This window comes from Hydra viridissima, unplaced genomic scaffold, assembly GCF_058129835.1.
Source record: "Hydra viridissima isolate aposymbiotic clone 2 unplaced genomic scaffold, HvirCarnegie_v1 scaffold_10, whole genome shotgun sequence".
NCBI classification, from domain to species: Eukaryota; Metazoa; Cnidaria; class Hydrozoa; order Anthoathecata; family Hydridae; genus Hydra; species Hydra viridissima.
This window is the reverse complement of record NW_028324309.1, coordinates 9,974,326-10,091,783: the sequence shown is the minus strand read 5'-3', so window position 1 is coordinate 10,091,783 and position 117,458 is coordinate 9,974,326. Positions and strand designations below refer to the sequence as shown.

Here is a 117,458-nt window from a genome sequence, read left to right as displayed (position 1 = left end):
TTGAAATAGAGGATAACTAAATGATTCAGATGAGTGTTGATTAATAATCTTCTGGAATAGATTATGGCATATTGCGTTTTGCTTGCAATCAGCAGTTATAAAAAATTTGTTGCACTGTAGATGCTCTTCCTTTTTTATATATTTTTCTTTAAATTATGCTTCAGCATATGTGAAGTTTGGCTTGATTTCAAATTAAAATGTCGCTGACTAATTTTAACTTTCATTTCTGCGCCGCTACAAAAACTCAAAGATATAAAAACTTAAGCGTAATTTAGTTGTGGATCTAGTAAAGCAAGGTAAAACGTATCGTGAGATTGAAAAAGAGACCGGAATACCTAACTCACAGTATCGATTCCAGTCTGCAAGAAATTTATTGGAAAAGGTGAAAAATGAGCACGACATCAAGTTCACTCCCGAAAAAGTTTATAACAGAATCAGGAAACACGATCATCATGCTAATGCCAACCTATCTGACCCAAGAACGCCACTTATGCGGGGTGCACACACCAAGGTACTCTGTGATGCAAATTTTGAAATCTTTTAATTTTGTCCGCGGAAAGTGATTTAATTTGAATGTTCATTTTGAGTGAAATTTTGACTTCATAGTGCACCAATAAAAACACCTGTAGAATGAGAAACCCTCTACAAAAATTGTATCAAGTGTAGCCAATATCCACACCTAACTCTCGATAACATTTCAGTCGGATTGGTTAACTGGTTAAGGATTTATGGCAGTTTTAGTTTAAATTTTGTTCGTTTTTCGCTACTTATACCTCAAAATATTACCTATTACTGTGATATTAGCTCACTACTTTCAAAATAATGGCTACATGAGTGTTATACTATGTAACACCAACAATATTTATTATAATTGTTTTATTGCCACGTGTACCGTTTTCAATTTATAGACCAAAATATTGATTTGCTATTTAAAGGGTGGTTTTACTTATGCATAGCGTGAAAATCTCAGCGTTTCCTAAGGTATAAAGGGTGGTTTTACTTATGCATAGCGTGAAAATCTCAGCGATTCCTAAGGTATAAACAACTGCCAAAAAGCAAAAAAATCATAAAAATGATTGAAAAGCTTTTCTAAGGATACCTATATAGAAAACAAAAAAATTTAATTTTTCTTAAAACAGAAAAATTGTGAGATAACCAAATTTTTTTATATTGACGAAGATAATTGACTTAAAAAATTCAGATAACTAAGATAACCGTTAAAAAGTTCGGAGGACTAGTCCGAGGAAAATCAATCTTTAGAGATCAGGGTTATTTGAAACAAAATTTGCAAATATTTTATAAAAATAATTGCAGAGGCACAAAAAGAGAAAATCTCTATCAAAAAAGTTCCTAAAAAAGCAATAATTTGTGAAGAGAGAATAGTCCTTTAAAGAGCATTAAAAATCCTATAAAGTGTCTTCAAATAAGATCTCATTTAAATTGTCATTATGTGAGACAAGTATCTTTGATTTAAATAATTATAAGTATGCTAATAAATGTGAGAATGTTAACTGGATTGTCATCCAATATAAATTTAGGTTAAATTTTGTAAAAGGCAGAGTTTGATTTAATGAAGTTAGATTTAGTGAAATAACAAAATACCAAATCAAACAAAGATTCATGATGAAAATTTAAAGTTTGTGAGCTTGTTGTGTCTGAAAAAATGTAAAGACAGCTTACTACTTTCCTAGCAGATTGAATATACCAACTGTACAAGACCAAGATCAATATCAGTGATTTTCGGGTACCAGAAGGGCTCGGAGAATTGTGCTGAACTACTTTGGGCAGAAAACAAGAGGGGAAAGAAGTTGCACTCTCCCCTTTGTTTGTTTTTAATCAACACAAATGAGACTTGAAACGAGAGACACGATACTTTATTGCCTAATCCGCCAAATTGGTCTTTTAAAGCTGCAAGAAAAATATCCTCTTGAAGAGCAAACCATCATTTAGAAAGAAACAAGTGTACGTTGCAGCAAATGTCTCAGCCCTTTAGGATAAAGTTTGCCCTACCAATAATTTTCAAATAAGGGGAAAAAAAACAGTACAGGAAAAACCTTCAATCTTTAGCAAACATAAAATATGCATGATTTGGTTTCAGGTCAGAGTAGTACCCAGCCCAAAGGTGATCACTCTAGCTCTTGTAAATGTACAATTGAATACGGGCCTTTCAAATAACGAATTAAAAAAAAAACTGGTCAGAACTGTAAACCAAACATTAAATTGCAAGATAGTAGAGCCAAATTTTGACATAAATTTCCTAAGAGCAGGTCAACACTTAAATGATTTCTTCACCTGCAGTGACTTAAAAATCATCGACGGAAAAGGAGATTCTGAATTAATGGTGGCAATGATTTTTTCAAGCTTTGTCTAAGCATTGTTGATACTGCGTTAAGAGATGAAACCAGCTCACCGCCACAAAAACAGCCTCTCACTCAAAGAACTGGCAAAGACTCACTCCAATAAGGAACAAATCTGGTCACTGATTAATGCAAATGAACTTAAACTAGTTTTGGCTCTTGATATGAAAGTTGAAAATATAATTTGTGGTCTTCAAACCCATTAAAGTATACACCCTTGCATATGGTGTGACATGTAATCCAAGTTTCTTGCCAAATCTGGAAACTTGCAAACACTGGGCTCAATCAAATCTAGCTTTGAGTCTTTTCAACAATCTGGCGGGGTAGTTGCTAATCCAAAGCTGTTCGGCAATGACATTCGAAAGCCAATCATCAGCGGGCCTATCAATGTTCTAATTTTGGAAATCATCCCACCGATGGAATTGCATCTCTTCTTAGGAATTGTCAATAATCTTTTCAAGATTCTTAAAACTGTTAGGATAGAAGTTGTTAAGTCGCCACATTTAACTGAGCCCATATCATGGGGGCCAGTTCGACGGAAACGAATGCAGAAAGCTTCTTAACCCTTTCACCGTCGGCGAGTGAATTTTATTGAAACTAATATATATTAAATACATTTCTTAGACATAATTTTTAGAAAAAACCAGATCTCAGCCGCTAACTATCCAGCAAACTTCATTCTTAACCCTTTAAGATAATATCAAATATGATTACTTTAATCCGGTTTTACTAATAAAAAGATCCTACCAAACAGCTATCTCCTATTAGAGACGCCAGCCGTAAAAGGGTTGAAAATGTGGATGAGCTGTAGCAACTTGCTGATAAAAACTTCGTTCCCAACATCTTTTATATAATTGAAGTATTCAAAAGTCTCAATTTAGTTATCAAAAGGCTTTGGATTCATCCTAGAGCCGGACTTCACTGAAAGAATTGAAAATTTCAAAACCTGTTACTTAATGATAACTGGTGCAAGCGTAACACCTAAAATTCACACTATCTTTTACCACATCAAGGATTTCATCAGTCTCAAAGGATCCCCCTGGCGCCCTATAGTGAACAAACTGTCGAAACTGCTCATCAAGATTTTTATCAACATTGGTCAAGGTATAACCAAAACAATAATTATCCAGAGTACAAAGAGATTGCTGTGCTGCATATCTGATCTGAAAAATAAGCATCTTTAAAGAACTGCTACCATAATTTAAGTTATTAGAGATGAGGAGCAGAAAATCATAGCTAACAGTTTTTAATGAACCAACTTAATCATTAAATGCCGGTAATTTAAAAATTATGAATTTTGATATTAAAAATGGTATTGTAGAGTATTTGTACTAAAAGAGTGTAATGAGCTATTTATTAATGAATTTTTTGTGGAGAAAATCAAAAAAAAATGTCTTAAATTGTAATCAGATGTTGTTTAATGACAATATTATGTAAAAAAAAAAGGGTTTAAATAGTTATTTTTCCACTTAATTTTGAAATTATATGTATTTAAGGTTTCAAGAGTCAAAAAAATTTGTTACCAGAGATGTATTTTTTTTTTTGTTTTACCAACTGGTTGTCTTTTGACCAGGTTTTGTACTTTTTTCTCAGGATTTTTTTGCATTTTGGCAGCTGTTTGTACCTTAGGAAACGCTGAGATTTTCACGCTATGCATAAGTAAAACCACCCTTTATACCTTAGGAAACGCTGAGATTTTCACTCTATGCATAAGTAAAACCACCCTTTAAATAGCAAATCAATATTTTGGTCTATAAATTGAAAACGGTACACGTGGCAATAAAACAATTATAATAAATATTGTTGGTGTTACATAGTATAACACTCATGTAGCCATTATTTTGAAAGTAGTGAGCTAATATCACAGTAATAGGTAATATTTTGAGGTATAAGTAGCGAAAAACGAACAAAATTTAAACTAAAACTGCCATAAATCCTTAACCAGTTAACCAATCCGACTGAAATGTTATCGAGAGTTAGGTGTGGATATTGGCTACACTTGATACAATTTTTGTAGAGGGTTTCTCATTCTACAGGTGTTTTTATTGGTGCACTATGAAGTCAAAATTTCACTCAAAATGAACATTCAAATTAAATCACTTTCCGCGGACAAAATTAAAAGATTTCAAAATTTGCATCACAGAGTACCTTGGTGTGTGCACCCCGCATAAGTGGCGTTCTTGGGTCAGATAGGTTGGCATTACCATGATCCATGATAACCGTGGAAAGCTAGTTTTCATTGACACGTATGTAAGAAGCCCTATCTATCAAAACGCCATATGAGGCGTCAATTGGACTTGCAAAAAAATATAGAAACATGGGTGTAAACTTTTGAAAAAGCATATAAAATGAGCTGTATGAAAGCCATAGTAAAGTTTAGCAGTAAAATTCTTTAGGGCTCAATCACCTGGAAGAAAATTGGTAAACTTTAATAGATTCAAAAATAGATGCTTTATATAGGGAAATTCTTTTCAGTAGTCTCAAGCCTTCAGTTCGAAGATTGCAACAAGGCAAAAATTATACAGTTCAGTAAGAAAATAATCCATAGCACACTGATCTAAGGAATGACTATCTAAAATAAAAATGTAGTATCAAAAAAATTGTTTATAGTTTCAAATTAAATTTTGAGTTGTTTATACCCGTATCAGCCTTAAAAGAGTGACACTAAAGCGAGCATTTTGTGCGCGAGTTTCGCAATAAAAAAAAAAAAAGAAATAGTCTCAGGAAAAGGTGCAAAAACTGGTGAATCCTAAAAAGTTAACCAAAAAAGCAATTAGCTCTGGTCTTCTGGTGTTATTAGTTATAACTCAATTTATAAGTTCCTAGTAATTGTTTCTTTTGGGGGGTTTTTTGCCAGTTTTTTCGAATTTTGACTCACTGTGCGTTAGTATAAAATACATGCGGTATTATACAAAATTAAAAAGGCTGGTCAAATAAACACTTTGAAATGACATTTGCAACTAAAAAACGAGGAGCTGACAATTATTTGACTGATCGAAACTGGGACGCAGAGGATAATTGCGAAGAGGTTTTTTTAAAAAACTTAGTATTAGATTTTTTTTAAAATTCATTTGAAATTACAATTATAAACACTTCTGCAAAGATTAATATAACACAACCAGTGATATCTATTTGATAGAGCACCAGCAAAATTTCCCCTAAATTAAATGAATGTGCTACAAAACTAACTTAATATAGTTAATCAAAAAATATACTATGCTATAAAATATGATAGATCTTATACTATAAACTAGTTCTTTCAGTTTTTAAAATTTAAGTATCATATTTTACAAGTAGTGAGCTGTAATCATTATGTCTTAAAAATATTCAGAATGTTTTACAGTCTTTCTTTATTTTAGAAATAGCACTTAAAGTGATTTAAAAGTGAAATCAAAGATTTGGATATGTTTTTAACCCTTTAGAAAATGTAGCCAATTTCAAGTTTGTGATGAGTCTGAATGTAGGACTCAGGTGTGCCAGATCACTGTTTTAAAATAGCAGTCTTGAGGGCATCAATGTAAGGATGTTAATGGTCACAAACTTTGTCCAAAATGCATGCTTATAGTGTTAATCTAGGTCTGGCAAGTCTGTTTGTTTTGGTCTTTAGATTAAAAGTTAATGGTCACAGAGAGTTTTGAAATATCTTTGCAGTCCAGCAAAAGCATCTTTAATAAAGATGGATTTTGCTGTGCAACACATATATACTCATAAAAAAAAATATGTATCTACACATAGTTTCTTAATATATCATTTATTTATGGTTATTATTTAAAAAATTGTTAACTGTTCTATATGAAAAAACTTGCTGCATCTAACTTTGCAACCACTGAAAATCGTTTGCACAGCAAGCACAAAATCTCGAAACATATTGCACAGCAAAAGGTTTAATAGTCTTAGATTAAAGATATTTATTGATTTTTAAAGTAATAGTCATTGTAAAGTTTTATATCTACTAAAAATATTATAAAGTGAATGGAAATAGTGAATGTACTTTAGATATATTTTCCAATACCTAGAAAGCTTTATTATTTTGCCTTTCCTGAGCAGACATCAAAAATAGTTGAAGTTTAGCCAAATGAACCCTTAAATATTTTGGTAGACTGAGGGTATAATGGTTGATAAAAATTTTGATCTAATATCCTTGTTTACCAGATAAATAGTATATGTAAATAGTTGACATTCTGGTGTCATATTGAAAAAATAAAGAGTAATAAAGATTTTTCCTTTTCTCACAGCTTTTTATGAAGAATTTCAAGATTTTCATTTGATGATTTTTTTTAACATTTTAATATTCAAAAAATGTTTTTCTAGCACTTAGATTCATATTTGTCTAACAACATAAATCATGTTTACTAGTGTATAGAAGTATACTTAAAAACAAATATCAGAGGTTGGGAGAAGTATAACCTGAAGTCAGTCAATCAAATGTTACAGTCAACCATGTCTGTGAAGTACTTCTCAACTAATTATAACAAATGGGTGTATTTTTCATCAAGATTTATAGAATCTCTGCACACTTTAGTTTAAGATTCTTAAGGTGATCTGAAGAAATCTTAAAGTTTAAGTTTAAGACCTAAAACCAAGATTGTCTTTAACCCTTCAGACTGATGTTTCAGACATATTGTGGTCCCTGCTCATTCGTCTAACGGATGATTGGATTTTTGGTAGTTCTGATTCTGAAGACTTATCATAGCTTGTTGCTAATAAATTTCAAAAAAGTAATATCTCAAGATATTTTGAGCAAAGTTGACTAAAATAATTTCTGTAGAGCCAAAATGAAAGAAATTCTTGCTCCATGAAAACATTTGTATCTAAAATGATAAAAAAGTAACTAGGACATATCAAGTCTGGATCAGGAAGGAGTTCAAGACTTCCATGATTCAAATTTTTTTTTTTTTTTTTTTTTTTTTTTTTAAAGTGCTTTACTAACAATTATAGAAAAAAAATTTTTTTGATTGTATTTTTTTTAGTAATCAAAGTAAAGAATTACACATAATGATACTCAAGAATGAGCTCTGAAAATTTTTCTTACTTTTTTTCAAAAAGGCTGGATCATTTAAAGTTGCAGATGATGCTGTCTTGGTTAATCGAAAGTAAGTGCTTCTTTGTGTTATCTTTTATAATCTAAAAAATTGTTCTGTTTAAAGTTTATACTTTGAAGCAGTACAAATAAACAAATCAACAGCTGCATCCTTGTATGTCCAATATCACATTTGTATAAATACACTTTTTTTTTTCAACAGTAATAACTGTATGCAGCTTTTATATTGGTTGTTCTAATATTCCAAAAAGACAAAGTTCTAGTATTCAAAAAGCTTTTATATTGGTTGTTCAGTGCATTTGGCAGCCACAAAAATAACTGGCAGACTGATGATTTTTTGCAAGTGGTTTTTCATGGTGCCAAAAGTGGTAAACCATTAGTATCTGATACAACTGGTTTGGGTTTAGACGAAATCTAGAGTGAAGAAATGCATTCAGCTTTAGTAAGATCCCCTACAGTTACTATAAGTCACAAGGTGCTGAAGCATTATTGGCTAGAATCTTTAAGAATCTATTCTAAAGTTCTTAAATTAATCTATTTGACTAAAAAAGGTTGTTATTTCCTGGTATGCTTAAATATCCCAATTAACCCTGTTATTTTTCACCTATATGTTATGTTTTGTTCTAAAATCAAAAAACTAAAATCTAGGCTGCAGGACTTGTTTTCAAAAACCTAAAATATTTTTGCTTAGATTTTCTGTTTTTTTAATATTGCAAATCATTCTAAATGAATTTTAGTTTAAGTAAACACACAGCTTTTGATTAAAATTTATAATGAAACAAGAAAAAGTGTGCATAATGGTAACTAACAAACTCAAGCTACAATTTGTTTTTAGCAGCAACTTTGAAGCTGGAACATAAACCTTGGAAAATCAGCTGGCAATCTCAAGGCCTTTGTCTCTTTTATTTCTACTGTTTTCCATCAGTTTGATACAGTTGTAGTAATAATTATATTATCCTTGAATAAATATGAAGGAAAGTATGTTGGATCATTTAGTTTAAATGCATTGTAGCCAATCATAAATTCTAGATAAGTTTCATATAGCCATTACTCTGGCTCTTCTTCATGACTTCTAATGTTTTTCTTAAGTTAACTAATAGATAAACAAAAAAAACTTTAGTTTATAGCATATAATATGGCCTAGCCTACAATAAACTGCAATCTCTATTTCAATTTTTTAATTGATGTAGTAAATTGTTAAATTACCGCACATTATATTTATCTTTTAGGCATTAAGAGCAGCATCACATTAAAAGTAGTAACAAATTTAACTAAGTTTTTTAATGGTACCACACTAAAAAAAGATTAAATTTGTAATATGATACTTTGATTATACAGCACATATGGAACTAATTTCTCATTTTGAATAAGACAAAATGAGATTTTTCTGTAGCGTAGGTTTCTTCGCCTTTTTATTAAATAGACCTAGGGGCAAATATTCTGTCTATTTATTGATGTACAGAGTGTACAGTGCTAGTAGTCTATTAAAAGGATTTGTATTTCTTGTACTGTTTTGTTTAGATAATTAGTCGCCTACTAAACTGTAAAAAAGATTATTTTTTAAAAAGAAATCATGTTAATCTTCTGTATACTTCAAGCTTATATTTGTCAGTTAGTGACATGATGTAATGGTCTATTTTGCACTCAGAATATGTTTCATTTAATTCACTATAATATATTACCCAGTATCAGTTTTCTGTTATGCCAAATTTCTTTTTTTTTTTTCCTTGCAAAAACCTGTGTGGGTTTGGTTTTTGCTGACCCTGCTTGACTGCAATTATATTTGTTTAGGGAAATTGAGACTCAAAAAAGTGCATGTCTCATAAGAATGGTCATAATAATGCACAATCATTATAGTATCAGAATAGCATATAAAACAGGTGTACTGTTACTGTATATGTTTGTTCACTGACTGAGTACAACTCTAATAACTTTCTTAATCCAAACGATGAAAGTTATTTAAGGTCAAAAAAGACTTGACTTTGTTATATAGCATGAGTATATTAAAAACAAGACAACTTTTTTATACAGCATATATATACTATCAAATGTATAGTAAGGAATTATTTGTCGGTTAAACCAAGTTGTACTAATATTGTAAGTTGCTAATAATAATATGTTTATTTGTAAATGGGGTTTTTTAAAGAATAATCCTGAATTAACAAGCAAAAGGATGTTAGTGTTCAGCACTGTGGCTAACTTGGAAAAGATGATTTGTTTATTGGTCATAGTTTTCAGACAATACTTTCATGTTAATGCCACTGATTCTTATGCAGATTTACATTATTCACACACTTACACACAACTAGTAAAAAAGCCATTCATAATCCAACTGTTGGCTAAATATTAAACAAATTAATGTGTTGGCTTTGGTATTCCTTGTTGATATTGAGGAAGCTTTTGATGATTTAATGGCTTTCATTCCACTTGAAGCATCACTAGTTGTTGATTACTTTGTGAGGTACCTACATCAGATGAGGTGCTCTCTTTCCACAAACAACATAAAATCTTTATAATTGCATAAATAGCAGTTTTCTCTGTACCATCAATTCTGTCAAATTTTGGCATTGCACGTTTTAAAGCGTATTGGTTGTTAACACCTGACATTTTAGGCAGTTATCGATGTTGTGCATTATGAGCAAATTAGATGTATTCTTATGATTTAGATTGCTGGATTTTTTGCATGGCCACCTAAGAAGTGGTTTTTCAATAAACTTTATTGTGCTTAATAAAGTTTTATTAACAGTGAAATTCTTGATCGTCTTTGTGGTATTGCACATTACTATAGAAGTAATATTTTTAACTACTTTTGGAATAAGATGCTTGCTTTTAAATTTTGTTCAGGTTAAGCTTTTTATTGACATTTGTAGATGCAACACTTTCAGTCTAAACAAACATTGTGTAACTAAATTTTGTTACTTTACAATTTCGTAAAATGTGTATATAAAAGTAATAATGTTAAAATTATATATAATTTTGTTATGCATTATTGGTTATGCTCAATAATGATTTGACACATACGACCTCTATGTTGTGACCTTTCTATTGTAATATGCACTATTCTGATACAGAATTTTGAAATATATTTTTTTATGAAAAAGTTTATTTTTATTGTGTTCATTTTCACTTTTGTGTTATTTTTTAAGATCAGGAATTGTTTTTAATGTTGAGTTTAATAAATAAAAAAAAAATGTAGGTATATCAATCATATATGCAATAAGTTTAATAGTAGTTTTGTTGTAATAAAAAAGAACAAAAAGATATATAGAGATATATATAAATTAAGTAAATGGTAAAATATAGTTTTAATGCAAAAGAGTTTTTTTTTTTTTTTTCTTTTCTCAAATAGGAAAGTGAACTTTAAAAAATAATTTGTTGCATTTAGTTTTAAGAAAGCACACCGTAGAACAGGAAGAGTAGGAGATACTGATGTGAGTGAAGAAAGTAAAGTGAGTATTTATTAATTGAAGGAAAATCTTTTTGGTCTCGTTCAAAAAAGCTATTTTGTATAAAGAATATTTTAGCTTTTAAACAATATTTTAATGATAAACAATCAATAAAATAAAATAAAATTAAAAAAACAATAAAATAAAACAATAAGCTAATAAACAATATTTTAGCTTTTACTTACATAGTACAAGTTAACAAATGTTTATGATGAATTATTCCATATCCATTTTCAGCAGAAGAATCCATTTGCAGCATTTTCTGGTTTTGGTTCATCTCAATCTCTGTCTGGCTTTGCAAACAACTCAAAATCAGAGAGTAAATTGACTTCTAGTTCTGCTATTTTTCAAACTTCCTCAAGCGATTCAATAAATGCCTCTCTAAAACCTGAGGTAAAGGTTAATTCAGAAGCAAAAACTGAACTGAGCAGTTTTTGGTCAAAAACAGATGCAGATAAGAAGAACTTTTTTGCTAGCAGGAGTACCAATGATACTCAGTCATCTATTCCTAATCAATCCTTAGTTTCAAGTGAGAAAAAAGATTTAGCATCTGTTGACACAAAGCCGATTGATAGTGAAATTAATGATAATGATACTTATTTACAACATTTATGTACTTTAAATGTTTCTGTTCTTTCCTGGATCAAACGTCATGTTGATAATAACCCATGTATTGATTTGACACCTGTATTTAATGATTACTCAAAGCATTTAAAGGAACTTGATGAAAAGCACAGAGAATCCAAATCAATTCAAAAAACACTGTCTGTTGACACAGAATCAAAAACCAGTGTACTTAAAACACCAGAAAATTGTCATGTGTCATCAGGATTGATGGCTACATCTAAAGAGAATATTATATCATCAACTCCGATTCAAAAAGAAGGCACCTTTTCTGGTAATTGTTTATATTGTCTTTACTTTTTAATAGCAAAGCTAACAAATTACAAATAAGTGATATATCAGATGTGTTGGGGCAACATGAAATGTGTTTTGTGTAGTTTTTCTAACACAAAACAAAAACTAGCCAATTGAGCTAGAAAAAAAGTAGGCTAACTGAGGTTGTTATTTAGTTTTTTTGCTTAAAATTTGTATATCGCAATGTAACTCTTAAAAATATGTGTTTCCCCAGGCGCATTAAAAATCTAAATACCAAGCATGAGATTTGTGAATAGTTTTATGTACAGTATTATCTCAAATTATTACAACAGTAAAAAAATTAAAGAGTTTGATATCAAACTTATTCTATAAACCGCTTGAACTTTTTTAGAAGACATTAAAAGTTGTTTAATTTAATAATTAGAGCTAAACACAAATAAATGACATCAGTTTTTGTTTTATTTTAGTTCCAAAATTTAGCAGCAACTTTTTCAGCTCAACACCTTTCCCTGCAAAGTCTACTGAGACAGTTGAATCAAACAAAAACGATAATGATGATGAAAGTGAAGTTTTACCAGAACCTGAAATAAAGACGTAAGCGGTTGTTTCTCTTTTGTCTTTTTCTTTTAACTATTCACCCCATAAATAAGAAATAGTAAGTGTGTACTGTGCTGTCAAAAACAAAAAAAATATTCATATTAGGATTTTTTTGCCTATAATTTATTCAAAGTGCTATAAAATGAGAACCAATCTAAATATTGACCTAACTTTTTAGTCCAAAAATAGTTCTTACAAAAAATAAAAATAGTTCTTTAAGGAAATAAAAATAGTTCTTATAAAAAATAAAAGTAGTTCTTACAGTAAATAAAGATAAAAAATAAAACCTACATTAAACTAACGTACTAAAATATTTAAAATTTTTGATGAAGCAAAATAAAAAGTAGAGAAAAATGTTTCTTTAAAACAAAATAGATGCTACTAAAAACAGCAAATTTAGTATTTGATGTTTTTTTTTTATAAAGATATTTCTTTTACATCGGGTCTACGAAATTGTTGCGAGTTACTTTTTTGCACTTTTTCATAGATTAAGTTCATTCTCCCTTATACCATTACAGTCTTCTAAACCTAATTCAAAGTCAGAATCCGTTTTCTAACTGTTGTATATACATCAATTTTTTTCCTAAATAAAATGTTTTTGTTTTTTTCACAGTTTTCATTAGAGCTTCTCATAAGTTCACTTACCCTTGACGAAACATGGGACTGTTCTCGTGTTTTTTTTATTTTTCGAAAATAGTTTTTAAAGAAAATTTTATCCCCGAGTGCTAAACGTACTTCATATTTTTAAAGAAAATAAAAGATTGCGGTATATATATATATATATATATATATATATATATATATATATATATATATATATATATATATATATATATATATATATATATATATTTGTTGTTTTTTGTTTTGTTTGTTTTTTTTTTTTTATAAATAAAGGAAATCATAAAAAAATTTTTACGTTAATTTACATTTTAGGATTGTCGAAGAAAACGTTTTTCATCAGCTTCGATGTAAACTCTTTTTTAAAAAATCTAATCAGTGGCAAGAGCTGGGCAAAGGAATGCTCTACTTGAAAAGGTCCTCTGAGGGGGCAAAAACTCAACTTCTTATTCGCATGGAAAATGCAACAGGAAAAGTTTTACTAAACGTTAGTTTAAATAGCGGTATGCCTATGTCACGTACTGGGAAAAATAACGTCATGATTGTTTCCATTCCTAATCCGCCGGTTTACACGAAAGCAGGAGATGGTGATAACAGTGTGCCGTGTACATACTTAATTAGAGTTAGCGGAGCTCCTGAAGCCGACGAATTACTTGCAAAAATGAAAGAATAATTTTACTCTCTCAGTTTCCTTTTCTCCTTTTTTGTTTTTTTTAATTGGGTGAATTTTACCCCCCAGTAGGAAGTCAATAAAACCCCATGTGATTGAGTGATGCAAAAGCAATAAATGTTCTAATTTTAACTGCATCAATAAAGTTAACAGGTTATCGGATTTTATTTTCAGTATTTTAATATGATATAGTGTGTGGGTTGTTAGGAGCGTTATTTTCTAATATATAGCCCATATCAGGAAACAATCCCTCCGGAAAATAACCTCTAGGAAATTATTTCCCAAGAAAATATTCCATCAAAAAAAAAGATTCTGATGGGTTCATCAGATAACTTTAAAGTAAATTGAACGGAGGAATATTTTTTTATAATGCTTGTACATTATAAAAAAAATATTCCTCCATTCAATTTACTAAAAGTTGAGTAAACTCATATTGAGTTAAGCAATCAGTTTGTGTTATTGTAAAACTTGTAAAACCGCGGGAAAACATCAAAAATAGTTCGACTCATCGGTTCTCTGAAGCTCGAAGTTTTAATGTCCACATGAAAGTAGAGGAATATGTCTCATCTGCTAAGATTATGCAAACATCGCAATTGTACATAAAAATTATAGTTTTATATATCTAGAAAATGATGTTAATAAATTCCATGTATCGTGTGGCTCAACGTTTTTAAGCGATGTGAAATAATAATGCATCACATTCAATGTTTGTTATTCGCTCTTTATCTTAAAAATAGGTTTAATTGTGATATTGCAAAAACACCAGTCACTTTCAAGTTTGGCAAGGCAACATGAATTGTGATCACAGCAGCCTGTTGATCATCATAGTAAATTTAAATTTGACATGTAAGAAATAACTTATTGAATTTTAAATTGTAAAGTTTGATTTTGGGGTTTTAAATCAAAGAAAAAGGCATTAAATTAGATTTCAAGAAGAAATATGATAACTGTAGCATTAGCTATTCAGATTTAGCGCTCTACAGCAGATGGAAATATTTCCGTAAAAGACTCCAGACCACTTCTGTTACAGTTAATGACCTTGCAGAGCGCTGTAAAAGTTCACCAAAGTGTAATTTACATTTCTTTTATTTAGCAACTACGCAAAAGGTATTATTCAACCACTTACATAGATTTTTCCGTTAAACGCAAAAAAAATTACCATTCATTCAATTTGAAGGAATAAGTTTAAGTTCCTATGCAGGAAGAATTAACAGTGTTTACATTAAGGGTGGGAGTTAAGGTTAGTTTTAGCCTAACTAAAATTAGTCGACTAACTTTTTAGCGTAACTTAAATTAGTCGACTAACTTTTTAGTCTAACTAAATTTAGTTGACTAAAACGAGATTTAGTCCAAAAAAAACTGAATAACATATACCATGAAATTATATGAACATAATATGAATTATGACAAATAAATCAATTTAAAGACATTCATCAAAATTTATTGTTTTTAAGAAATTTACTGTTTCAGTCTTATTGTTGACACTGTTAATATCTGCGTTTTTATGAGTGTAGAACGAAATAAATTACGTATTATTACCTTAAAGAATCATTGCAGGTATTATTAAAGGAAATCCGAAAACGCTTCTGCGCATAACACACCTTTCAAAAACATGGCACCATCTTTTTTTATAAACTGATTTCACATGTGTTTTATAATTTGTAATTCACTTTAATTAGAAAAAATTCAGATCTGAACCGCTTTTCATTGAAATTTAAAACAAGTACTTAATAATAACGGGGGACTTATTAGATAAGTTTTATTACAAAATTCCAAGTATATATGTCGCAAACCTTTCTCTAAAAACCTGAAAAACTCTGAAAATCGAACCTTGAAATAGATGCCCTGCAGATAAAAATTGTAACTTATAGCAATTTGTAATTAAAAACATGGCGCTCAAACCATTTCACAACTAACGCATAACAAGATTTTAATAAGTATTTTTGGGTACCAGCAACAATATGTTTTTCGCAAATTAAAAATTTAGTCGACTAAATTTAGTTTCTGATTTTTAGTTAAGTTAGTTACAATTTTTAGTTTTGGTCACAACACTAACACTAACAGTGTTTACATGAACGATTTTTAGTTTACTGGAAAAGTTTTCTTGAGATCAACAAAAATAGGACTTTCCCATTTCATCATTTCATTTTTAATACAAACCCAGCCCAGTGGGCAAAGCTACGTCGGAACAACGTTGGATCAACGTTGACTTTTACGTTGAAATGACGTTGGATTTAGGTTGGAAATGGAAATGTTGGTCGACGTCTAACTAATTAAGTTAAAACGACGTCAACATTTCGATGTAAATACGATGTCACCTTCGAGCGATGTTTATTCAACTTTATTTAATTTTTTGTTAAATTTAGGAAAAAACCTTTTGTATACACATACATACATAGATACATGCAGGCTTATTTTGAATATTATCGTTAATTCTTATATATTCATATCGCTCTATCAAAATATAAATGTGTACGAATTAATATTTTGATAGAGCGATATATGAATATGTAGGGGTAAATTAGAAAGAATAACAAACAATTATAAGGAAATTATATTTTTAAAAACTTCCTATTTTTAAATGACGTCCACCCTCTTCAACGTCAACTTTGTCAGGGGCGTATCTTAAGATCTTTCGAACTTCGCATTTTATTTCTGCAATTGCTATGCCATTTCTTCCCTTTGTTGCCATAACAATAGCTAAACATAAAGATATAGTATATGTTAACTATATATTACGATAAAAGTTGTAAAGATGAATTACGATAAAAGTTGTAAAAATAAACATATGACAGTTGGAGTCCCTGAAGAGTTTCTATGATAATTCCAAGTTTGTCAAGAAACGGTTGATTAATATATTGTTAATATTATATATCAAATAATAATACTGAAAACTATTATTTAAAACGTTCTTTGTAGTGATCATTTTCAAATGTCAATTTTCTTTTAAAATTAGGAAATTTTTTTACTTATAATAAGTTCGAGAAGATTTAATTTTTCAAAGCTTTGCTTTTCTGTTACTGTCACTCTTTTTTCTCATCATTGCAGTTGGTCCCTTTCATGTTGAATCTCATCATCACTTTTTATGACGTCAGACTATGGAAAAAAAAACATGCTTACAGGTAAATGTACACAACAAATCAAATAAAGATTGCTTTATAGACCAATAAATCTTCTATTATCTGGTCTACTCATATATGGAACTAATAATGGCTACAACATGTGGAAATAATAATGGCTATAACACAGCATTATTACATGAAGTAAACTAAATCATTTAAGTTAACAATTTTAAAATTACCTTTCCATTATTTTTTTAAGATTATCTTTTAAAGAAATCCCACCAACCTTTGAAAGATGAGCTACCTATATAAATATAATATATAAAATACTTACATAAATATAACCCATTAAATTATATATTTGACATTTTTTAAATTATAGTTTACTCATTGAAGGCGATAAATAATTAAAAAAAAAAATACTGAAATTCTAGGAACAAGTTGATTAACTAATTTATTTACCCTAAGCAAGTAAGATTGTTTATCTACAGCTCATTTCAAATTTTCTAAGTTAAAAGACAGACCATTTTTTTATTTGTTTGTAAAATAAAAAAATCGGCTTCAAAAAATGGCAATTTCTTTATAAAACCATCTATTTGAAATACTCATTCAAAAAATATCAAAAATCTATCAAAGAGAGTGTTTATAAGAAATAATACTTGTTCAGAAAAGTAATTTTAGTAGATCTAATAATGTCTTGTTAGGAAACTTTATATTTAGTAATTTGGAAAAAATGGACATGGGAGACCTGATAAATTGTTATATTAAGAAAATGTAATTGAAAAACAGCTTTTAAACAAAAACTTTGAATACATAATTATTTTTGGTCAAAAATTTAAAAAAATCATATTTTATATCTACATTTATAGAACTTATCTTTTATGAAAAGGGCTTTAAATTGGTATTTTCCCAAAACTAATTTTTGATTTTTAAACATTTTATTCAATGCAAGTCCTTTTTTATTTAAATTAGTTTACTTGTTTAAATATACTTTAAATTACTTTTCGCTACATGATAATTTATAATTCTTATCTCATTCCTTCTTTATCATAAAGAACGAATGAGATACTCTGACAAAAGTGTTAAAAAATAAGTTAAAATTGCGACAATGAATACAAAAAAGATAATAGAACTACAAATATTAAACTTACCATAGTAATTTAAAGTTGCATCAAATTTAAGAAGCTCTTTGACTTCTGTGACTTTTTCAGGAACATTTTCAGCTGACTTATCGGCAGCCCCAGATCCATTTTGTAGAATAGTTTTTTGATGAAAACAGTAACTGCTTAACAACACCTAACATAACTAGATGCATAGAGTCAAGTAAGAAATTCTGAACACAAGAAATATCGTAACCAAGAAGTATCCTTCTCTTAAACTGATGACCTGGGTAATTACCTTGGGAAAAGCTAATATCATTTCTCAAGAGACAGTTCAGTTCTTGAAATACAACTCGGTTTTCTACATATACACCATGGACTGAGCGTCTTTCACAGGAATCATATCCATTGTGGGACTTAATACATTTCAACATCTGCCTAACTGGAGCATCACAACAAAAATATTTGATATCCACTTCATATGATTGACCATTGTAGTTAAATCCAGTTGCTTTTAAATTTTTGTATTCTACTAAAAAATCATTCAAAAACTCATGAACAGGATCTGGTTTTTTGGTGCCACAGTAAACTGCTATAATAAATGGTTTAAAGTCATGAAATGAACCAAGTATTGACCATAATTGTGTATTGCTACTTTTAAATAAAGGAAGACCATCAATATTAATTCTTAAATGTATCTGACTTAAAGACATTATATCTGCTGTTACAGATTCCAATAGTCTTGTTATCCCATTTAAGATACCTAGATAGAGATATTCACCTCCACTTACAGGTAAAGTGTTTACATAACGTGGCATTTTTAATAGTGTTCGGCTGTCTTTAGGTAAATCATTGTGACCATTATTGAAGAGAATTTGCAGAAGTTCATCAAAAGATGCATGCGTACATTTATTGTGAGTGACCCATAAAGCTAACTCTTCAGAAAGAATTTTTTTTCTTGAGACAGACACCCTAAGTTGATCATTTATAGCAGATATGTCAACATATAAATGATATAAATGAATAAATACAATCACTTAATCTACTCCCAATTCCATTATAAATATCATCTATATCTGATATCGGAGATTTACTAAGATCAACAGAATCCAGATCATCATTTTCAAATTGTAAGGCAATACTTACTAACTGGTTAAGTTGGTGATAGTGAGCTCTCCAATTATTTATGTAGGACATCTAAATGTTAAAACCATAAAACAAATATGATCGTAGCATTAGTGCTTCACTTAACTTTAGTAAAGCTAACTATGTGACCGGTACAGGTACTACCAGTGGTAGGTAAGGCCTTTAGCTACCATCTACTACTGCTTTATCCTATAGCTACCATCTACTATTGTTATATCCTTTAGCTACTGTTATATCCTATATGTGATTCTTTTGAATAATAAAAATACATTTTGAAAAGAACACCCTTGAAAGTGCGATTTTATAACAATAAAACCTAAAAACTAAACCAACCAAACTTTTTTTAATGAACTTTGCTTGATTTTATAACTGTTTCCGTTGCGCAGAAATAACAAGTTGAATTTTCATGTTGGCGGGAAATTAAAATGCTTGCAACCGATCAAAGACTGACATCGAAATAACATGGAATAACTAACGTCGAACATCTGACATCGATTCAACTTAAGATTTTGTCAGTTGACGTCGTCGATGAAAATCTAACTGAATTCCAATGTTAGATTGACATCGGGTGCCCACTGGGAGTGGGCAAAGCGACCTCTGAACAACAACGAATCGATGTCGGATTTACGTTGGAAATGGAAAGGTTGGGCAACGTCGAAAAAAAGACATCGGGCAACATCAGCATTCCGATGTCATTCAACGTTGAGCGATGTTAAACCAACATCGGAACGATGTCAGTTTACTGACTTAAAGACGATGTCATTGTGTGGTAGAGCGATGTTAAACCAACATAATAAATTAAATTAAAAAATAGCACATATTTTCTAGCGTAAAAGCATTCAGTACAAAAAACAACTTTCTATTTTGCATCAGTAGCTTTCTGGAGACGCCCACCACCCCCGCCAACAGCTTTGCTAGGGGCATACCGCCAGACCTTTTGAACTTCCGCTTTGATATCGACTACCATAACTTTGCTTCTTTTCGTCATGACGCTAGCTAAATAGTAGACGATAATTCGTCTGACTTTTTTTTTCTGTGAACTTTGGGAAGTCAGACGAGAAAACTTTGGTTTTTGCGCTAATGCAATTTTTCATCTACCGGAACAAATATGTTCCTGAGGCTTTTCTTTGATCTTAATGAAATATCGTAAAGTTTCGGGGGGTTAACTAAAGGTTGCGCCAAAATTTACTTAATTAAATTGTCAGTGCTATTCAGAAGCAATATGACAAACGAAAAGGATAATTTAGAGTATGCTTTTAAAATAGTTTGTGATTTATTTTTTATTAAGTCTTTAAAGGATTACCAAAAAGAAGCTTTAAAAGCTCTCAGCAATGGCATAGATTGTTTTGTTTGCCGACCAACAGGCTGTGAAAAACATTAATTTGAAAGTTCAAAATACGGGTTTACAAAATATATTTGACGTATATTTATATTTGGCAAAATGGTTGATAATTGGTTGAAAATAGTTGATTTTGAAAAAGTTTATTACCCCCGTCCTTAAACATGCAAACCGTAATTATATTTCGCCATTATTCATTTTTTTAAATAACCAAAGTTTTCTCGTCTGAGTTCCCAAAGTTCACGGGAAAAAAAGTCAGACGAATTATTGTCTAGCTAAATAGAAGTTGAAGGCATAAATATATAAAGACCAACTTTAATTAATTTAGAATTTCAAATCATAAGTCAAGTTATTTCGGTTACAAAAACAAGCAACTAATGAAATTTTAAAAAAATAATCCATTAACTACCCGACAAGAACAGCTTAAATTGACTGAAAACATTAAAAACTTTCCGAAAACTAGACCCATTTACCATCTTTATAGGTAAATAAAACAGTCATATATTAAGTCTGTTTTATTACTTCAGGGTTTCGTAAATGTCGAAATCAGCTAAATTGTTGTCAACTTTAGTGCTGTAGTAGAATAGTTGTAAGAGCGCTCGCCTTGTATTCATGAGGTTTGCAGTTCAATTCTTTCCTAAGTCTCTGGGAGTACCGCGCCTGATTCTTTTTTCCGCATAGAGACCTATTCATATTTCGAAGTTGAGAGTTGAGAGTTGAAAAAAATGACACAACTCTCATAAGTGGCCACACATCTCTCATGAGATGTTGTCATTTCTCATTGTCTGTCAGGAAAAGCTTTCAATTGTATGATTTTAAAATGTTTAAAACAATATGCCGGTCTTTAAAACAATATGCCGGTAAAATATGATCTAAACATTTTATTATAAAAGAAGAAAAAATTACCAATGATAAGCTTGTAAACTTTTAACTTTTCAAAACTTAGTTTATCCCGAACATCTTTCTTACTTTTTCATTGCTGTTTGTCCCTTTCAAATTAAAACAAGCCATAACTTTGTACGACATCAGACTATAAAAAGAAAAAGAAAATTTTAACATGATGAAAAAATAATTTTAAGAATATATTTGCCATGTATACACACTACGTTATATATATATATATATATATATATATCTATATATATATATATATATATATATATATATATATATATATATATATATATATATGTACCCCTTTAACAATTAGATCCTCATATATATATATATATATATATACATATATATATATATATATATATATATATATATATATATATATATATATATATATATATATATATATATATATATATATATATATGTATCCCCCAATTGTTAAAGGGATACATATATATATATATATATGTATATATATATATATATATATATATATATATATATATATATATATATATATATATATATATATATATATATATATATATATATATATATATATGTATGTATCCCTTTAACAATTGGATCCTCCTCTAAGAAAAAAACATATAATCAGAAAAATAATTCACCATAAAATCAATAAGATCCTTAAAAAACCCCTGAAATCAACAAAATTTCTGTCCCCTTATAATTATAGCTACTAAAACTGTTAACTCCCTAAAATTAGAAAAATGAAATCAACAATTTTATTTTAATGACTTTTATGGAGACTAAAAAGTTGCTGAGTAATTCTAAAGTATATCTTTAATGTATTGAAAATAATTTTTTTTTTAAATTTGCACCAGCAGATGCCATTTTTTTTTTACAAAACTTGAAATTCTTAGTGGTTATCAAATATCTGGATACACGAGTGTGCTACAGACAAGTATGACATATTTGGTAATTGATCATATCAATATGGTGTGTAAAAAAATTTGAGTACCTATTTCTCTTGCATCACCTTGTGCCAAATACTATTTTAAATCAAGCCAAAAAAAAACCAAGCTCAATCAATCAATCCTTAAAAAGTGCAGATTTTGGTGCAAAGTGTTGCGGCTGCCATAGAGACCTAAAAAATTTTTTGCAAGCTCCTTAAGAAAATATATTAATTTAAAAATATATATATTTGAATTCTTTGTTGTAGAGGGAGCTTATTTCCCAATATGACATGTCCAGCTCACCATCAGTGTATGGGGGATCAATATTGCAGTCATTTTATTGGTTGTATCCATATCATCATCAAAATATATTGATAAATAAATATTCTTTACTATTAAATATGCATGGAGACTTACATCAGTACTCATGGTTTACCCATTATCTTCTTTAATAACAGTAATGGTCTGTCCCTGATTTCTGGTTCTCAAATGAAGTGTGTTTTCATTCTCTGTATCAGACTCTGAAGTTGATTCTGAAAACAAAAGATATTGTTTTTGGAACCAATATATTGATAAATAAATATTCTTAACTATCAAATATGCATGTCAGTAGCACACTCAGGTCTCCAAATATTTGATAACCAGTGAGAACTTCTGAATTTTTTTTGAAATGTTTATGCTGAAGCAAGGTAAAAAAAATATTTTTTCAAAGGTTCAAAACATACTTTAAAATAATTCATAAATAGTCATTTTTTTAGTCTGCATAAAAGATATTGTTATAAAAATTAACATCATGAACTACAATAGCATAGACAAACAAAATTTTGTAAACTTGAAAAGTACTCTACCATTAATATGCTTTGACAAATTTTTGTGTTTGTTATTACATTGCACATTTAATGTTTACTCAGTGCTATCAGTCCCCACAAAAGCATCATAAAATTACCTTTCTAACATGTTGTTAATATTTTCTTTTAATTTAATCCCACCATCTCTTGAAAGACAAGCAATCTTAAAGAAAAGCATTAAAATACTATTGATATTATGTTTTACTTTTTATCTTATTGCTTGTTTTACTGTAAATAGTATAAAAACAGATATCTTTCTTATACAGTTCGTTAATAATTTTAAATTATACTTACAAGACAGAGTTTTTATGTCTATTCACCCTAATTTTTATGATTGTTGTGATGTTGATTTGATATGATTTGAGGGATGTATTGAATTATTTTTTTATTAGGATGACTAAACTTAACAAAACAAAATTAATAACACGTAAAAAAATTCTTATATATTTTAATTTATAAGAACTTTGTTACGTGTTATTAATTTTAAAAACTACCCTCTTATTTACAAAGTCATTCACAAACTTAGATAACTTAACTGTACCAACAGCATCGTTGATTAGATAGTTGATTTCTTGATTCTGTGCTCTCTAATTATTAATATAAGACACCTAAAGAACAATGTTAAAAAGCTGTTGAAAAAGTTATAGATTGTGATATCAACCCATTTAACTGCAATTTTGAATATTCATGTTTGTCCCACTGTGTCCCTATCCAAAAAAATTAAGATCATGAAACAAGAGACAAGATCTGTAAAGCATGATGAAACAGTTAATACATCTAGCAAAGTGTATATTGGCGTATCCGAAGAAGAATGGAAATAAAGATGTGCAAATTACAAACATTTATTCACAAAAAGCTCAAATACTCAACAACACTAAGTATTTGAAGGAAATGAAATAAAAATTCATCACGTTCCATTATGAAACAAATTCCCTCATTTAACTATTTAGAAATAGTTATTAACAAAAAAAGCATAATGTATTTTTTACCTGATGATTGAAATAAGCATGAAACTTAAAGTAGTAAACATGTAGTTTTTTTTTAATTTATCACATAAAATAAAATATATTACTCTGAATTTATTCATTGAAAAATATATATATATATGTTTTAAAGTATCACAATTAATTAAATAAAGTAAAAAAAACAAACTTTTGCTAGCCATAAAAAGCATGCGTTTTATGGTTTGTTAATGGCTGTCAATAAAGTCTTATGTATTAAATTTATATCTTCCCGGTAAATTTACTTTTTTCCATTAATGATAATTTTTCCGGTAGAATAACTACTTAGGTTATTTTCCGGTATTAAAACTTCCAGTTCAAAAAAATATAATAAAATTATGTAAATTTTATTTATTAGTAAAATTGTCGATTTACGTCGTATTTATGGCAAAAGACATAGCACGATGTCAGAACGAAGTTGGTAAGACAACTTTGTTTTGAAGTCGTTATCGCTACTTTATAACGACGTCGTAATAAGTCGGTTGACATCACCGATGAAAACCCAACGTAAACCCGACGTCGGTTTGACATCTCGTGCCCACTGGGAAAGATGAGCTTAACTATGTAGAGTGAACTTAATAATCCTTTTTTTAAAAAAAATTTGTTTAAAAAGTTTTTAAAAACTTAAATTGACTCCTCTTGTTTTCAGTTAAAAACAAGAGGAGTCAATTTAAGTTGTTTTTAACTGAAAAGTGTAGTTTAAAGTTTTATAAATTATGCATATTTCGAGGTGTCCACTAATTAGTATTTTCGACTTCTTACGTTCTTAAGGAAAGTTTTTGATCCATTCTAAAAAACTTAAAGTTTCGACTTACACACTGTATAACAATTTAAAAAGGTGAAGAAACGTTAGTTAAGCATTTGGTTAAAAAATAGTTCAGACATCACATTCCCTGTGGTGCCCAAGAGTATTTGGTATTTCTTTATAGGCACATTAAAGTTTCATTATGGCAGTTCTATAAATCATCTTCACGCGCAATTACTGAAGCACGCTCTGCTTGAAAATTTTTTGTAAAACTGAAATGTCGGCAAATCTAGCAATATTATTGCTATTTTTTATGGTTAAATCTCGTAGTAATTTAAGATTTTCGAAAATTTTATCATATTTATGAAAGAAAATAAAGTTCCTCTATATGCGTTTTAGGTACACTAACTAGTTGTAATATACCCCTAGTCAGATAACAAAGTATATTTTAATTTAATCTCCACTAACTTATATTTGCTTTAATCAAAGTGTCTAACCTTTTTTATATTTATACTTAGCAACTAAAGAAAGACTGATGTAATTTAGACAAGATTTGTTAAAAACTTATTAAACAAATTTTTAAAATGAAAATAAGAGTTAGATAATATATGTACGCAATATGTATTTGCTCTGGCGAATAAAAAACCTAATATTATTTTTTGCGTGATCAAACTTGATTACAAGATTGGCTGGCAAATCCTAATTCTGTTGTTATTTTGTTTGTTCTTTCTATTTTTAGGAATAAATTTAGAGAATAAAGATATTTTAACTCAAATATGTCTACAGCAAAAGGGAAGTTTGTGAGTGCTTTTCAAAGCATGCAAATGCTAGGAGACTATAGTGCAAATGATTTAATAGATGATACTTCAAAAAAGGAATCTGAAATGGTTAATAATAGAAGTTCAGTAACAAAAATAAAAGATTTTAAATCAGTATTTACTCCAAATGTTGTTTCTGACATTTACAATGGTGATGAGTTATATAATCCTTTAGATGAATTAGATAATCTTAGCAGTATTCAAAACGTTGATATGGAAATTGTTAGTGATAATGAAAAAACTGAAGCATCCTCTCTAGTAAATAATTCATTTCTCAGCCTAACTAACAACAAGCCAAAAAATTTTGCAACAATAGCATCACAAAATGAGCCAATTTTTCCAGAAGATGACCAAGAATCACTTAGTGACACATATAATGACTCCTCGTCAGAAAAAATGTTAAAAGAAAACAAGACATTTTCGTATTCTAAAAAAGCTTTTAAAAGTGAGTTATCAGTTAAAGGTGATACGATTGATGATAATGATGAGTTGCTTGGTACTGCTTTGGCAGAATTAGAAGAAGAAGAAAGAGAAGAAAAAGAGCAACTTGCAAAAAAGTTTGTTGAAGAGCAAAAAGGGTTTAACAAACAAAAGAAAAAGAAAAAGAAGAAAAACAAAGAGAAACTTAAAGCTAAAGATGAAAAAAAAAATAAAAAGAAAAAGAAGAAGAAGAGTAAACTTAAAAACAAAAAAGACAGCAGTGATGATGAGAAACTAAAGAAAAAAAAGGAAAAGAAAAAAGACAAGTTGCCTAGGGAACAGAAAGTTTTAAATACACTGCTTAATGATAGCTTGAAAATTAACAGTACTAAAGGTAATGTACAATTAGAGAATGCTAAAGAAGCAAAAATTATAAGTAAAGATAATTTGAAATATAGAAAAAAATCTAAAGAGAAGGATACTAAGAAACATGTTGACCAAAGTAAAGATCATAAATATAGCTCTCAAAGAAGAAGTCCAGACTCCAAGGAACGAGAAGTTAGAAAACGCAGTTCTACTGATCACATAATTCAATCAAGCCATAAAAGATCTCGTAAAGATTCTGATGATAAAAAACTGTTGTTTAAAAATCATGATAGCAAGAAAGATAGTCCTCAACATTCAAGAAAGGATGATGAAAAACAAGTTGAAAATAAAAAACATAAACGTGTTGAAAATGAAATTCATGTACCCGAAAAAAAAAGTTCTTCTGATAAACCTTTAAATTCAGACAGATTAAAGATCATTTCACCATCGGACCCAAATCAAAGTGAATTATACAAAAAACAGAGCAAGGCTTATGAAACTAAACGAAAATCAGAAAGTGAATCTGAAGAATCTGATAGTATTAATACAAAAAAAATTCCTCAAAGAAATTCTTTTTTAGAAAATTACTCTAAAGAATTGAGTAAATACAGAGCTCAACACGGCATGGAATTGAATGATAGCCAACTAGAGATATCTATCAAACATAACTTAACCAGTAACTTTCCTCAAAATAATCAGAAATCAAGGCTAAATGTTAACAATATTGAAGATAGTCTGCTTGATAGAACTGAACCAGTAAAAGTTCACAGTCTCCTTGATAATAATTTTTCAAAATCTTTTTACCCTAATGTAGATAATAACTCCTTTGTACAAAAAAGTAATAAAGATACTCTATCTTCTGAAATAATCTTGAAAGATGTAATATCCCCTGTTAAAACAGATGAGAAAAATATTTTGCTGTCCTGTATTGTAGATAAAGAAACACCTGAAATTTTGCCTCCTGAGAATGTATTGATGAATAACGAACAAACTGTAGACTCTAGCAGTAGTGTGAATAAATCGAAAGGTTTTAACAAATCTGATATAAATAACTTCACATCCTTAAACACTCAACTTAATGATAAAATTATGTCTGAAACAGGTACTGTAAAATTGCATGAAGAAAATGATGTTAAAAAAACTGGTGCATTGAGTTTACATGATTATCAAAAGCGTAAGCAATTTGGAAAATTTCAAGAACAATCTACATCTCGGTAAAATTTGTTTGCTTTCAGGGTTAATTGATTCAGGGTTTAACCAAATATTTAGTCTGCAACATTATTTTTGTTTCTTGAATAAAATGGATTTTTTTTTTTTTTTTTAGGGTTCAATATTTTATCGTAGTCCATATTTTAGATCTTTTTTTTGTCAACTAGATGTTTTTAATATTCTGTTTATGATAAATGTCTATTTGGTCAATAAATTTAGTTATATATAATAATTCTATTTGATATTTGTAAAACTAAATTTATTGATCTAATGAACGACCATTTTAGTGTGTACTCTATAAAGTGTAATGTATTTATTGCAACTGGTAAAAGCTAAGCTAATATGGTTTTTTTGACTTGAGAAAAATATAAGAAGCATTTAGATAAAGCTATCCCAAAATAAAATTTACAACTGTAAACATTGAAAGTTCTTGAAGACAATCATTTTTTAGTTTGTTTTGTTTTTTAATAATATCTTAGTGCTTCAACTGATGTAAGTTCAAAGATTGCTCAAAGATCTCCTGACAGAAAATGGCCCAATTCAAACAAAGAAAACATACCCACAAGTAATGCTAGAGAGAGCAATAAGTAAGCTATTAAAGTTATATTTATTTTATGTTAGGAAATCAGGGTTTAAAATAATTTCTCCTTTAAAATCTTTTGAAACTTTTTGCTGAATTCATGTCACTATTTATGTTTAATGAATAAAGACTTCAAGGTAACATGATTAACAAAAATATCTTTAAAAGTTTTCTTTTTTTTTTCTCTTATATTCTTTTTGTTTATTTTTAGTAGTTTGATTTTAAACTTTGCTGTATTTTGATTTTTTTTGGCTTTTCATATTATTATTATTATTTTTTTTTTTATTTCATATTTAGTATAAAAATTTTATTTTATTTTTTCAATTTAGTGATGCTATTGAAGCAAAAAATGACAAATCAATTATTCCACTTTTAACTGATAGTGATCATAAGCCAAAGGAAAATGATAGGGTATAAACAAATATTGACACTTTAAAAGTTGACTTTCTTTTAGACAGCTATCTTTATGAGCTGAATTTAAAAAACATTTTGGTTTATTTTTGAATTTTTTAAATATTAGCAATTGTTAAATTATGGTATTACTTTATCTTTTTATTTTAGAAATCTACTTTGTTAAGTGATGAAGAATGTGTCATGCCAACATTCTCTGATGCTGATGACAACTCTCCTTACAATCCTGAAGTTGCAAGTCCCATTGATATTTCTTCACCTCCTTCTCCAAGTGCAGCTGCTATTGAAGATGAAAAAGGTGTCAATTTTGCAGTATACAGGGAAGTTACAGCTTTTGAAGATATAATGAAATCAAAAGTAAAACATGAAGCAAGAAAACATAAAAAACGCAAACTTGAAGAAATGAAAGGAGAATCAGAGAATAAGGCAAATTCTAAGGTCAGTTAAGAGATGTTAAATTTCTTGATTTAAGAAATTTATTTACAAAATAATTTCAAATGAAACCAATTTTAAAAAAGGATACATCAGTTTTGTTACAGTTATTAGATTTACATTAGTATTTCTTTTTTTGTTTTTTTTTTCAGCCAAAGTTAGTTGACTACTTGTTGCGTCAAGCCAAGGTTGAAGAGGAAATGAAAGCTGTTTTAAAATCTTACTTTAAAAATAAGGAGATTACTAAAGATGAATACAAGAATATCCTTAAAAAAGCTGTGCCACAGGTCTATATTTTTGAACTTTCATGTTTGTTTTGCGTATAATGCTTAATTGAATATTTTACTAATTTGTGACAATGATTTAGGTGACCATGTCAGACAGTCCTATAATCCCAGAAAAGATTCAATCTTTAATGACAAAATTTGTTCGTAAGTGCAAAGGTCAACGATTAAAAGAAGATAAAACTCGACGCAAACAACGTAAAGAGCTTGAGGAACAGCAGAGGCAGTTAGAACTTCAAATTCAAACCAGTAACGCTGTAATTAATAGTTTCCAACAGATTAGAGTGCTTAATCCAAATCTCCCTATGCCGCCTGTTATCAATTTGTAAGAAGTCGGATAAGTGAACTAATGTTGTAAACTAAGCAGGAGGTTACGAATCTAAGAAGCTTGAAGGTCATGCTACCGAATCTGTTCATAATGTCTACTACTGAATCATGTCAGGTTATGTTACTGTTCATAATGAATTGAATTACAGCTAACGCATATAATTTATAAATCAGTCATTGATAACAGTAACTGGCGAAGACATCAGTTGCAACATTCAAAAATAATCAAGGAATAAAGAATCATTTTCAAAATGCCATCTAATATTTTTTGAAGCTCGCATTGAAATGTTTTAACTATTAAGCAATATATTTACTTCATGGAATCATAGTCCAGTATAAAATATTTTTCCACTCTACGATTGAATAAAAGTATGGTAATGCTAATGTTCAACAGGACGATGTCTTCAATTCGATAGCCAGTTTTCAGTTTTAATATAGATTTTTGATCCTATTTCACCGACTCGCTGAACAATTCCGTTTGGTTTAGTAATGTTTTTCAGATTGCCTGCACTTAGAAAATATCTTTATATATTTTTGAATTATTGTACAATGTTTCTAATTACTGTTATCAATCTTTATTGTCGTGGGTTAACCAATCATCGACCAAGTTAGTAATATTTTATATAATTTTTTTTTCTTTTCTTTTCTGGGTGATCTGTTTATTTCAGCAAATTGAGCGCCAGAATTAACAATAAATCATAATAACCCTTAAAATCGATTGGCACATTTGTGTATCACCCCAAAAGAATTAAAAAGGTGTGACTGATAAAATCAGAATTTCTTTCAAGAGGTTTTTTATATCTAGTGTTATTAGTATCTTTTGATCTATACTTCTGTTCAAGACTCCCCTCGGTCTGAACCAAGGTCGATTTAAAGCAGGTCTTAACTTATCATACTTTTTAAGTGCTTTCAATGAAATTCAAATAAACTATTCTTCCGAGAAAATTCTTGTTAAAACAAAGGTGTCGCTCTGTGAACACTGTGTTTAAACTGATATGTATAGTTCCTGAATATTCCGAAGGATAATTGTTTTTTAACACCTTGAGGGATAGTTGGGTTTTTTTCAAGTGACATCTAAAAATCTCTCCTTGAAAACCGTGAGCATAAGAAATTTGACGGAATGGTTCAACAAGTCAGCGGGCTTTTGCAATTATAATGGCACTATCAGTAGTAATAACATTACCTGTATTTAAATCCAGAATCCGTTTCTTTAAGTTTTTCTTTAAAATTTCTTATACAGACTTCTGCAACTAAAACAAAGTTGCAAATGTCGCTCCAGCGTTCAGAATATTACCAAAAAAGCTATTGGAAATTAATTAAACAAATCACGTTTTAATCGTCCCAGAGCTCTGGGTGAGCGAGATGATCGTGCCTTGATTCGAAAATTTATTTTCAAATAAATGCACGCGAAGAGTTTGGCGATAATTGTCTTTATTTTTGCTCTGCTATATACATATACTGCATCTTTATGTACAACCTACGTATATTATTTCTGTCTACCCTTTTATACATAAATTTTTTTCTTGGACTGATGAAGGCCTGTGGCTACTAATTTTATAAACACTCGATAAAGATAAAATAAGGAAATACTCTTTTTTTCAATATAATGGCTTCGCTTGAAAACTCCTGATCCCTTTTGCATAAATTTGTATTCGCGTATGGCGAAAGAGTGTGGAAGTTTTAGAAATCCGAACAATTTTGGAGTTAATTTTGTTTTCACATGTTATATTTCTAAAGCTAAGAATATCAGAATATTTTTTTAGCTTTTTTCATTTATACTTTAGATCAAGATCAATTACAATAAGATCGAACTGCAAAAGATTAATATGCAAACTGTAGAACAAAAGAATAACAAAAAGTTTTTAAAAGTAGATTTTCCCTATGTTCTCAGAAATAATAAAGAGTAATAGATGGTCAACTGCTGTAACTCATGTTATATAAGCTATCAACATATAAAACCATTAATATTTTTCGAAATCAAAGCCCATTTTTTCACCTGCGGTCATTAGAGTTTCGTCAGCTTTTCCAAGCAAATCGGCAACTTCAGAGTGTTTCTGTTTGTTTTCTTCGAAATAGCCAAAGTGTACAGCGGAGTTTTTTGCAATTTTTTCGACTTCACGCGCTTTTTTCAAAGTTCTTTTAGCCAAATTTAACTTCCATAAAATCTCATCCCGCTTGTTTTCAAAAGTAGGCATTTTTTCACCGAACTCGGCAGCAGATTCCATAGCTTGCTTGCGTTCAATACTTTCTTGAATTCGCTTCATTTCAATTTTTTGAGAGAGATCGCTGCAACTATTCTCTTAAAGTAAAAAATGGAGTATTCAGCCCTTTCGGTTAATATATGGTTAATAAAGTCAGGGATGGCTAGCAAAATTATAAAAAGAATACAAGGGCTTTAATTCAATTCTATCTATAAAATCCAAATTTTTAAAAGAAATTTTGGCTTTAACGTCAATAACGTTTTTATCATTAAACTCAAAATTGCCATACATCTGTTTTTCGTAAAAGTAGAGATAATAAAAATAGAGAAAATAAATAATTGTATATTGTTTGAGAGTTGTTTAAAATTGAGCCGTCGCTTTTATTAACTTTACGCAAATCTTACCTGATAAATACATTGTTACAACAATTAGTGCAATGAGTAAGTTGCGTCCATAGGTTTCCATTTCGAAAATAACCAACTAACTAATAAAGACCCGACCACGTGAAAGCTTTGCTTCAAATGATGAATACTAATTAAATGTTTATCTTTTTAAAACAAAGTTTCACTTCCCTATAAAAGACCCAACAGAACAAAAGCGCTTCAGTGATTATCATTGGTTGAATAATTCGACATAATTTAAAAAGAATAAGAGTAAGTCTGATTGGTTCACTACAAGTACATATATACGATTGGTTAACGAGATGGGAAAAACTTGCTACAGTTGAGTCTATTTACAATTTCAGAGATATTCGCAATGTTTTAGCACATAATATTATTTTAATTCGATGAATTAAAATTATTTAAACATTCGATAATTTTTTATTTTTATATTTTATATTATGCCCCTTCTAATTACCAATCACAAAAACCACATTTAATATAGTAAAAGATATTTAAATTTATCCCTATGCAAGGATTCTTTTAGTTATTTATATATGCTGTTAAATATATCTGGTTCATCGAGATTTATAGATTCATTCAGCATCCTTCAAAATGAATCATACGGTCATTTACTAGAGTCTCAATAACTTTGCAAATAATTGACCGATTTTAAAACTATTCGTCATGAGTAAAGTTTGTTTCAATTAAAAACCAAAAAAGAAAAAAAAAGAATCGCTTTTGGCAGAAAATCAGTTAAAAACGATCAATATAAAATACATTCAAGAACTTCAAAATTTCTAATGTAACAATCTAAAAAATATTTTTTACTTAGGATACAGAAATAAAAATAGATTTCAATTTTACATTTTTTACAATAAAAAAATGTCAGAATTAATTACAAAGCTCTATAGCAAACATGTTTCGTTGCAGAGCCAAGTGTTGCAATATGGATTCTCGTATGACATCATGTCTGAACGGAATTCTTTTCTACACTTGCATTTAAAATTTGTATTTCTTTAGGCTAGAGTGGCATAAGGTGTTCTTTTTCATAAGTTTTCTCTTTTTTAACAGGGTTTTGCGATGGCATTCAGAGTTTGTGATTAGTTTTACATTTTTAAGGTTTTTTTTCAGCTCATTTTAGTTGGTTTGCTTCTTATCTTTTTTTTAGATGATCAATAATTCCGAGTTCTGTGATTTCTTTGGCCAGCAATTTTTGGATTGCCCAGATTTTTTTTACATGACTTTTCCCTTTAAAAAAACTCTCCATTTCGTTTCTCATTTCTTTTTACATACTCTCACGTAGTGCTTTTTACTTGTCAAACCTCTGTACCAAATCTCTAGTATACTTGTTAAAGCAGAAGCTATGGCTGGTTTAGAAGATAATTAACGAGTTTATTGAGCAATCACTTTATTAGAAAAGATTTTTATTATTTCTAATTTTTTTTTTTAATCTATCTTAAGCCCGAAAAAATATACCAAAAAGATAGTGTTGTTTACCTGAATCTCGGTTCCTGAGCATTTATGTTCGCAAATCAAACAAAAAAAAAAAACACTCTCTTTTAAATTTTTATATTAAAAAATAGACTGGAAATTGTTTTGCAAATATTTTGACATATTCGAATGGGAGATAGTTCTCATATAGGAGATATTAGTTTCAAAAAAAAGATTCAAAAACACATGTCTTTAAGGTTTGAGATCGCTCAAAATTCTTAAAAACATCGATTTTTTTAAAAAAATCTCTAGCACGAAGTTTATTGCTGATCACGAACTTTATTTAATTGCTATCCAACGTTTCCTACAAAAAGGTAAATTTAGTCTGCTAAGCAACACACGAAGCAACAGGTTTTTTCATAAGAATTACAAGCTATTTTATTATAACTTTTTTATTTAGTAAACTTTTTAAATAATAGGTTATGCAGCAGTGGCGAATTGAGGTTTAGTGTCACGGGGGGGGGGGGGGGCAAGTCAGTAAATAGAGGGCGACCGGGGTTGGGTGTGGTATTTTAAGCCCCAGAAATTATTTTCCTGAAAATTGCACTTATGGCTAAAACACTTTATAAGTGGTTTTATTTGACTTTTATCATACATATTACATACCGTAAGACACTAAACAACCTAATTTTTTTTTGAGTTACCAACGTTAATTTTAGTTAAAAATTATCTTTTTTAAAATAAGAAACATTTAATATCACTGAAATAGTTCAGTAATTTAAAAATATATTTAAATAGACATATTAGAAAAGTTAGCATTTAGAAAAAAATTAACTTTTCAGATAGTTTAGACAAACTTTTTTCTGCGAGATTTCATTAAAGCAAACGATTTATTGAGAAGTTAAAGTCAATGATTTCAGCAAGCTCTCGTTCAATAGAAATCAATGCTAATCCAGAAAGACGTTCGTTTGTCATTGTCGATCTAAGACAGTTTTTTATAATCTTTTGTTTACTGAAACTTCTCTCAGCATTAGCAGATGTAACAGGAAGAGTCAAAAAGATTTTGTAAAGTAAAGACAAGTTAGGGAGACCGGGTGCCATCTGTTTCTCAATCAAGAATTGAAATACATCTTTCATTTGTAAGTCAGTTGTCAGCGATGGTGATATCGATGCATAAACATCTTTGAAAGTTTCATACTCTACGACTGCTTCTTCGGTATTTATATCGTTACAATAAATTTGACATAAATTTTTAAATGAATTTATATTTTCTTCAGAAAATTTTGACGGGTCAAGGCAATCAAAATGTGTAACTATGTTACTAAAGTTGTGAAATCGTTCATTTATTTGGGTTATAATTGTATCCAAAACATTGAAGTAAGTTTCACATTTAAAGCGTGTAAACCGTTATATTTTTTGATCTTAGACTTTTTTTTTTTACCCTCTTTTTTAAAATATTTTCTTTCTTTACTATTGTACTTATTTTTATTCTTTTTAATTTTTTTTTATCGGTAATTTGAATCTATAATTTTTTATTTTTTGAATGTTTTAGGGAGTGCCGACCACGCCTTATACTAAATCCGCCACTGTTATGCAGAGTAAAACAAAAACATAAAACTAAAAAATCAAGAAGATTTAATCTAAATGGATATAGCAGAAATTTACTGATTCAACATCAGCAGCTCCTGTTTTTAGTACTGTTTTTAGTCTTGTTTTTAGTACTGAGAATGAGAGTCTTTCTTCTAACACTTCGTTAAATTTATCCAAAAAAATTTAAAAAAATGAAACATCACTGCAAAATAAAGACAAAACTGTTGGTTCTCGTGTTGCAGACATTGAAAATTTATCTAGTGTGATTTATCAGTTATGATGTAAAAAATATTTAGTCTTTTTTAAATCTTTCAGAAATTATTGAGCTGAATGTTATAGTTTTGGTGCCCCTCACTCCAAAGACATGCTCTGGAAAGAAAACTTTTGATAGAAATAGAAGAGTTTTTTTAATGCATCTCGTCAATATTTTTCAGGATTAGAAAAGTTTACAAGTAAAAATTTTTTTAATATAGGCTTTTTCATAACTTCTAAATCTTAGATTTAGAAGGTATGAAAAAAGTCCATACTTACAAAAATTTTTCATATAGTCTCTTTAGCTGAAAATAACCAGCATGCTAATTGCCTAACGGTATCAATACGCGAGGTTAGAATTATTTTGTTCTATCTTCTATTTTAAAAGTTGGGAGAAAATGAGTTATTAATTTAGTAAGTAACGATTGCTTTTAAAATACACTCTATTTTACAAATTTTTTTCTAAATAATTTGTTTAAACAATTATTTAAAGATAAATTATTATTTCTTTAAAAATTAAAGCTGAAATTTTAAATAATTTTCACTCTAAAATCAAAAACTTTCTCCCAACGTTTACATTTGGAGATAGAACCCAGTGCGCACAGGAACGTTTTGCAGACGTTTAGTAAACGTTTAATGGTCGGTTGAACGACGAATATATTTGTAAAACGTTTTAAAAACGTTTGATAAACGTTTTGATAAAATTTTTTTTATTATTCGATTTATAATTTTGCGGGACCTTAGAAAAACTTTTAAAGAACGCTTTTTGAAAACTGTAAATGCCTAACTGCGCATGCGTAATATTAGACAAAATTGAACAACAAAGATATAAGCAAGCTTATATGCAAAGTTAATTTTTGAAGTTTCTCACATATATTCAGTGGCGTATCTAGGGTAGGGCAGGCAGGGCACGTGCCATGGGGGCCAACCTAAAAGGGGCGCAAAAGAGGCTAAGCATAGAGCGAGAAATTACCGAAGAAATTGATTTTGACAGTGTTATTAAAAAATTTGCAGCAATTAAAGGTAGAAAAAAAAATTTGTAATGTATGTTACATAAACAAATTGTTTATTTATAATGAATAATGAAGTTTTATTAAAAGTTTGTGTCATCATTTATTAAAAAGTTGTAGTTAAGCACTTTATGTGGGGAAGGAGGGGCGCGAGATCGGTGTTTGCCCAGGGCGCTATTTACCCTAGGTACGCCACTGCATATATTATATATATATATATATATATATATATATATATATATATATATATATATATATATATATATATATATATATATATATATATATATATACCATTAAATGTCAAATTTAAATAAAAAAGAAATTAATTTAGAAGATTAGAAAAAGTTTAAAAACTATAAATAAAAGATTTTTAATTGATAAATTGCCTGCCTAAACCAAAACCCTCAGTCAATGTAGCAACACTCTTTAAATGTTCTACCTATATATCTGTGTATACATGTATGTATGTTTATGTTTTTATTTAAAAATATGTATATATATTTACTATAAATTTATTTTTATACATTGATTCTTATTGTGCACTTGTATATATATATATATATATATGCAGTTTATTTGTTTTTTTTAATTTAATGTATGAAATTTTACATTTTTTAGTATTTGTTTTACACGTTTTATTATAAAGTATTAAAATAAAATTATTCAATTTTAACAAGAATTTAGTGCATTTCTAACTATTAATTTCTAATTTGTAGTTTTTATATTTGTTACTGTAAATTATAGATATAATGTAATACAAAGATTTTTGTGCATATGTTCTCAGTAATGAGTAGCAAATAAATAGTTGCAAGAAAACAAACTCAACCAAATTCAAGTTATTTTTAAAGAGCATATTTTATAATAAAATCAATTTTTTTAAATGAATTAAGTTTTTAAACTATATATAGATGAAATATAAATGAGATAAAAATTACTATTTTAGTATATAGAGAAAAAATAGAAATGCAGTTCTAGAAAAGTTCGGAAATAACCATCAAAATATTTTAGTTTCCCAAAGCGATAATTATCCAACTGTTGAACTAGAAACGGATTTTTTAACGATTTCATTGAACTTAATTTTGACGAGTATTATGAGTATCAAAGGTGCAGACATAGTTACAAGCAAATGAATGCAAGGTATGTTTGAGTTAAAAATATTCTATAAATAAATTTTTTAATAAATGTAGGAAGCTATTTCTATTCATATTTGAATAAAACAGTGCAACATATCACAGTTATTTGCACATAAGAGAAGCAAGTCCTATTATTAAAGTGCAAAAATTTGCTGAATGTAAGTTTATCAAAGAATGTCATCTGGTTTTATTAAACATTTTATGTAAATAAATAATTTTTATCAAGTTTGAAAGTATTTCCAACGTTAATAAATAATATATGAAGTTTTTTTTCATCAAGTTTAAAAAACTACCCAAGAAGCATCACTTGAATTTATTGTTATGAGGAACTTTCATCAGGTTTTTTTTTTTGTTTTGTTACATAATCAAATTATAATAATGTTAAAAAAATTGTTAAATAAACTAAAAGTAAAGTGTAGAATTTACCATGATTATAAATGTGTGTTCAAGTAACACCCTTTATATGTGGTAGTTGGAATTCATGAAAGATTTTTGTAATATTTCTGTTTTTAGAAACACTGGTCTCACATACAACGATGCTTGATTCGGTCGATAAGTTGAAGATCATTTGAAGAGAGCTCTTGACAGAATAGCATAACAATTATTTTATTATGTTTTTGTAGGCTTATTTATAAAAGTATGCTTTTTTTTGTATGCTTATATTATAGATAAATAGAAAATTAAACTTTTAGAAGTTTATTAAATTATTGGGATCTAGGCTGTTGCTCCTAAACTTTCGTTTGTAAAAGATTTTTTTTCTGCATAACATAAGTTACTTACTGAAATAGCTTATACTTAAATAAATGCATTTAGGATAATCCTTGAAAAGGTTAAAACGTTTCATTTACACATAATAAAAACCCATAAAAAAAACGTTTTCGTGAGACCCTTAAAAAACGTTCAAAAAACGTTTTTAGGAAAACGTCCGGTCACCGTTTCATATGAACGTTCCAAAAAACCATTACAAAACGTTTTCACGGGATATTTAAAAAACGTTTGCAAAACGTTCTTGTGCCCACTGGGAACAAAATAATTCTAACCTCGCGAATAGCTGGTGTCGATATAAACAGGAAAAGGCTACCCAGTGGGCACAGGAACGTTTAAAAAACGTTTATTTCACGCTTTTATGCGACGTGTCTTTTGGGTTTAATATCCGTTTATATGAAGTTACGAAATCACGTCTTTTTTGGACGTGCCGTGAACGTCCCAGATAAACTTACAATGAACGTGTTTTGGTTTTTTCTTGCACGGATTTAAAACCAGTTCTTGAGACGGAAAATTTGGTTGTCAAGAATTCTAGCAAACCAAATTTTCCGTTTTTTTTTATAGAAAAGAAACGAAATATAAATGGATATGTAACTATTATTTAACATTAACTACATTCTGTCTGGACTTTCTTCACGTCGTTCCAGCGCAACAGTTCGTGGTGCTCGCTTTAAGTGATCTCCAATGTATCGGTCAATGACATCACGGGTGTTAGATTCTGATACGAGCGCAGCTGCAAAAAAAATAAAACAATATATAATAATAATAATAATAATAATAATAATAATAATAATAATAATAATAATAATAATAATAATAATAATAATAATAATAATAATAATAATAATAATAATAATAATAATAATAAAAATTCTGCGGTTATTAATAAACATTCTACATAGGGATAAAGTTACGATATTTGAACTTAGAACACGGCATTATCACCGTGTTCGAATGCATAAATGATAAAAAGATAGAAGACTCAATCAAACAATAAAATGACTAAATAGTGCATAATAACATTAATTAACAATACATTAATTTATTAAAAATACCTATAATTGCTTTGTATAAGAGGGTTCGCTTGAAAGGACGCTTTCCTTTTTTTCCAGCTTTATTGAATTTCGCTTGAATTCGCCTATGTAACACTTCGTTCAGGCATTTGTTTACTAATTGAGAGGATGTATTACCCCCCAGCTTTTGCAAACGTTGGACCTATATAAATAATATCAAAGTTCTCTGATAAACAGATTTTATGTTTCACAATACATAAATCTTAATCTTATCATTACGTTCCACTTAAGGTATGTGAAAAAATTGCACACACACTGGTTTAATAAAGGATCTTTATCTGTTATAAAAGACCGTTAACATTTTTTTCTCCCAGAATTTTTTTATTCTGGCAGAGAGTGTATTAAAGCTGTGATAGTTAGACTTCAATGGTAGCGTTTGATTAATAAATATAAAAAAGGACTCAAAAACATTACCATTAACTCAAATTCACTTTTATCAACTAATTTTCTCTCTAGCTGATCAAATTCTTCTATGGAATCGCACCTCTTAATATAGAACGACGAATCATTAGGCTCAGTTCTCTGTCCGAGTCGATCAATAGCAGCAACAATATTAGCTTGTGTTGTTTTGATCTCTGCCATTTCCATGAAGAAAGCATATTGCCAACCTATGATAAACCAAAACCTAGAAGCTACACATACGAAATAGTTTTAAAACATCATTTAATATTGGGATTAACTTAATCAAAACAATATTTAATAAGTTATAGCTTTTGAAAAAATCAAAGTCAATATTTTTCTTTTGAAAACAATTACATTAAGGCAACATTTTATGATCAATGCAATTTGTAACATGAGACGAACCAATTTATCTGCCCTGTATTCAATCTTTGGGAGAGTAAACAAAAAGTGGTAACAAAAATACTCATATAGTGTGTAACTTATTTTTTGATAAACTATAGCCATTTAAAATAGTTTTGAATAGAAGAAAATCTTGTAGATTTTCTTCATATTGCCACTAGTAACATATATTACTTAGGGTGATTGGCTCATAAATCATTAGAGTCTTTGACAGAACTAATAAAGAAATAGTTGTGTCAATCCAAATTTTGTTAGTAATGAAAAGAAATACTTACGTCTGAGATCCATAGTCTTGAATGTAACTGGAGGTTCACCATAGTTTCCAAGAAGATAGTTTGTATTTCTCTGCAAACCATCAACATTCTGTTGACTAGGGAACGGTCTAAATGATGTCGTGTTATTTCTTGGTGATCTTTTAGGTTGTTCTGAACATTTCAGTAATTCTCTTGACAACAAACTTAAGTTTCCCGTTGACTGTCCATGCTGTGATAAGTTCAATGTTGAAGATTCTGACTGATAAGTTAAGCTACTTGAAGAACATTGTGCTTTTCTTTGTAAAATCGGCTCTTCATAATTAACAAAGGCAGCATTTGAACAGGGATTTGAAGTATAAATTGGTAATTTTTGAGTTTGTTGGGACAGTGACTTTCTTGGTGACGGACAAAGAACAGTACTGCTAGCATCATCTACATCCAATATGGAAAGTTTTTTTTTAATTATAATCTCTGGGCTTTTTTCCCGAATATGCTTCTCAATATTGAATTCAAAATCATCTGAAAAAATATTAATTTTAAATTTACTAGGATCACTAAACATCAACATAAGATATCAACATCAACACAGTATATATTCTCCTGAATTGAAATCAGTTAGCCAAGTAAAAATACAGAAAATAGTCTATCAATTATCAAAAGTGGTCTTGCCAGACTGGTAGGTGATAATTTAAAAATTATAAGTTTTTTCCTTTACCGTTTATCAATTTACATTACACAGCAGCATTAACTGTAAGAATTGTTATTATCATAGTGAAAGTATATTGTTAGTTCTTTTTCAAAATCAACTGCGTTATCAGAAAGCCTATTTGTGTTTTTAAATATTTTCATATTAAGTTATATTAAATACTTTTTGACAAGACTTAGTTAAGTCAGGAATCTTTGCTCAAACTAGAACGCCTTTCCAGGCGTTCTAGTTTGATGTTTAGTGATCCTAGTAAATTTTAAATTCAAATCTAGAATTGAGTGCTAAAAGAAACTTGCCTTCAGGGACATCAGTACACAAATATTCAGAATCAATATTCATGCAATCATTGCACATATCCTTTGTGCCTTTTTCAAGGCATATTTTCAGCAGATCAAACTCCTGCCAGCTCATATCTGGTGTCGCCCATTTACTTGTATAATAATGTATTGGCTTCTTTCCTTTTGGAGGCTAGTACACTATCTTTTGATTTCCATCAACCCAGTGCAAGGGAACCATGCACTTTTTTGTCAAACCTTCTTCATTTATGGTCACAACAGAATACAGTCTTCTTATTGAACTAAAAAGAAAAACAAAATATTGTTTATGTTTTAACAAACAGGTACATAAAATGACACAAATATGAATGTGGTGTGCAAACAATGTCACATTCTGAACAAATAGTTGTCAAAAATTCATATTGTCAAATAGTTTTATTTTATTCATATTAATATGAATAAAATAAAACTATTTGACAATATGAATATTTTACAATTGTTAAATAGTATTCTCAAATAGTTCATACAAAAAAAAGTGTCATCAAAATTTATGTCTTTAATAAATATGCAATTTGTAAAATACTGTTTACAAAAGTTAACTTTTGCAAGTGAAAAATTATATAAAATTGAAGTGTTTTGATGTATGTTTAATTGGCCATATATATACACCCATGCAGGCGTGTGGTCTTAAAAAGGAAGATAAATGATTGCAACTTTAACTAGTCTGACAGGATTTATTTAATCTATAATTACATACTGACAAGTAAAATAAACAATATAAAAAGTATTTTTTGTTTTATGCTAAATCCAATACTATATTTTCATGCTAATAAACCAACTCATGTACCAATGCTGAAATAACAAACCCATCTTCAACTTTCATACAGCAACATTTCCGTAAAAGGTTGTCTTTACGTTCAAAGCAAACAACAGGTTGAATGCTATTTCTAAGAAAGTATATTCCAATATCTTTTGATGGGAGAAAATGAGTGAAGTAATTTTCCAAACATTGTTTACAATACGATTGGCACTGAAACTGATCTTCAGCAACTTGTGTTGTTAAGAAAACTACAGTATTCTCAGTTAAAAAGCAATTATCTTTTTTAGATGTAGTTATTTTACAAGTCAACTTCTGTAACAGAACTACATCATCCATTTCATCCAATCTTTTTGTAATCTGAACCAATGGATTGTGCTTGCTACGTATTAACTTCTTTAATTTTTGGAGGTAATTCTCAAATTTAAAAGACGATATAATGTCAAGAGAAACGTTATAAAAAAAAACATCATCACATAAATGCAAGAGACTATGGACATTGTATACACAAAACAACTGTCCAAAAATTTCCTGGGAATTTACTACAAAGTAACTTAGGAGTTGACGAGTACTTTGAAAATTCAAATTACGAACATGAGTATTACTTTTGCATAAAAGCCTTATTGCAACAGAAAAGCTAATAAAGTGCTTGTAAACAGCAGTGTCTATAATTCCTTTTAGAACAACTATGCCAGTATAAAGCTAAAACGTGCGCAGTTCAGTTGCTTTCCACCTATCAAGCTCACTTAACATTCTGGGTTGTCGTACAAAATCACTTGGTAGCTTTCCATTCAGACCCACAAGTTTAAAAGTAATTTGACTTATCATATTAGTGGATATTTTCCCAGTATTGGTACCTTTAATAACCCCTTTTAAAAAATATAACCATCTCCGCATACACCCTAAGCACACTAGATGCATATAATCTAATGGAAACATGTTAATAAAGTTTATTGTATCAAGTTCTCTCAGAATTGGATTACTTTGTTGATGAGATCTTCCATTTTCATCTTTTTCCTTATAATCATCATTTTTAAATTTTTCATTTGCTCTCAAACTAACACCTTCTTCTTGATGTGTAAAGACTACTCGGTGAGTAATACTTTTCCCCACTATTGTACATCTCTCACAAGAATGCAACCCAGAATGAGTAACAATTCCTTTAAGCAAAGCTCTAGCAGGCGCATCACAAATAAAAGCATAAATATTAATTTTGTAATTAATTCCGTTAACATTGATAAAATTATCCTGCAAATCTTTTAACTCATTAACAAAGTCTCTTAAATATGTATCCAAGGGTGGTTTGGTATTCCCACAATAAAGTCCCACAACAAACGGTTCAAAGTTCATAATAGAGGCAAGAATAGGCCACAGCTGAGTAGAACTTGATTTGAATAATGGCATTCCATCGATATTAAAACTTAAATACAAAGAAGTTTCTGAAATACAGTGAAGAATAATTTGTTTTGTAACTTCTGCCTTTAAACCCAAGTAGATGAAATCTCCATTACCAAGATTAGTGCAAATTATGTTTCGCTTAGTATTCAACAACGTCCTAGAGTCTTTAGGGACATTAAAAGAAGATTCTAAAAATATGTTTAAGACTTCATTTATACATTGTTGTGTGCACCCATTTTTAATTGCCCAACTGCGTAGTTTTAAACATAAAGCCTCATCATAACTGTAATTTTCAGTTATATTTTCATGAAAATTTGATAACTTCGAACATTCATTTTCTGATGGTAAGTCATTAACAACTGGATCATCCAAATAATGATTTATATCATCTGGAGATATACAACTGTGTTCAGGCTCAGCTTCATCTAGGGGCTCTAGATTCACTGGAAAATTTGACATGGATATATCATACATTTGTACAACTGCCTTTCTACGTGCACGCCAAGAAGAAAGCAAACTAAAAAGTTTATAGTTATTTCACACACCTTCTTTCTTTTAGTAAACTTTTGTTTAAATCATTTGATAGTTAGTTATTCTAAATGGACTCAACAAAACATTAATTTAAACTTAACTTGAAAACCTGGTGTTTGAAAAAATTGTAATGGGGTTTATTTAAAAAAAAAAAAATTTAAACCCCCAAAAAAAAATTTAAAGCAATAATTAGATTGGTCTATGTGATAACATTTTAATAATATATTACCTAACCTGAGGTAAAAAAGTTAATCTTTATTGCTATAGCTAGCTATCTACTGTAGATTGAAAAACAACAAAATACTCATAGCCTTACATATATATATATATATATATATATATATATATATATATATATATATATATATATATATATATATATATATATATATATATATATATATATATATATATATAGTGGCGGCTCGTCAATAGGGGCCATAGGGGCCCGGCCCCACTTATATTTATTTAAGATAAAGTATTTGGTAATGTAATTATGTATTTATATATATCTAAACATGCAACTATTAGCCTAAACTATTTGCAGACAGGTTTTATAAAAATAAATAGTTCTAAGTTACTTCTAATTTTAAACTATATTACTTTATAAGTAATATGTTTATTTGCAATTTATTCAAAGTATTCTAGCGTTATTTTAAATCATTGGCAATAACGGCTGGGCCGATTTTTACTGGCCCTATTTATTTTGTTTGTAGTAATATTATTTTTGATGCGCGCGCAGAATTTGTAGTGCTTTCAGATGGGACGAAAAAACGCACCGCAGGGCCTCATTGAACTGGCCCTTGAAGAAAAGAACCTTAAAAACATCGCTAATTTCAAAAATTTGCGATATTTTTTGGTTAATATTTGCTGGCCCCACCAAAGTTTAATGTCACCGGCCGCCACTGTATATATATATATATATATATATATATATATATATATATATATATATATTTCTAAATACAGTCGACTCTCGATATCTCGAATACTTGATATCTCGAACTTTTGAGTATCTCGAACTTTTTTAGCGGTCCCATGGACATAACGTACTAGTTTAGGCTAAAATCCTCTCGATATCTCGAACCTTATTATCTCGAACTTTTTGGTATCTCGAACAATATTTTCGGTCCACAGGGCAATTTTCTCTCGTTATCTCGAACTTTTTAACATATTTTTTTTCAAAAATGTTTTAATAAAATTTAATTTTTTTAAGTTTCAATTTTCGAAAAAAAAAAAAATTTTTTAATTCGATTTTTAAATTCGATTTTTTTTAAGAATCGAATTTCTGAAAAGTTTTCCTTTAATATATAATTTATTCTTTTTGTCAAACGCAGCAACATGCCGCTCGTTAAACGAAAACTCACGAACAAATCTATAATAGAAAAATGCAAGGCATTAAAAGACCTAGAGACTGGGATGTCTAACAAAGAGGTTGCCAAAAAGTATGGAGTCCCAAAGAACACATTATCAACCTGGATTAAAAATAAAACCAAGTTATTAACCTCACTGGAAAAAAATGGCACAAAATCCAAACGGAAGAAACTTCGTAGTGGTAATTTCAAAAATGTAGACAAGGCCATATACACGTTGTTCGTTGCAAAAAGAAGTCAACAAGTACCAATTGATGGTACCATACTAAAAGAAAAGGCACTAAAATTCGCAAAAGCATTAGGAGAGTTGGATTTTAAAGCATCTGATTGTTGGTTTCATAATTGGAAAGAAAGGTCAGTTAAATTTTGTCAAATCTTGTTCAATTTTAATATAAACAAATAACATGTATCTGTTTACATTTAATTTATTTAGTTTTTTAAACGTGTAATTAAAATTCAATTATTCTGTTCCTATTTTTAGGAACGGCATCAGCTTTAAAATAATCTCAGGCGAAAGTGCCGCCGTGACGAATAATATGACTGCTTCGTGGAATGAAACTACACTTCCAACATTGCTTTTGAATTACAAGCTTGAAAACATTTTCAATGTCGATGAGTTTGGACTATTTTACCAGTGTCTACCAAACAAAACATACCATTTATCACGAGAAAAATGTTTTGGGGGAAAAAATAGTAAAGTCAGACTAACAGGCATAGCAGCAGGGAGTGCAACGGGAGAAAAATTACCTATGTTTGTTATTGGAAAATCTAAAAACCCACGGTGTTTTAAGCACATTAAACAACTTCCTTGCACATATAAAAATCAGCTAAAAAGTTGGATGACCGGAGACCTTTTTACAGAATGGGTAATGAAACTTGACTCATTTTTTCGTGCTCAAGACAGGAAAGTAGCACTCCTGGTGGATAACTGTTCTGCCCACCCACACATTGAAGGGCTAAGCAACATCAACCTAATATTTTTCCCCCCCTAACACCACATCTGTCCTTCAGCCCATGGATCAAGGCGTAATACGAAGTCTTAAAGCTCATTATTGTCACAAAATTGTGCGTTTGTATATCAAGGCTGTCGATAATAACGAACCCATGCCAAAAATTTCTATACTTCAAGCAATGAAAGATCTTGTTTCTTCGTGGAATGCTGTGTCGAAGGAGACTGTCATCAACTGCTTTAAAAAAGCTGGTATCAGCAAAACAAACAAGAATATTGAAGAAGCTGATGATGATCATTCTTTTAAATTTTTGACAGAAGAACTTAACCGTTTGCGAGAGTTAGATCCTCGTGCCGTCCAAGAAGTTCTCTCAGCGGAATCTTACATTGGTTTAGATTGCGATGTAGTAACCACCGGTTCACTTGCTACTGATGCTGAAATCATTGCTCAGATTTTAGACCCTAATTTTGAAAACGACGATAATGAAGTTGAAGATAGCGTTGACGAAGCTATTGACGTCAAAGCCCCGCCACGCCCATCTGATATTCAATTAGAAATTGCTTTTGAAACAATTCAAAATGCTTCGCAATACAGCTCAAAATACGGAAATGAAATACAATCCCTAGCACTAAAACTTGAGGATTTAATGAAGATGGAAAAGATGGATAATTTAAAGCAATATCAGATAACAGATTTTTTCCAAAAGTTGTAGTTTTTGTTGTTAATGATTTTTGTCAGAAAAATAACTTGTTTTAATGAAAGTCGGGCAATTTTATTTATTTTCAACCCTTTTCTCGATATCTCGAACTTTTTTTCCGGTCCCCTTACTGCTCGAGATATCGAGAGTCGACTGTATCTATATTTAATATCTAAATTTCTAAATAATTTATATATAAAGATTACTTAGAAATTTAGATATCAAATCTAGATATTTAGACATCAAGTATAGTTTTATTTGCAATCAAATATAGATTTAACAGATTAATGTACAGCAATCTGTTAAATTTATATTTGCATACCTTGTATTAGGCCATATATTCCGCCATTTTTTATTCTAATACTCCTGATATTTTTGTATTTTCAAAAAAATCCGTTAATGGTATTTGTGTGACGTTTTTTGAACTTGAATAAAACTTTGGTAAAAGTACGGCATTTTCAAACGATTTAAAGACGTGAAAAAACTGTTATTTTAATTTGTCTACCTATATTTTCTAACTTTTAAGAGGTATATTTAAATATATATTTTGCGTATGCTTCTTAGAAATTAGAAAATATAGGCTAACAAATTAATATAACCTTTTTTTTTACGCTTTAAATATGACGTGCTTTTACCAACGTTTTATTCACGTTCATAAAACGTCACACAAATACCATGGACGGAGAAACCTGAAAAAAACGTGCATAAAACGTGCATAAAACGTTGCGTGCCCACTGGGTAGAAGACACATTCCGTTGCCATACGCGTTGCTATGAACATATTTTTTAATTACATTCAAAATAATAAAAAAATTAAGCAAGAACCTATCAAGAAATTTATCATTTTTTATGTAGATTAAAAAACGGGCAAAAAAGGTTGATCTATAATTATCAAAAGTTTATTGATTATTATTATTATTGAAATTTTATTTAAACTTTTTTTTTTTTTTTCTTACTACTTCTATGACCTTCGATATATTTGTAAACTGAAAGGGTGGAGTTTTCGCGCTTCACAGGGGGGCCTCTGTGTCTCTTCATGGTGGGCCTCTGTGTCTCATGGTTTTAACTGCCCTTTTGTAACTGTTTTTGGAAGAGAAAACGTGAGTCATGCTGGAATAAAATCGTTTTTTTTGAAGAGTTTTGTTTTATTTATTCGTCTACTTTAAACTCTCTTATTTTAAAAAGAAAATACTTACACTTTCTAAAATATTTATACATCTAAACATTCCGTATTTTAAAAAAAATTGAAGGTAAATTTTTTTTTCTCTATAATTTATTTTATAAAAATATATTATATTATAAAATATTATATTTGTATAAAATGTGTTTAAAATATATTTTTAACATAAAAAATATATTTCTATGAACAAAAATGAGTTAAAATCTTATTTTGAAAAATCCGACTTGTTTTGACAAAGCACCTATGATGTATTCGCCATAATTTACAATTATTTGTTACCATCCACTCTAATATTTCAATTTCACTTTGTGAAGAAATCTGCTTGTTGATGAAAAAAGTTTCAATAAATTCTTGAACCTGATATTTGTTAACAAAATACTTATTAATGATTTTTTTTGTAGAATAACAATGATTTCCAGAGGAGCCTATTTAGGTGAATGCCGCGGGTTAGATTAAAAAAAACCATCTCCGAAATTTTTTTTCTTGCGTGACATTAGCTATTTGAGGTTTGGCGTTAACAAGGAGAACAGCATTTTTTTCCCATTGACAAATGATGAAAGGAAAAAGAAAAAGGAGGAGGTAGTTCTGATGAACACACTGTAGCGAATGGATGCGGACTGTGCACTGACTGTTTCATGACAGTTTAAAGTTTTGTAATGGATATTACCCTATCCCACGCGGAAAATTATTATCCAACTATAATTTTATTTTATCAACTTTATGCGTAAAGGAAGACTTGTTGCAAAATCTAACTCAGCTCAATATTAGGAGAATCTGGTACAATCCTCTATTTAACAAGGATTTCTCAATTACAACTTTACGTAATCTTCATTAAAAAATAAACTTAAAAGTGAACGAACTTTTTGAAGAAACGTTAAACAATTTAATAAACTTGACATTGAGCTAAAAATTGTTTATATTCTACGATAGATGTTTCAAAATTAAAACGAAAAGTTAAAAACTAAATTAGCTTCGAACTGTGAATAAGAGCGTTTGCCAACACCTGTATTTTGATATAAACGGTTTGCAACACCTGTATTTTGATATAACTCTAATCAATAGTTTGTTAGCGTGCTATGCCACTTTCTTGAATAAAATACATCTTTCTTACTAGATCTTTTAAAAAAGATAATTCATCATTCGCAACCAGCACGATTGAAAGTCGCAAGGCGTTCTTACACTCGTTTGATGCATGGTTTTGTACCAGCGAATTGGCATGTGAAACACATCAACCGAGGTGTGAGGCTTGCAAACGGATTTTAAGTAGGAGAAAGTTTTATTTTATTTGTTTTTAAAAATGAAATGGATTTAAGAATTTCGTAAACTTTTTAAGCTCATTTTTTGGTTGAGAATCAAGTGAAGGTAGGTTTCTGATATATTTCACAGTTACAAAAAAACTCGTTGTAAACAAAGAAAAAGGCACCTATCAAACTTTAATATATATTTAAACCTATCATCCATTTTTAAAAATCATTCTAAACTTTAAAAAAAAAAAGAATTAAAATAGAGATTAAATGAACATCAACTTTAAAAAAAAAAAATTTCTTTCTACATACGCTCTACAGCCTGTAAAACTCCAAACTAAAAATATCACGTGTCACCTGCATTGTTCCTCAGTTAACTCTCAAAAAGATTTTTTTCTTGCTTATAAGAAGAACAACGTTGATGCATTTATATTTTCCATGTTTGAAATAATTTTTTTTGGGGAGGAAAACTGATTCAAAACAAAATTTGTAAATGAGAGCAAGTTTTGCCTTTAATAAATACTCGTATAAGCGGGAACACAACTCAGTATGGTTTACACAGCAAAATAATCGTCAAAAAACCGAGGTATCAATTACCTCAATTTAATAATAGTCACATCAATCATATTGTAATGATTTGTCGTTGCAATAATTACACTTTTGGATCATTTTTATGATATTATTCTAATCACTGACTTTTGTTTTACAGAATGAAGGGCGCTGGAATTTTATTGGTTTTTCTTATTGTCTTTACAAGAAGTCTGGAAACAAAAGCCGGAAATAGTAAGCCTATAAATTATAATATTATTGAGAATCTTATTCGTAGAAATACCATCTTATTCGCCCAATAACCTGTTAACTTTATTATTAAAACTTCTGGGAAAGGGGTGGTTTCTTTAAAAGAATGTATTTTGAATAGAGAACTTTCGATTTGATGCACAGTCCTTTTCAAATTTCATATAGCTTTACCGTGCAGTAACAATTTTAAATTCAAAAAGCATATGTTGTTAAATGGAGAGAAAATATAGATATTATATTTTATCATACTAAACTTGACTTTTTAACCACTAATACCGAAAACAATTCAACCAAACTTTAATTAGATTTATCTTTTGAACTTGACTTTCTGGGAGTTTTCTTTTACTGCACTATTCTCTTTGATCATATCACTATTTTACGTATGAGCGCTTACGAACCATACTCTCTACAAATCTAAAAATTGAGTCCCAATAAAAAACTAAAAATTTTAAATCCAGGACGTTCATTTATATAAATATAGTTACCTGTGTTTACACTTTATTTACTATTTAAAAAAAAAAACTACAGTAAATTACATTCGCATCATGTGATCGAAAAGAATATTTAAAAAAGTATAAAGTATAGATATCTAAAAATATATTATATAGATATATATTATATATATATATATATATATATATATATATATATATATATATATATATATATATATATATATATATATATATATATATATATATATATATATATATATATATGAGAGGCTTATCTTCCTTCTTAGGTTGAATAATCTTTAGTTTTACCACTGGACACTTTTTTAAACACATTTATCTACTTTTAAATATCTTGAGAGAACACGATCCTCAGTCATCTGTTCGAAAAATCAAATTTCATTCAGAAATTGATTTTTATAAGGACTAGTGTTGTGTCCAAAACTAAAAATTGTAACTAACTTAACTAAAAAAAACGTAACTAAATTTAGTCGACTAGTATTTCAGTCAAATTAGTGAATAAGAATTTAGTCTAACTAAAATTAGTCGACTACATTTTTAGTATAACTAAAGTTAGTCGACTGAAATTTTAGCGTAACTAATATTAGCCAACTAACTTTGTAGTCCTACTGAGTTTAATCAACTAACTTTTTAGTCTAAATTCAGTCGACTAAATTTTTAATTTACGAAAAATATACTTTTTTAAAATCTTGTTATGCGTTAGTTGTGAAGTGGTTTGAGCGCCATGTTTTTAATTACAAATTGCTGTAAGTTACAATTTTTATCTGCAGGGCATCTATTTCAAGGTTCGATTTTCAGAGTTTTTCAGGTTTTTAGAGAAAGGTTTGCGACATATATACTTGGAATTTTGTAATAAAACTTATCTAATAAGTCCCCCGTTATTATTAAGTACTTGTTTTAAATTTCAATGAAAAGCGGTTCAGATGTGAATTTTTTCACTTTCTAATTAAAGTGAATTACAAATTATAAAACACATGTGAAATCAGTTTATAAAAAAAGATGGTGCCATGTTTTTGAAAGGTGTGTTATGCGCAGAAGCATTTTCGGATTTCCTTTATATAATAACTGCAATGATTTTTTGAGATAATAATACGTAATTTATTTCGTTCTACAAACGTTTCGTTCATAAAAACGCAGAAATTTACAGTGTCAACAATAAGAAACAGTTAGGCAATTAATATTTTTTATTATTTCTATAGTGTATGATTGAATATATATCTTGTTCAACTCTCAATTTTGTTTTTCTTTTAAAAGTTATTATAAAAATGCTAATAACTAATTATGTTTTCGATATAAAATATCAGCTGTTTTTGACGGAGTTGTTCTGCTAACAAACCAATTTTTATTTAATTCAATAAAAGAAAATTTGGGGCAATACTAGGTACAAACACAACATTTTTATTACCTAATTGTCACAAATTATATTGCGTATTTTAAATTTCTTAAAAATAATAAATTTTAATGAATGTCTTTAAAGTGATTTATTTATTAAAATTCATATTATGTTCATATAATTTCATGGTACAGATTATTTTATATAATAAAACTCGGTTTTTTTGGTGTGAATGGGGTATTAGTCGACTTATTATAGTTAGAATAAAAAGTTAGTCGACTAATTTTAGTTACGCTAAAAAGTTAGTGGACTAAATTTAGTTAGACTAAAAAGTTAGTCGGCTAATTTTAATTAGACTAAAACTAACCTTAACTCCCACCCCCAAATACAAGGACACGTGTTAAAATAAAGCACTGTAATAATCAAGTCTGATTGCTTGACTATTCAAAAAACTATCGACTAATAAAAACCATATCTGGTTAAACAATCGCTTCTTAGAAATCGCATTTTGTTTTTAAAGAGGAAAAAAAAAGTGCTTAAGGAAAGTTCAAATCTCTCTTATTATTTAGATAAACTGGTGGATGAGTTAAAAAGCGAATTCAAATCAGATGAAAATGAACTGTTAGATGAAAAAACTGAAACTGAATTCATGCCAGCCCCTCTAAATAAAAACCTTTTGGAAACTGATCTAATGGCTGTAGCATCCGCGCGGTATACTTCAGCCAGAAACAAGCGAAGTAAACAAACAGAAAAAGCGTCTGAAGAATTTACAGACCTAATGGCACCAATTTTTTCTAACGATCAGCGCAACGAACTGAATGCCAAAGCTACGTCTGCTCTTAAAGTGAAGCGAAACGCAGACAAAGTGGATCATTCAAAAAAAAAACCCTTCAGTTTCATAAATACAAAAGGAGAAATTAACTCGATTTTTTCACAAATAGAGTCCGCAAAAAGAAACAAACTCACGCGGAGTGATATTCGAAAGTTAGCGAGAAAAGCACTAGCACTAGCCACATTGCAAAAGGTTAAAGCTAAAGAAGAAACTAAGCAAAAAGGTGGGACATTAGTAGGAATGAAATCATCTCCAAAGAAAAACAAAATCGACAAAAAGAACCCTTCAAAGAAGCAAAGCATAAAAAAGAATTCAAAAAGTCAAAAGAAAAAGCGAGTTGATGCAAAAAGCAAAGTTAGCGATAAAACAAACACCTATAAAAAAAGAGGTAGAAGCAGAGTGAGTGATATACCAATCCTTAACGCAGAACTAAGTGATACTTTGACTAATGCAAAAAACAGTCACTCGCAAAAAAACGTAGAAATAAGTGATACTAAGATGGCGAATAGTATCGAAAAAAGTAAAGAAGAAATAAGAAATAATGAAAAAAATAAAGAAGATATAAGAGAAAATAATGCTGTAAAAAAAGAAGATAACTTAGCCGGTAACGATGAAATAATGAAAAGTCAAATCTTAAGCGTAGCAGAAGAAGAAGCCACTAACCACATTGGTGAAACTGCCGGTATAAATCGTGAAGCGACAAGTGCTTCAAAAAAATCAGAGTTTTCTGAAGATCTTACAAAATCTACTAAAAATGACCAAAGTGAATTTAAAGAACAGTCAATAGAACTTTCAAACTTTAAAAATGCAAGCAGTACAATAGAAATGACGGCAGCAGCATTCAGCAATAAAAATAGCAACCAAGAAAATCATAATTTCTCCTATGATGAAAAAAAATCAATTATTGAGAAACCTAAAATTATAAATGAAGATGACGTCATGTCATCAGAGAAAAGAAACAGCATAGAACAGCATAGCTCAATTATAAATGACACGTATTCAGTAACAGACAAATCCACAATTGAAACATTAAAAATAAACGAGATCAAGTCAGCCCTTCAACATTCTTTAACCTTAGAAAATTTTGTAGATTCCGATATTGCGAAATTTACTAAAAAGAATGAGATGCCGACGGAAGCGCTTGAAGAAAAAATCGACTCATTGAAATCAGTGCTGTTAAAAGCTAACGAAAACAAAGTACCAGATAAGTTCCTGATTGACCTTCCCGCTGGATTAAGAATGATTGCGTGGAAGGAGCTTATAAAAAAGAAAAAGATCGAGTTAAACGAACTCGAAGCGATCGAAACGGAGCGAAAAAAAGCAAAACCTGTTACCATAGACATTGATATTAATCAAGACAAGATAGACGACAACACCGTGACACAACTTTTTAGAACATCAACTCAACCGATTGAGAGCGGAGAAAAGAAAATCACAGAAACCATTAACTTAAATGATTTAGGAATTGCAAATGAAGGAAAACATGAAGCAAAAGAATTAAATAAACTAGACCAAAGTTCTGAAGAGAAGGACGATAATTTAAGCAGCCGTCATGTTAAATATTTGAAAAAGCATATTAAAAGTGCCCGATCTCTTAGAAAGCTTATAGCAAAGACGTTAGTTGGACATTGCAAATCAACAGGCAAACGTATTCTGGAAGCTTTTATGGCTATGGACAAGGCTCTCGAACGAGCCCAAGCTATTGCCGAAGTCATTGGACAAAAGTTTCATGTTAACACCGACCTAATTAATAACCTTGTTGATGACAAGGAAGACGAAGTGGTAGAAACTTTCCTGAGAGATATATTCACGAAGCTAGATAAGTAACGAACTCTCAATAATGAAGAATTGAGATGCAGTTTGTAAGTGAAGCATCGAGCCTTTGCAATAAACAATTGAAGATATTTTTCAAATAAACTGAAATCAAAAATTATTTCAACTTATAAATAAAAACTACCTTAATACTTTATATTAAACGATATTAAATATTTTTTTCAAAAGCTAACATTACACAGAAAAAATTTTATTTCATTTTTATTACTTCTATCAATTCTACAGCTACAATCTTTAGACATGTTTTATCAAAATTACAAAATAAATTTTGTACAACTTTTACGCTGAAGCTACATTCATGAAATTAGATTAATCACATCACTAAACAAAAAGCGACGCTACTGATCATAGCAGGTGAAGCAGTTGAAATTAGTACAACTAATGAAGCAATAAAAAGTGGCATCTTTGTTATCACTGAAATAACATATAAGAACAAATAGCACATGACATTACGACAGGATGCGCAAACAATACATAAGATCATACAGCACATAACATTAGGATGAGCAGCACAAATTAATTAAAATGTGTACGTGTATAAAAAAACGCCAGTTTTAAATCACCTTTCAATGCCTGCACTAGTGAAGTGTAAACAAACAATCTTGCTAACCAGATCGAAATCATTAAATCATCACTGCTCCATACCACAATTGCAAGGTTAAATAAAGTTCCATAACTTGCAAGTATTGCAACTCGAAAAATTGCCAAAGCCCTAGAACCATTCTATTCTGTTAGAATACATTAATTTTAAAAAGAAAAGCAACAGCTTTTCTGTTTTCAGAAAAACTATAACACAATCTTTACCTTCAAACTAATATATCGCAATATGATAAAATTATTCATTTTGCACAAATTCTGTAATGAACAATACTTTAAAACAAATTAATTAACTTTAAGAAGAAAAACTACAAACTTGATAAATTGAGATCGCCGTGTGTAATAGCACTGTACCAATCCCACAAACATTGTCATTTTCAAAGCCATTTCTCAAATAAAGATTTTTGCAACCTTACATAAGAGAAACTGAACATTTTCAAATTTTATTACAAAATCACTGAACAGACAAAAAGACTTTGTGAGTATTAAATGAGTTCTAAATGTTGTTCAACTGATAAACTTTTATTACAATAATATCATGTTAAAAAAAATCTTTTTATATTCGAGACAAAATTTTAATTGTGCAACATATCATAACTGATAGCATTTATGGTACTTTACATGAGACAACAAAAACGATAAATGATGAAAAAATTACATAACGCACCTCCAGTAACTATTAAAAATATTTGATATATTCTTTTCTCTAGCAACAACTCCCAGTTCATAACTCCATTGAAATTTGAAACACAATGTGGATAAGAAAACCATTTCAGACATAACAATACATTAAAGAGTTTTTAGTTACTACAACGTGAAAAGATGAATGTGAATACGTTTTTGAGGCATGCAGAACCATACAGATTAGCCAGAACCAGGTTTTTGGTATTTGATTTTCAAAACTTGGCAATTAGTTCTGATAAAATTTTGAAAAGGTTAACAAAATAAAACAAAAGAAAAAAAATATAAAAAACTAAAAATTTTTCAGTTTAAGTTTTAAAACTTTCTTAGTTTTGTTTTCTTAACTTTGCTTTATACTGTATTTTTTTGCTTAAAATAATGAACTAGAATAACAACTCAATCAAAATTATAAATTTAACAACAATAAAAATGAAATTATGCCAGGGACATTTAAATCTACTTTTTATTTCTGGAATAAAAGGCCAGTTACTACTGCTAAAAGATGAACTATATATTTGATCACATAAGTAATGCTGGATTTGTTGTATGCAGAAAATCACCTAATGCTGTCAGCAGTTATAACAGAAAACAGTTCTGAGGTCTTATAAGAATTAATGTTTCAGAAAAAGACAAATTCTGGGTTTCTGGATACCTGGTTCTGGATGCCTAACTTTTTTTATCTATAAGTAATTTTTAAGCAAACATGTAAATTATGAATTTTTAAATGTTATATATAGAAGGAAATTCAAAAAGATACAAGATTCTGTAAGAACATACAAAACAATAAGCTGTTTGTAATTCTGAAAAAAGAAATTTATTATATAGTATTTCTATTTAAAAGAACCATGCATGACTACTATATTTGAACAAAGCCTAAACTTTTTTTATGTCAAACTATATTTTCAAAGAATATTACAAAATTTTTGTATTTAAAGCTGTAGCTAACTCTGCAACAATAACAGATTTTTATCTTTTTTCATTTATAATGATTCCTACTTTTCAGTCAGAAATTATTGCCCCGATAACTTTTATGTGAAGTTACAACACATTTTTACTTACAATATGTTTCTTGTTAAAAAGAAAGTGACGAAATGCTTCTTTCTTATGAAGAAGGAGATTTAAAGAGATCAGAACATTGTCATACTCACTATAACAATCGACCACTTTTTTACAAAATATCTAAATAAACAAAAAAAAAAGATTTTACTGTAACAATTACAAAATAAAACTTCATTTGAATATCCATATTTGCCAGAATGGATTGTTTGAAAACAAGTTGTTTTGATAATTGGAATGGAGTTGAGGATATTACCAAGCTATACAAAGATTGCTTGAGAGATTTCTTTTAAATCAGTTTTCTTTACTAAAATTATATATTATTATGAATTAAGCTGTTAGACCTAAATTTCTGTATAGTGAAATTTTAGAAATAATTTATCTTGAACATTAAACATTATATCATAATCATTTACATACTTAAAATACCAAACAAACAAAAACAACAACAACAACAACAAAAATTTAGTAAACATTAAACAAGAATTTAACAAGAATTTAAAGGAAAAGTAAGTAAGTAGATTTATTATAGTAAATTTGCTCAAACACAATATTTGTTAGGAGTTGTAACTTTTTACATAGCTTTGAAAAAATAACAGAAACTCGAAACATAAAAGTATATTAACAACTCAAAGTAAGAAGCGGTGTCACCCACGAAGTTGACTGTATTTAAAAAATTAGTCAGCAAAAACATAGCAATACATACACAAGTTGATAACTTTGTGATTCCATTGGGAAAGTTTTTATAGACAGATATATTATGTTGTCCACAATTGATACAAACAAAATTATTGTCCATATTTTACTGATGTATTCTCTGAGAAAAAAAACCTGCCATACAACTCATGTAATGTTAAATTTAACTCATATAATAAGGCTCATTTTTAAGAAAAAAAAGTAGCACCATTTTTTTAAATTTAAATAGCTAAGAGTTATAAAATACAACTTATTTTGCTTTTCATAACTTTTAGATATAAAATAATTCTACTTCTTATAAATCAAAATATTTTTTAAAAAAAAAGAAACATAAAAATTCAGTAAACAATCATTAATTGCAAAATAGTTTTAAAAAGGGTGAATCTTTTTCTCAATCTTACAAATCAAATGTACATATATTGTAAACTTATAATTATTTTAACTTTAACAAGAAAAACAACATAAAAATGACAACACAGGCTAGTAAAAAAAAAAAAACAACTTTTTTTAACAATATTGTCTGATTGTTACATTTCTGGTTTTTCATTTTCATAAAATTGGATTGCTGCATGTTTGAGTGAAAACTTGTTTAAAATTTGGAGAAAATGTACATATATTTTAAACTTATAATTATTTTAACTTTAACAAGAAAAACAACATAAAATCGATAACACAGGCCAGTAAAAAAAAAAAAAAACTTTTTTTAACAATATTGTCTGATTGTTACATTTCTGGTTTTCGATGGCTCCGCGCAAAATCGGACTATCTGCAATCTCCGCCAAAAACAAAATTGGCATATCTGCAATCTCCGCGTAAAACAAAATTGGACTATCTGCATTTTCCGCCAGCTTTATTTTTGAACTATCTGCATTCTCCGGGCGTTCAAAGTTTTTATTGCATGAAATTATGCGCCTTGTCAAAATGTGATTTCACTACAAATGGCAGATCTCATGAAATAAGTTGTTAATAAGAAGACAGTAATTGCATTATTTTCCATCTATTCCTGAGATATAAATCTGTTTAAGTTTTAACACAAAGTTTCACTTGCCACATTTGATTTTGTTTAGAAGTAATTATTTTAAATAGTTATATGACATGGTATGTTAATGCAAATGAAAAATTTATAATATTTTTAGAACATCATTTTAGCGGCTAAAATAAGAACAGTCTGCATCTACTTTAATCTCAAGTCTGAACTTAGTAAGCGTATACACATCATGAATTGATCAAAGTGTAGCTGATCGCAAAACCAATTTTATGTATTCAAATTTAATTTGAAATTAAAATGCTGCTGGATTAAGAAAACGTTTTACAGTTTTACGAGGCTTATTCGAAACATTGTTTGGTGTTTTTCAAGTTTGTCTATTTTCAACAGAAAAAAAAAAGTAGTGTTACTGTGTTATCTATATTATATAGGTATACTATATAGCATATAGCAGTCAGTCATGTTTTGGTTAAATGTGAAAATAACAAGTTAGTTTGTTTAGCTTCAAAAATTAATTAATTCAAGTGTATTATTGCTATTGTCAAATAAAATATGTTAGATCTTAAAAATATGTTAGGACTACAAAATTATAGATGTTTTTAGATAAGTTGTGTTTGTATGTTAAATTATAATTTCTAAAGTTAAAAGTTACCTAAATGTGACTATAATTTAAATTCAAGTAATTAATATTGTCTATTACAAATGTGATAATTTATTATATTGGGTATACTGTAAAAGTAATAAAAGCCTGATATTCAGATCAATGTGCAAGTTAAGGATATGTTTATTTAAAACAGCAGTTTTTTGTTATTTTGTAATTATTCTTTTATAGAAAAAATACAGCTATTTTTGATTGTATCATAGTTATTACTATCATAGTAAAAAAATTACAACCCTTTTTTATATATCATTACATCCCAAAGTCTTGGATATAAAAAAATTATCAAATATAATTGGACCAAAATTGTTTGATCATCACTGCAGTTGAGGTGACATCTGATTAAACCAATGTTTAATGGTTTAGAGCTCAAATCCAACTGAACTTTAGGTTCAGTTTGATTTTGATCCTAATTATTGATAAACCAAGTTTAAGAAAAGTTGGAAACCATAATGTTTAATACTAATGCATGAGTTTTTAACTAGTTTGTGTTCAGTTAAGTGGCATCTCCAAAAAAGAATGGTTTTAAGTAGACAACAAAGAAAACTCCACATAGTTTGATTGCTTAATGAACAAAAATAGGTTAATAACAATAATTTTGTTAGTTACGATCTAGGTTACAATATATATATATATATATATATATATATATATATATATATATATATATATATATATATATATATATATATATATATATATGTATACACATATCACAATAATTTTGTGTATATATAAATATATGTATGTATATATATATACTATACGTGTATATATAAATATATGTATGTATATATATAAATATATGTATATATATATATATATATATATATATATATATATATATATATATATATATATACATATATTTATATATATACATACATATATTTATATATACACGTATAGTATATATATATACATACATATATTTATATATACACAAAATTATTGTGATATGTGTATACATATATATATATATATATATATATATATATATATATATATATATATATATATATATATATATATATATATATATATATATAAATTAGCAAAAATACTTATCTAATTTTTTCTTTGACAGCTTGTTTTACCATCAGTAGGTTCATCAGGAAGTCTGATGAACCTAGTGATGGTGAAAGATAAGTTTATAAATATATAAGGTTAATATATAACATGTTAACTAATGATTAATTTGTTACCTTCCTGATTACTTATTGATGGTGAAACAAGTTGTGGAAGAAAAAATTAGATAAGTCTTTTTACTAATTTATTACTGCTCTGCTCTTTAAGACCATTGAGCACTCTATTTATAGAATACACTAACATAGTTTATATATATATATATATATATATATATATATATATATATATATATATATATATATATATATATATATATATATATATATACACAGGGTGTCTGCCAATATTATAAGTTGGATTTCCCTAGCTTTTCCCTGATATTTACCTATTTCTCGTTTAGAAAAATGCTCTTCAACTGCAAAAATATAAACAATAATACAACCCACATAAATATATAAGAGAAGTTCATAAAACTCTCTGCCAAATAAACTTTTAGATTACGTGAACTATATACAACTTATTTAAGTTATATAAGTTTGATAAAGACTCATCTTTCCTGATTTTTCTAAAATTTAACCTAATTTCTCTGATAATCCCCTGATTATTTTGAAGATATCCGAATTCCCTGGCATTTCCCTGATTTCGCAGACATCCTGTATATATTTATATGCAGATCTTGTGTATAAAGACCACTTAGCAACATTGCAACATAACATAACAAGAATTTAATTTGATCTAAACTTATTAGTCACAACAACAAGGCTAAATAAAATTGACAAAGTATGTATGATGAATTTAGCAATTAGTATGTAACATAACAATGTTTTGTTACATATGCTATATTATTATTAACAATAACATAAGTTATTTTTAACATATTTATCTTAACTAAAACTACTTGATTACTCACAAACTTAATCAAGTTATGATCAAGGTTTTGTGTCTAAATCGCTATTAATAAATGTTTAAATAATCGCTATTATTTAAAAAATTGTAGAATTTTATAAAAAACTTCAAATATTTAAAGAAACACCACCAAAAATTTATGCACCCGAAAAACGCAGATAGTCCAAAAAGGTATCTGGCAAAAATGCAGATAGTCCAATTTTGTTTTACGCGGAGATTGCAGATATGCCAATTTTGTTTTTGGCGGAGATTGCAGATATGCCAAATTTGTTTTCCGCGGAGATTGCAGATAGTCCGATTTTGCGCGGAGCCATCGTTTTGCTGGTTCCGAAAATAATAATAAGTCACCCACCATTTTTTCACATTTCTTTATAAGGAAAGTGAGAAATTCATTTCATGATTTCACTTCATGAGGCAGGGGAGCGTCAATATGATATTTGACAATTGAAGATTTCCAAGCAGACTGTATTGAAAACAATTCAAAAACGATACAAGGAATTTGGTCCGTGGGTCACTACAATAAAACTCATTCCGATCGCAATTAAAAAAATCGTAAACCCGATGAATTTCTTCGGATTCGACAAAATAGGCGTAAACCCGATAATCCCAAATTGCCTCTACTCAGGTGATTTAAAACCAGTCCAAATTTTTATGGTTGTTCGTCCTACCTTCTATAACTTCTTTTTTAAAAAAACTGTTTTTGAAAATTTGTTGTCTAAGCTGAATAATACTAAGCAAAAGTTGGACTAAGTTGAAAAAATGTTATTGACAAAAATATAGTGGATGACTCATATTGTCCTTAAACTTAAAGATGAATGTTTCAAAAGATAAGAGTTTAAATTGTTAAGCACAACTTTTCTAGTTATCTACAAGCTAAAAGACATCGATATTGAATTATATTGTTTTTTCATACTTTGATTAAGAAGATAGGGCAGAAAATCCGACGTTTAATTATTTCTTTCAAAGACATACAATGAAGTGTCGAGAACTCGGTAATACTTAGCGATTTTGTTTTGAAAGGCTTTTTGATGACCGCATAAACAGAATGGTTTCTGTCGGTGGAAGTTATTCGCAATAAACAAAATAAAGCGTGTGGTCATTATATATACATATATATATATATATATATATATATATATATATATATATATATATATATATATATATATATATACATATATACACTGTGTGACAAAAGTTATCGTACACTTTAAAAAAATTACTAACTCTTATATAAAAATTACTAACTATATATATATATATATATATATATATATATATATATATATATATATATATATATATATATATATATATATATATATTATTGTTCAGTACTACGCTTAGTATGAGTAAGATCGTATTATATGTTTTCCGCGTTTTTTAAAATTTTGTGCAAATAAAAATTTTTGAGCGCAATTACAGATTTTTGGTTAGGAAAGAGATGTTCAAATGTGAAAGAAAACCAAGGTGGCGCCTAGTGGCAGCCATATTTATGAAATTTATAAAGGAAACATATAGAAGCTTCAAAATATCTAAGTATAAAAGCAAGATGTAACAATAAAAAAAAATACTTTGTCAAATAAAAACAAAAGTCATACAATAAAATATAAAATAATAAGCTTGTTTAAAGTAGCTGCAAATTTGTTAATTACATTCCAATTTGAGTCAAACAACTTTTAAAATCCAGATAACATATAGAGTTATAATATAATATTTTAAAAAGCGCAATACTTTATGTAAATGTTATTTATTTCCATCGATTTTTTAAACAACATTTTTCTCTTTATAATTTTTTTTTTTCTAATTTACATTTGCGTCTACTTCAACCACATCATTTGTATATGCATTAAAATTTTAAGTGTATATAAACAGTTTTAAACTGTTTTATAATATCTATATAATTGTTTAAAACCATTATGACATTAAAACTCTGACTATGGTTTTTATACTTTTGTCCAGTCAATGGCCCACTGTGATTTGGGATCGTTATCTTGAAGAAAAACGAAGTCATCACCAATACCAAGATTACGTGCTGATTGTTCAACATTTTCTTTAATAATACGTTTATAGTAATGTTTATCCATATTTCCTTCAATAAATACTAACTTTCCAACACCTGCTGCCGACATACATCCCCAAACCATTACTGATCCATTTCCGTGTTTAAATGTTCGGACTGTAGTTCCATTTTCTAAGCAACTTTTTGATGAACGCCATACACGAATTCTACCATCAGATCTTTTTACATTAAATTTAGACTCATCTGTCCATAAGACTTTATTCCAGAATGAGTCTGGCATATCAATGTACGTTTTAGCATAGTTTAATCGAAGATTACAATTTTTATAACTAATACAAGGAACCTTTCTTGGAACGCGACTCACTATTCCTTGTCTTTTAAGACTTCGAATGACTGTTTTTGGACTAATTTTAACCCCCAAATCGTTTTCTATTTTGCAAGCTAAAGTTTTGGCACTTACAAAACGATTTTTCTTGATTGTGGAAGCTAAGCTTCGTTCAGCACGCTTATTCAGTTTTTTTGGACGACCACTTCGGGGCAAATCAGTTAATTTTCCTGTTTTTTTGAACTTGTTAATAATTGAAGAAACTGTGGATTTTTTAGAATCAACAATTTTTGCATTACAATTTAACGATTTTCCTTCATTCCAATGCTTAATTATTAGCTTACGAATTTCTACAGTGGTCTTAACCCGTTTCGAGCTCATTTTACTTTTTTTTTAACCAAAAAATTCATTTAAAACAATTGAAAATAATCTTAAAGTGTTTATAGTTTACTTTATTTTCAAAAATGTATGAAAAATGGTGGACATAACGGTTTGGAGTTAAATAAACATTAGTGTACGCCAAGTGTACGATAACTTTTGTCATCATCTTTAATGTACTTTTTTCAAATTTTGAGCCTAATTTTAATGTTATTTCAATATAAATTCCAAAAAATTCATAAGTTAACAAAATAAATACTATCAAAAAAAAAATTATAAATAATTTTCATTAAATATAGCAGAAAAATTGTGTCTATATTGAATATTTTTTTTTTTTCTTAGCGTACGATAACTTTTGTCACACAGTGTGTATATATATATATATATATATATATATATATATATATATATATATATATATATATATATGAATATATAAATTTACTATTTTTAATTGGTATTTAGAATTAAATAAATTTGGTTGATAAGTTTGCTCATTTTTTAATAATTTTTTAAAAGGTACTTATTTTTATGTCTGCATTTAGAATTAAGTTCAGTTTTTTTTATTTAGTAAATTTTCTTGATCTAAATAAGTAATAATTTCAAACTTTTTTGTTAACAAAACATACATTTTTGAGATATGTTATTATAGGTAGGCGCAGTTCTTAGAATAAACCAGTTTAATTTAAAGTTACTATTTTTTTCTTTTAGTTGCCAAATATATTTTGACAGCATAGTCTCTTTTGAGTACTTTTCATGATTTTTTTTATTTTTTAATATAGCTGATGGAACTTCCTGGTCAAAGAAATCAATCACTATTTTACAATGCTTACTATATAGCTAAAAAAAAATTATTTCCAAGTATATTTTATAATTATATAGAAATGTGATTTATTTTACTATAGGAGGATGGATTCTGCTTAAATACAACACATTGAAATTCGACTGATAGCATGTTTAATTTGTATAGCATAGATTAATAAAACTGGAGAAAATGAAGAAAAAGAAAAGGTTTATTTAACAAGAATGAAAATATTGCGAGAAAGAAAAAGATTTAGATTGAAAATAAATAAATTAACAAAATCAGCAGTAGTCTTTTGTAGACTGTTGACACAACGAATTTAACCGATTTGTTTGGAAGAAATAGAAATCGATTTATTAAATTCTTTTGTAGTAAAATTATTATTATTCAAAATATATTGTAAATCAATGACAACAAATGCATGGACATTAGTTGAATTAACAAGTAATTTTTATTAAAAGCAGCTAAATAAGTTTAAAGATTATGGTAATTGTTGAATGTTTATATACATCAAAATGAATTGGAAAAACCTTTGCGATTGGTTTTAAAAACATCCTTTGTGATATTATTGGAGTAATAGTTTAAATTCTAGTAATTAATTTTTGTTAAATAGGATTTGATTTGTATTAATTATCATTTTTTAAATTATCATAATTTTTTATTCATTTTGTTTTAAGAATAACCATCCAGTTAATTGATTTATTGATTTTTTGTTTGTTTAGAGATTATCTAGATATTGTTTAGATATTATATATATATATATATATATATATATTAGGGTGGTCATTAATTTTCAAAGTTTGATTTTTGTACAGGGCACCCTTGAATTTTGTTTATATGCATGCATAAAAAATTCACAAAAAAAATCAGCTAAATCTGAAAACATTTAGAGGTCCCTACCACATATATAATAGTTAAGTATCATGTGGGGTTCCGTGGCTGCATGTCACTAGTTGTTATGCTGGTGAACTCTTTCACTGCACACTATACCGCCTGCATAATTTATCAATATGATGTTACTTATTTATTGTTAAATTATCCAGAATGCATTTCACCAGCTGTCAGCCATTTGTAATCAGACACTGACAGACACTCAATATAACAATAATATTTGATGAATCTGAATTAGTGACTACTGACTCTCTCAGGGAAACTTCCGTAACAACTAACCTAGTGGATACTGGATCAAAAGTGAGTGTTTTCTTTGTTTATTTTTGCTTAAACATTAATTTGCCAAATTATATTGATTTAACAATGAATTACTATAAAACAGACAGAATGACCGATCCGCTGTGCTAAATCCATTTTAAATTGTTAATTAATATCAATTGCCTGAGTGCCATAGTATCGAACTTGACTTTTCATTTATGCACATAATTGTGTATTTTATTTATTGGTTTTAGACCTTGTCAGAGTTTTCATATGTCATTGTTGTTTATTTATATTGCATAACATAAATTTTGTCAGTTAGTTTTCTGAGCTCTATAAGTTTTTGTTAGAAATTACATATAATTTGAATAATTAAATTGGATGGTAACAAATAAAATTTATTATTTTAAGGGAGATGGCCAATGCTTGCTGTAGGACTTCGAAACCAACTACAAGACGAGAAACTAAGTTGTGGCTGATAGGCCAAATGTCTGAAATTCTCAGCTCTACAAAGTTACCGTCAAAGAAGGAAGTCATGGCACTTTTCTTCTATTACAAAGAGACCACCAAACAGACCGTTCGTGAAGCATCACATTCAACAACTAATGACGTTCTTGAAGTGTGGGCTAAAGCCCGCATCCCGACACGGTTGAAGAAACACGTTGTTGAAAAAGTTGAATGTCTGTTCCATGAATATGACAAACTGAAGAAAAATAAGGAAAATAAAGCAAAGCGCTCTGAAAGTCTACTGAAGAAGGAAGAAGAATGAAAGGATGGCTTAGAGAGTCTTTTTGACATTGCTCATGCGGACGCCATGAAGATGATTAGCATGCAGGAGGACAGGAAATTCCTGTTAGCTCAGCGTGAGGCGGGACGACGTGGTAAGATGGGAAGTGTTGACAAAGCCATGGCCAAAAGAGAAAGAGATGTTCACAGTAGAGAAGAAAACTTCAAGAGAAGAAAAGAGAGAGAAGAACAGGACAGAGTGGCCAGAGAGGAGAAAGCTATTCTTCAGAATTCCGAAAGCGAACAGGAGTCTGGTAATGATAATGAAGCATTTGGTGAGCCATCATCAACCACAACTTCAAAGAGAACTAAACGTAAACGTGGCACACACAAAATACTGAATGACAAGTTAGCAGTATGTCTGGATATGGCAAAGGTCAGTGATAGAAATGCTGCACTAGTCCTGACTCCAGACTGCAGCACCTCGGTCATGACCCAGCAGAGTTTAATATCAATCGATCGTCCATTCGAAGAGAAAGGATGAAATGTAGGCAGAGAATGGCAGAGAACTTGAAAGCAGAATTCAAGCCAACAGTTCCACTAACAATACACTGGGATGGGAAATTGCTGGAAGATATCAGTAGCAAAAAAATTATGGACCGGCTCCCAATCCTCGTGTCTGGACTAGGAGTTGACCAACTTCTTTGTGTACCGAAGCTGCCATCTGGAACTGGAGAAGCTGCAGCAACAGCTGTTTATGATGTAACTGTAGCGTGGGGCATAGCTGATAAAGTCAAATGCGTGTGCTTCGACACTACTTCCGTCAATAGTGGTCCAAGAAATGGTGCTTGCATCCTACTGGAGCAGAAGTTTGACAAAGATTTGCTCTGGTTTGCTTGCCGTCATCACATTTTAGAAATAGTCTTAGAGGCAACGGTTACTCTTTCTCTTGGCCCTTCAAAGGGTCCAGACATTATGATTTTTAAAAGGTTTCAAAGCAGTTGGGAAATCATTGACCGGTCAAACTTTCAGGCATCTAGTTCGAATGACATCGTGCACAGTGCCGTTTCCAGTGTTGCAAATGAAATTATTGTATTTGCTGAAAACCAACTGCAACAGTTTCAGCCTCGTGATGATTATCGCGAACTGCTAGAGCTGACAATAATGTTTCTGGGAGGCGTTCCATCTCAAGGATGCTCATTCAAAGCTCCGGCAGGACTGCATCGAGCCAGATGGATGGCCAAGGCTATTTATTCATTGAAAATATGGATGCTGAGAAGCCAGTTCAAGATGACAAAGAAAGAAGAGAAGGGAATAGCAGACGTGTGTCTTTTCACAGTGACTCTGTATGTCAAGGCCTGGTTTAGAGCGCCGTCAGCGCCATCTTCGCCTCGTGTTGATCTCGAGCTTATCGACAAATACAAGGCACAGAATCAAGCAGTCTCTCAGATCGCAATGAAGAAAATTTTAGTATATTTAAGAAAATTTTGTGGTACTTGTCAGAAGAACTGATTGCATTGGCTTTCTTTGATGACGAAGTCTCCGATGACACTAAACGTCTGATGGTCAGTGCCCTGCAAGCACCGGGTGCATAATATCCTTTGAAGAGGATAACTGTAGATCCTACGCTGGTGAGCTCCAAGAACTTGGAAGACTTTGTCACCGAGAGCAGTCGTAGATTCTTCACCATCACTGGTCTACCGTCAACTTTCCTCAACAAAGATGTGAAGCTCTGGTCTGCAGATGCTGACTATCAGTTGGCGAAGAACACTGTCAGTAGTATGAGAGTTGTGAATGACATAGCAGAACGTGGAGTTGCCTTAATGGACGAATACAACAAGCTGCACACAAACGATGAGGAGCAGAAACAGTGCCTTCTCTTAATTGTAAAGAAGTACCGCCAGCGATTTCCTGATCGAGCGAAGAATACCCTGGCAATGGACTAACTAGACGGTTTTTGTCACTTTGACAGTCTCAACACAGAAGGACAATAATAATTACAATATGTAACACTGTAACAGTTGTTTAAATGTGCTTTAATAAAGCAATGTTGTGCTCTGTGATCATATATGTCCTAATCATTCATATTGTAGAATACTGAGCATATGAGCCTTCTGTGGGCACTTTTATAGATATAAACTCTGCGGTAGAGACCCCTAAAATGTATTTTTTTCAAATAAAATTTTCAGTACAATTATTTTTTCATAAACGTCAACCATTGAAGGGGGTGCCCCGTCAGAAAACTGAAGAAAATTTTTTTTGTAATGAATGAGGACCACCCTAATATATATATATATATATATATATATATATATATATATATATATATATATATATATATATATATATATATATATATATATATATATATATATATATACACTACCGTGCAAAAGTCTCCGATCATTTGTAATATTTCAATAAAGTAACAAAAGTTTGCAAGAAAATTGCGTTTATTTTTAATTGTTTATTAAACAATGAATTAGACAGTAAATACAATACATTTTAGGATGATTTTAAATATATAAAATCAAGAAAATGTTAATATACAAAGTTGTAAATGTTAAATTTTATTTTCATCAATATGAGACCCCTTGGAGCGTATAACAGCAGCACATAATCTTGGCATTCGGGCTAATAATTTATTCATGGTTTCCGCTGTTATCTCATTCCAAGCTTTTTGCAAACGTTCCCATAGCATTTGCTGATTAATAAAAGATGTTTCACCTGCTTCTCTGATCTTCCGATCCAGTTCATCCCACAACTTTTCGATGGGTGATAGATCTGGTGATTGAGGAGGCCAAGTCATAATTTTGCAAACTTTTCCCCTTTCTTTTAGTTTCAAATAATTTTTGCATAATCCAGATGCATGTTTTGGATCGTTGTCCTGCTGCATGATGAATCCTTTCCCAATTATACGAATACCAGATGGAATCGCGTGCTTAACCAAAATATTATGGTACATGTGTTTATCCATGGTAGATGTGATTTTAACTAAATCTCCAGTTAACCCATTGCCAAAACATCCCCAAAGCATAATATTACCACCTCCATGTTTTACAGTACTTTGTATACATTGAGGAAGCACTCTTTCATTAGGTAAACGCCTAACATGCACGTGACGTTGGGTACCAAAAAGTTCGAACCTACTCTCGTCTGTCCATAGAACTTTCTTCCAATCTTCTAATCCCCAATTTTTATGCATTTTTGCCCATTCCAATCTTTTCTTCTTATTTACTGCCCTCAACAAAGGTTTACGTGCAGCAATGCGTCCAATTAAGTTGACTGATCTTAGTCTTCTTTTTACAGTATCCGTTGATACTGGCTTTACCCTTGTTTTGTTGAGTTCTGCTGTTAAAATTGTGGCTGGAATTTTTCTATTTCTTTTGCTGGACACAACAATAAACGTATCTTCTTGCCGTGATGTAACTCTTGGTCTTCCAGAACGTGATCTGTCACTGTTGGAACCAATATCATGCAATCGTTGTAGAGCATATCTCACACCTGATTTGGATATTTTTAACCTGGAAGCAATTTTTCTACATGAATAACCTTCTTCACGTAAAATACATATTTTGCCACGAAGTTCTTCACAATATTCTTTGTTTACTTTCACCATTTCTCAAATTCTTTATTAAATTCAAGACATTAAATGCGCACACTAATGCCATTTTCAAGTATAAATATAAACATAAGTCTATTAAAAGCAACCAATTAAAATTACTGAAAACATCCTTACCATGCCGGAAAGTATCATGCTACTGTCAAACCTAAGCTTACAAAAAATATTTTGGTTAAAACTTTTGTGCAGTTTTAAATTTAATAAAGAATACTGAAGAACTTTATATGTATTTTACGTGAAAAAGGTTATTCATATAGAAAAATTTCTGCCATGTTTTTAGCAGCAGAACTCAACAAAACAAAGGTAAACAAAATTATTTGAAACAAAAAGAAAAGGAAAAAGTATGCAAAATTATGATTTGGCCTCATCAACTTTTTATATTAACATTTTTTTCTTTTTATATATTTAAAATCATCCTAAAATGTATTGCATTTACTGTTCCTTGCAAATATTACACATGAGCGGAGACTTTTGCACGGTAGTGTATATATATATATATATATATGTATATATATATATATATATATATATATATATATATATATATATATATATATATATATATATATATATATATATATATATACGCTGCCAGTTTCTCTTTTTTCAGAATCGTCAAGAAGTCTTTCTATTTTCTTGTTCTTTAAGAACATTGAGCACTTTCTATTTTCTATGTTCTGTTCTGAACATTGAGCACTAATTTTGTAGAATACACTTACACAATTTACATCCAATTTAAAAAATCTATTGCAAATAATAAGTATTCAAGATTTGAATAATAAATAATGTGATTTGTTATAAATCATTGTATTATTTACTAATTTATAACATGTTATGAACTCATAATATATACTCAAAAAATTAGAAAACTTTAATGTCGGACTTTTTTTAGTCACCGCTTTTATTATAAACGTTTAGAAAAATCCCGCGGGATCTGAACGGCACAATTTTACGTCACCCTCAGATAAACGAAACAAACCCGAAATTTACGGAGACTGGCCTTAAACTACATGAGCAGGTTAAGCACCGCCAAAAACCATCCTTACTCACGGTTTGGGCTTGATATTCTGCCAATGGGAAACCTCCTCTTGTTTTTGTCGATCAAGGGGTTTTTCAATCGAATTGGTTGAAAAGCACTTTGGTGATAACTACCGGATCTTTCAGCAAGCTTCTGCTCCTTCTCACAGACCCCGTGGTATGCAAGATTGGTATCGTGCCATTTTTCCTGACTTAATCATCTCTCAAGAATGATCCTCATCGTGACCTGATCTTAAACCCCTCGACTACTTAATCTGGTTAATATTAGTGAAGAATTTTTGTTCTTAACCCCATAAAAACTTGGAGTCCTTATAGCAATTTTTGTTGCGTAAGTGAGATAAAGTAAGGATAGCTCGTTTGAAGCTCTGCATCAAATCTAAAAGCGAACATTTTGAACAACTTCTGTTGAAGAGTTTCTGGATGTTTAAAAATTTAATTCTTTGATTTATTTTACTCTCACTGATCCCTTTTTCTGTTGAAAAATGTTAAAAAATTGAACCTTCGTTTTTTCTTGTCATCTTGTATAACCTATTTAATAATATAATATTTATCGTGCCAATTATATCGTAAATTTGATGGGAAAACTTTAATATTGAAATGGTCTTTAATATTTAATTTTTTCATTTTGGTACTAAATTTAAATTTCTGTAAATAATCATATATAGATACCATTATACTAAGTCGAAATGGACAAATGTTTAACATTTACGTCAAGCCGACCTTGCAAGTTTAATGAGCCAGAGGAATGATAAAGAGGAAGTGATAATGCGAGTTATCTTTATTTTTTTAATCTGGAATCCAACAACTTTTCATGTCTAAACATATAAAATATTTTAAATTCGATTTATTTCAAATGACAGATATTGACATTTACACTTAATTCGTTTTTATTCGACTTTATTCGTTTTTATTTGTTTTTAATGGAAAAACAAAACGTTGATGCTCAAACAATCTTTAATAGCGTAGAGAGCTAATGTACTTTTAACTTTATTTATCTTACATGAAATCTTTATTTTAAATTTTAAGATAGATGTTAAAAATCTGAAGTAGTCATAAATAAATAATATAAAGTATAACTAAATCATTATTATATGACTATAAAAATTTACGTTGAAATTTTCTTTTCTCAACAAATAGCCTCAATTTTAAAAATTTTGAAAAATAAGTTGCTCATTAAAAATTTTGAAAAATAAGTTGCTCATTATCTGGAAACAGATAAATGGTATCTTAATGAGCTACTTATTTTTAAAATTGAATCATTTAACAATCATTCTCTGAAGTTATATCATAGTTTATTAGGTACATTTCAATTTTTTTTATGAAAGTTTTCAGGGAGCAAGGAAAAAAGATAGCACTCTTCAAACCGAATTTTTATCAAAGACCCCCCCTGAAGCGGTTCATCTTTTCACTATATTTCATAAGTTACTTTTGTCCTAAGGCGTCTGCACTTTTAAATCACTTTGTCTTAAAATCAAAAAGCAATTATTTATAAAATAATACCCCGTTTTGATAGTTAATAGTTGATACAACGAAGCATGGTTCATACACATAGTTTATTTTTATAAAAAGTTAGCACGTTTTTAATATTCTTAGGTTCTTTTTTAATATTCTTAGGCAGGTTTTAGAGTGTTTGATAAAAATATTTTTACGAAAGCACTTACATTACATTCATACGTTATGTACCTAATGAATGGGTCTATATAATAAAAATTAATTATATAAAATAGATAATATAGTAATGGAGTTCAGCAGTTTAATTCAAACATTAAATAAAGACCGTAATCTGTGAAATTTTTTTAGCTTTTAAAAAAGAAAAACATTAACTTACACATTGATATGAGTTTAACATTTAAAAGTGTCACAGTACCACAGTACTATGCTGGTAAAAGTGTTTTTTTGACAGGTGGAACTGGATTTATTGGCAAAGTTTTGGTTGAAAAGTTATTGCGTGGTTGTCCTGATATTAAGAATATTTACTTTATGATTCGTCCAAAGAAAGGAATGTCTTGTGAAGAAAGGTTAACCAAAGTCCTAAAGTGCCCGGTAACTTTGGTTTAATAAAAGTATAAATAAAAATATATATAATATGCATATAAGCATAGTAACTTACTATGAAATAAGTTACTATGAAAGAGTAAATAAAATACTTTAAGTAAAACACTATGAAAAAGTTAAATAATTGTTTTTGGAGATTACTGACTCCCAAAAAACAGTAAAGAGCTTTTCAAAGAGTGGTAAGCATTTAATAACATGCTTACCCCTTGTGAGCAATCACTATCCTTTAGATTTTGTTGAAGCTCAGTTAGTTAGATTTTTTTAATTTTTTTGGTTGGGAGCTCTAGTCTATAAGACTTTTATAATTTTAATTTAAATATCATCTTTATTTTATGCAATTAACAGTCACAGTTTTTCAACATTTTTAAGGGTTTTTTTGATTATGTTTTTCCTATCGAAATTTTAAATTATGCAGTATAACAAGCTGAGTGTATGTTGAAATTGTAAAAAGTTATTCACCTTTTATGCTCAGCCTTTATAGCCAATATAAGTAAAGCTTTTTCAATAATTTTTCCAACCTATAGCTTAAGAACTAGATCTTTTAAAATTTTAAAGTTTATACCTAAGAGATTATATAAATTTACTCAGAAAAAAACAACTGTTCTTTGTGCCTTTTTTCCAGCTTTTCAATAAATTGAATGCAATAAATCCTGATGCTATTAATAAGGTGATTCCTATCCCAGGAGATGTTGTTCATAAAAGCCTTGGTATATCATGTGATGATCGCAAACTTCTCCTTGAAAATGTTGAGATAATTATACACTCAGCTGCTACTGTTCGATTTGATGAGCCAATCAGGTTTGATTAATTTTTTTTTTAAAACTAATCAATCTTTTTGTTTAAATCATGCTTCATTTTATTGAATGATTTTTTTGATTGAATTAAATTTTGATTTTAGTTCTTTATATCAAAGTAAATATCGTTTTTGCGTTAGTTATCAATATTATTTTTATAGAGTTGCAGTTGAAATGAATGTCATAGGTGTTATAGAAATGCTTAAATTAGCAGAAGAAATGAAAAAGCTGGAGGTGCAAAATAAATTTTTTAAAGGAGTTATAAAAACTAATTTAAAGTATTTTTAAATTTCTCCAATTTTTCTTTGAAATTGATGAATAGTTTTCTTAAATCTTACATTTAAAAAGCAATTTTTATTTGTTACTTCGCAGGTTTTTTGTCACATTTCAACTGCATATTCACAGTGTAACCAAAAGAAGGATTGTGAAATAAAAGAGCAATTTTATCCTGTATCAGTAGAAGCAGAAAAAATTATCAGCATCTTGGAGTAAGATTTGAGTTTGTTTTTAATCACACTATTATTACTTTTTTTTTTTTTTCCCATTGCCTTATTGATTTTTTCCAGTTTAGGACAAAAAATTTGTTTTTGTCCGTAATTGGGAAATGTCAGTAGGAGTTTATGGGTCTTACATTTAAAGCCACTTGAGTCCAAGGTAGAGATCCATAAATTTGTTGGGAATTGATTGGTGTACGGTAAGAGTTTATTCTATATAAGTTTTAATGTAATAGAGCTCTATCTATAAATAAACTTCAATATTAGCAAAATTCAAGAAGTATTTAGTCTATTACCTTTTAAAATGAGTGAAAAACAAAAGATAGTTCTTTTGATGACTTTTTAAAAATAGTTTTGGATTTATCTCAAAAATGTTGTTTTCACTCATAAAAAATAAAATTAATATTTTAATATATAAATATCACCAATGCCAGAAAGCACAAATTTAATGGTGCAGTAATGTTGCAAGTAAGGTTGGAAATCCTGGGATCCCAGGATTCCCAGGTTTTTATTTTGCAGTTTTTAACAATCCTGAAATCCTGGGATTTCAGGATTGTTAAAATATTTGAAAAGTTAGATATTTGTATTATTATCCTTGTTACCTATTATTTTTATTGCATATTTTTTTAAATTCATAATTGTTATTGTTTATTTTTTTTTACATTTTAAAATTATCTTGGCTATATTATTAAATTTCTTTTATTATTTACTTTTATTGTTACTTATTTTTTTATTGCTTTTGTTATAACATAAAATTCTTAACATATTATATTAGCATTATTATATTAGTATTATTACATAAGTATTATTATATTATTGTTGTTATTACTTATCATTAGGGTTGGGAATCCTGAGATCCCGGGATTAAGTATTTAATCCTGAGATTTTTTTTTAAAACCATTTTTGGTTGAACATTTTTAAATTAAAATTTCTTTGGTTGAGATTTGACTATTTTCATATTGAAAATTCCTGAATTATTTTTTTTCGTTCAATTGCAATCAAATTCGAACTTTACAAATTCGAAATTCTTGCAGTTATGTTTTTGAATAATTGGATTAAATTTATTATAATAATTGAAATAGGATTGTAATTACATTCTTAAAATTTGTTGGTGCTTAGTCTCATTTATTCAAGTTTCTTTCAATTTTTATCTCGAATAGATGTTATCTGTTTGTGAATATTTTATAGTACTAGTTTTAATTAAACTAAAATTGCTGGTTATTTGAACAGTACATTATCTTACATCGTAATGGCTTCTTACATAGAATATGACAAAAAAAGTAATTCTACTGTTTGGAAACATTTCTTAAGAGAAGAAAAAAGGCAGACAGCAATGTGTAAGTATACTGACTGGAAAAAGATTTTAAAAATTGGAGGTGACTCAACGAAAGATCTCCATATGCACTTACTTTCCGTCCATAAAATTAACCTCACACCAGCTACTATTGGAGCAAGAAGAAAAATCACTTCCTGCTACACTTTCACAATTACAGCCCTTGATGGGATTTCATTTAATGTTATATGCTGTTCTAGTGATATACGTGCAGGTCTTATAGCTGCAGGATTCAAAAGTTTACCCACAACAGTCAACACTGCGTAAAATGGTTGTAGATAACAGCAAAAAAAATAACGAGTTTTTTAATTACTAAAATAGCTGGCAAAAAAAAAACGTGAATTTGGTGTAGGAGAAAGATTTTCTTTATCTTTTGATGAATGGACATCACTGCGTAACCATTGCTACATGTATAATAATTTACTTGCACAAAATTGTCAGTTCTGAAGCTTGGGCTTAATTCATGTAACAGGATCAATGTCTGCAGATAAATGTATTGAGCTATTAGAACAAAAGCTTGCACAAATGGACTTGATTTGCGAAAAGATATTGCTGGTATTATGACTGATGGAACAAGTGTGATGAAAAAGTTGGGAGAATATTACCTGTAAATCAATGTTTTGCCCATGGTGTGTAACTGGCTGTTATTGAAGTACTATATCAAAAGCAGGATATAGAAAGAGAAATAGATCAGCAATTCGACGAAGATGAACAATCAGATATAGAAGATGATTTTTCAGAGAGTAACTCTTGCAAGGATGATGATTTTTCTGACAACGATGAATTGGTTGATCTCGATGCTAGTCATAATAGGCATCGAGCAAACCAATATGATGTTACTGAGGTAAGTTGTGGTCCACTGATCAAAAAGGTAGGAAAGTTAATAGTAATGTTCAGATGATCACCAAAAAAAATCATTATCTTGCAGAAGTATGTTGCGACTGAATTTGGGAAGCAAATAACTCTAATAAAAGACTGCAAGACAAGATGAAACAGTCTTTTGTCAATGCTTCAACGCGTCTATTTATTAAAAAATTGTATGCAAAAGGCATTAATAGACATAAGTCTAGCAGAAGGTGAATCTTTGACTTTATCTAATATTGAGATTAAAACCGTATCTGCTATCATAAATGTGCTAGTCCCAGTAAAAGCAACAGTTGAGGCCCTTTGCGTTCAAAAAGCTTAAAGATGTTAACAATGTTACTAGTCAAAAGTTGCATTCATCTCTCATTCTTCGAATGCAACAAAGGCATACTGATGTAAGTGTGATCCTACAGTATCTGCACAATGGTAGAACCAACGTTTAGTCCGAATCTGAAATAGAGCTAGTAACAGTTCTGACTTCAATAAAATGGCGCAAATTAATAGTTGTGTTACTTGAAAGACTAGACGCAACAAATCCAGCTGCATCATTAACAGTTTATGAGTCTGAATCTGAAGTTGAACTTTCTGTTTCAAATGAGGCACTACTTGAAATTGTTTCTGATTCTTCTTACTCTCCATCTGAATCTATTTCTAATAATTACATATGTAACAATAACAGATGAACTTAATAAAGCTATAAAAAAAGCGCATCTGCCCAGCATACCAATTTGATGTGAAATGTTGTTGATGAAAATTCAAAATGAAATGCTGTTGTTTGGAAATAGAGGAACACGTGGTGATTTTTTGCAAAGAGTGTATAAATTTTTGATGACTATTAAGCTTACCAGTGTGGAATCAGAATGTGCTTTTTTGGCGGTCAGACTTTTTGCAACAAAAATAAGAAGTTGTCTGAGAAATCAAACTTTGGATGTACTCTGCTTCCTCAAAATTTTTTTTAAAAATAATCAAAAATAATAACATATGTAAATTATATCTACAAAACAACGAACTCTTTATAATTTAATAATTAAGTGTGTATAATGTTAAAAAACCAAAGAATTTCCTTGCAAATAGTTTTTTCTAAACATACTTTAAATGTGCTATTAATTTCCTTAAAGTTTTACTAAAATAATATGTTAAAGTATTTCAAGAACAGGTATTTAAAAATCCCGGGATTAATCCTGGGAATAGGTAAATGTAATCCTAAAATCCCGGGATTTTAAATTTGGCATGGGATTACAAACCCTAGTTGCAAAGAAATTGTCTGCAAAAATTAGCAGCCATATAGCGCATCCCTTTAAGCTCTCATTTATTATGTCCAAGCTGACTGAAAAATATCTAAGCAGTCACTGATAGCTAAAGTAGGATTTTTCATGGACTTTCTTGATTGGCATTTTAGCATAATCCTCATAAGCTGTGATAGCGTCTTATAGAAATTGATTGCAATCATGCACTGCTGAAAAACTTCCAAATAGCTCTAGACATACTTATAATTTCTACAACCAATTTTAGCAGAGAGCATCAATATGCTTAATAAGCATTTCAGTTACCCTGATGTCATCATCATTTACTCAGTGAAACGAATATCTTGTGTTTGTCACTGAAAAAGTATAATGTGAACTACAAGTATTTAACCATTATTTGAACATATGTATATAATTTAAGAATAGATGTTTTACATATAATGGGGCAGCAAGAAAGTAGTTTTTACAAGTATGTAATGACAAACTAATAATAAATATTTTAAAAATTGATTTTTAAGATAAATGTAAGTTTTTTGCTGTTTTTAATAAAAACTTAATTAAAGATAAGTTATCAAAACAGTTAATATAACTTGTAAATAAAGTATAAAATATATTTGTAAAAATGTTCCTTATCTTTTTTGTATTCTTAATGTTTTAAACATAAAAAATGTAGGTGACTTTCAAATATTAAAAATTCCCACAATTTGTTTAGATGGATGACAGATGAAATGTTGGCCAGCTTTACAAAACCTTTGCTTGGAGATTTTCCTAATACATATACATTTACCAAGTCTTTGGTTGAAGATTACTTAAAACGTAAAGCCAGTCATTTGCCTTTACTTATTGTGAGACCATCAATTGTTACAGCATCTCTTTCAGATCCATTTCCGGTATAATATATTTTATTTATACTTAAATAGAAACAAATCAGTTGTTTTTATCAACATAACAACAATGCATTATTGTACACAAAAATACATTTTTTTAACCTCAAGTTATCAAAGTATAATTTTTCACCCATTGTTTACTTTTATAAAAAAATCCTTCTTTAGGGTTGGGTTGACAACTACTATGGCATAAGTGGGGTGATTGCTGCTGTAAGCTAAATGTTTTATAAGATCTGATAAGTATAACATAGGTAATGTTAAATCAATTAAACTTTGACAATTAAATTTTGTAGGTCGGAAAAGGAGTTCTTCGCACTCTCCATGCTCCAAAGGTTAAAAATGACATGGTTCCTGTTGATTTGGTATCGAATTGTGTTCTATCAGCAGTCTGGTATTATGGTGTAAGTCAGTAAGTGTAATATTAAAACATTTAACTCAATATTTATAGTTTTTTTTTTAATCTATTTGTTGATTTTCTGAGACTTAACTTATGTATAACATGTGATGATTTATTTACATGTTCATGCCTGTGTATCATCTTTACTAGTGCTATGTACTAATATTACATCTATTTGTATTCAGAAATTCTCAACCCTTGATATGCAATTGCACCTCTGGTAATGTAAATCCATCCTATTTTGTAAACATGGATAAAACATGCACTGAGTTCTTAGTAGAATACCCTTTTAACAGCATTGTTCGAAGACCCAATTTCTCTTTTTCTGCATCAAAGTAATTATTCCATTAAATATATTTTTATTACTTAGTTCTTGTTTTTATTACTTAGTTCCTAGTTCATAAAGTTAGTTATATGTTAATGCCTTTATAGGTTTATGAACCGCTATTGGCAAGTTATTAGTCATTACATACCAGCTGTTTTAGCAGATGGATTATCTATTCTTGTTGGAAGCAAACCAAAGTAATTTTTATTTGCGCTGAATTTTTTTTTTTTTTTTTCTTTGTATAGAGTTTTATAAGTTTTTCTTTATCATTGTTGTTGTCTCAAAGATTGTTTTTTGAATTGTTTGTAAATTTATCCATGCTTTATTTAGTTTATTTACATGTAAACATAAATAGTTAAGCATAATAAAATAATGATAATAATAACAATAGTAGTAAAAGCAATCATGATAAAAGTTACTTTAAAGATAAAAGCTCTTATGGATTGATATTAACCTTTAAAGCACTCGATTATTTTATACTGTGTGCATTGTAAAGTGGGATTAAATTTTTTTTGTTTATAAAATTTGGATACCACCTTAGTAATTTAGCTTTTAGCGGATTAAGTATTATCATATACTAGTAAACCTATATATTTTTGAAAAGCTTAGTAAATAAGGAATTTGGCTATTCTAGACAATTAACGGATGAAAAATATATTAAAGAAAAAAAATACAAACCAATTTTTTTTTAACATTATACAAATTTTATTTGTGAGAATCACAACTTAATAACATAAATAAAGTATTACCACAAATTGAAAAATATTATAGAAATTGGTATCCACATATATACACATAAGTTTTAAATGTAAAAAAGTTCTATTTTATAGTTCTCTATGATATTTTACAAAGCACTGGGGCACAGTCCAACTTTACATCTAGTGCATTCCCACTAAGTTGTGTTGCAACTTGGTGGGAATGTACCAGATGCAAAGTTCAAGCTGAGGAAGTTGTGTTGCACCCTTTTTGCAGCTTCCATTTCTATTCAGGTTATTTATTTGCATTCAGGTTATTTATTTGCATCGCATAACTTTAGGTGGCACAAAATTTTCTGTTATGCTCTTATAGGCAGATAAAATAAAATTTACCAGATAAATTTTTTCATGGTATTATTTTTCCTAATTAAATTCATTTATTACTAGATAGATCTAAATCTTTATCTGAATCAGAAACAAGAATTCCTGGTCAGTTAGGTTGTCTCTGTTCAGGTTTGAAAAATCAATTTCACCGTCATTTTTATTGATTAAAAATATTCTAACAAAAAATTCATTAACTAAAAAAATTCTAATAAAGTAAATTGATATGTACAGTTCTGCAGCCAATATCAGAGAATTTACAATAAAAAATTGACCATAGATACATCAAGCCTCAGTCATGGCCATACGCCATATAATTTTTGTTTACTTGAAGTCACAATCATGGCCACACACGCTTTGAGAGTTAACAGCATATATTAGGTATGTGTGTAAAAATTTCAAACCATTTATTTATTCATATATGTAAAAGAATTTCCCCCACTTTCAATAGATACGTGATATTAAAGATATCAAATTTAAAGTCTGTCATCTTTTAACTACATAATGTATAATCACTTTCTAATCATAGTCATTTTGTTCTGAGTTCAATCAGCCTCCTATTGAACTCTGAACAATTAAGTTAATCTTTTATTTCTATTTCCTTTATATCTTAATTCTTTTAAATTTTTCTTTTAAATGTAATATCTTTTATCTTCAATAATCAGGTACAATTGGCAAGTTATCACATTTTTGTAACAAATTGTGTTTCTCATCAAAGTGTAAAATCATATTATTCTGATATTACAATGTCACTTTAATAAATCACCCCAGAAGAGTGATTTATTGTCAGAATAATGCTTACCTTTTAGGTTTTTCTTGATATACTTCTCTAAAAAACATTGATCAGAGTAAAACAAACTCTTGAAATTCCTGTCTGAAAATGATAAGCAAATTAGTTTTAAACTTTATAATCAACCAATATATTACACTACCAAGAATTCATTCAGCATTGCTTAGTAAAAGGTCTCATTGTTGGTGAGAGTGGTGTTTGTCAAAGTGAAGTATGCTTTATCATCAAGAATGTATGATTGTACTTGAAGCTCTTTATACACTCTATCAGAGAAATATGAATTTCACATCTTCTAAGTTTGATAAAAATATAAAAGAATGATGTTTTGTAGAGAACTAAATTTGCAATTATCAATTAAGTCAAAATATTTACTGATTGTTTTTTTGTTATTGCTGTTGTTTTGTTTTTTGTTTTTTTAAAAGACAGAGACAAAAAAAATCTTGTGATTATACAGAATTCTACAAAACATACTTATTGTATTTAGATGTTCTAAAAAAGTTACAAATGTAAGCCATTTTAGCTTTCAGCATCTTAATCTTAAAGTATATTTAGAGCTTTTTGCTCTTTGGTCAAATAATGTTGTAAAAAGAACATTTTGTAGTAGATTGAAACCATATTGATTAAGTATGTTGTTTAAATCTATTGTTCACTCAAGGTTGCCAAAAGATTGGTTAGTTTTTAAAAAAAGGACTCATTTTTTAGGTTTATGAGCTTGTATCGTTCTATAGACAACAATTTGTCCATCCTGGAGTTCTTCATCCTCAATGAATGGAAGGTTCATTTTTCACTTTTGTTGATAGTTTTCTTGTTTTTTAAAAACTGTTGTTGAAAATTCTGTTGTTATTATCTTTAAAAAATTTTATTGGTTTTAGTGGGGAAATCATGAATTCAATCAAATTCTTAAAGCTCTTCCAGATGAAGACCGTGAAGTGAGTCCTTTTTTTTTGTCTTTGTTTTTGTAAAATTTTATTGACGACATCAAAAATATTGTTCACGTATTGCTTTCTTAAGTAATGTATTTTTTTTTTTTTTAAAGTATAACTGTTAACATTTAAAGCATTATTTGCTGAATTCATTATCTTTATGATCCTGTGTTTAGTTAGAATCCACCATGCAGTCAAATAATAAAAGAAATTTAATGGTCTAATTTTTTTTATTTAGAATTTTGACTTTGATATGAGAAAGATTGATTGGGAAAAATATTACCAGTCGATAACGTTAGGTGTAAAACTATATTTGGTGAAAGACGACTTGAAAGAGTTACCCAAAGCGAGGCAACTACACAAAAGGTAAATGATTTTTTCTTTGTAACTTAAATCTGTAACATATATATGTATGTGTATATATATGTAATTTCCTATGTAATCCTTAGGTACAAGATGGTTCGGTGGTTGTCGTCATTTTTGATTACGTTGCTGTCATGTAGATTTTTTTTCTTGAAGTCTGAAAGATTCAGAATGTTGTGGTTCGAGGCGCTCTTCGCCATTTATAGATTTCTTAACTTTTTTAGAATTACCTCACTTAATGTATAATTATGAAAACATATAATTACATGCTAAAAACTAAATACCTGCTTGTGAATGTCCGTAAACGTTGGACATCGATATATTCCTTTTTATGAACAGATTTCTTGAACTACCTATGCAGTTGAAATTTCACGTTGCGTTTTTTTTAGCATCATTTATTGTTATTTAAGCTAGTTTTTTTTAATAAAATGGAATTATTGCTATTATTACTATTATTATTATTATTTTTTTTTTTTTAACTTAAATTTTAAAAACTTATAGAGTTGCCTTTACAAACGTTTGTTTGATGGCTTTTATAACGAAAGCCGTATTCTTCCTGTAACTGATTTTAAAAATTGGCAAATGGCGAAAAATAAGTTTACCATTTTTTAATTATTGGTCATTGTAATGTTATTGCAAAGTCTTTTTTTACTTGATTTTAATAATTAAAGTTTATTTATTTACAACGTGTTTCGCTTTTTTAATCGTCGTTTCGTTTTTGTAACAATCTGGGGCTTGTGTTTAAATTTGAGTAAACAACACTAAGTTACGTGGATTTTGGAAATAAGTCACCACAAAGTTGAATACACGATTGAATCAGTGAGTTCAAAAACGAAAAAAGTTCAAATTTGACCCATTTATTTTAAATGTGAAGAAGAATGAGTCGAGACTAAGTACCACTTGATGAAATAATTTCATCAAGTGGTACTGTTTTATCAAGTTGTAACTGTTTTATCAAGTTTAATAAGCATATAGACACACATACAAGTTTGAAAAAGATTTAAAACTTTATCTACACCATCTTTGTCCTAGAACCTTACATGCGATATATTAATCTGTTTCTACGCGGCTATTCAATAGGCATTGTCTATGTGTCTAACATCGAGGTAACACTTCATAAATATTTGTTTTTCACCGTTACTTTAAATTTACACCTCCTGTTGAGCACATTTTGAAATTGCGCACAATAATGTTTAATTATTACAGCAAAAGATGCCAGAAAACTGAGTTAAATGTTATTCGTCGCATTAAAAATGAAAGCGTGTTTAATTTTCCAGGTTTTTGTATTAGCAGTTCATTATAACTTTAGTATTGTTAGCTCTAGAGCAGTAAATAAAACTGTATTAGGACCAATTGTTGGTCAAGGTAATTAAAATTAGTAAATAGTGAATTTTTTAAAGATAATCAAACAAATATATATTTTTGTTCATTTTATAAGTTTTAAAAAAATTGAAATACTTTAAATCAATCGTGCCTCTTAGAAATAGTGTCCCGATTGTTTTAAAACCCTATGGGAATAATGTTAATTGTTATACCCTGGGAAGGATATTATTAGTGTTGTCTTCTGGAACAGCAACTAATAAAACATAGACAATGCTCTATACACTATTTAAATATTTGATTGAACATCACAGCTGTTCATGGTTGATCTACGTGTTCATTTCTTAGATGTTTTTTGCCCAAAATCAAAAGCAGAACTTAAAGTTGTATTTAAAGCCGAAGAAAGCAGTAAGTAAATTTGTCATTTAGAAGCTGAAGATTAAACTTTACGATTTCAGTTAAAATTTAGCTATGAGTAATATCATCGTTTAGAGATTTTTTACATTTAATGACGCTCATTTTGGAATTTTTTGACGTTAAAGCTCTTCATTTAGCGCAAAAGAAAGCTCCTGATGGGATGATCTTAGAGGGGGACATCAAAGTAAATAAATTTTTCGAGGATGTCCGTGCGAGACAAGATAGTGTAACAAGAGATTTTTTGCAAGTCAGTGGCTACGCATGGGAAACATCTAAAATTCCTTATGAGTTTGAAGAAAATACATGTAATATTATTGTAAATCTTATAAAGACACATAAAATACTTATAAATTTAATAACTTCTTTTATTAGCTTTTGATAGCACGTGCTGAAAAGTGACACATTCTTAAATATACATGGAATTAAAAAGTTGTAAGGTTATATTGTACAATTTGACATCTTGTACTATTTTCTTTTTAGCTACCAAACTGAAGGAAGTAGTAAAGGCTGCTATTAACGACTTTGAAAACTTTACGTGCGTCCGTTTCATTCCAAGAACTAATGAAAAAGACTACATATCTTTCAAATCTTTGATCGGGTAAAGCATTTTAATCCAAGGCTTCTTTTAGCTGAATATTTTCTTTTCTAGAATAATGCTACTCATGAAATTTCCCTATAAATATATATTGTATTTAATTTGTTAAACTTGCATCGCTTAGATGTTACTCATATGTCGGTAAAGTTGGGGGAAAGCAAGAAATTAGTTTAGCTGATGATTGTCTGTGGAAAGGTTTGTCAGATTTTTTCATTGATTACACATAGATATATGTGCACAAAAACCTCAATTGAATATTATCTACAGTAACGTTGAAAAAACCTCAATTGAATATTATCTACAGTAACGTAGAAAAAACCTCAATTGATTATTATGTAGATGCACAAAAAAACCCAAAAGATTTCAATATTTAGTGACGTATAAAATAAATGGTTGAGTTTGCCTTTGTTTTTAACATTATTATCATTTTCTTTGTTTTTTAAGGAACTGCTATCCACGAGCTAATGCATGCCCTCGGCTTCTTTCACGAACATACGAGATTAGATAGAGACGATTATATTAACATAAATTTTGAAAATATTTATCCAGGCAAGTATGTCATAGAAAGGGCTTCAAAACATTTTTTATTGAAAGAAACAAACATGCTAATTTTCTAAAAGATTTATTTGATGATGACTCGTTAAAAGAGTAATCGATGCCATTTATAAATTGCAGTGAACTGCCGGTTATTTGAATAAACTCATCTAGAACTTACGTTTACGTATATATTAATAAAAATACGTCGGCTTCTTGTTTGTTACCTTTGCTCCCTAGAGATTCAAAATAACTGTCCGTTGTACTTGAAGCTTTTCTTTTGACTTTTAGAAAGGATAGCATTGCCTTGTTTGTCTTTAGAAATGGCCATGAATTTTTTAAAGTACCAAGAAGGTGTTGCTGGATACCTCGATGAACCGTAAGTTGTATATAGGGTTACTTGCTTAAGATGAGTTACTCAAAAACAAGCATTCCCCTTAGCAAATATAAAATGTTAAGCAACAGAGAATATTATCAATTATTTTTATGCGAAAGAGATAAATGATCAAAAGGATATTTTTGATTACATTTAACATTTTTAAAATCCTGAGGATTGTTTCATTTTAAATATTTTAAATTCATGTTTAGTTATGATTATCAAAGTATAATGCATTATCCTTCCATGGCTTTTTCAAAGAACGGTGGACTAACTATTGAACCAAAAAACAAAGAAGTGAATCCAGAAGATCTTGGACAACGTCACGGATTTAGTCAAATTGATTTGATACAGCTAAACAAAGCTTTTAGAGTAAAACATTTTAATTAAATTAAACGTTTTTTTTTTTTTTTTTTTTTTATTCTTTTTACTCAATTCCAATAAACACTTCTAAATACTTCAACAAATTCTTATTTAAATGTCAACTTTGATTTAGAAGGTCTAACATTAATATTACTTTTTACATTTATCGGCAAAATAGTGTCAGGAGTCTAAAACTAGTCAACAGCCAACTAGCAGCCCTGGAGGGGACACTACTTTAACTACCAAACGTTCGCTACTAAATATTTTTGCAACTACCAATCCAATAGTTATACAGAAACACACAAAAAAAGTTCAATTGACAACTACAACATCCCCAAGTAAACATGTGTCAGTAACACAACCTTATAAATCTCAAAATACGCTGCATCAAAGTTTGAATCCGGCTAACAAGAGCTGTAACCAAGGTGTCTTAAGTTCTTTGATTTCTTGTTTGTGAAATACTTGGCAATCTTTTTTCCTTTTTAAAATTATCTTTTAGCAGTTTGTTTTAATTCGTCTGGTCTTTTGTTTTGGTTCATTGAGTCCTTAAATTTGCTTTTATAATAATGAATTTAATTACATTTTATAATGCTAAAACAAGTTTACAACACCAATTTCTTTAAAATTCTAATATTATGGCTTGTACAAAATTTAAGTTTATTTCCTTTTTAACTTTTGTTTTAATGCGTATTTATTAGCTTTTCCTTGTTGGCCGATGGATTTTAAATGGACTCCAACCAATCAGCAATCGTGTTGCAATAACAAGCTAACTCAACCAAGTCAAAAAGAATGCCGATGCCAATGCATTAAAATAAACGATAATGCTATTAATCAAGCTTGCACAAAAAATAGATTTCACAACTTTCTTTGCCACAAAAGAACTGCTCAAGACCCAAATTTTTTATTGTCCGATCAAAGTAATTGTTTTGCTTTTTATTATGGTATTTATCATAATATATTACTATTATAGGTCAACATTTCTATTTTAAACACGAAACTTCCTGTCATTTATTTTTCTTATTTCTTCTTGTTACTTATTTTCATTATTGATACTACGTGACTTAACTTTGCTTGAAAAATTTTTCTCTTTCTTTTAAAGAACTACGCTCAGGTATGGAGTGTTTGCCTCTTGAAATGAACGAACAACTACAAGCAATAGAAAAAAAGAAATATTTATGTTATAGAAAAGCTTCAAAATATAAACTCTACTGGTCTCGAATCAACCCTGAAAAAATAGGAGAGAGCAGATGTTTAACTACAAACCAATCAACTTGTGAGGATCAAAATTCAAGATTTAATCAAATGGAGCATTATTTATGTGGAAATTGATTTCAATATTATTAGTAGTTTGTTTTACAATAATTTACATATATAAGCTTAAGATTTTATTAAAACACTTTTGAGCGCTCACTTCGCTCTTTCATTGAAGGTTCCCTGGCTAACTTTCGAATAAATTACGACAAAAGCGTCATCTCTAAAAAGTATATTTTTCATAACGATTTGAATGAAAATAACTAGTAAAACTGCTAGTATGCCTTACATTTTGTAGAGTCTTTCGAAAAAGATTTTAATAAGGAGTGTAAAAAATTACAAATCATAGATTAGGAGTTGTGCGCTGCACTTCAGAAGTTATGTTTTGGATAATAGGCTGCTTGGTATCTCTAAGAATTTATCATTTTTAATGAACTTATCATTTTTAATGATCATTAGGACTACAGAAACAAGAAAGAACCAAAATACTTAATGATAAAAATTTTAGAATAAGTCAAATGAACTTAAAGTATATCTGACAAGTTCTTTCAAAACTGATTTTTCGATCTAGAAGCAAAAGCGGCAAAATAATGTCAGTTTCATTATGAATTGTATTTTCTTTGGAATCTACGATTTCAAAAAAAAAAAACCAACAACAAATATTCTTGATTTTATGTTATTTGTTATTAATATCATGAAGCTGATTTATCAAATTTATTATTACACCATTACTTCCTCGATTATTGCATTATTTTGAATAAGCAAGAGAAAAACTATCGATCACTTACATTCTAAATAAGTTAATCATAATCCTAGAAAATATTGCAAAGTCTAATCGTTAGGGGTGGTACTTTACCTAAGTGAGTTCACATCGATAATACCTTAACAAGTTTTGCATCTTTTCCTATTTTTTTCAAGAACTTGAATAACAGAAAAGACATAATAGGTGACTGAGATCGCGCTAAACACTCGCTATAAGTTCTGTGGACAAATAAACAATCAGAAACTACTTACTAAATACTATTATTTTTTAAACGCTGTAAAACTCTTTCAATTTCATTCATAGAAACAAGTGATTCACAAAGCATTCTGGAAGCAGGTAACTTTTTAGACTCAACCATATTCAGAGTTTCAATGATGCAAAACGTTTTTTCCTTGTTTTCTTTGTCACGTCCATAAAACGGAAAACACAACATATTACAACTTTGACATGTAATGACATTCTTCCATTTTAATTTCATATTACCTTCTCGAATGCCGATTTTCATCACAGATTTTTGAGTGTCTTCTATTAAGTCTTTGAACTTTCTGAGTTTTTCAATGAAGATGACTGAGATATGTCTTGGTAAATTGTTTTTAAAATTATCCGTAACAAAGCTCAATAAAACCTTTATTGGTAAACAGTCCCTAAGAGTTGGCTCCCATAACTGAAAATAATGTGATGAAAACCAAGACTGTGTAGCAAAGCAAACTGTTTCAGAAAAACAATAACCTGTAGATACATTTAAATAATAGCAGCCACCAGTAACAACAATCCATTGACCCACTTTTTGAACACAACGAACTATTGGTATACCTTTTGAAATCATATCTGATGGTTCTAACAAGCAGCCTTTACTTTTTGAAGACATTTCTTCAAAGAGCGAGGCAAAACTATTTGGAACAACATACCATATCTTATCCGCACCAAAATGAATATATGATAATGTATTGAAACCATTACTTTGTACAGTCCACTTTGAAGTCGAAAATAAACTTTCATAAAGCAATCTTGGAACAGTTAAGTCTAAAAAAAGAGTTTTTAATTTGAGACTTACTAGGACAATTTATGAATCAAGATGCATACTACTACACCATATGTATAAAATAATACTAACAGAAGCTGGCAAACAACACTAACACACAATACTAACCCTCTATCTTTCCAACATGTTTTAAAATAGAATCTTTTGCAGAAAAGATTACTTGAAGATTTAAGCTTGTATTTGATACTTCGGTTGAAAATGGAACTTGTGAAGTACCTATATTTGCAGACAGAGCTGCAATGTGCCTAAAAGATGAATGCATTCTACAGCTAACAATTTGTTTTTATTGTTAGAAAAAAGGCCAAACCATATTTTCATTACTTTTATAAAACATGCTTCTACTACTTTCATTACAATAATATAATAACAAAATACTTTATTCTTGTTGATTTACTAACTTAAGTGTTAAACCTGCTTTTCCCAATCAATTTAAAAATTGAATAAATTTAATACTTGCCTGTTCCCCTCAGAGACATGGTTCCAAAACAGAGTTTCTGTTTCCTTAGAATTTGATTCTAAGGGTAAATACATGTACTTAATATTATTTGCAATCCGCTGAAAAGTGTTTACAGATATTGACTTCTTATTTTCAATTTGATTTGGCATATCTATAAAACACTGTTTATCCCCTAAAACACTGTCATAGGATTTCTTTTTCTCAGAATTAGGTAGCACAGTAAATGGGAGAACATACTTTAAATAAATGTCCTCCAGTTTTGCAATTCTTCTTCCAACATTTTTTGGAATACTCAAATGATCTGCTATTGATTTCCAATGCAGGTTACTGGCAGCTTCCACCCCACCAAATAGTTCAACAGTGTCACAAAGTAATGGCAAATCTAGTTCGCATGATCCTATTTTTGGTATATCTTTAAATGTGATGTTCTCTTTCTGCAACTGCCTTTTAATGCATTCAAGCTTCACACTGTTATCACAATTTAACTTTTTAAGTCTATGAATATGAGTGGTTTTGGTTGAAACCTTAATGCTTTCATCAGCATAAGAAGGCAAAACAAAATGCTCTGATGGGATAATGGAGAATATACACAATGTTTGATCCTCCACTTTGTCTTTAATGAAGACTAGAAAATCGTTTAATTCAGCAAGAGTGGCACAAAACTCAGGGGCTTCAAGCATGCAATGTTGATTCTCTGTAGAATATAATTCTTCAACTCTTTTTTCAAATGAAACCTTTACAAGTTCAGTGACTGATACATCTTTTTCTCCAAAGTCTTCTTGCCATAAAGAAATTTTTTCATGCAAATTTATGGCTGATTCTGCAAATACTTCTAACTCCTGAGGCATTATAGGAGTGCCACGCATACACAAAAAGTCTATAAAGTCTTCAACTTTCAATAGATCTGAATTTTGAGAAGGAGAGGCATATACCTTGGCTATGGGACTTGCAGGAATAACAGAAGCAAATTTCCTTTGTGCATAATGAGCCAGCTTTTGTTTTTTTGCTTTATGTTGAATATATAATGCTTTTCTTTTTATATTCCTCATTATTTCTAAAATATAAATAATAAATTTTACTTAAAAACTATGGTCAATTACTAACAGGCCATTTCATAAATGATATATGCATAACTGCTTTATCTACATAACTAATAACAGAACTTTTAAAAAGAATTACACAACTCAAGCTATAAAACCTACTTGTAAAGTAGAAAATTAGATACTAAGAGAACAAAAAATTAAACATTTAATACAGTAGAGTAAAATGATAAATTTTTTGATTGCTCTACCGTATAAAATATGGTAATAAACACAATATTTTGATAGCAATATTAAACCGACAACTGTAATTTGTGTTATGAAAATAGTAAGCTACTGTTACATTTAGGAAAACTGCGACAACGAATATTAAATTTTCGTTTAAAAAGGGAAAAAAATGTGATGAGGGGGAGGTTAGAGGGTGGTTTTTAATAGGCACTGCCGATTCGGTTCGTAAAATCCGCAAAAAGTCAATCCGACTTATTTTGCGGATTAAAACAGTCCGATCGTTAAATATTTTACAAACCATAACCGAAAATTAATTTACGAACTACTCAGGTGATTTAAGGCCAGTCTAAATTTTTATGGTAGTTCGTCCTACCTTCTATAACTTCTTTTTTAAAAAAACTGTTTTTGAAAATTTGTTGTCTAAGCTGAATAATACTTAGCAAAAGTTGGACTAAGTTGAAAAAAATGTTATTGACAAAAATATGGTGGATGACTCATATTGTCCTTAAACTTAAAGATGAATGTTTCAAAAGATAAGAGTTTAAATTGTTAAGCACAACTTTTCTAGTTATCTACAAGCTAAAAGACATCGATATTGAATTATATTGTTTTTTCATACTTTGATTAAGAAGGTAGGGTAGAAAATCCGACGTTTAATTATTTCTTTCAAAGACATACAATGAAGTGTCGAGAACTCGGTAATACTTAGCGATTTTGTTTTGAAAGGCTTTTTGATGACCGCATAAACAGAATGGTTTCTGTCGGTGGAAGTTATTCGTAATAAACAAAATAGAGCGTGTGGTCATTATATATAATTATCATTATATTAATTCATCATAATTTTTTATTCATTTTGTTTTAAGAATAATCATCCAGTTAATTATTTATTGATTTTTTGTTTGTTTAGATATTATCTAGATTATCTAGATATTGTTTAGATATATATATATATATATATACGCTGCCAGTTTCTCTTTTATCAGAATCGTCAAGAAGTCTTTCTATTTTCTTGTTCTTTAAGAACATTGAGCACTTTCTATTTTCTATGTTCTGTTCTGAACATTGAGCACTAATTTTGTAAAATACACTAACACAATTTACATCCAATTTAAAAAATCTATTGCAAATAATAAGTATTCCAGATTTGAATAATAAATAATGTGGTTTGTTATAAATCATTATATTATATACGAATTCATAACATGTTATGAACTCATGACATATACTCAAAAAATAAGAAAACTTTCTTGTCGGACTTTTTTAGTCACATCTTTTATTATAAACGTTTAGAAAAATCCCGCGGGATCTGAACGGCACAATTTTACGTCACCCTCAGATAAACGAAACAAACCCGAAATTTACGGAGACTGGCCTTAAACTACATGAGTAATAGCGAAATTTTTTTTTGCAGATTCTCTTTGCTGTTCGGATTATTAATCTGAAAAATTTTTACCAATCAATTTAACTTTAATTCGCTTAGCGAATTATGCGAATCGTGTTCCGTTCGCGTCACCATTAAATGATGTGGTCCAAAAAAATTACATTTTTATTATGTGCGCGTCCTATAAATAGTGGATTTTTTTTTTATTTTCAATCAGTCCTATTTTAGAAATATTAACCTACTACAATTCGTTCAACAGATCAAGTCTACTATTCTTCACTTACATTTATTACGGTAAGGCATTGTTATATTATTTTGCTTTAAAAGTTAAGAATATTTCAAATTGAATTTTTGCGGGTTTTTTTTTTTTTTTTTTTTGTGGATCGAATTCCTTTGAGGATTGCTTCAATTAGTGGATTGGTCCAAAAAAGTTTATATTGTTATATTTCTTCTACTTAAATATAAATAGAAATAAAAATAGAAATAGAGATAAAAACTAGTTTGAAAAATTGTTACTTTCTTTTCAACAATTAAGGCAAAAAATTAGTTCTTTTATTGAATGTTTTATGCATGCCTCAAAAAATATCTTTTTTTTAAGACAAATATTAAGGAAAAATTCAAATAACCCAATTTATTCTATTTTTATGTTATTTCATTTTTTTTTCTTTTCAGATGCCTAAGCTATCTAATATTTGAGAATTCTTCAACAAGGTGGAGGAAAACAAGGCAAAATGTAAGGCCTGTTTCAAGTCAAAAACCGAGGTGTCATCAGAGCTTGCTCACTAATTCAATGAAGATCTAAACAAAAGATTCGAAGGGGAGCTGATAAATATTGAATTCTCTATTGCTCATTTTTAAAATCCTAACAGCAAGGGCATTTTCTTTGTGGAAGAGGGGGGAAATTGAAGTAGTCAATTTTGGTTAGCCAAAGCACTCCTTCCTCTTTAATGTTGAATGATGAAGATGATAGCAATTTTGATTTCACTGAACAACTGAGAAAGAAAGTGTTTGGTGCAGGTTACATTAATCCTGGAGGTGAAACAAGCACCAAGAAAGCCATCTCAGCTGAAGTTGATGGGTATTTAAATGCAAAATCAGTTCCAGCAAGTACAAATGTGCCGGAATTCTGGAAACAAAACCAGTATATTTACCAAATGATGTCAAAGCTGGCCAGAAAAAACCTCTGTATACCTGCTGCATCATCAACATCTGAAAGAGTTTTCTCAACAGCAGGGAATATATACAGCTGTAGAAGAACCAATCTTTCAATCTCAAAGGTTGAGATGTTGGTATATATGAAAGAAAACACTAAGCAACTTAGCAAAATTCAAGACATTGTGTGGCCAGGAAATGATTTTGGAAAATGATTAACTTTCAGTGTGATTTTAACTTCTTTTTTTTTTATTTCTTAACATAGAAATCATTTCGTTTCATTGTATATTTGAATATTATAAATAAATAAAAATGAATCTTATTTCAAAAGCATTTTTTATTCTGAATCCGTATAAAACCGTAAAAATAACATCGGTTCGGATTTCAATTCGAAAAAAATGTTCGAATTGCTATCCGATCCGAAAGTATCGAATCGGATTGCAGTCCGAAAAAATAATCCGAAAAAGTTTAAACGATTTTTTTTCCGATACATTATTTTCGGATCAAATCAATCCGTAAGTAATTTGAACCGTTCAGCATAGATAGTTTGGTGCACAATTCGCAATCCGATAAACAGTAACGGATCGGCGGTCTCTAAAAATAACTGAATACTAAAGCTTCAGAAAAACAAAAGCCATTTTTGGCTGATAATTTGAATTTACAAGAGCACTTCAAATGGTAAACAGACGCACAGTGACTCAAAACAACAAAAAAATAAACCCCTCACAACTTTTTTGTAATTATATTGCCCTTTTTTTAATAGTAATAAGTTACAATGATTATTTATTTATAAAGTAAAAACAGTTTTTTCATAAAACTTGCATTTTATATTTTATAGTTAAAAGAAGTTAAAAATTGTAATATTATTTTCAAAGAAATCTGAAAAATGAGAAATTTTTATTTAGTAAAAATGGAGACTTTTTAATCTAAATAAAAGTCTATACTTACTTTTAAGACAATCTTTTAACTTTATATATTTCAAGTATATTGAAAAAAAAAATTGCAATCTGATTTTTTTTGTTCAAATTAGAAGAATTCTCTAAAATAATATAGAATATATGGATACTTTTTTGTTTTAAGTATCAGCTAAAAAATGTTCCACCAAATGTTCTAATTAGAACATTTACAAGAGCACTTCCACAATCCTAATTTATCCACTCCTATAGGAGTGGATAAATTAGGATTGTGGAAGGATTTACTTAACGAAATCAAATAAAACTGAAGAAATTAGCAAAGAGAACATAAATAAAGACTACTTTAGATACATTTATTTCAAAAGTAAAGAAAAAACAAAAACAATGTGAAATTATGATTCATTTACAAAATAAGAATATCAATGGCTTCAAGAAAATCTTATGACCAACAAAAGGAGCCACTTTGGTTCTGGAAAACCCCATAAAAATGGTTGGTCCTTGAAGAGCGAAGCAAAAGAGAAAAAATAAGAGTGAGGTGTTGAACATCATTGCTCTATTTTTAGTCTTTTCAAGAAGTACAGAAGTAATTTTTTATAGAAAATTCAAAAAAGTTAGACACTTTGGATAAAAGCTTTCCTTTAAATATGAGTGTAAAGCAACCTCTTGATTTAAAAGTGAATACTGACCTCAGCGATAAACAATATTAAATGATCAAAAACTTAGCCCTTGGACACATATTTATCTCCTTCTTGCATGGGATTTTAGCGGAAAAAGTTAAATACTATCCTAAAAAATTTTTTTTTTCACTGATTTCAGTTGTTACTATTAATATTGCTAAAGCTGTGTTTATGTAGATGGTATAGCTATACCAATAGTGGCAGCTGAAAAAATGATAATAATTCTGCCAGAAGCATGCAAATATCAAGTATAGTATTGTACCAAGATGTTGTGTATTGGCTTGAAAAATCTAAAATAATAGCTAAGATTATTTTTTTACGCGTGCAGCCAATTACTTACGCGCGCGTGAACGCATATGCGTGCCAATTACTTACGCGCGCGTGAACACATATGCGTGTCAAAAATATATGGGCGTAAAAAATAATTTTGTTAACAAATTTGAATTCTTTGACCAAAAAAACTATTATTTTCACTTATAATATGCTTATTTACAATTTTTATCAAATTTATTGAGTTTTTGCCGTTTTTTTATCCACATGATTACAAAATTACACAAAAACTTGGAGTAAATTTTTGGTTGTTTTAGCCGACATATTTACATATTTAAGCTTTACGGAGCCTCAGAAAAAATGATAAAATAACTGGAGACATGTTTTGCACTTTTGAAAAATTTATATACATCATTTACCAACAATCATAAAAACACCGTACTTTAAAGAAACTTTTAAATAATTTTTTTTAAGCTATACTATTATAGATTTTAAATAAAATTCAACAACAAGAATTAAAATAAGAATTATTCAACCAAGTTTGTCTTTAATATTTCTTGAACTAATTTCTACTCTAAAATCAAATGTGAGCAAGACAATATTATTCTCGGTGAGTAAAACAATATTATTTTGTACTATTGCAACAGTTTTTGTCAAATATTGAAATTAATCTAAGAAGCATCTTTTTGAGTTTAAAAATGTCATATTTTGTTACTATGCATCATGTGCCATCAGTTTGTAAATTCCATGTAGCTTTAATTTTACTGAAGATAATGTTGCGAATAGCGGCCATTTTTATTTGTGTTCGGGTAATAAGGAACGACGTCAAGAGGGGTAAACGTGAACGTTCCTAATTACCCTTATTAGTTAATTCATCCTTTAAAAACATTAAAACGTTAGAAATTGTTTTAACTGTCTAGACATTACGAAAGAAAAACTACACCGAAATATGAAATTGAAAATTTTTGCCGTGCAATACAAGATATTTGGAGTAAATAGCTTCCTTTGGCTAAAGCAGCCATCAAATACTTATAATAAGTAGCAAAAACGACAAGTGGAAAACGATGAGTCAGCGCTAGTTATATTTATATAATTCCAATCTTAATCTTCAAAACAAAGAGGCGAACTTTTGCTGAAAGGCTTTAATAGCAATTTATTAATATCACACAATCACATAATAACAGATAATCACAAAAATAACATTAGCCTTAAACGCAACCTGCTAATTCTTTCCTATTACATTGTGTATTTCACAAAAATAAAACCACCTTTGACCTTCTTCAGCCCACTTAAAATTGCATACAATCAAGAGTTTGAGCTCTAAATGGCTAACAATCCTAGTAAAGGATCACTCAATAACATGAATTTGGAGAATTTTTTCCAAACTCATTCAACAAAACACCCAACTTAAGCCAATTTATCAGTAGATTAAGAGTGGCTGGAATTCATCCTATTAATAGGATGAATTAATTATCAATATTGATATAGAAAAAAACGAAGAACGCCTTGAAAACATGCCATTATATGAATCTAACGTCAGTTAAGTTCAAGAATCGAGTACTACCGTTCGTGTAACTGCAGCTGACTGAACTAATTAACACTTAGAGTCAAAATGCCACATCTGTTCCTAAAAATTAAACTGATATGGATGTAACCATTAACATTGCTCCTCCTACTTCTTGCTGAAATTACCAATCTTCCCGTCAAAAAGCATTCTCAGATTTTATCCAGCACATCAATAAAGATTTTATCCAGCACATCAATAAAGTTTCAAGAGGAAAAACAGAAAAGACAGTTTAAGAGGAAAATTAAAAAAGAGAAAACTCAAATGAAAAAGACCACAAGAACTAAAAAAACAAAATTACAAGTTAATCTTAAAGGGGTCAGAAATTTGATGATGGTGTTCGAAGAAAATGAACAGAGGTTTTACTGTATATTCTGCAGCGAAATAAGAACGTCAATGTGTTTTACTTTCTTTAATTTTTTGATTACAAAGTCTATTTCTGCGAATTTTGATTTCCGTTTTTTGTTGGTAAATTAGTAAGATTAATGCTGCAATTAAATTTGATTGGTAATTTTCTTTTACTCTTTTAGAGGGTTTTAAGTTTGTTATTCCCAATTACCCCATTTTCCCATACAAACAATTAGGTCGTTTTAACTCGAAGGTTATATTAGTTTTGGTATAAAAAACTTTGAATAAAGATTACACTTTGGTTGTTATTTTTATCGGAAGGTGTTATATGTAAGATTAAATTAAACAAAATTGCAAAATAATAAAATGATGATTGAATACAAACGTTGGCGCTCATTGGCATACTTTTTTTAGGGGCGGGACCCCAGCATTTATAGACTTAATATCTCTGCTTCTGTCGATTCTTTTATTGTGTTTAAACCGCAATAAAAAACAAAAAATTTTTAAAAAGACCAAAAATGGTGGCTTTTCTATTTTCTTTATTAAATTCCTTTAAAAAAATGAATAATAAAGTTTGATGAATGATAGTCAAAGAATACCATTATTTATAGTACGGTTAAAACATTTTCTTGTTTCTCTTGAGAAACACACTGGCTAACGTTCGAAAAATAGCTCATGTTTAAAGGGGGAGAAGTTTCTAGTTTTAACTCTAAACCATCTGGTTTTCTTGAAATTGAATGCTTTCTAAAGTTCATATTTTTTGCTATCTTAGGATAATTGACTGCAATTAGAAAACGTTTATAAACTTTCATATTTTCTTCTTTCCTTTTCTCCTCCTCCTTTTTTGCTTGTCGCGATTTTTGTCTACTTTTTTCTTTTGTGTAAAAGTATTCAAAGTTTGAAACTATGACAGGAACAGGCAAAGCAATAGTTAAAACACCACAAACAACTGCTACAGATCCTATTAATTGACCCCATAAAGTTTCTGGATACATATCCCCATACCCAACAGTTCCCATCGTTACAATAGCCCACCAAAAAGCGTTTGGTATGGTGACAAACTTTGTTCCTTCATGTTCGTATTCGGCATAATACACGCAACTTCCAAATATTAGAATCATCACCATTAAAAAAAACGCCAACATCATTAACTCATTAAAAGAGGCTTTAAGAGTGTTACCGAGTATTTGCAGACCTCGAGAATGTCTAACTAATTTAAACACTCGTAGCACTCGGATTACTCGGAGAATTGAGGTTTCTTTACTATGAAAGTTTGAGAGTATAATGTTTAAATAGTAAGGCAGTATTGATAAAAAATCAATAATATTGCTGCTTGTAATAAAAAATCTCAACTTGCTCGGACAGGAAATGAATCTTAGTAAAAACTCAGCTGTAAACCAGCAGATGACACCTGTATTGGAGTACTTCATCCATGTTTCATGGACACTGGGTTGAATATACGTTGTGTTTCCTAACTTAATTTCTTGAGGTTTAAAATCTGGAAGAGTTTCAATTACAAAAAGAAACAAAGAAAGTATTATTACAAAAATCGAAGCTATTGCAAAAACTTTCGCAAATACACTCGACTGAGGGTAGTCAAGGAACTCCCACAAAATACGAAATGGCTTAAAATTAGGAAGCTCATGTTTAACTTCGTTTTCCTTTAAACCGTAGTCGATTTGTAACTTTTCAATAAGTTCATCTCCCAAGTCAAAAAAAATCAATTCGTTTATAAAAACGTCAGCAGGTATGTTTGGCGGCTTCGCCATAACTCCTCCTGATTGGTAGTAATATAAAATTGATTCGAAAGACGCTCGATGGCGATCAAAAAACAGTTCTTTGGTTTTTGGATTTCTAAATCGATTTCGTCTCTCCGGATCGCCTAACAGAGACTTGGGAAATTTTTCCAGTGTTGTTTTATAAGTTTGAAAAAGTTTTCCGGCAACATTTATGTTTAATATTTCTTCAGTAAAATAATGTCGAATAAATTCTTCTTCTTGCATTTCGAATGTATGGTTTAACGTACTTCTGTCGCTATGCTCAGAATCTCCTTCCCATTTTTTAGTATGAATAAACACTGCCATTTAAGTTTTTTTTCTATTAGATGTCGAAAATTCTGTTCCGTCTTTGCCTCCGTTAACTCTCTAGAGATAAGTTGGATCGGCTACTTCAAATAACGTTCATGAGTCGTAAAAATAAATACATTAAAGTTGTAGATTTTATAATTTGTTGATGCAAGCCTATAAAAATCTATCAAGTACATTATTTTAAAAATCCATGCGTAGACGAAAATCGAGGCAAACAGATTTAATTTTTGATGGTAAAACTACTATTTGCTATTTTCACATTTTTTCGTCTCTCAGAAAATCTTATTGCTTCGAATATAATTTTATCTATGATCAAAATGCAGAAGATTCTTTGCAAACTGTAATGCTTTGAATAGGCCATTCACAGAATTGTGTTTGTTTCATAACTTTGTTTTTCGCTGATATGAAGTATTTATGAGAATTTGTTCAGTCGTAAGAATTTTTCGTAGGATTACTTTTTTAAAAGTAAAAAAATTATCTTTTTGTAATCAAAAAATCCTATCTTTCTTGCTTTATGTGACTTAAAGAGATCTGATTATTCAGCTTAATAACTTAAGTTAGAGAAGTTAAAGTCGGTCACTGTAAAAAAAATTTAAAAAAAAATCAAAGTGTTGATAGAAAAAATAAAAAGGATGAAGTTGAAAAAGATTAAAAATAACTGTTTGAACTTACGTAGCTAACTCGTAATCAAGAGACTTTTATTAGCATGGTGACACAAAGTGTAATTTAGTGAGTAGCTAAACACCCGAAATTCGTATTTTACCGGGTGGCTAGAACTATCGTGCACCTTTTTAAAAACTTACTTCGAGCTCAAAAAAAACCGGAAAGGAAATTTTTTTAAAAAATTCAGTTTTCTGAAAAAATTAACATAACCAATACTAGAACACATTTATTCAAAATGGCCTCCTTCAGCGTGAATGACAGCCTCAACTCTCGCCCTGAATCTTGAGCAGGTCTTCTTAATGTAGTGCTCTAATATCTTGTTCCATGCTGACTTCACAGAACGTTTCAATGAGTCCAAACTAGTCTGTTGCTGTTGCAAGCTTCTGCTTCAACATCAGTCCAGACTGATTAATCCAAAAGATATAAATCTGGACTGCTGGGAGGCCACCTTTCTTAAGGCTAGAGGTTGAGGTTGTCACTAAGCCATATTTGAGTTCATTTTGAGGTATAACAAGGTGTACCATCTTGGACAAAAGCTGTGTCAGATGTGTGTTGATAGTTGCCTTTGACCCATGGAAGGACAAATTGTTGTAGTATGTCAAGGTATCTATCAGTGTTAAGCTTAATCCAAAATTAAAGAGGCATCTTTTTGCCATCTGATTCTACCAGTCCAAAAACCATCAGTTGACTTGGATGTTTTGAATGCCCAACACTCCTGATATGTTCTGAGACATCCCTAACAGATTTGATTAAGATGTAACCGTCATTTCTTCAATTAAAAGTCTTGTCAACTGTGAAGTATTTCTCATCAGAAAAAAGAAGAACTGCCCTGGGTTTTTTTAGAGAACTCAAGATTTTCTTGCATCTGTCGTGTCTGAGGGTCTTCAACCTCTCTGTCAAGAGTTGATTTGTTGTTCTGGCTCTTGACTTTTGCCAGAACAACAAATCAACTCTTGACAGAGAGGTCTTGATTTTACTTCTAGGTTTCAGTGGCTCCATATGTTCCAAGATTACGTTTTTTATTGAAAACAGTTGATTTTGAAACTTTTAGGATCCTAGCAATGTCCAGAGGTCGTTTTTAAGCTTTTAACATTGCCACTATAGATTCTCTTTTTCCTTGAAAATTCATTTTTTTATGTTAATCTAGGGCCAATTGTTTCATTTTTCAGCGAAATTTATATTGAGTTACAAAATTCAAATGAAAATTTACATCAACAGGCATCTACAAATTTTGGCGGGAAATTTAAAAAAAGGTATGCGATGATTGTAGCCACCTGGTACATAAGAAGTTTTAAAAGATTTCTTGTATAACTAAATTAAAAATAGAATAAATCAAGTGCCGTAACAAAAGCGTGCAGGGAAATGTAACAAAAGGGATCATGGAAATTTACTAAAAGCAACCAGTTGGCATGAAAATATCTTTAACAAATTTGCACAAAAAAAAAGGTTTATATTTTAAAAAAAAGAGCATTTCATTGTTTTTATTCTATTTCAATTCCATTTATTTTTAAACGAAGCTCGACTTTCACCACTCATCGGTCTATAGACTGGTCTAGTATCAGTGTTTTGTCCCACATTTGCAGAATTGAACAAAAAGCACCTAAGTAAAGAGCAATAATATTTGACAATAATTGATATTTTAAATTTTCAAAAGTCCCCCTGAAGATCTTAGAGTATTATTACTGCTTGGTCCTGGGGAAATTCCTCTAGGGCTAAGCAATAATAGTAGTGTTCGAGATCTTCAGTACAATTTCATAATTTCATAGATCTACATCAGCAGAGTTTATAGCGTCATAGATCTTCAGCAGCAATGGTAATATCCAATAAAGTAGCCTCAATACTTAGTACAGTTAACATACGATGTAACTCCACGAAGTTACTTTAAATTATTGATTGAGGAGCCAAAACGGGTACTTTGAAGGGTTCACCACCTACTACTAACAAATGTATATAAATTTAACATCAACTAGTTAATGATAAAGTATGATAATATGATTATAGTTATTTATAAACAACGATTTTCGTTTTTTTTAAACGTCATGAAAAACATTCTATTCATTTAAAACTTGAAGAATCGGTTAACACAGCGGGTTCGAAATTCAACCTGCACAGAGGTGAAAAGTTTACTTCATTTCCTTCATAATTGAAAACGCGCGAGCGTTAAAGGATTCCATGCTGTTTTTATAAATAGTTGATTTTGATTTAAAGCAGCCATATTTAAACTAGGGAGTTTGAAGGGAGCCAAAGAATAATTTTAAAATGAGTATTTTTTCATTTATTATTATTATTTTAAAATGATACCTTTTTAATCATCAAAATTTTATCTTTTTTCAGTTTTTATTATTATGATCAAGCGTTTATATAAAATATAGTACTTCAAATTCGCGAAGAAAAAGAAGATTTTGTATTGTGGAGACTTCTTAACAAATATGACAAACTCGATAACATTTTATGATGACAACACAAATAAAGCTATTATAGGTTTAGAAATGTTACAAAACGAATCCACGTGTGAAAGTAGGGAAATCATAGAAATTAATGTGGCTGGAAAATTGTTTCAAACTTATAGAAATACATTAGAAAAGTATCCAAATACTTTACTCGGTGACCCAGAAAAAAGACAGCAGTTTAGAAACCCAAAAACAAAAGAATTTTTTTTTGACCGACATCGAGCTTCTTTTGAATGCATTTTGTATTATTACCAATCGGGGGGTGTAATGGCAAGGGCGCCAAATATACCAGTCGATATATTTGTGAAAGAGTTGATCTTTTTTGAGCTAGATAGTGAAATGATTGATAAAATGCAAACTGAAAATGGATTAAAAGACGTCGAAATAGAGAAAGACCTTCCATCTTTTAAACCGTTCCGTATTTTATGGGAGTTTCTCGATTATCCACAGTCAAGCTTACCGGCGAAGGCGTTTGCAATCGCTTCGGTTCTTATAATAGTTTTTTCTTTGGTTCTTTTTGTTATAGAAACTCTTCCCGATTTTAAAAGTAAAGAAATAAAGCAAGCAGATAATAGCACGTTAATAGTACGCAGTGTTCATTACACGTGGATGAAATATTCAAATTATGCAGTAATTTTTTGGTTTACAATAGAGTTTTTCTTGCGGTTGATTTCCTGTCCAAATAAACTGACGTTTTTCTTTAATAGTGGAAATATTATTGATTTTTTATCGGTACTGCCATTTTATTTGGATTTAGCTCTTTCATCAAACAACAAAAGTACATCAATACTTCGTGTTATCCGAGTGCTGAGAGTTTTTAAGCTAGCCAGACATTCGCGAGGACTTCAAATACTTGGCAATACTCTTAAAGCTTCATTCAACGAACTAATAATGTTGTTATTTTTCCTATTTGTATTGACGCTTATATTTGGAAGTTGTGCTTATTACGCTGAGAAAGACACAGCAGGAACGAAATTTGACACAATACCAAACGCTTTTTGGTGGAGTATTGTCACTATGACTACTGTAGGTTATGGAGACATGGCGCCAGTGACACTGTGGGGTCGTATTGTAGGCTCTGCAGCAGTACTTTCTGGTGTTCTCATAGTTGCTCTACCTGTACCGGTTGTTGTTTCAAACTTTGAACATTTTTATAAGAAAGAGCGAAATAGAAAGAAAATTGAGAAAGCAAAAAAAAAGAAAGAAAAAGAAAAAAACGCATATTTAAAGGTTTACAAGAGATTTCTTTTAGATATGAACTTTAGCGAAAAAGTAAAAAAAGTGAATTTGAGGAAATATTCAATGCCAAACCCTCCAGACGATTTGGAAAATAAACTTGGCATTTCCCCGAATTTAAATGAACATAATTTTTCCAGGAACAATACATCTTACGTAGGAGAGTTAGAAAACCATGTTAACGATTTATCTAAATGTTGACTTTTATATTTATGTTTCTAGGTGTTATTCTTATGCTTTTCAGTATAATACACATACTCCAAATAAACGCCCTGTTGTTTTTTAATAAAAGCTGTAGTCATACTAAGCTTTCTTGGTTATACAGAGATAAGAAAAAAGAGGGTAATTTCTAGTACGACTTTATTTTAAAATACCTAATATTGGATGAATTTTTTCAGAATTTGAGTTTGTGAAGCAAGGTTCTATGAGAGGATTATGAATGGCTTTTCGATGGAAGAGGAGAATGTTTTTGTAGCGATTTTGTTAACGAAGTTTAAAAAGAAGGAAAATTCTTTTAGGAATAATTTTTTTTAAGAAAATCTTAGTTATATAATTATTCTTCAACTAATCAAATATAACTTGATAAATTAAAAAACTTTAGTAGTGTGATTTAGAAAAAACACTTAGCTTTGGGTTTATTTTTGTACGTCTCTATTATTTTTTTTGTACGTCTCTATTTATGTCTTTACCCGGAAGATTTTACTGCTCTAATTAAGTTTTTGAGAAAAAAACAAAAACAAAAAAATGATCGTTTTCAAAAATTAAGTGTATTAAGATTATCATCACAATTCTATGAGTCAAGAGCGTCTTATTGGATTAATAATGTTGAACATTGAAGCCTCATAATTTCAACATAATTTTGTTTTTTAGTAAACGGCGATTGTACATCAGAGCACACTTTCACGGATTGTACATCCAACGTTAGAGCGAGAAGCTATCCTTTTTGTACAAGAATCTTGTCTGTTTCTTTCTTCTCATGAGCCGCATTCTTCTTTCTGATGTGTTTATTGTACATTTAAAGCAAAATATTGCTTCAAAAAACATTAGGCCACCTTTAAGTCCAGTTAATTTGTCAAATAACGAACAGAAACAGCGACTAGCTTCAATTTTTATTTCATTTTAAACAGATGAATATAAGCAATATTAACCCCAAGAAATGACGCTGTAAATTACGAAAACTTCATCCATTTCTTGAAGTTTGAGGTTGTGTGTTTTGGCGAGCACTACATTGATAAAGATGATTACACTGATCAATCATAACCTAAGTTTAGTAAAAAAACAAGTTACGTGCAATTAGAATAAAAGTAATGTAACTTATTGATTTTGTATAGGGGCCCATAAAAATATTTTGTTCTGTTGGTTTTTTAATAACTTTCATACGCATTGTTTTAGCTTCCAGGTTGTCTTTTCTCAGGTCTCTTTTCTCTTTTCTAACTCTATCTGTTCCTTGTTTTCAGTCGAAGATATTTCTGGTACGAGCTTCTGGTTTTAATTAATTTTTAGTGAGAGAAATCAATTCTATTGTGCAAACACAATAGAATTGATTCCTCTCACTAAAAATTAATTAAAACCATTTTTAAAACTCATAAAAAAAACTTTCACCTGAAAAGAAACGGTTGCTGCAACTATGAATATTTAACGTATTAAGGCTAAGACCTCTCTTTTTGTATTGATCTTTTAACAAAAAAACGATTTACTTGTTTCATACTAAACATTTCATAAGAGTGTACCATATACCATTAGTCAGCATGCAACAACGCCTTTACCAACGCTTACCCTTTCGAATCACTACCGAAAAGCCACCCAATACGGACCTTACCATCGCATTAGGCCGCGAAAGGTATTCGTAGTGTAGTGCATCTAAAGAGTATATAATAGTGTTGTTATCGACTTCGACTAAATCGACTAAAAGTCGACTAGTCGAAAGTCGAAATTATTCGACTTTGAAAAATCGAATAGTCGATTTAATCGACTTTGGGTTTCATACTAATCGACTAAAAGTCGATTTAGTCGGGATTTTATCCTAACATCCTTATTTCTATTTTTTACTTGATTTAATTTTATCAATCTTTAATATTGTTATGATGCTGACCAATTAGTAAAGAGGTGTCTTTATAAATAGTTTATCTTGTAAAGATAATTTATTTGCAAAGATTGAACATTGAACCTAATTTGCTGTATCACATAATCTTAACTCTTAATTACTGTATGTACCACTACTTCATTAATATGTCTCCTTTTTCTCATTATAGAAACCAGTTGATGCTTTTCAAAACAAAATGTTAAATAATGTGTTATGGTAGTGTAGGGCGGCGCTAGTTGAGCAATTTTTACTAAATCTGTGGGGAATTATTTATACTTTCCCTGAGACACTAAAGAGTCACTTTTTGAACTTGATAATATATTTTACATCTGACTGCGAATCAATATTTTACAAAATACACACTCTTTTTATACACTTTTACAATCGCGTCATTTTCACACATTTTATCCATTAACAATTAAATACCTTAACACCTAAAAATATTAACACCTTCAAACACGCCTTCACACAAACACACCTTCAAACACGCCTTCACACAAACACACCTTCAAACACGCCTTCACACACCTTCAATTACGTCTTGAAGACTTTATTCACGACACCCTCCCCCGATTAAAGCTGAGACTTCGGCTTTAATCAGCTATCTTCCATCTCGTCTTCCATGATGTAATTGATCTTTTGTCTTGCATCCAATTTCGCCAGTCTCGTTTCTCATCCTGTCTAAGTTCCACGTCGGACTTTATTGCAACAGCTTCTTGTAGTAACTTAATGTTCATTAACTCCGCTTCCATCATTTCCTCAGCTTTTAGCGGTCCTGTTATTTTTACTTCATTTCGACAATTGTATATAAACCTTTTTATAAAGGATGATATTCTTATGATCTTCCAATACTTGTGTTTACTCAATATTTCTTTAAATATATTATGTCCCTTTATTTCTTCAGTTGCCATACCGACGTTCTCTTTCACACTAATAGTTTCACATGATGCATTCGGGGCTTCGATTATTTCTGGTTGGATTGGCCAATTTTCCTTGTGTTTCAACCATATAGGTCCATTTAGCCACAAGCTTGATAATTTCTCAGGACTCACTCCTCTTGTTCCAAGATCACTTGGGTTTTCTTTTGTTGGGACATATAGCCATTTTACTTCTCCATTCAATAAGATCTGCTGAACTCGGTTCCTGACAAACTGTGACCAACTGCCCCTTTCCTTTAACCAGTAAAGTACCGCAGTACTGTCAATCCAATGATATACTTCAATGACATTATACTTGGTTAATGTCTTCCTAACATGATTCATTAACTTGCTCAAGGTGTGCGCTGCTACCAGCTCAAGTCTTGGAATACTAAGATCCCTCGGTGCAATCCGTGCTTTTGCTACAAGTAAGTTGCTTGTTTTTGAATATTGATGACTCACTGCAACGTAGACGCATGCACATACTGCTGATTTACTTGCGTCTGAAAATCCATGGAGCTCCATTTCAATGATTCTTCCAGACACGACACTCCGCAGAATTGAAATAGTTCTCTTGATGTTTATTGCCTTGATCCAGGTTTCCCATTCTTCTAAAAGTTCATTTGGAATTTGTTGATCCCAACCGAGTTTTAACAAGCATATTCGACTGTATAGTAATTTTCCAGTGATTAATACAGGTGCACTAAATCCCAACATGTCAAAGACACTGTTGAGAGCTGATAGCATTTTCCTTTTTGTTATTGCTCCTTTATTTCCGATAGTGATGCATGCAGTATAGTCAATCGATAGTTGATCCGATTCTTTGTTCCAAGGAATCCCAAGTATTTTTGTTGATTTAGCCTCAGCGTCGCTTTCCAGATTGCTGACGTTGATATGCCATTTGTGCAGCTGGAACCCAGCTTCCATTAAGATTTGCGTTGATTCATTTTTAAACCTGATAAGTTCTTCTTCTGTTTCTCCACCTGCCTGTATATCATCGACATAAGTATCTTCTTCCAAAGCAAGCACCGTTTTTGGATAAATGTCCTTGTATTTTGATATATGCTTTTTAATCGTGGCGCCAAGAATGTAAGGACTTGAACTTGAACCAAAAATTACCCTTGTAAATCGTAACTCCGTTAATTCCATTTTCTTTAAGTCCTTATACCAAATTAAGCGTTGTGTGTCTCTATCCATTTCGTGTATTCTAATTTGTAGAAACGCCTTCTTCACGTCAGCTAACACGCAGAGTTTATTCATCCGATTTCGTATGAGTATGTCAAATATCAAAGGTTGCAGCGGTGGTCCCACTTCTAGACAGTCATTTAATGAAGGTGATTGAGCGTCTTTCCTAGCTGAACAATCATAAACTATTCTCATTTTCGTTGACTCAGCATTTTCTTTGATTACTGCTTGATGAGGAACGTAGTGAATAATTTCTCCCGTAGGTTTTTCTGGTGCCATTTCCAATATTCCCTCATTGATTTGTTCCATCATTATATCATTATACTGTTCTAGTTTTTTAAGTTTTTTCAATCGAGTTGTTACACTTCCCAATCTTTTAAGAGCCAGATTTCTGTTGTTTGGCAGTTGAACAATACCCTTTTTCCACGGCATTCTGGTTTCATAGTAACCTTCGCCGGTTTGATGCAGTTTTTCGCTGAAGTCTTGGTGGAACATTGACTCACTGTTTGTGTCTGATAATCCAAGTACTTCTAAACTACACATTTGCTCAAACTCATCACGACCAGTGTTCAATAAGAAACTTTTCTCAATACCAGAACAAAATTGTGTTCGTCTCCCAGAAAGAGTCCACCCCAACATAGTTAATTCTGCTCCTGGATCTTTATCCGGATTTTTTCCAAGAACTACCGGTTCCGTGGTTTTTATACGTTGATAATCAGCAGCACCGAGTATAATGTGAACAGGTTGAAGTTCGTCACTCCCTTCATCATCGCTAAATTTCAGTCTCCTTAGTCTTGCAAAATGCTTCTTAACATCCTTAATCATCGGATTGGGTAAAAAGGTGAGTGTTTCTTTTTCTGCGTTGGTGCATTCAACCTTAATTCGAAATTCCGGTATCGTTGTTGATTCTATCGTAACGTTATAGATTTCCACACGCTTGTCCACCGTTCCATAGAGCTGTTCAATACTTTTATATTCCTTTCGTGTAGGTTTCAGCTTTAGTTTCGTAATCAAGTTTGTACATATATAGGAACTTCCAGCACCCGTATCCAACATTATCCTTGCTTTTTCACCATTTACTTTTGCAATCACTGTCGGGTGAATAGTTGTACTTGCATTTAGCACCACTCCCATGGTTTCTTTTTTTTTTCCATTTTACCATCCATCGTTGCGTTCCCATCTTGACAAATGGACGTGTGATGTTTTTTGTTGCACTTTCTGCATCCTCTTGATTTACAATTTGCCGCTGAGTGTCCGTAACCAACGCAGTTGTAACATAATCTTTTGCTTGTTAAAATCTCCCTGCGTCTTGCAACAGTTAGCACTTTTGTACAATCCTCGCTTTTGTGATTTTGTAACCCACAGTAGATACATCCATGCTTACCACTAGTTGCCATGATTTCTTTGTCATAAAGACCGCCATTGTACTGTTTGAATGTAGTGCTTCGATGTTCATAGGACCTTGACTGCACGTTTGTGTTCTTTTTATCGCCCTTTGTTTGTTCGTCGCTTGGGTTAAAAGCTGAGTTCAACGGATTCCTTTCAATGTACTTTTGCAACTTTTCGACAAGTTGCTCCAGCCCCCATTCTTCCCATCCATCATCGTTTTGTGTGAGTATTTCACGAACTGGTCCAAGTTTATCCATCAATGAATACACGAATGATTGAGCCGTTTGAAGTTTCTGCATAGTTTTCAATGTTCGTACAGTTCTCGCAAGCTTGTTGTAAAAGTCGTGAACTTCTTTGATTTTGTGCATGCTGTGTATAGCCGTCAAGTATGTCCTCTCTGGGCTTTCCTTCGACGAGTTCCAGTAAGTAATTGAATTTGCTGATGTTTGATATGTTTGAGTTGTCGACTTCTACCGTGAATTGATTCCAAAATCGCAACCAGTCCTTATAATCGCCATTAAATTTTGTGATTGTGTACTTTTGTAGCTTGACGGATTGTTGAGTAGTTTCGTTTTCGTTTCCAAGTGATTTACGCATTGTTTCTTTCATTTTTAGTTTCTTTAGATACCATTCTTCTTCGCTTTGAAGTTTTCTTAATGAGGCTTGTTCCGCTTCTTTTTGAATCGTTAACTGCTGTTCCATGATTTGTTTTTCATACTCGAATTTTCTGACGCATTCGTTTTTGTTTATCGAATCCAACTTGTCCACCATTTTGTTTTTGATTTCAATCACTGCTTCTACTTCCATTACTGGTTTCGAAAGCCATTCTTCTACCGAATCGATGTTTTCGCCGTCGTCGAGCATTTTTCTGGTCAGCTCATCCTTTGCCATTTCAAATCTTCCCAATAAATTTGTTATTTTGTCCAGCGCTAAGATTATGCTTGATTTGTCGCCATTAATCGTGTTGTGTTCTATGCCTTTAATGTTTATTCTTATCATGTTGATTTCTCTCTGGTAAATTTGCTCTTGGTCCATTCTTCGCTAACTCGTAGGTTTCGTTCGTCCCGGCAGTAGTCGCCACCAAATAGTGTGGGGAATTATTTATACTTTCCCTGAGACACTAAAGAGTCACTTTTTGAACTTGATAATATATTTTACATCTGACTGCGAATCAATATTTTACAAAATACACACTCTTTTTATACACTTTTACAATCGCGTCATTTTCACACATTTTATCCATTAACAATTAAATACCTTAACACCTAAAAATATTAACACCTTCAAACACGCCTTCACACAAACACACCTTCAAACACGCCTTCACACAAACACACCTTCAAACACGCCTTCACACACCTTCAATTACGTCTTGAAGACTTTATTCACGACAAATCTAATAGTTCTCTTGAAAGGTGCGTCGGATTTACATAATTTTTTCACTATTAGAAAGAAAATTTTATCTGCTAAAAGATTGCTTTAGAAAAAAAAAGCGTTTTTAGATTTGTTTGAGAAAATATTCCCTAAAGTTTACCGAGCTGCTCAACCGCTGCACCACCGGGGTAAGTTGAGCTGCTGTGTAGGGTAAAATAAATGTAAAGTTAGAAAGTTATAATTTTTTTTTTCTGAACTTTTGATTTATACATTTTATTTACTAAGTAATATTTAAGTAATAATAAAATTTAAAAGAAGCAAATATTTTATAATTTTAAATCACATTAACATATTTTTCAAAAAAAAAGGGTTTCAGATATTATTTTAAATTGCTTAGAGTATTTAACAATGATTAATTTAAAAGCGATTATGGACCTTACAATGTTTTCCCAGCGAAATTTGTTTCTCCGTATCCCATAATGCCGTTTTATTTATTAACTTTATTAATTAATTTTTTTCAAACCTGCTCAACTTCCCCGACTTGACTAGGTGACACAAAAGTGAGGTTATAAAAAGAGCTATAATACTTTGGGAAAAAAGTATAATCGAAAGTCAAATAAATGGGTAAAATATCAACATTAAGCGATGCCAGATAAATGTTTTTTTGAGAATGTAAGAGAAAAATAGCAAAAAAAATTTTTTTTTTTTTGGTCCAAAATCGAAAAAGTGCCCGTGCATCTCACTTGAACGCGGTCCAACAACCATTTGATGTGCATTGTATTACCATTTTATATAACTATCTTTCATCCATTAGATGTTTTGTCATTTGATGCGTAGTTTTTGAGATATTTTAGTTGCCCAACTTGCCCATATGCTCAACTAGCCCCGCCCTCAGTTAAGGGTGCCCTACTCAGTTAAGGATGCGAAAATGTTTTATAAATCTGCCACCCCAAAAAAAGGTTAGCCGCCTATCTGCCCCCACCTTTCTACGCCACTGTTTTTTATTAATTAATTTTTTTGTTAATTTTTTGCTTTAATTGTTATAAAAAAGAGATATAAAATGCCCATCCGTGTTTTTTTTCTTTTCTTTGTGATTGTAATTTCCGTTTCATTTATTTTGTTTATTCAAATAAACAAACTGTCAAGGAATATTTAAGCATATGAGTATAATAAAAAATTTTATTCAAATATTTCGACTAAATCGACTTTTAGTCGACTTAGTCGATTTTAAAAATGTATTAGTCGATTTTAGTCGACTTAGAAAAATACATTAATCGATTTAGTCGACAGTCGAATAATTTCAAAGTCGTAACAACACTAGTATATAAATACCTGACGTACTTATGCCAGAAGTACTATGTAAATGCAAGCAAGTGCGTTATTATTATTTTATCTGCCACTATCTATCTGTATCGATTTGAAATATCCAGCTTATCATTTTAAAACTAAATCCAATTGGGTGAGTAAAATTGATTTTAAATTATTATTTTATAATAATGTATAACATGTATGTATAACAAATTTCCTTCTTTTTGTTTAGCTATTTAAACACACTTATTTTCTATAGAATCCTATAGAAAATAAGTGTGTTTAAATAGCTAAATAAAATATTTTTGTTTTTTAAGACAATTGTTACGTATAACAGAAGTTATGTATATCTAAGTTCAGACATGGGACTGAGAGGGATTATATATGCCAAAGGAAAACCTCTGTTTGCAAAAAAACTTGTAGAATACTTTAAGTTGTTCAAATCACTTTCTTTTATTTAAAGCTATGTGCAAAATATGTCTGCTGTTTAAAGCTATAAATAACTATTTTCTAATTCACATTCTCAGGTGCATGAATTGATGCATATTGTTCTTAATTCAAGAAAAATTTAGAGTTACAATAAATGATAAATGTTTTTTTGTTTGTATTTCAAAGGCTCAAGTAATGAACTTGATACTTTGAAAATGTATACATGTTTCCTAATGGCTAAATCTTACATATATATAGTTTAACTCATCCAAATATAGTTTGTGTTATTGTTAGCATAATTTAAAATCATTAAACATTTATCTCAGGGTAGAAGATTTAGCAACGAGGAACGATTGTGTAGATTATCAGAAAAGTGCAGTGGTAAAGACCATATCAGAAGTGGTGACGAGCAAGGATTGCAAGTAATCAAGTGTATTCGCTTGTGTCTCTCCTCAAAGTGTTATGAAGAGTTGTATGCTTGGAATGAGGTAGTTTGCTTTTATTGAATGTTTATGCATTTCAATGTTTAATTTGAATTGCATGATTATTTATCTTTAATGCCTTTTTTTGTTACTTAAAAGTTGTATTGTTAATTTATATTTGGAACATTGCTCTGTACTGTCTTATTGCTGTCTATTTTGTTCCCATCCCCTTTTGTTGCAGTTAATATAACTAAAAAATCAAACTAAAAAGTAAGCTTTATTTATAACAGTTATAAACTAAAAGTCTGTTTTTGGATCTTAAAAAACTCTAAACAGCAATCAATGAGAATGAGTGTAATGAATTGAATCCAGATTTTGATATTGTTTGTTGTTTTAGTGGATTTTTTTTTTTTTTTTTTTTCATCAAATAATAACATAAAGCTGATTTATGAAAAGACATATACTAAATATAATTACATGTAATACAATAAATACATAATTATATACAATTAGAATTTTTTTTTTGCCTAAAACTTAATCTTATGTAGCCTGTATTTCACATGCTGAAAAATTCATGAATGACACAAGCAAAATTCTTCCAAGTCCATCTTTTGGTGTGTAAAACTTGATCAGAATGAAATAAAAATCATTTTTTAAAAATTGATGCGTTATTCAATTTTTATCAAAATTGCCCTCTTTTTTTTAGTAGTTTATCCCATATAATACTCCTTTATACCAATTTTAAAGTCTTAAAAATTTTTTTTAGTCTTAAAAAAGAATTTCTGAACATTTTCTAAAAAAACTTCTAAACATTTTCCCAAAAAAAAAAAAAAAATTTTTTAGAAAATGTTTAGAAGGTAAATGTTTGCTTTCCCTCATGTTTAAAAGTTTATTCCCTCATGTTTAGAAGTTTATTCCCTCATGTTTAGAAGTTGAATATTTTCTTCAAAAATTGAATTTTTGAAGTAATTTTTTAACTTCTAAACATTAGGGAATAAAATTGAATAAAACAGGTTATAAATGATTATGTTAAATGCATTTTATGGGACAAATATCAAATGTTGATAATTTTCCCATAAAACATATTTAATGTAATGTTGATAACATTTAAAAAGATGTTTTTATTTTAGCATTATATCTTAAATACCAAAAAACTTATTCAAACTTAAAGTTTAAAAACAAATACAAATGTTGGCCAGATCAAAAAATTGCACATGCTTCATTATCATCATCAATTTGCTTAATTCTATGCACAGTTTTGGAGCAGTTGTGAAAAGTTGCTGATCCCACTTATTTTTTTTCCTTCATGTTAAAGAGTTCATTCATTATTAGAGAAATTCATTGAGTTTGCACTTGGAACAAAAGATTCTGACTACAAACAACAGCCTTTCATTTCAGTTGTTGAATTCAACAACAAATATCTCTAAGAACATACACAAAATTATTGTTTACTATACTTGATTTTTTTTTTTGGAAAATTTAAGGTTTCATTTTAATCTATAGTTATTTTACTTTGTGATAAACTTTCAGATTTGTCGAAAAAAGTTAGCTGTTGTCAAAGTTCTTGTTTAGATTTAGTTTTTGTTACTTTTTATATTTTATGTTATTGTTCCTCTAACTTTTCAATTAAATATAAAAATAGTTAATTAAAATTTGTTTTTTTTTTTCCTCTACACAATTTTAAAATTTGAACTAATAATTATTTTTAAATGCATATGAATATTTTGGTTGTTCTAGCCAACAGTATTTGTAAAATAAGTGTTTTTCAGCAAACTTCTAATAAATTAGAAGTTTGCTGAAGTCTGTGCTTATGTGTTTTATTGATTAAAGTTATTTTTAAACTTAAAAACGTAATAAGTCCTTTTTTTAGTTTCAACAATTTACCTATGTAATAATTGAGCTTAAAAATAGATATTTTAAAGACAGATAGGCTATCTTTCCCAAAGTAAATTTTGAATAAAAAAAAAAAAATTTTGGATGAAAATTTAAAATAGTTTATGAACAACCTTAAAGTTAATTTTGATCAAAAAATTTTCTTTATTACTACAAAAAGTAAGACTTTTGCAAGAAATATTTTTTGCTGATTTGTTTAGTTAGGATGTAAAAAAATTCTATGTTATTAAGTTACAAACATAATCCTGAATAGAAAGCAATTGTTTATAGATATTTTGATAATAGAGCCTTTGTCACTTTTCAAAAAAAAAAAAAAAAGAGAGAGAATGGAGAAAGAATGTCCTATACAGATTATCAAAAATGGAAGATGCCTTTTTTTCTGTCATAGTAAATAAGATGTCTGTGATTCAAGCATCTATACATTTTGAATGTAATAAAAAGGCTCTTTTGAGAAGATTTTGATGTGAAGTGCCTATTAATTCTTTTCCAGGGAAAAAAACAGTTTTGACATGTAAACATGAAAAGAACTGGCAAATTGTTTTATTGTTTTATTATGATGATTGAGTGGGGCTGGAGTTTCAGTAAAGGTATAGATGAAAGACCTTTCAGAATTTTATTAAAGAAAAGTAGATTGCTGATCTATTTGTGACTGGTTATATGGCCACCTATTACCATTTAATAGTAGTACCAAAAAAATGCCTTAGCAATTGATAAGCAAGACTGAAAAACCTGACTTCATAAAGAAATGGTTTGATTTACTTGAAAAGACTTTAAAAGATGCTGCAGTTAGGCCTTCCCAATCAGAGTCCTTATATTTGATGACCACACCTCACATATAACCTTCCTTTTTATCAATCTGGTGTAAAAGACCTATATCAAATTGCTACACCTTCCATCTCATCAAACATATCTCAACCTCTAGGCCAATATTCTGTGAAAAGCAAAAGGTACAGCCTTCTTTAGAAGTATGTAAAAATACACAATGGACTAGTATCAAAGTAGCATTTACTTGGCGTGTTTTTCACCCTCTTAAAGAGTTAAATGAATGTGGAGGTTGTGAAAAAAAAGGTTTCAGGAGAACTGGCATTTTCCCTCTGAACAAGAATTGACTCTTGCTTATTTAGTTCATAAGTTTTCCCCTTCCCTTCAAAAATCGCAATTCTCAAATAGCTTCTATCTCAAAATTACTATTCTGTCTCAAAATTACTATTAGATAAAACAGCATTAAAATATGCTTTATCATGATTTTACATTGTAGCTTTTTAGCATTTTTGCCGCAATGGGGCTATAAATTTTTTAGATCAAAGACTTTCCCCTCAAAAAATTTTATTGTTCATCATTTTAAAGAAGTTATTTTTAATTTTATATTATTTATCTAGCACCAAGCAAAGAACTAAAATTATGTTAAAAAATGAGCCTAATTAACCTGCTATACCTTCTTCAAAAATTCTTTTTAAATATTTGGTTGATATTCTTTGACTTTTTTTTTTAAAAAAAAAAAAAGTTAAATAAGAATTTATTGTTAGTTATTTCTGTTGATTTTTGAATTTATTTTTTAGCTTGAACTTGGTGAGATAGATATCAGAGCAACTTCGTTTAAAGGTTGTGTTGTTCAAGAGCTGAGAAAAAATGCAACATTGTTAAATAAAAGAACATAAAGTAAGGCAACTGTTTTGAATGTCTAGGGATGGGGGATGATAAATGTCCATTTTTTACATTTTACTTTTATACATAAATTTTTCACTATCATTTTAAATTATGCTTTCTTAAGATGGAAGATTTGAATAAAGAAATAACTCCTTTAAAACGAATCAAGAAAACAAAATCAGGTTTGATAGCAACACTGGAAGATGAGCTTCAAAACGTAAATACTAATATTTAAATGCTTACAATGCTTCTTGTTTCTTCTCAAAAAATTTTTTAAATGTTGATCTTTTTTATTTATTCAGTCCAAAAACATGGAGAGTATAATTTGTCCTGTGTGTTCTATAAAAATAAACTATATTAGTGATGTTGATCCACAAGTTCACATTAATCAATGTTTAGATTTGAATTCTGAATTTGAATTGGGTAAGAATTTTTTTCTGATGTTAAGTTATTGTTTTACTTTTTGGATTTAGCAAATTCTTGAATTTAAAATTACATAGTTATTCATTCAAAAATCATTCAAAAGGCTTGTTTAATAGAAACACCTTGATTTATT

The 117,458-nt window shown here is 29.6% G+C and overlaps 16 protein-coding genes and 1 long non-coding RNA gene across 51 annotated transcripts in view; 7 read left to right on the top strand and 10 right to left on the bottom strand.

Moving 5' to 3' along the window:
- The first annotated feature begins 5,073 nt into the window (after positions 1-5,073).
- LOC145181846 (nuclear pore complex protein Nup50-like) lies at positions 5,074-13,627 on the top strand. 2 transcript variants are annotated; one of them, XM_090065561.1, is made up of 6 exons: positions 5,074-5,385; positions 7,404-7,450; positions 10,784-10,847; positions 11,082-11,742; positions 12,191-12,317; positions 13,257-13,627. In XM_090065561.1, the coding sequence occupies exons 1-6, from the start codon at positions 5,305-5,307 to the stop codon at positions 13,612-13,614; spliced, it is 1,338 nt and encodes a 445-aa protein (XP_089921687.1). In that variant the 5' UTR covers positions 5,074-5,304; the 3' UTR covers positions 13,615-13,627. The 2 variants fall into 2 exon arrangements, with proteins under 2 accessions (XP_089921687.1, XP_089921688.1); XM_090065562.1 differs by having other exon boundaries at positions 5,221-5,385; positions 11,085-11,742.
- A 2,525-nt stretch (positions 13,628-16,152) lies between these two features.
- LOC149883086 (uncharacterized) lies at positions 16,153-24,220 on the bottom strand. Of its 23 annotated transcripts, XR_016444594.1 has the most exons (10): positions 24,076-24,179; positions 23,460-23,531; positions 23,022-23,086; positions 22,493-22,608; positions 22,141-22,266; positions 21,228-21,288; positions 17,825-18,745; positions 16,913-16,977; positions 16,581-16,707; positions 16,153-16,311 (listed from the first exon to the last, which is right to left on the bottom strand). XR_016444594.1 is itself a non-coding variant. In XM_090065558.1 (5 exons), the coding sequence occupies exons 4-5, from the start codon at positions 21,233-21,235 to the stop codon at positions 17,902-17,904; spliced, it is 852 nt and encodes a 283-aa protein (XP_089921684.1). In that variant the 5' UTR covers positions 21,236-21,288; positions 22,141-22,266; positions 22,493-22,608; positions 23,022-23,571; the 3' UTR covers positions 17,610-17,901. The 23 variants fall into 23 exon arrangements, 1 of the variants encoding a protein (XP_089921684.1); XR_016444592.1 differs by having other exon boundaries at positions 23,022-23,531; XR_016444603.1 differs by lacking the exons at positions 22,141-22,266; positions 22,493-22,608 and adding an exon at positions 18,920-18,970 and having other exon boundaries at positions 24,076-24,176.
- Positions 24,221-24,878: 658 nt separating this feature from the next.
- Positions 24,879-30,136, top strand: LOC145180867 (uncharacterized). The gene is made up of 6 exons (XM_090100356.1): positions 24,879-27,487; positions 27,962-28,069; positions 28,392-28,473; positions 28,624-28,911; positions 29,058-29,192; positions 29,273-30,136. Exons 1-6 carry the CDS (start codon positions 25,446-25,448, stop codon positions 29,516-29,518), a joined length of 2,901 nt encoding a protein of 966 aa, XP_089956482.1. The 5' UTR covers positions 24,879-25,445; the 3' UTR covers positions 29,519-30,136.
- A 1,239-nt stretch (positions 30,137-31,375) lies between these two features.
- LOC145180868 (uncharacterized) lies at positions 31,376-32,311 on the bottom strand. Its single transcript, XM_080055810.2, has 2 exons — positions 32,122-32,311; positions 31,376-31,815 (listed from the first exon to the last, which is right to left on the bottom strand). Exons 1-2 carry the CDS (start codon positions 32,180-32,182, stop codon positions 31,478-31,480), a joined length of 399 nt encoding a protein of 132 aa, XP_079911936.2. The 5' UTR covers positions 32,183-32,311; the 3' UTR covers positions 31,376-31,477.
- Positions 32,312-38,863: 6,552 nt separating this feature from the next.
- On the bottom strand, positions 38,864-41,697 carry LOC149883085 (uncharacterized). The gene is made up of 5 exons (XM_090101337.1): positions 41,415-41,697; positions 40,434-40,931; positions 39,772-39,965; positions 39,340-39,499; positions 38,864-39,017 (listed from the first exon to the last, which is right to left on the bottom strand). Exons 1-5 carry the CDS (start codon positions 41,527-41,529, stop codon positions 38,896-38,898), a joined length of 1,089 nt encoding a protein of 362 aa, XP_089957463.1. The 5' UTR covers positions 41,530-41,697; the 3' UTR covers positions 38,864-38,895.
- Positions 41,698-42,112: 415 nt separating this feature from the next.
- On the bottom strand, positions 42,113-44,355 carry LOC145202520 (uncharacterized). The gene has a single exon (XM_090101336.1). The coding sequence runs from the start codon at positions 44,080-44,082 to the stop codon at positions 42,913-42,915; it is 1,170 nt and encodes a 389-aa protein (XP_089957462.1). The 5' UTR covers positions 44,083-44,355; the 3' UTR covers positions 42,113-42,912.
- Positions 44,356-49,473: 5,118 nt separating this feature from the next.
- LOC145181040 (uncharacterized) lies at positions 49,474-54,994 on the top strand. Of its 2 annotated transcripts, none has more exons than XM_080056014.2 (3): positions 49,474-49,601; positions 50,292-50,365; positions 52,756-54,994. In XM_080056014.2, the coding sequence occupies exons 2-3, from the start codon at positions 50,293-50,295 to the stop codon at positions 54,843-54,845; spliced, it is 2,163 nt and encodes a 720-aa protein (XP_079912140.2). In that variant the 5' UTR covers positions 49,474-49,601; position 50,292; the 3' UTR covers positions 54,846-54,994. The 2 variants fall into 2 exon arrangements, with proteins under 2 accessions (XP_079912140.2, XP_089956083.1); XM_090099957.1 differs by having other exon boundaries at positions 49,531-49,700.
- LOC145181041 (protein ARV1-like) lies at positions 50,665-62,081 on the bottom strand. Of its 8 annotated transcripts, none has more exons than XM_090099960.1 (8): positions 61,872-62,080; positions 57,892-58,002; positions 57,189-57,308; positions 56,888-56,929; positions 56,116-56,227; positions 55,765-55,837; positions 55,415-55,563; positions 50,665-50,794 (listed from the first exon to the last, which is right to left on the bottom strand). In XM_090099960.1, the coding sequence occupies exons 2-8, from the start codon at positions 57,982-57,984 to the stop codon at positions 50,787-50,789; spliced, it is 597 nt and encodes a 198-aa protein (XP_089956086.1). In that variant the 5' UTR covers positions 57,985-58,002; positions 61,872-62,080; the 3' UTR covers positions 50,665-50,786. The 8 variants fall into 8 exon arrangements, 5 of the variants coding, with proteins under 5 accessions (XP_089956086.1, XP_089956085.1, XP_089956084.1 ...); XR_016456285.1 differs by having other exon boundaries at positions 50,667-50,794; positions 55,765-55,859; positions 61,872-62,077; XR_016456284.1 differs by lacking the exon at positions 50,665-50,794 and adding an exon at positions 55,040-55,229 and having other exon boundaries at positions 55,765-55,859; positions 61,872-62,077.
- Positions 62,082-68,695: 6,614 nt separating this feature from the next.
- LOC149883084 (uncharacterized) lies at positions 68,696-70,541 on the bottom strand. The gene is made up of 2 exons (XM_090101006.1): positions 69,848-70,541; positions 68,696-68,895 (listed from the first exon to the last, which is right to left on the bottom strand). The coding sequence occupies exons 1-2, from the start codon at positions 70,539-70,541 to the stop codon at positions 68,696-68,698; spliced, it is 894 nt and encodes a 297-aa protein (XP_089957132.1).
- Positions 70,542-73,354: 2,813 nt separating this feature from the next.
- Positions 73,355-83,408, top strand: LOC145181367 (fatty acyl-CoA reductase 1-like). The gene is made up of 13 exons (XM_090100817.1): positions 73,355-73,625; positions 74,260-74,435; positions 74,593-74,665; positions 74,804-74,919; positions 79,079-79,256; positions 79,419-79,463; positions 79,547-79,662; positions 79,836-79,985; positions 80,083-80,172; positions 82,544-82,616; positions 82,714-82,770; positions 83,003-83,130; positions 83,214-83,408. The coding sequence occupies exons 1-13, from the start codon at positions 73,419-73,421 to the stop codon at positions 83,371-83,373; spliced, it is 1,569 nt and encodes a 522-aa protein (XP_089956943.1). The 5' UTR covers positions 73,355-73,418; the 3' UTR covers positions 83,374-83,408.
- Positions 83,409-84,331: 923 nt separating this feature from the next.
- On the top strand, positions 84,332-88,113 carry LOC149883083 (uncharacterized). Its single transcript, XM_090100392.1, has 11 exons — positions 84,332-84,492; positions 84,796-84,855; positions 85,002-85,169; positions 85,345-85,462; positions 85,584-85,654; positions 85,904-86,008; positions 86,315-86,372; positions 86,582-86,741; positions 86,911-87,157; positions 87,431-87,649; positions 87,832-88,113. Exons 1-11 carry the CDS (start codon positions 84,360-84,362, stop codon positions 88,059-88,061), a joined length of 1,569 nt encoding a protein of 522 aa, XP_089956518.1. The 5' UTR covers positions 84,332-84,359; the 3' UTR covers positions 88,062-88,113.
- On the bottom strand, positions 87,740-91,298 carry LOC145181708 (protein Jumonji-like). 2 transcript variants are annotated; one of them, XM_090100389.1, is made up of 4 exons: positions 90,246-91,298; positions 89,897-90,033; positions 88,998-89,769; positions 87,740-87,878 (listed from the first exon to the last, which is right to left on the bottom strand). In XM_090100389.1, the coding sequence occupies exons 1-4, from the start codon at positions 91,292-91,294 to the stop codon at positions 87,794-87,796; spliced, it is 2,043 nt and encodes a 680-aa protein (XP_089956515.1). In that variant the 5' UTR covers positions 91,295-91,298; the 3' UTR covers positions 87,740-87,793. The 2 variants fall into 2 exon arrangements, with proteins under 2 accessions (XP_089956515.1, XP_089956516.1); XM_090100390.1 differs by having other exon boundaries at positions 90,483-91,298.
- Positions 91,299-98,319: 7,021 nt separating this feature from the next.
- LOC145182019 (shaker-related potassium channel tsha2-like) lies at positions 98,320-100,219 on the bottom strand. The gene has a single exon (XM_080057249.2). It carries the CDS (start codon positions 99,901-99,903, stop codon positions 98,425-98,427), a length of 1,479 nt encoding a protein of 492 aa, XP_079913375.2. The 5' UTR covers positions 99,904-100,219; the 3' UTR covers positions 98,320-98,424.
- Positions 100,220-102,836: 2,617 nt separating this feature from the next.
- On the top strand, positions 102,837-104,523 carry LOC145181921 (shaker-related potassium channel tsha2-like). The gene has a single exon (XM_080057117.2). It carries the CDS (start codon positions 102,999-103,001, stop codon positions 104,454-104,456), a length of 1,458 nt encoding a protein of 485 aa, XP_079913243.2. The 5' UTR covers positions 102,837-102,998; the 3' UTR covers positions 104,457-104,523.
- A 2,408-nt stretch (positions 104,524-106,931) lies between these two features.
- Positions 106,932-109,574, bottom strand: LOC149883082 (uncharacterized). The gene has a single exon (XM_090101005.1). The coding sequence runs from the start codon at positions 109,572-109,574 to the stop codon at positions 106,932-106,934; it is 2,643 nt and encodes an 880-aa protein (XP_089957131.1).
- Positions 109,575-111,209: 1,635 nt separating this feature from the next.
- Positions 111,210-117,458, top strand: part of LOC145181521 (DNA cross-link repair 1A protein-like) — a 9,078-nt gene continuing 2,829 nt past the window's right edge. For all 3 annotated transcript variants that reach the window (XR_016456510.1, XM_090100799.1, XM_090100798.1), the window contains exons 1-5: positions 111,210-111,391; positions 113,267-113,428; positions 116,815-116,914; positions 117,027-117,119; positions 117,205-117,325. Coding sequence is in view for 2 of the 3 variants with exons in the window: in XM_090100799.1 (XP_089956925.1) it covers positions 117,027-117,119; positions 117,205-117,325 (214 nt within the window). In the remaining variant the exon portion in view is untranslated. The remainder of the gene's footprint in view (positions 111,392-113,266; positions 113,429-116,814; positions 116,915-117,026; positions 117,120-117,204; positions 117,326-117,458) is intronic.
- Positions 112,450-115,573, bottom strand: LOC149883081 (uncharacterized). The gene is made up of 2 exons (XR_016456511.1): positions 114,341-115,573; positions 112,450-114,144 (listed from the first exon to the last, which is right to left on the bottom strand). It is a non-coding gene; the product is annotated as an uncharacterized LOC149883081 (long non-coding RNA).

Excerpts from the sequence above, each read along its gene's own strand:
- LOC145202520 (XM_090101336.1), bottom strand. The coding sequence starts at position 44,082 with ATGTATGATATATCCATGTCAAATTTTCCAGTGAATCTAGAGCCCCTA.
- LOC145180867 (XM_090100356.1), top strand. The coding sequence starts at position 25,446 with ATGTCTACAGCAAAAGGGAAGTTTGTGAGTGCTTTTCAAAGCATGCAA. Across the intron at positions 28,474-28,623 it reads AGCCAAAGGAAAATGATAGG|AAATCTACTTTGTTAAGTGA; the intron begins GTATAAACAAAT and ends TTTTTATTTTAG. Across the intron at positions 28,912-29,057 it reads AGAATAAGGCAAATTCTAAG|CCAAAGTTAGTTGACTACTT; the intron begins GTCAGTTAAGAG and ends TTTTTTTTTCAG.
- LOC145181708 (XM_090100389.1), bottom strand. The coding sequence starts at position 91,294 with ATGAGGAATATAAAAAGAAAAGCATTATATATTCAACATAAAGCAAAA. Across the intron at positions 90,034-90,245 it reads CATGTCTCTGAGGGGAACAG|GCACATTGCAGCTCTGTCTG; the intron begins GCAAGTATTAAA and ends TTCATCTTTTAG. Across the intron at positions 89,770-89,896 it reads ACATGTTGGAAAGATAGAGG|ACTTAACTGTTCCAAGATTG; the intron begins GTTAGTATTGTG and ends CTCTTTTTTTAG.
- LOC149883084 (XM_090101006.1), bottom strand. The coding sequence starts at position 70,541 with ATGGTGAAAGTAAACAAAGAATATTGTGAAGAACTTCGTGGCAAAATA. Across the intron at positions 68,896-69,847 it reads TAAGCACGCGATTCCATCTG|ACTGTCAAAGTGACAAAAAC; the intron begins GTATTCGTATAA and ends TTCTGTGTTGAG.
- LOC149883085 (XM_090101337.1), bottom strand. The coding sequence starts at position 41,529 with ATGAGCTGGCAGGAGTTTGATCTGCTGAAAATATGCCTTGAAAAAGGC. Across the intron at positions 39,966-40,433 it reads CAAGACTATGGATCTCAGAC|GTTGGCAATATGCTTTCTTC; the intron begins GTAAGTATTTCT and ends GGTTTATCATAG. Across the intron at positions 39,500-39,771 it reads AAAGTGAATTTGAGTTAATG|GTCCAACGTTTGCAAAAGCT; the intron begins GTAATGTTTTTG and ends TTATTTATATAG.
- LOC145181367 (XM_090100817.1), top strand. The coding sequence starts at position 73,419 with ATGAGTTTAACATTTAAAAGTGTCACAGTACCACAGTACTATGCTGGT. Across the intron at positions 74,436-74,592 it reads CGATTTGATGAGCCAATCAG|AGTTGCAGTTGAAATGAATG; the intron begins GTTTGATTAATT and ends TTATTTTTATAG. Across the intron at positions 82,617-82,713 it reads TCATCCTCAATGAATGGAAG|TGGGGAAATCATGAATTCAA; the intron begins GTTCATTTTTCA and ends TATTGGTTTTAG.
- LOC145181041 (XM_090099958.1), bottom strand. The coding sequence starts at position 57,984 with ATGGACAATAATTTTGTTTGTATCAATTGTGGACAACATAATATATCT. Across the intron at positions 57,309-57,891 it reads TCACAAAGTTATCAACTTGT|ATATTTTGTAAAAAAGTGGT; the intron begins GTATGTATTGCT and ends TTGTTTATTTAG. Across the intron at positions 56,228-56,887 it reads TGTATGTTCTTACAGAATCT|TGTCTGAAATGGTTTTCTTA; the intron begins TGTATCTTTTTG and ends AATGTATTGTTA.
- LOC145181921 (XM_080057117.2), top strand. The coding sequence starts at position 102,999 with ATGACAAACTCGATAACATTTTATGATGACAACACAAATAAAGCTATT.
- LOC145181846 (XM_090065561.1), top strand. The coding sequence starts at position 5,305 with ATGACATTTGCAACTAAAAAACGAGGAGCTGACAATTATTTGACTGAT. Across the intron at positions 5,386-7,403 it reads CAGAGGATAATTGCGAAGAG|GCTGGATCATTTAAAGTTGC; the intron begins GTTTTTTTAAAA and ends TTTTTCAAAAAG. Across the intron at positions 7,451-10,783 it reads GCTGTCTTGGTTAATCGAAA|TTTTAAGAAAGCACACCGTA; the intron begins GTAAGTGCTTCT and ends TGTTGCATTTAG.
- LOC145182019 (XM_080057249.2), bottom strand. The coding sequence starts at position 99,903 with ATGGCAGTGTTTATTCATACTAAAAAATGGGAAGGAGATTCTGAGCAT.
- LOC145181040 (XM_080056014.2), top strand. The coding sequence starts at position 50,293 with ATGAAGGGCGCTGGAATTTTATTGGTTTTTCTTATTGTCTTTACAAGA. Across the intron at positions 50,366-52,755 it reads GGAAACAAAAGCCGGAAATA|ATAAACTGGTGGATGAGTTA; the intron begins GTAAGCCTATAA and ends CTTATTATTTAG.
- LOC145180868 (XM_080055810.2), bottom strand. The coding sequence starts at position 32,182 with ATGGAAACCTATGGACGCAACTTACTCATTGCACTAATTGTTGTAACA. Across the intron at positions 31,816-32,121 it reads TGTAACAATGTATTTATCAG|AGAATAGTTGCAGCGATCTC; the intron begins GTAAGATTTGCG and ends TTTTACTTTAAG.
- LOC149883082 (XM_090101005.1), bottom strand. The coding sequence starts at position 109,574 with ATGGGAGTGGTGCTAAATGCAAGTACAACTATTCACCCGACAGTGATT.
- LOC149883083 (XM_090100392.1), top strand. The coding sequence starts at position 84,360 with ATGTTATTCGTCGCATTAAAAATGAAAGCGTGTTTAATTTTCCAGGTT. Across the intron at positions 84,856-85,001 it reads ATTTAAAGCCGAAGAAAGCA|CGCAAAAGAAAGCTCCTGAT; the intron begins GTAAGTAAATTT and ends CTCTTCATTTAG. Across the intron at positions 87,650-87,831 it reads TTTTTTATTGTCCGATCAAA|AACTACGCTCAGGTATGGAG; the intron begins GTAATTGTTTTG and ends TTTCTTTTAAAG.